The sequence below is a fragment of the Plecotus auritus genome (assembly GCF_963455305.1).
Source record: "Plecotus auritus genome assembly, chromosome: 5".
Classification (NCBI taxonomy): Eukaryota; Metazoa; Chordata; class Mammalia; order Chiroptera; family Vespertilionidae; genus Plecotus; species Plecotus auritus.
This window is the reverse complement of record NC_137776.1, coordinates 10,851,152-10,995,330: the sequence shown is the minus strand read 5'-3', so window position 1 is coordinate 10,995,330 and position 144,179 is coordinate 10,851,152. Positions and strand designations below refer to the sequence as shown.

At 45.0% G+C, this 144,179-nt stretch overlaps 1 protein-coding gene across 8 annotated transcripts; it reads right to left on the bottom strand.

The window, feature by feature from the left end:
• Positions 1–58,635: 58,635 nt before the first annotated feature.
• On the bottom strand, positions 58,636–137,074 carry CDK15 (cyclin dependent kinase 15). 8 transcript variants are annotated; one of them, XM_080670630.1, is made up of 14 exons: positions 136,676–137,074; positions 135,786–135,935; positions 135,476–135,576; positions 129,860–129,939; positions 120,176–120,270; positions 118,988–119,050; positions 110,541–110,664; positions 108,386–108,506; positions 104,563–104,656; positions 95,929–95,992; positions 78,668–78,716; positions 74,689–74,828; positions 63,951–64,092; positions 58,636–61,525 (listed from the first exon to the last, which is right to left on the bottom strand). In XM_080670630.1, exons 1-13 carry the CDS (start codon positions 136,796–136,798, stop codon positions 63,983–63,985), a joined length of 1,314 nt encoding a protein of 437 aa, XP_080526756.1. In that variant the 5' UTR covers positions 136,799–137,074; the 3' UTR covers positions 58,636–61,525; positions 63,951–63,982. The 8 variants fall into 8 exon arrangements, with proteins under 8 accessions (XP_080526756.1, XP_080526759.1, XP_080526757.1 ...); XM_080670633.1 differs by having other exon boundaries at positions 135,830–135,935; positions 136,676–136,991; XM_080670631.1 differs by having other exon boundaries at positions 59,703–61,487; positions 136,676–136,996.
• Between the last annotated feature and the right edge of the window lie 7,105 nt (positions 137,075–144,179).

Genomic DNA, 144,179 nt, shown 5'->3' with positions numbered 1-144,179 from the left:
CTCCTCTTCCTCCTCTTCCTTCTCCTTCTCCTTCTTTTTCTCCTTCTCCTTCTCCTCCTCCCCCTCCTCCTTCTTTTCCTTCTCCTCCTTCTCCTTCTCCTCCTTCTCCTTCTTTTTCTCCTTCTCCTCCTCCTCCTCCTCCTCCTCCTCCTCCTCCTCCTCCTCCTCCTCCTCCTCCTCCTCCTCTTCCTCCTCCTCCTCCTTCTCCTCCCCCTCCTGCTCCTGCTCCTCCTCCTCCTCCTCCTCCTTGTAGCTTACTTCATCAATTTGAGTGTCTCCTCCTCCTTCTCCCACTTCTGTACAGCTGCTCTGCTGCTCTAGGACATGACAAGCTGGTTGAGACCCATGCTACTGTAGGTGAACTTGGGAAGATCTTCTCCTGCTCCACTTCCGACGAATGAAGCTGGTCTGAGGCTAACAGGCTTCACCAAAGCTGCAGTCCCCAGTCTATGGAACTTGAACTTTGATTCTCCATCTGCTGCCTTAGGGGTTCTTTTACTGGTGCACACACTCCCATATGCCTTATCCTTACTCTGTGTAGTCACTGGTCCTAAGCCGCTTCTGAAAACATCCCCCATATCCTTGTGTTTACCCTTAGAATATAGTGGAAGGCTTTTGTTTGTTTTCTTTTTGGTTTTGATTTTGGTTTTTGCCTTTGACCAGTTCAGAGAGATGTGCCAGGAATCGGCCACGCTGGTCACCTGTCTGGCTGGGAACAGCTGCTGTTTAATAGCAATTGTCTTGCTGTTGGGGGAATTAGGTTGTGAGGGAAGCTGAGGTTTAGACCTGGATCTATTTTGCCAGTTCAAAGCCTCTCTTGCAGGCAGGGGTGGACGGGCTTTTTCAGCATGATGATACGGCTTCTGCTTGCCATGATGCCCGTGTTCCACATGGTGAGGGAGAATGACGACTGCCTGGTAAACCACAAGCCGTTCAAGATCCCAGCACAGTCCTCAGATGCCCTTGGCCTCAGCACCAGAGCCTATATTTGTATGCTTATGCTAACAGTGGGTTTCTTTATCACTGGCTATCTTGTTCCAGGGATCAGTTCTTCGATACAGAAAACACCACATTCTCTGGGATCACATTAAGAATCTGATTTAAGACATTTTTTTTAAAAAATATATTTTATTGATTTTTTACAGAGAGGAAGGGAGAGGGATAGAGAGTTAGAAACATCGATGAGAGAGAAACATCGATCAGCTGCCTCCTGCACACCCCCTACTGGGGACGTGCCCGCAACCAAGGTACATGCCCTAGACCGGAATTGAACCTGGGACCCTTCAGTCCGCAGGCTGACGCTCTATCCACTGAGCCAAACCGGTTTCGGCTGATTTAAGACATTTCTGATAATATTTGTAAGGCTGTTTCTTCCAAGTGTTGATTTTCTTGGGGGGAGGGGGGGAAGGTATGCAAATACTAATACATCAATCATTGGAAATTTGTGTCTGAATGAGCATAAATTATAGCATCATCAGCATTTTAAAGCTTGATAACATGCTTATGCCTTTCATCCAAGCTTCCCTCTTTTCTGCTGTCTCACTTTTGCAGCTTACTTCATCAATTTGAGTGTCTTAAATTTTATGCACAAAGCAGATTTTTGTAATTTAAGTACTTTCAACATATCTTTATTGAGTGCCTCCACTGTATGAAGCACAAAACAGGTAAGAATGGATCACAAAAATTTTCTAGGTACAAGAACACTGCCATTAAAATCTTAGTAAAACCAAAGCCTGTTCTATGTAACTTGGTGGGTGAGAGTTGGTTGATGGCAATAAAGCACAGTGGATTCTGGGTTTGAATCTAAGCCTGCCTCCAACTGTATGACCTTGGGCATGTTCCTTTTTGCTCTGTGTTTTGCGATTACTTATATGGAAAGTGGGGGTAATAATTGTACTTACCTCATGGGTTGTTGGGAGGTTTAAGTGAGATAATCCATACAACATGCTTAGAATAGAATAGCGGCCTATACTCAGCCCACGACACAGATTGTTATCATTTTGGAAGGAAGGTAGTTTTGCAGAGAGAGTGTTTTGCTCCTTTGCGTAGTGCTTTCTTCCTCTGCTTCAGCAGTGCTGACTGATGGGGAGGAAGGAGGCTAGGAGAGAAGGCCGGCAGACCACAGAGAGCTGAGCCTGTGAGTGCGTGTGTATGTAAAATGTAGACCACAGAGAGATATCAGACTGTGTGAGTTAGTTATAAAGGGTCAAGAAATGAGAGGACCAATAAGAGCAAATAACCGATTCATGAGGGGTGAGGAAGTGGGTAATGTCGGCAGGTGAGAGGGCCCTGGTTGAAGAGACAGCATCCCTCTCAAGGTCTTTGGGGAAGGCAGAACTGTGAAATGTGGTCCAACTGTGGCCACCACACTGTAGGACAAAGGTCACCAGGGTGGAGGAGAGCACAGAAGAGGGTGGTCTGGGTACCGCATAGGTCATTGATATGAAGGTTGAGGTCACCGAGGATAACAGAGAAAAGAGGAAAACATGAACCAGGAAGTGGCCTGGGCCTGGAGAAGGTGGTGAGACCAGATGATAAGGAGTTGGCTGGCATGACCACATGGCATGCCTGGGCTTGACTCTCTCCCTTCCCCTTTGTGTTGAAGAGCCTGGGAGGAGACGAGACAGGGAGAGGCAGCATGTCCAGTATCGAGAGCAGGTTTAGGTGGAAGTAAGGAAAAAAATCCAGAATAAATGGACCATGGAGTGGGTTTGTACAGGCTACTGTGGAAAGCTGGGGAGTAAAGAGATCCCTAAGAAAGAGCCAGTGGGAGATCAGGCACAGGTTAGGAATGAAGATTTTTGTGGGGTGGGGTGTGGTTCACAGGGGTGTAGTTGGTACTGATGGAGGAACTGAGACATAGAAAAGGAGAAGGAAGTTCTCTCCTTGGAGAGTCTGTGGCCATAGCAAACAGGAGTAGTAAAAAATAAAATAAAAAAGAGGAAATGGATCTACTGGATTATTTTCCTCCAAAGAGGAGTGGAGCACTTAATTTCTTGGTGGTCTGAGCAGCCACTGGCCTCTCCCTAACAGTGGCCTGACTCTCCCCGCACCTGCCCATCTTGCTTGGCCATCAGAGCTGGCATGGTAGGCTGTTGGATTCAGGAGGGGAAGAACCATGCGGTGGTGTCGTCTGGCCGTCCCCAGACACACAGCTGAGACCTACCTGCTGCAGGACACTCCTTGGTCTCTCCTAACGCTGAAGTGAGCTGAATGGCTCATTCATTCCTGGCACCTCTGGGGACCGTGAGCTCAGCGTATCATTAAAGGCAGAAGAATAAACAGGAGGAGGGGAGCTGCTTCAGAGTTAAGTAAACCTCTGGCACTTGCTGCCTCCCACACATCTGTAGAGAGACAAAGGGCAGTTCCTGGCTGCCACTGTCTCCAGCCTTCACCTCTGCACAGCCAGTGCCGGGCAGGGCTGCTCCGGCACGCTAGCCTCCTCCAGGCTTCCTCACACATCTGTGGCTACCGCTCTGATCTCAGATCTGCCATGCCATTCCAGGGCCTTTCGCCAAAATGAAAATCACTCTTCCTGATCTTGCATTTTTCACACTTTTCATTCCCTTTTTTCTCTGGCTCAACTTAACTCTTGCACTTCTACGAGCCAGCCAAGAAAAACCTTTTCCTCTGTAAGCACGTTGCTTTCCCTCACCTGTCTTGCTCCACCTGTCTGGACCGTCCCCTTCCTTCTCTACCTGAAGATCGACCAGAAAATACATCATCCATCTCTAGAGGATCTGTTACCAGTTCCTTCAAGACCGCATCCTTGACTCTCTTTTCTGCCTTTTTTTCGGAGGCTCCTTAGCATTTCTGGGTTTCTCTGTGCGTGTCTGTGGGGAGCTGTACTCCTCTCCCCACTTCCCCCAAGTACTTTCTTAGTGAGGCATTCTACTTATTATATAAATCAAGCTATTTTAAACTTTCACTTCCCCTGACATTTTATATCGTCCCGAGTTGTTTTATTATTTTTTTCTTAGTGTTTTCTTCTTACATTACTTACACTGTGGGGCCCTTTAATAGCGTACCCACTTTGCTTTTAACTTGAGCAAAGAGAACATTGGGTTTCTGTCCTCGGTAGTGGGTTACCCCGACATTTCATTGATCTCACAATAACCCACATTTCACACAGTTGTGTTGCCTGGACTCTAATATAGTGTTATAGTAGGGCCTTATTGACTGTATTTTTTCACTCACTTACCTGTATATTTTCTGTCTCCTTCGTTGGAATGCAACATCCACAAGGACAAAGATTTTGTCCATTGGTTCTTGGTGGCGCTCTCAGTGTCTGAAACAGCCCCTGGTTCTGTAGGCTCTTAGTGAATATTTACAGGGCGGATGGATGGATGGATGCACCCAAGGTGGGGCCCTCATACCTGCTTTCATCCACGAGGCCTCCTCTGGGAGTTAACGTGTCTGTTACATTGGCTCAGTAACTGGCTGGCCAATTGGGGTTTGGTATAGAAAGCTGTCTGAGCCCCAGCTGCATTTCCCCTGACGAAAGAGGAAAACCAGGCTCAGCATTAATTACATCAGAACAACAGCTATTCTGAGAAACAACCCAGGTGCTGCCAGGGTGAGGAGTGTCCTGGGCGGGTTCCTGATCTCAGGAGAGCCATCTCGCCTGCTTGGGAGGGGCCATTGGTTCATGAACCCTCATGTGTCAGCTTTAATTTTAATAACTTCTGGGGTCCAGATCTTGAACGTACTTACATTTCACGGGCAAATAAGATGGAGACGGCTTGGTTCAGCTCCTTCCGGCCTCTGTACAGGAAGGCCATGGATGGGGTTGTGGTTCTTCAGGAAGCCCACCTGGCTCAGGCCTGGGCCTTGACAGAACCAGGGTGGGCAGCCCCAGTGGGGCCTAGGCTCGGAAGGAGCCAGCTGGAAAGCACGTGCACTGTAGGCTCAGGCAAGGGCTGGGGCTGGGAGGGATGGGGATGAGCATGGTTTGGAGGTGGGGGCCAGGCAGGACTCATTATTCAACAGGCCAGGCTGAATCCAGCAATCAGGGCGGAGCAAGCAATTGACAGAGAACCAGACTAGGGCCTGGCATAGCACCTCTGTGTGAATTAGGAAAAGGCGCTCCTCTGGGTAGACAACAAGAAAGGCTGTCTCCTCACAACTGCTGGAGGTGGCCTGCAAAGGACAGGAGACCCTCAGCCACGCCCTGGGACAAGTCAAGAACCCGGTGTGAGGTCACTCGACCAGAGGAGACTGAGGCTGGAGGATGAGAATTCTGGTCCCTTAAGGAATGGAGAAGGCAAGGAGCTCAGTCATGGCCAAGCAAGCTACTGGGTAACAAGGTAGCAGAAACCCAGTTAGTGAAATGAGACCGAACGGTAACCTGCTACAGAATCGAGATCCGAGTGTGTCCGCAGTAAGAGTAACTCGGGGTAACGAAGTCCCTCTTGCAAATCCCTCCCCGCACACAGATGTGCCCAGCACAAGGTGGGCATTAACGGAGGACAGCCATGCAGGCTCTAGGTTTGCCCTCCACGTTGGTTCCTAGACTGGCAATCCCTATCATCCGGGCACCTGTTGGCAATGCATGTCCTCAGGCCTGCCCCAGATTTGCTGAACTGGAACCTCCGGGGTTGGGGCCCAGAATCTGTATGTCATCAGCCTTCCAGAGGATTCTGACACACTCCATAGTTTGAGAACACTGTGGTAGCTGAAAAGCCCAAGCTCTCGCTTTAGAGGCTGCTTTAGGGACAGGGGGCAGAACAATGCCCATGTCTGTGAGACCCAAAGGGCAGTTGTTTATGGGGAATGTCCGCCTGGCAAAACCCAAGGTTCCGGATTAAGGCCAAGATTCTGGAATGAGCTTGTGGCTAGATTTCTTCCCCCTCAAACAGCAGAGGTGGTGGGGAGGGCATTTCCTTAGCTCTGATTCTAACCCTGAGGTATCATTTCTTATAGTCAGAGGGAGAGCTTACTATTAGAGGATACCAAATAATTACTGTTTATTTTGTTGGGCATGATAATAGTGTTGGGGTTCCGTAAGATATATCTTTTTTTTTTTTTGAGATTCATATTGAAGTCTGTAGGACTGAAATGACATGTTATCTTTGGTTTGCTTTAAATAAAATAGTCCATCAAAGGCGAAAAAGGAAAAAAGGGTAGCACAAATGTGGCAAATCCTAATTGTTGAATCTGGGTGAGGTGTATATGGGGCTGACTGTATTATTCTCTCCACGTTTTTGTATGTTTGATATTTTTCTTTTTTTTAAAAAAGTTAGCATGAGGATCTAATGTAACATATGGCAACCATAGGTCATAATACTGTATTTGCTTTTACTGTATTTAATTGAAATTTGCTGAGAGTAGAACTTAAATGTTCTCACCAAAATAAGAAAGGAAGAAAGAAAGAAAGAAAGGAAGAGATGGATATGTTAACTCACAAGTGGGGGGAATCCTTTCACAATGTATATGTATATCAGATCACCACGATGAACACTTTATTTTTTTTAAAATATATTTTATTGATTTTTTACAGAGAGGAAGGGAGAGGGATAGAGAGCTAGAAACATCGGTCAGCTGCCTCCTGCACATCCCCACTGGGGATGTGCCTGCAACCAAGGTACATGCCCTTGACCGGAATCGAACCCGGGACCTTTCAGTCCGCAGGCCGACGCTCTATCCACTGAGCCAAACCGGTTTCGGCACACGATGAACACTTTAAATACTTCACAATTTTATTTGTCAGTAATGCCTAAAGCTGAAATTAAAATGTTAGCTTGAAAGTAGGTGAGAAGCAAACAAATGTTAAATGTCAGCTAAAACCAACCTCATTTTGTTCCGCTGGCTACTGCCTTGGGGTGAGCTAAAGAGGGGGTCACCTCCTGGGACACACCACAGCAGACTACCCGCTCAGCCTCTGCTGCCCACGCAGAGAGGCACCGCCCTGCTCTTGTTCCAAATCCCACCTGAAGCTCTCACAGCAGCTGGAGTGGCTCAAACCTGCACACACCTGTGGGAACCAGATCTGGCCCAGCTTGAGCTCGATCTCAGGGTAAAGGGCAGTTCTGCATCATTAAATAATACAGGCCCCAGGGACGGGATCAAATGTGGCAGAAAGAATGAAGGGGGTCGGCTCTCTGCTCCCACCCAGCTCCGCACCCAGCTGCTGGTAGCTGGGGCTGCCTGCTTCCCAGGGGATGCTGGCCTGGCTCAACCTGGCCTGGAGGACATCTCTGAGGATGGCTTGGTCTTCCCCTTTGAGCCCACTTAGTACTTTTAAAATGTAGGGCTTCATTGCTATTTAACCATACAAAAGTGCCTTGGTCATTTTCCACATTCTCTTATTTCTCCTTAGGGATTTTAAAAAATACATATGTTTTTATTGATTTCAGAGAGGAAGGGAGAGGGAGAGAGAGAGAAATATCAATGGTGAGAGAGGATCATTGATCGGCTGCCTCCTGTATACCCCCTACTGGGGATCGAGCGGGCATATGCCCTGACTGGGAATCAAACTGTGACCTCCTGGTTCATAGGTCGATGCTCAACCACTGAGCCATGCCGGCTGGGCTCTCCTTAGAGATTTTTTGGAGAATTCAGGGGCCTGGCAGGAGCTCCAGAAATTGAGCAAGTTGCCTCAATGTTGGCTCTTCTCATAAGAATGTCTAATGTCAGTTGTAAGAGTCCGTTTTGTTAGTGTGGGTTGGGAGAGGTCATTTTCCCTTGTTCACTGCATATGCTACAAGGCTTATTATTGTTGTTGTTATTTTTAATAATAGGCATCACTTCTTTTTCTTTTTTGGGAGAGGGACAGCGGGTGAGGTTTCCCCCAATTCTCTAAGTCTCACGTGGGCACAGGAATGACTCACAATGCACTATCTTTATACATTGATTCTGGAAACCACCAGCCTTAATGTCTATTTTCAGCCTCATCTCCTGGGCTGCCTGCCTCCTTGTTTCCTCGTGGAGTACAGCAACCTCCATGCTGGCTTGAAGGGGAAAGCTTTTTATTTGCCCATTTTCAAAAATTAAGGATCTTCTTTCATTACGGAGGTCAGGGAACTGACCACAATTGATTTCATTGGCTGCCTTTTGGCATTCCCTGAGCATTTTGGTGCTCCCATCGCTAACGGTCCATGATGCTTTGGTAAAACAGGCCACAGGTTCACCTTTCTGTCCCAGAAGAGGAAACAGGAGATTAGTCAATAGACCAAGGACACAGGGAGTTCTTAGGCAGGGATGCCCAGGTTCAGGTCCTTCCTGTGTAATTTTATACCTTTGTTATTAAGTACCCACACCAGTCAGGCTCTGTACTAGCCCTCAAGGGACACCTATGAGAAGATGTGTTTTTGTTTTAAATTTTATTTATTGATTTTTAGAGAGAGAGGAAGGGAGGGAGAGAGAGAGAGAAACATCAATTTGTTGTTCCACTTATTCATGCATTCATTGGTTGATTCTTGTATGTGCCCTGACCAGGATTGAACCTGAAATCTTGGTGTATCAGGATGATGCTCTAACCAACTGAGCTACTCGGTCAGGGCTGGATTCTACCCTTAAATTGCTCCCAGTGTAGTGGGAAGAGAGACACCAACAGCCGCACCACAGTGGGCCCTGCTGTGATGAAGCTGTGTGTGGAGTGACTGGGAGGTAGGACCCCCACCACACTTTCTCTGGGTGTCAAAGAGAAGGTGTCGATACCACATGGGCTCAGAGCTCTGCTTTTACTAGTTTCGTAATCTGTTTCTCCAGCTGTAAATTGTGGGTAAAATAATGGCTACCGAATAGGCTTGATATGAGAATAAAATGACATCATGCAAGTAACGAGACTTTGCATAATTATGAATACTTACTAGATTCACTTTCTTATATTTTGGTATGTGTGTGTTACTTAAGCCCTTACTAGTTTGTAAGTTTCTTGAGGATCACCATTCTGGTCCAACCATGTCATCCTCCTAAAAAAACCCTAAAAATGCCATTATCTTCCAAATTCAGTACAAATGTCTCTCATGGGTATCTTAAGTGCGGTAAAATTTATGGAGTACTGACTGAATGCCAGGCGATTTTCTAAGCACTTTTCATGTGCTTAGTTTACCCTTTTCTGTGTTAAAATCTCAAATTCTTGACATGCATCAACCTTTCCCAGAAGAGGGTTAGGGAAAAAGGAGTAAACAGGGAAGTTTGACAGTCACGTTGGGGGTCCCGCACTATTAAAGGAACAGGCTCAATTATTCTCCAGGATCCATTTGAATGGCAGTTAATACTGGAAAGAATTCAGCTTCAGTGGCCCCCTTGCCTCCAGGGGGTTCAGATAAGAATTATAATTGTTATGGAGCCTGCCCAGTCCCCAAGATTGAAACAGAGATAATTCTTTGCTCTCTAACATGAGGTTGGAGTCCTTTGGAGACAAATTGGAAAAAGAGGAGGGAGACAGCAGGGGAGAACTGAGGCTTGTTTAATCTCTTTATTTTCAGGAAAACAATCATTTTAATGATTCCATCCTTTAATTTATAAAACAAACACAGCTGTGGCTTGACGCCCTTTATCTGATTTCAAAGGTGCTAACCTTTCATCACTGGGCTCCAGAGGGGCAGACTAATGGAGGTCACATGTGGGTGCAGGGTTTTTGCCCGGAATTGGGGCCAGGGGCTGAGCAACCCATCCATGCCAGTGCCGAGGCCCCTCTATTTGATGGGGTCTGGGGGTGTGCACCAGAGCTGGCACACCCGTTGGCAAGTGGTTTCCGATCTAAACATACAGGCCTGGGCAATGAAGACTCCTCATGCTTGCAAACCCAGGAGTGCGGGTTTCATTGACTCCCCAAAACGTGGGGTGATGCCTGGCACTTAGTAGGCCTTGTGAAAGGTTCTTTCAGTGAATCAAAAGGCATTTATGTTAAGTTCCATGTGGAATGGTGGCTAGGAAAAGAAAAGACTGGTGGGATGGAAATCCACCCTGTATTTTAGTTTATAGTAATGGCCAATGCTAATTTTATTAGATTGGACCAATGTTATGTAAGATATTACCATTAGTAGAAACTGGGTATACATACAGGTAAAGGGTACCCAGAAACTCTGTACTATCCTTGCAATGCTTCTGTAATATTCCAAAATAAAAAGTTTGTCATTAAAAACACTCTGAGGTCAGAAAAAAGATAGTTATGGAGGCACGTGAAGAAATAAAACATGACATGAAAGCTAACATCATTTCCAGGAAGCTTTGGTTAAAAAAATGTATGTTTCATGAAAGAGTTGTGAGAATTCAATAAGAAAATAAATGGCCAGTGCTTCTCAGACTTTGCTACAGAGGAACCCAAATGACTGAGGGGGAAAGGGTGGCGCTATTTCAAAGATGAAATCTCTTTAAGGTTTTACCTTTAAAACCATATTTACATTCTTTTGTTTAGGTGTTTGTTTTATATAAAATAATAATTCTGCCCCCATAATTTCGAGTAAAAATAGATACTTTGGGAATATTTTTCCATGTTTGTTTTGTGGTTTTCGAAACCCCTTGGTTATACATGTGTATATCACACATGTTACATATGTGGCCCTTGTGACAATATTGAACTTTTTCTCAGCTCCTTGCTCCTGGGAAACCGCTCAGAACCCTCTGAGTTCTGGAAACGGGTAACTGCGAAGGACCACCCCGCCTGCCGTGGGACAGTCCCTGAGAATCCTTTCATGTGACTCCCGTAAGACTTGGGGCTGATTCCCTGGTCTACCTGCCTCTATACACCTCAGGTCCCTTCCTCTGCTTTGATGCATTTGTCATTAATGAATGTTCCCCTTATAGCAATAACCTGAATAAAATTACCTCCTTAACTGTTCACTGCATTGTGTCCTGACACCTGCTTGAAAAATTAGAGATGTGCGTGACAGCTATCTCAATGGTTGGTATGAAGAGGCTTGCAAATGTTAATTAAAAGCATGAACAGCGACTGCCATTAGAATCAAACTTCGGAGCTAGAAGCACTCTTCAGGAATTGTCCAGAGCCACCCCTCACTTTACAGCTGAGAAACTGAGGCCCCAGCAGGTTAATAGCAGGAAGGGACCCCCCCCCCACCTCAGTCTTCCCCTTCATGGGCGAAGCATTTCTCCCTCTCTGCCCCACTGCATCATGTCCCTGGACCAACAGTGTCCTGAGGGTAGGGATCACTGAGGCTGAGTTATCATCTCTCCAGAACCCAGCAAAGGGCATGGAATGCAGCAGGTGCCTAATAAATGTGTTTTGAATGAATGCATGATCAAAATTCTCACCTCCTTCTAGAATGTTTAAGAGTGATGTCTCTGAAATTCTTCAAAAGAGACTATTAGTAGTCTCTAAATCGGCACACTTTGTGTCATTTCTGGCCAATGGATAAAAAAATAGGTTGACATTGTCCTAGTGAACAAATATTCTCTGGAATTCTCAGGGGCTGGAAACCAATATTATACACTAGTTGGGACTCAGGGGTCTGTGTCCTCTGGCTTATGTGGGATAGGGCCATCTGAACGTCATGCGCTGGCCACTGGATGCGTATAGTAGAAGCAAGACTTCTGGAGTAGAACCATCTCTGTCACCTCATTAGCTATGTAACCTTGGGCAAGTTATTTACCCTCTCTGAGCCTCATTTTTCTCCTCTATAAAATGCAAATATTGATAATATGTCTCTCATGGATGGTGTGTGTGTGTGCGCGCACACTAAGTGCTTGAAACAATAAATACCTGGCTCTTGGAAGGTCTGTACAAGTGTCGTCTATTATCATTATTTTCTAGCGTGGAGACAGGGCAAAATGACCCCACCTACATATCAATTTTTAAACTTCTCTGGTTTTGCCCAGCCCATGTGGCTCAGTGGTTGAGCATTGACCTCAGAACCAGGAGGTCAAGGTTCAATTCCCAATCAGGGCACATGCCCAGGTTGTAAGCTCGATCCCCAGTAGGGGGCATGCAGGAGGCAGCCAATCAATGATTCCCATTCATCATTGATGTTTCTATTTTTCTCTCCCTCTCCCTTTCTCTCTGAAATCAATAAAAATATATTAAAAAACAAACCAAAATAACCACTTCTCTGGTTCTTCTTAGAAACATGCAGCGAGCCAGTGTATGTGTCACAGAGAAAATGCTTTGAAGGTTCTTACAGACCTGCCTGCCCTAGGTTCTTGGCCCCACTCTTTAGGCCCCGGAGCCGATAATCCGCTAGGATTCTACATTGTTACAAGGAAGGGTCACCTGTGGGAAACTGCCCTCTAACCCTTACTCCATCCTCTGCCCTGGCTGGGGAGCACCGACCTCCCCAGAGAAGGTCAGGCTCTCTCCCCTTCTCTCTCACGGAAATCAGCTTGGAAGGTGGCGCCCCTCGGGCGCATTCCCTTTGGCTTTTGTCAGCATCAGACTCGAATTTCCCAGAAGAAATTAAATAAACACAAGGACTCAGGATGTAATCCAAGGAGAGAAGTTTCTATTTTAACTGTGAGCTCATTGCCCCAAGCCAAATTGCCTGTGGCAAGGCCATTTATAGTTGGGACCAGGAGAGGTAGCTAATAGGCATGAGAGAAATATTTTGGGCTTGCTTTTATATGTGGAAGGGTTAGAAGAAGTGGCCAGAATGAGACAAGTGTCCTGGGAGGAACTATGTATTTTTGAGGCATATCCCGTTTGCTTCCCAAAATGATTTTAATATGTTTAATATTAAAGACATATGTACAGTAAAACCATATGTAGATAAGATAGTTATACATAAGACCCGCACATGGATATATATATATATATATATGTGTGTATATGTATATGTATATATACACATATATATGAAAAATTAAATATATACATATATATGGTAAATGAAGACACAAATATAAGAAAAAGCTATGCTAATATATTTATTGTAATTGAGTCCTAAATGTGGCTCTGGGGTTTCTGGCAGCCAACCCCAAATAGGGAATACAGTGGGACATACAGTTTGCATCTGCTGAAAGGAAGAACACCAGTGTGAGATATTGGGATTGCTGAGATCCACAGAGACAAGTATTAAGGAGGACACACTTACAAATGATCCTACTAACAGTGTTCAGGTCAGAAACACCCCAAAGTACCAGGTATAATCTGTCTTGGAGTTTAAAATAGCCAGTTCAGGAAGTAAACAGCCTTGGAACGGGGAACAACGGCACGCATTCCTCACGGGCCAGAGACTGTAGGGAAACACCATCATCCAAGAAAGGCTGCAGCAGGAAGCTCACTGCTGAAGTCCACGAGGTGGCTGTGGGTTTCGTGAAGGATCCATCTCCATTGACGTGGACGTATTAACACAGGCTCAGAAAAGTATCCTTTGCCCAAAGAGAACACAGCACTGTTTACTCTGCTGAGCAAGCCTCAGAAGACTGACACTTGGTGTGCGTTTTTCTTTTGTAAAACAGAGAAGGGAAAGGAAAAGGAATTCTTCTAATACGCAGGCAGGAGCTTGGCAGACAGGGAGGTCAGCCTAATTTACCTTTGCGCAGTTCTGCTTTTTGTTAGGATTCATATCCTTCTCTAGGGCCATTGGCAACTGATACAAGGCTTAAGTGGCTGCTAATGGGGGAGACCATCCCCTCAACCCAGGGGCTACAGCTACTGAGAATACAGGAAGGCAGGCCTGGAAAGAGAGGGGAATGCGCTAAAGGACATTATGGGGTCCATTGAAAAGAGGAGTGTATCAATGTTAAATTTACTACGGTTGATAATATACTCTGGTTATGTAAGAGAATACTTTTGTTCTTAGTAAATACACACTGATATATTTAGGGGTGAAGGGTCATGATGTTGATATTTACTCTCAAAATATTCAGAAAAATATTTTACACATATATATGCATGTATATCTATGTAAACATATATATTTACATGTATCCTATCTAATAAAAGAGTAATATGCAAATTGACCATCACTCCAAGACACAAGATGGCTGTCCCCATGTGGTCAAAGATGGCTGTCCCCATGTGGACACAAGATGGCCACCACAAGATGGCCTGCAGGGGAGGGCAGTTGTGGGCAGTTAGGGGTGACCAGGCCAGCAGAAGAGGGCAATTGGGGGAGACCAGGCCAGCAAGGGAGGGCAGTTGAGGGGGACCCAGGACTGCAGGGGAGGGCAGTTGGGGGGACCAGGCCTGCAGGGGAGGGCAGTTGGGGGGATCCAGGCCTGCAGGGGAGGGCAGTTGGGGGCGACCAGGCCAGCAGGGGAGGGCAGTTAGGGGTGACCAGGCTGGCAAGGGAAGGCATTTAGGGGTGACCAGGCCAGCAGGGGAGGGCAGTTAGGGGCAATCGGGCTGGCCAGGGAGCAGTTAGGCGTCGATCAGGCTGGCAGGGGAGTGGCTAGGGGGTGATCAGGCTGGCAGGCAGAAGCAGTTAGGGGCAATCAGGCAGAGGCAGGCGAGCAGTTGGGAGCCAGCAGTCCTGGGTTGTGAGAGGGATGTCCGACTGCCCGTTTAGGCCCGATCCTACCGGGATCGGGCCTAAACGGGCAGTCGGACATCCCTCAAGGGGTCCCAGATTGGAGAGGGTGCAGGCTGGGCTGAGGGACCCCCCCCCCCCATGCACGAATTTCATGCACCCGGTCTCTAGTATTTACATATATATGAGAGAGTGAGGATGATGAAACAAATGGGCAAAATGTTAACAATAGGTAAATCTGAGTAAAAGTATATAGATACTAAAGGCCTGGTGCACGAAACTTGTGCACTTGGGGGGGGGGGGGCCTCAGCCTTACCTGTGCCCTCTTGCAGTCTGGGACCCCTCTCTCCTTACCGCCAGCCCACTCGCTGCTCCTTAGTGTTGCCGGTAAGGCAGGAGAGGCTCCTGTCAGTGTCTGCCCCCTGGTGGTCAGTGCGCATATAGCAACCAGTTGTTCTGATCCTTTTCGCCATAACCGTCACTTAGGCTTTTATTATATAGATTCTATGTCTAATTTATGTTCTTGCAACTTTTCTTCACGTGTGAACTTACTCTCAAATAAAAATATTTAAAAATTTTGCATTCTTAGATTAACAACTCTTTGGGCCTTATTCTTGCATAGATTAAGACTGCCTTTTCTCCTTTTGTCCTTCAACAGATGTCCTCGGAGAGGAGTCAGCAGCCCTCCACCTCACTTCCCTGCCTTCAGCGCATGCCTCAACCCAGCAGGACTGTCCTCTGCCTGCAGCTCGCTGATGTAACTATTGTCTCTAAGGCCGACTCCACCCCCACCCCCGCTGTGCTCTACTTGGCAGTTATCCTTTGTGATGTACAGCACGATATTGTTGACCATCTCCTTCTACTTGGAATTCTTTCCAGAACTTCTGCCCCACCATGTTTTGGTGTCATCTCAGTTGTTCCAGTAAAGCGAGGCTATCCCAAGATTTGGTCTTGGGTTCTCTTCTCTTTTTACTTTCTCTCTTTTTTCAGCAACTGCATTAGAGGTGTGGAGTTGACAGTGGGAATAACTTCCAAATTGTATCTTTAATTTATCGTTCTCCCAGATTCCACATCCAACTGCTTTCATCTCAGCCTCAGTGTGTCTCTACCCATACTCTTCCTCTTTCGCTCAGCCCTGTTCTAAGGTCATTTTGCAGATCATTCAGACTCATGGCCCTGATATCTTCTTTTGTCCCAGGTCCTTCTTGTTGGTCATTCCCCTCTGCAATCAATCTCCAATCCTATCCCTCTTTACCAAGGTCACACCTCTGGCCAAGTCAGGCCCATATCATTCTTGCTTTCACTGCTAGAACAACCTTTAGTTTTTCCACTCGCCTCCAATCCCTACATTTTTGTCCTGCCAAGAACTTATATTTCTAAAACTCTGATCTGATCACATCACTCCTATAATGACATCTTTTCATGGCTCCACAGTACCAACAGAATACAATCCAAACACCCTAGCATTCAAAGCCCCCATCTCTCTATATATAAAAGGCTAAGCGGCCGCAGGAGCTGCCGAGCAACAGCAACTTTGCAGAGTGCCCTCTCGCACTTCTGAGGAAGTCGTACTGCTGGTTTCAGCCCGATTCCCACAGGCCAGGCCAAGGGACCCCACCTGCTGGAGGGACCCTGCTCACTCTGCAGATGCCTTTCCAGCCCCAGCACCACCCCAGGTGTGGCCGGCCAGGGAGGGACCACAGAGGTTGGCTCCAGGGCATGTCTGGCCCTTCTCGCCCAGTCCCACCCCACTGGCCACCTTCTAATTAATTTCCTTTCAATGTGCACGAATCCGTGCACCAGGCCGCTAGTTATTTAAATACACCTTATAATTCTAACTTTACCTTCAAAACACCATACACTCCCTGTTGCTAGGCTGTTCACTGTGCTTTGAATCTTCCTGGATGTTTCTGACCCTGGATCTCTGCCCCTCCCTCTGCTTATAATATCTGACCTTGCCTGTCATGGAAGGCCAAACCCAATGCTACATGTCTGAAGGAGTCCTCTGAGGTCCTCCAAGCTGAGATCCTCTCCCTCTGGGTTCCCTTGTCCATGGTTGTACTCTGATGCTTCAGATTCTCCATGTTTCCCTGTCACCTAACACCACCTCCAACTGACTGTCTGCTCCCGAGGCAGGCTCCACACCTCTCACCTTTGGTACCTTACTCACCATGGAGGCACTCAATCAATGTGTCGGTGCTATGTCAGGACACTCTTTCTCCAGCCTGTGACATTTTCCCCTTTGTTTGGGGATCCTATTTGCTTTTCTGGGAGTCTGAGATCTGAGAGAAGACATCACAGGCACTGGTTGGCAGGGCCCGAGGCCACACATTGCCTGTCCTGTGGGACTGGGACAGGAGCAAGCAGGGAGGGGACATCGGTTGGGGAATCAGAATAGGGCTAGGAAGAAACGGGGAGAAATGAACAGCCCTTTGGGTGTGGGGTATGCCCCTAGGTAGGAGACTGAGTTGGTTTGAGTCTTCTGGGAAGCAGATGCTAAGACAGTCAGAAATATAAGAAGTTTATTGAGGGGTGTTAAGGACTGAACTGTATTCCTCCCCTCACTGTAACTGTATCTGAAGATAGGGACTTTAAGGAGGTAATTAAGGTTAACTGAGACCCCACAGGACTACTGTCCTTAGGAAGAGAGAATCTCCACGTGCACAGAGGAAAGGCCACAGGAACACAAAGCAAAGAGGTGGCTGTCTACAAGTCAGGAAGAGGGCTCTTACCAGAAACCAACCCCTATGGCCCCTTGATCTTGGACTTCTGGTTTGCAGACCTGTAAGTAATTATATAATCCCCCCAGTCAGTGGTGTTGTGCTATGAGAGCCTGGACAGACTGAAACAGGGATCAGGCCTGTGCAAGATACAAGGGAGAGGCAGCAGAATTGGGTAGGGGAAGCCTCAGAACACAGTGTGACATGACACTCTCAGGCAACCCAACGAGAGCTTCTGGAGCCAGACCGCCCAGTAGAGGCAGAGACAGCCAGGCCCTCTCCTCTTCCATGCTCAGCCACTGCCTGGGGGCTGCCCTCCAAGCTGAGATGGGGCCTGATGGCTCTTACAGGGGGAGGCTGTCAGCCCACTGCACTCCTTAGGGCTGAATGTTAAGTTGCTTCCATGGCTGCCACTGGGGAAGCAGCCAGGCTAGTGTGGAGACATTGTCTCCCTCGGATCTGAGCCACAGCCCCACTGTTCTTCAGGTGTACACACTTACTGAACATGGTACTCCAGTACTTCACTTAGAAAGTTGGAGGGACCCAGGGGTCTCCCAAATCACGAAGCTGGTGGCACGAGTAGAGAGGAAAGAAGAGTTTTCAAGTTGTGCGTGAGCTCTCCTACCTGCAGGCTCCTGTCTCCTGCATTGTCCCCACACCTGTTAGAAGTGTGGCTCTGGCTCTGGGTCTCCAGCCTATTGGGAAATGTTTCACTCAACTGACAAGGCCTGGTCCTTTGTCACCTGCCTGCCGCTCCTGGGCTACAGCAGAGAGACCGGCCGCCCCTCCCCAATGTTCCTGTGCTGGAAATCACTGAATCCTTGATGCTGCTGTCCCATTAAGAGAGAAAGAAATGGGATTCCTGAGCAGATGTGTCCCCTACAACAGGACCCTCCTCTGGCTACTCACCCGCCCCTTACCATCCCATTCTTTCTCCCAAACCCAGACTGGTGAGAAACTGCTGAGAAACAACATCCACAATTAAGTTTGAGGTCACATTTAGTTCAGCACCATTAGCTGCTTAATTGGCCGATTCTATTGCTGCTCCCCTCATCTGCCAACACAGCCTCTAACACGCTGCTGGCAGGGCAATTAATCCTCACGTTCCCGGGACCTGGCGATGTGAGGTTCTGTTCCCTTCCTGGGCTTCTGTCTATCTGTGAGCCTGCTGGGTGGGGGCAGGGGAGTAGGTTCTCACCCAGAGGTCCTACATGGGGCTCAGAGACCAGCCATCCTAGGGAGGAGGCGCCAGAATCCAGGAAGGAAGCGCTAATCTCCTTTAGGGCCCCACAAAGGCAGGCCTGCCTTCTCTCTTGAGCCTGCTGTGGCCCATCCCTTCAGCCTGGGCAAAGGGAATGAGGAGGCAGTAAGTGCAATGGTTAAAGAACGAACACATTCAGGCAGGCCCTGGTAGTTTTGCAGCCTGACTCTGTCTCTTATTAGCCATGTGACATTGGGAAAGTGACAGTCACTAATCTTTTCTGGGCCTCAGATTCTTCCCGTGGAAAAATGGGACAACAGCAACAACTAGAATATTGTCACCTAGAATAAGGACTACATAATGTTGTATATGTCAGTTGCTTAGCATAGTGCCTGCTGATGATCATTAGGGCAGTAATGACATTGGAGAAGCAAGTGAAATCATACACCCAAAGGCAGATATTGTCAGCTCTCAGCTGGCAGAGGAAACTAGAAGTGATGGGCCTGGGGAAATGGCATGTCTCTCGGCGGGGATGGAAGGCAGCTGTTAAGCCAACCAAGTTTGAGCAGAGTTTTACTTGGCTTTTGAGGGCCAGTTACCCTCATACGGGCAGGAAGGCTTCCATGAGTGCTCCAGCGTGGACTGTGCCCTCCTCCCAAGCTTATTCGCTTACTGCTGTGACCACTACAAAGAGACAGCTCCTTTATTTCTCATCATGATTGTCATTATCATTACCCAAATTTGGGGTGCAGTTTGCACATCTGTGTACATTAGTACATTTGATTCTCAGTACCCCTGTGAGGGTGGTTGAGGTTCACATTTACAGATGAGAAAGTTGATGCTCAGAGAGGTTGCTGCTTGCATCAGTTGGCCACAGCGTTGGTGCAAAGGTGGATCAGGGGCTCAATTTTTTCTGTTTCCGAGTCCAGCAATGCTTTATGCTGCCATAACAGTCACCACTGACATGGCTGAGGGTGTGGGCTGCTTATGACTCTTCTACACACTGCTGGGGGAAGCTGTCAGTGTGTGACTTAACTCTGCCCATGAAGGTACAGGTCACATACGCCAGGCCGCATTGCCAGTGAAAGGAAGGGCCAGCCCTGCAATAGACCAAATGTGTGTCTCAACAAAATGTACATGTTGAAACCTGATCCCCAGGAGGTGGGGAGGGGATTAGGTCATGAGGGTGGTCATTAGGCTACGAGGGTGGAGCCCTCGTGATGGGATTAGTGTCCTTGTAAAAGAGACTGCCCCTTCCACCATGAGGACACAGTGAACAGACAGACAGACAGACAACCATCTATGAACCTGGAAGTGGGCTTCACCAGACACCAAATCTGCTGGTGCCTTGACCTTGGACTTTCCAGTTTCCAGAACTATGAGAAATAAAGGAGCTGGATCTTTCTAATTACTACTCTTATCTAATAGCCAAATTGGAAGTCTCTGTTCCACTAAGTATGCCAGGAGAAAGATAAATGCTATTAGAAATGGCTTGTTTTTAGGTATTGGGGGGAAAAATGTTTCTTGAAAAATAAAAGAGATATCCTTTTCCATTTTGTTTGAATTCCGCTAAGGCAATGGTCGGTAAACTGCGGCCTGCGAGCCACATGCGGCTCTTTGGCCCCTTGAGTGTGGCTCTTCCACAAAATACCACGGCCTGGGCGAGTCTATTTTGAAGAAGTGGCGTTAGAAGAAGTTTAAGTTTAAAAAATTTGGCTCTCCAAAGAAATTTCAATCGTTGTACTGTTGATATTTGGCTCTGTTGACTAATGAGTTTGCCGACCACTGTGCTAAGGAGACCAAAAACCGAGGCGTTCATCACCAGATGCTGTCCAGAGTTAGAAGGAGTCAGTCAGATGAAGATGGTGGGTGGAAATAGCGGGCAGATGCTTGGTGAAGGTGATGGGAACACTCTGGCTCGCTGGGAGGCACCCCCACGTGCTCCTGACCCCCTTCACTCTGTTTACCTGACGTAGCAAGGGCTCTTGTGCTTGCTAGTATTTGACTCCTATTCATTAGGAACCTGAGATATGGGGGTCTGAGTTCTTAGCTTGGGCAGTCAGGGTGAGCTATTATCCTTTCAACAGGTCTCAAAAATAACTGTCTTGATTTAAAAAAAATTATTCAAAAATTATTGAGGTATCTGGGAAATGAGAGAGCAAGAATGAAGCCACTTTAAATTCCTGGGAGTCTAAGGAATATGCCTTGTTTTCAGTATCTTTGAGGAGGATGGGGGTAGAGGTACAACGGGTAAGGGGAAGGAGTCAACAAAATTATCATGAATCATGAAAATTCAAGATAATCTCATGCCCTCATTTCTTTTCAACTTCCTCCTCAAAAAATTTTACCAGGGATGGTTAGGAGCTAAACTGGCTGATTTGAAGTTCTATTTCCTTTTTTCTTTTTTTTTTTTTACCCTATCTTTTCAGGCAGGCTTGTTAATGAGCAGGGGGATGGCTATATGACAGGAAGGATGTGGGAAGAAAAAGGAGGAATCCACAAACTAGATAATTGGCCTGTGATTAATCAAGGGCAATGTTTCAGCCTTGCTTCTTTGAGGGGAAGCACAGAGAAGAACAGAGGGAAGAGCTGGCATCTGAAAGCCTGGGAGCCTTAATGAAGAAGAAATCTGCTCACCGAAGTGTTAAGGAGTATGTGATATTGTAAGTGCCCAATTAAGAAAGCCCTTGCAAGAATATTCACTCTGAGGAAGTATTAAGAAGGGTAGAAATTTGTTCATTTAAGACCAGAATAACAACAACAACAACAACAACAACAACCTGTCAGTTTTGTAGGCACTTCATAGACATATTTTGGTTGGCTCCCCAAGTACCTCTCCATTTTCCCCTTCCCCTTCTTAATAACATCCCTAATTTCCTGTGGGAAATCACTCTTCCCCCTGCTTCTCAGCTGTGTGCTCCTAGGTGATTCCACCCCCGGTGCTAGGAAGGGAGCATGTGGTCAGCTCTAAACCATCACACTTCTCCCTGCCAGTTGGGAAGATCATCCTATTCTTCCCGTTAAGGCCAACAAGACTCAGTCTGGGGTATTGACAGCCATCCTGTGGGTCCTGAGAAGAGAACCTCATGTGGGTAGAGCCTGATGAGGAAATGAGGCTGAGAAATGGAGAGAGAAATAAAGGCCCGATTGCATTGTTTGAGGCTTGAGAACAAGCCTCCCTAGAAGGCAGCCCTACTTCTAGACTTTTCAGGTAAATGGAGCCAATAAAATACCTTGATTATTTGAGCCAGTTTGGATTGGATTTTCTACTTGTGGGCTGAAAGCATCCGATTTGAAACAACCAACAACAAAAGACCAAATGGGAACAAAGTCAACATCGTTGCTGGGAGGGAACATAAAGAGAGGGACACTCAGTCGAAACTCCACAGTGCCTGTGTGTTACACCCAGGGACAGAGCAGCTGATGTGGGTGTAAGCGTAAGGCCCTATTCTTGCCTGTCATAGAGTCTGATGCCGTACAAGTAAGTCCAGGCTAACCTCTGAATCAAGTTTAGCAGAACTGTTTCAGGCCATAGCCTGGACCCCTACACTGGCTGAGCGCTAACCGACACTCACTGTAGTTGTGCAGGGAATGTTGGGGCCCAATACAAATGTATGCACATCTCCAGGAAAACTCTCACTGCAAACCAGTGGCGTCCCCCCTGCATGAAGAGTCCCAGTTCCTCTTCCTTCTGCTCAGACAAGTCACCAACAAGGCCAAGTTTTAGCTCCTGCATGGTAGAATAAAGTCATTCTCATTGTAGACCATGCATGGTCCTCTGTGCCAGTTGTCCTTGCCTGAGAGGTGGTGGACTTTTTAGAGGGAAGCGCCAACATCACCTGTTGTATAAAAAGTCTGTTCCTGGCTTGTAAGTGACCTGAGGCAGAAGGTTGCTTCTTTTCTCACAGGGCAGGACCTAACACTTGGGAGGTGCTGGCTAAGTGTTTATTGAATGAATGAATGAATGAATGAACGAACAAACTTCTTGGAATGGTAGCCATAGCAAGTGTCTCACCCAACCTCTCACTTTGGAGGATCCCTAAGGAAGGGATACCAGGACAAGGGAGGGGAGAAGCCACAAGTACATGTCCCTAGGGAAATGCTGCAGACCAACTGTGTGACCTTGGGCAAATGACCTGAAGTCTCTGAGCTCAATGTCTTCATCAGAAAATGGGGTGCTAACCTCTACCTTACAAGGCGTTGTGAAGGTTAAGTAAGATAATACATGAACAGTGAAGCCCACAGTAGTCGAGGTCAATTTCCTCCCACCAGTCCTGCCCTGAGCACTCCCAGTGTTGGCCAAGATGCACAGCATTCAGGCTGTGGAAACATCTGCCCAGATGTGCACCAACGCTCCTCTTTTGCCTTTTGGGGAGTCTTTTTGCCCTAAAGGGAGGCCTTGTAGCTGGGCGTCCCCATCCTGGGGAATTTTGTCAATCTCCTATTGCTGCAGACACAAATGACTACAGACTTAGTGGCTTAGCACAACACACGTGTACACTCGCACAGTGCTCGCTGGAGGCCAGCAGTCTTGCTTAAGTCAAGGGGCTGGCAGGGCTGGTTCTTCCCGGGGCTCTACAGGAGAGACTGTTTCCTTGCCTTTTCACTCGCAGTGGCCGCCTTATTCCTTGGCCTGAGGCTCCTTCCTGCTTGTCAAAGAGCCTCACTCCCTTCTCTGCTTCAGTCTTCACATCTCCTTCCTCCTTTCTGTAGTTCCATCTCACGCTGCCTCCCTCTTATAAGGACACTTCTGATCACAGTTAGAGCCCACCCAGATCATCCAGCATAGCCCCCCACCCTAAGATCCTTAATTTAATCACATTTGTCGACTCCCTTTTTCCCTTTTGCCATAAAAAGTAACATTCACAGGTTCTAGGTACTGGGGCCTGGATCTCTTTGGGGGCCTTTACTCAGCCCACCACAGGGACCGAGCGCTGGAGAAGCCTGGTTGGTTCTGCCACACCCAGGAGCTGCCTTGGCGATGGCCTTGCCACTGGAGGAGAGGAAATGTACCTCTCAGAGGGCTCCGTGGCTGCCTTGCTAGTGTTTTCTTTGCTGGTGAACGCAATGTGCTAACCGTTGTCTTTTGTCAAAGGCGGCAGGCAGTAACCGTCCTGGCCGTGTTCATCTGTCTTCCCCTCCCCCTCCAGGTCCATGAGTGCCACCACTACTGGCCCTGGCTCCCCTTCCCGCTCCCCCAGCCCCACAAGAAGTCTCCAAGGATGCCCACTTGTTGAATCTGGCTCTTCTCCAGGCTGCCAGCCGGTCCGTTCCTGAGAAGCAGGTCGGGACTCTCTGCAAGGCTTCAAAAACATCCTTCTATTCACTGGATGGGACCGGCAGAGTTCTGAGCTTCATGGAGGAAGGGCGTGTATATCAGTGAAACCACAGGCTAGCTTGGTGGGGCTTTGTCCTGCCAAATCCTCCAGGCCACACAGCTCTGCCCAGCTCTCCTCTGTAGGGACATTCATTAGGACTGTGCCAGAGCAGTAGGCTGGTTTCCAGGAGCTGTGGGCAATGGCGTCGGAGAGCCATCCTCTCTGGAGGAGGGTGGTGGGGAGAAAGGGAGGGAAAATTCTCTTCAAACCCTGAAGGTGGGAGACAGTTCTTGTCAGGATCGGGATTAAATTGAGATGTTGCTCTGGCTGTTTTTCTGAGTGACTATTTGCGCTAAGCTATTCATTTTTAACAACAAGAAAGATGTACATGTTGTAACCACCCTAAATAAAATAGAGCTAGGAAAGAATAATCCCAGATGTGGGGAGATGGTATTTTTAATGTGTTGCTCATGGATGAATATAAATCTGTGTGTATTTATCCTATGTCCTCCTTTGAGCAGAAATAAACATGCTTTACTAATTCAGACTAATTGGGGAGGATTCCTAAGTGAGATGTCTGCATTACTGACTATTTAAAAAAATAGTCAACTGCCCCCCCCTGCTCCTAGTCACCCCCAACTACCTCCCCTCATTCATTCATTCATTCATTCATTCACTCATTCATGATCATGAGGGTCAGGTTCCCCTCCATAGGACTGGTTATAAAAAGAAAGAAAGAAACTGCTAGTGGGTAGAAGAAGCAGGATTGGGATGTGAATTTCCTGCTCCCAAGTCGATTCTCTCTTCTGTTATTGCTACCTCTTAGGCATCCACAGACACATTAGGGAAGGGGAGAAAGGAAGGGGGTGAGAGAAAAGAGTAGAGGCACAGATTGAGAAAGCAATGACACACCTGACTATAACTGCTACCTGGGTCTGGAGCACGGTACTATTTAAGCATGCTCTCCTCTGCAGGGAAGTGGGCCCTGGACTGTGGAGCTAATACAGCAGTAAATGGCAGCAGTTTTATTATTTTCAAGAGCTTTGAGTAATAAAGCTAACAAAATATTACCTAGGAGACATATTTACAGATTTATTCTTGAAGTAAAAGAGGCTCCAATTTGCATTCAACTATTGGGACGGCAATAGTGGCAAATTGAAGGCATGTTTTTACCTCAAGTGAGGATGTGTTAGTGTGTTTTGATTCAGAGAAAACTCTCTCTGTGTTAATTTTGTTGGACATCGATGCTGCAGACATAGGTACCAGCCATCATTCACACTCAACAGCATACAATATAATCTGCACCACAAAGTAGCCATGACATAGTAGCCATGACTTTCTGCAGTCATCTGGTCAACCTCCATCTCTCAATCCATGAGGAGCTTGAAGGTCATGGAGGTAAGGTGACATATCCAGCAGAAATTACTAGTGGGAGGGGGCACACCAGCTCAGGGGTCAGTAGAAGAAATCTGTTTAGCATCACCAGTGATAGGAAGTAGTGCAAAAGCCCTTTGACTGACCTTTGTCTTCAGAAATTTCCACCTCACTACTATGAAAAGAATTTAGGGCAGTGTAATTAGATGAAGCAAACAGGTTGGGAAGTCAGACCAGCTGGGTTTGAATTCCAGCTCCATTGCTCATAAATTGTGCAAATGTGGGCACATTATTGAACTTCTCTACGATACAATATTCTTGTCTGAAAAGTGAGGATCATAAACAGAACATATTCAGAGAGTTGTAGAGTGTGTGTTTGTGAATGAGTTAATATATGTAGGAAATTTAGTTTCTGGAACATAGTGACGACTAAAAAAATAAGTAAGCTATTATTAGTATTGCTAGAGGCCCGGTGCATGAAATTCGGGTGGCGGGGGGTGTCCCCTCAGCCCAGCCTGCACCCTCTCCAATCCGGGACCCCTTGGGAGATGTCCTACTACTGGTTTAGGCCCGATCCTGGCCTAAACCGGCATTCAGACATCCCTCTCACAATCCGGGAACACTGGCTCCTAACTGCTCACCTGCCTGCCTGCCTGATCGCCCCTAACTGCCCCCCCACCCCCCGCTGGCCTGGTCACCTCCAATGTCCCCCCTCATTCATTCATTCATTCATTCATGATCATGAGGGTCAGGTTCCCCTCCATAGGACAGGTTAAAAAAAGAAAGAAAGAAACTGCTAGTGGGTAGAAGTAGCAGGATTGGGATGTGAATTTCCTGCTCCCGAGTCAATTCTCTCTTCTCTGTTATTGCTACCTCTTAGGCATCCACAGACACATTAGGGAAGGGGAGAAAGGAAGGGGGTGAGAGAAAAGTGTAGAGGCACAAATTGAGAAAGCAATGACACACCTGACTATAATTGCTAACTGGGTCTGGAGCACGGTGCTGTTTATGCATGCTCTCCTCTGCAGGGAAGCGGGCCCTGGACTGTGGAGCTAATACAGCAGTAACGGCAGCAGGTGCCATTTATCCAGGGCCTGCTGTGCCAGGCACTCTTCTAAGCACTTTGCATGAGTTAACTAATTTCATCCTGAGAATAGCCCACGAAGTAGGTACTATTATTAACCTCATTACATCTTCGAGAAAACTGAGGCAAGGAAACGGAACCAATGTCATAGGAAGTGACTGAGCCAGGACTCAATCCAAGCCATCTAATTTCAGAGCCCTCTCCCACCTGGTGCCACTCTGCCCTCGCAATTTTGCTCCACTCGGGAGCTTCCCAATAGGTGACACTAAATAATGGCATTTTAGTCATTGGGCATCAAGGCAAGGCTTGGAGAGGCTGGAGTCACCTCGTTGGTTGCAAGCAACCTCAACTATTTATCCAGGAGAATTATTAGTGTTATATTGTATTGTTGTCTCCGTGTGCCACAATGTGGGAAAGGTTGTGAATCACTGTTCTGTTCTGTAATACAGACTCGAGGGACAATTCGATCCATTTCTATATTATTCCTGCTATCTGGCTAACTCAGGATAAAATACAGTCGCAGGTTTAGCCCCGCAGGCAGGTGATTTCGTCTCCCAGACTCCACTGCTCCTCTGGGAGCCATTTCATAAACACCAGGAAAAGAGGACAAGAGTGTGTCTGGATCTGTGTAAACTCATCACCTCCCAGACAGGCTCCCGAGCACATGCCCCCTACGTACAGGATAGCACCCTCATCAGCATATATGAAGGATGGGACCTTCCAATCCAAGGAGGGAAAAGCATCGAGTTCAGGATCCCAGAGCATCCTTTACTTCTCCATCTCCTGGCTGTCATTTCCATTAAATAAAACTCCTTTACCTGTCATTCAGGGGCACCTGAGTTTTGTACTGGTATTGCAATGGTATGTTCTTTGAAGGAGAACTACCTGTTCTGGAGATGTCAGGGTTAGAGGAGTCAGCAATTATGAGCTTATGAGATAATGACATGTGTGTTTAGTGTGATGGCAAATTATACCATAGACAAAAATTTTAAGATTCAGAGTGAACTATTTTCCCATATAAACTTACCGCCTCAGGAAATCTGTGGTTAAAATTATAAATTACCAGGAAACATCAAATTTCCCCTAGAGAGCCAAAATAGAAATACAAGATGAAGCATTGTTGAAATCATCCCAATTTGGAAGCCATGATTATTCAATTAAAAATAAGTGTAGTTACACTTTCTGTTTATATGAGGTCTCCTAGGAGTTTTTAGCCATGAGGCTCAAAGGGAAACCTAGTAATCCCAGACTTGCATCTTTTCATCTCCATGATGGGCACCCTACTCTACTCGGCGGCTAACCTATTCCTATAGTTCTCCTAAGAGGTAGCTTCCTCTCTTTTCTCATATGAATCTGCTTCAACTTCTCGTGGCCTTCGTGGTCAGAAAGTTCTTTCTTTTCTTTTTAAATATATTTTTATTGGTTTCAGAGAGGAAGGGAGAGAGGGAGAGAGAAACAGCAATGATGAGAGAGAATCATTGATCGGCTGCCTCCTGCATGCCCCACACTTCGGGATTGAGCCCGCAACCCTGGCACGTGCCCTGATCAGGAATTGAATCATGACCTCCTGGTTCATAGGTTGGTGCTCAACCACTGAGCCATGCCGGGCTGGTCCAGAAAGTTCTTTCTAATGTCTACCCTGAATCTTCCTACTATGACTTACCCCCACAATTCCTTGCCTTGTCCTAGGGAAAATGACAGAGTTAACCCTTCACATCCTTAGAAAGTATGACCAGGTCAACCCCTGACCTCCCCTCCAGCTACAAAGACAGCTGGACTTACTTCTCATCGCTTCCCTTTGGGGAAGGCGTTGTCTCTATGCCCTTTCCAAACCCACATCACAGTGGAGTTCCAGGGTCCACACCCGAATGCAATGTGGCGGTGGACAGGGCAGTCTCTGTGTGTTCCCCCAGGCTTCGTGATTCACTGTTCCATCTGTGGAGTCAAGGGTTGGCCAGTGCCTAGCCTTGTGGGAGGAAAAGCTTGTGGTTTCTCATAAAAACCCAGAAAGGGCAGGTTCTGCAGGAAGACTAGAAGAGGCACCATTCTGAAAGGATGAGGCTGCTCTGGACACCCCTGCTGGTCTGGCATCTTGGGCATCATAGTTAAAGCCTTCTAAACCTCTCAGCATCCTTACCTATGTAAAGGAAAATGGTGCCTACCTCAAAGGAGATATGGATGTCATTGAAAAGCTCACCACTCCTTCCTGGTTATAAACTGGCCCCTTTGGCCAGAGCCCCATGGCTGAATCTAGCTGGGTGAGAAGATGGGATTTAGTCTAGGTCCTAGACCTAGACTCTAGGATATAGTGGCCCAATCATGGGGCTATTTCCTACTGAGTTAAAGATTGCTGACAACTTTATAATTGCATGATGTTTCCTCTTTATTTCATGTGGTCACAGCCTCAATGAGTGTGACAAATCTTCTACAGAGAAGGAAAGTCACCCACGGGGGTCAATGTAATTCACCACACAAGCTCTGAAAGTCCCTATTACAGTAAGCCTTTGGGTCAAGGTCTAGTCAACAGAAGACCTCCATCCAAATATACATATTTAGCCTGCGAGGGGTAACCCATTGACAGTTGTGTCTGTACTGTCACAGGTACCTTAATTCCCTAGCAGATAGCTCTGGGGGTGGGTGATTAAGTGTTGTTTCAGTTGAATTATGGTGCTTGCCTCTTGCATGAGAAGGGTGCTGGGTAACAGGGAGTTTGGAGTGAAAGAAAGAACACTGAACTTCAGTCCCAGATCTGCCATTTGTGAATGATGTAACCTTGGGTACCCCACGTATCCCCCTTGAGACTGGGCATTCACTTCTGATAAAAAGAAAACACCCAAAACCAAACAAACAAAAAACCAAGGATACACGTACACTCCACAAGGCAGTTCCGAGAATTAAATAGTAGGAGGTGGGTGTTTGTGCTTTAAAAAGCAGGAAGGGAAATGCAGATGTTGGTTGTTCTCATTACTATGATCTCCATGTGGTTTCCAGGATCCAGGGCCAGCGCGGAGAGAAGTGTAAATCCTAAGCTGGTTACTTTGCTAGGGACACTGGGTGTGTCTGGCCTGGTGTGTGTATGGCGCTGGGACGGAAGTGTCTGTGAAGAGCATCAGACACTAAGATCAACGTAACTGCAATAGCTTTCAGTATAGAGCCCAGCATTGTGCTAACCACCTGTGCACATTACTTTTGTTGCCAGAGAAAGTAGGGGGTCCAATTTCCACGACACTAGTGGGCACGAGGTGGATCTTGTAATGTCTTCAGAAAAAGAAGTTTCTAAGACTCGCCTGGGAGGATGAACGGCTTTTATTGGCCTGGAATTATGTTTCTTGGGTTGCAAAGTCCCATGTCCCCTAACCCAGTCCTGAAAGGTGCAGCTGGAGTCCCAGTAGAGCCAAAAGCAAAGCCAGTGTCCAGAGCTTCCTTTCCATGTGGCAGTTCAGCATCAAGCTAACTAAAGTCCATTGTGGAGAGCCCACATGGACGTAAGCCATGTGGGCGAACGCCGGGGAGCGTGCCCCCTGCAACGGGAGAGCCAGGAGTCCAGCGCTGGCACTCGATAGAGGGAGACCCCTTTGTCCAGAAATTTAAATATTCAGGTTTCACCCCTTGCAGTGGCCACGCCTATTTTGGCCACTGACTCACTTCCAGGTGTGACTGACAGGTAAGCATCGTCCCATGTCACTTAGACTTCCTGGGCATGCCTTTGTCTAGTCCCTTCCCCATCCATCAGTGGGAACAGGCTTGGAGAGTGTTAATTACAGCTTCCTGGCAGAGCTGTATAAATGGCATGCCCTTTCCTCCTTTCCTGCTAAATAGTAACCGGGTTATTATAATGGTACCACTTGGAGCCCTCCTAACAACCCCGATATCATCAGTATTTATGTATTGATGAGGAAATGAGCTCAGAGAGGACAAGCAATGGTCCAAGGTCCTACAGCTGTGAGGGGTGAGGCTAAGACTCTGACTCAGGTGGGTGACTCGGAGGCCCATGCTCTTTGTGCTCACTCCTCCATAAGCCTTTTCAGATTCTGCGTCCCAAAGCCTTCATCGGGGGAGCCTTGTTTTACACAGAGACAGGCAGACCCCAGCACTGCTCCAGCTCCACTAACAGAGGCAGCGATCTAACAGGGGTTCTGCCGCTGTTCACTGGGAGGGCCCTGATGGGAAGTGGCCATCTGTCTGATGTTCCCCCAAAGCGCCTGTTCCCTTGGGGAACTGGTGGTTGCAGCAGAAGTGGGAGTGTTTCAGCGGTGGCGGTGATTCGTCCCAGAAGGAGCCACGCGGCAGCTCATCTCCATGTGAAAAGCTCTCTGGGCCCTTGGGCCTCTTGGCCTGCGCTGCCCCCGGTCCACGGGGTGCATGTTCCCCGCCTGGTGCCCAGCTGGCAGCCGCAGAGCTGCTGTGACAGGGACCCCTTCAAATTCAAAAAGTTGTAAATCAGCCAGAGAGAGAGAGAGAGAGAGAGAGAGAGAGAGAGAGAGAGAGAGGAGAGGAAAGTAGAAGAAAAGCAACAGGGACACAGCAGCAAGCACAGGAGAGGGGGCGCAGCCCCACACCAACGAGGGAGTTAACCCTTTCTATGCCCCGGGTCTGGGTCCACCCACTCTCTTCCCTGTTGAGAAGGTTTGAGGTGTGTGTGTGTGTGTGTGTAGACGGAGCCCCAAGGAGACAAACAAGTACCTGGAAGTCCAAACACTTATTTTTAAATCCTGGGGTCTCCGCCAAGCCTTGATTCGATGGCACTTGCTCCTTCACTCTCGGCCACTGGTCTGGGCGTGTGTGACTTGGGAAGAGGAATGAGGGTGCGATTTGTTTCTATCACATAATCCTTCATCCTCAGGAAACGGAGGGACTGTTGGTTTCCTCCTGAGGGCTCCCACGCCAGAAGGCCAACTTGGTAGGTGTGCATTTTCACACCTGGGGCGTCTACCATCAGGGGACCAGCGGGGCAGACGGGAAGGAAAACATCCCTGGATCCAGCTGGGGTCCCCTCCTGCTCGGTGGGAGGGTTGGGGAGCAGCCAGGGAGGCCTGGACCAGGGCAGGGCAGGGTGTTACTGGGTGGCAGGAGCCAGAACAAATGTGGGTGAAGTGGACGAAGTTTAATTTAGCAAAGGAAGTGCCATAACCGTCTCTTCAGTGACCACAAGGTACACACTCAGGGAAGGATGACTGTCTGCACGCCCTTATTTAAAGATCCATATACGCCCATGAGTATTAATAATGCAAAATGGACTCTTTTTTAAAAAAATTTCAGTGGTAAGATTTTTGGCTAAAAATCAGTGTTTACGCTAAAGATTTTTCTGAAACTGCCCAGTTAAACTCAAAATTAAAAACAAGCAACAAGCCCTGGCTGGGTGGTTCAGTTGGTTGGAGCGTTGTCCCAGACACCAAAAGGTCACAGGTTCAATTCCTGGTCAGGGCACATACCTAGGTTTCAGGTTTGATCCCTGGAGTGTAGGGGAAGCAACCACCGATATTCTCTCACATCCATGGTTATCTGTCACATCGGTGTGTTTTTTCTCTCTTCCTCTCTCTCTAAAATCAATTAAAAACACACACATATCCTCGGGTGAGGATAAAAATAAATTAAAAACAACAATATTCTGCCTTTATTTTCCCAACTTTTAAGCTCCCTGTCCCTTCTCTTAAGCCGTGGCTCCTGCCATGCTGTGGTTTCTGTATATTTCCCCTGTGGAGAGAGATCTCAATCAGTCAACGGTCTTTCCTGGTCTAATAGACAGGCCGAGTCTGCTGTGTGTCAGCGTAGGGGGGTGCCTGCCTTCAAAGCAGCAGCCCCTGTGCGCCACTCGGGAAGATGGAAACAAAACACAGAACGCACGTGCCCCGATGACCTGAGCTTCCTTCTCTCACCCAGGGTGCTCTCTCCGTGCCACGCTCAGGGACTTCCTCCATTAACCTCGTTTGTGCTCGCATACTAATACTAACTGTTAATACTAATCGCTAACATTATTGAGTGCTTGCCATGTGCCAGGCACGGCACTACAGCAATCGCTTACATTTTCCCTCGATGTCTTCATGTTAGGCTGGTGTTACTCTCCCATTTTTCAGATGAGAAAAGAGAGGCTCAGAGGCACGGACTGTCTTGAAGGCACAAGGCTCAGAGTTGGTAAAGCCCGCCTTGGGCCTCCAGGCACCTTGTCTCCAAATCCTAGGAGCTTTAAAAGAAATCTCGATTTTTTTTTCTTTTTTAGAGAGGAGGAGGAGGGGTGGGGAAGGAGGAGAGAGAAACATCGATTTGTTGTTCTACTTATTTGTGCATTCATTGGTTGTTTCTTGTATGTGCCCTGACTGGGGATCGAACCCACAACCTTGGCATGTCGGGATGATGCTCTAACCAAAGAGGATGAGCTACCCTGCTAGGGCAATCCTAATTCCTATGCACTTTTTATTGCACAAATACCCTCTACGCAGGGGTCCTCAAACTTTTTAAACAGGGGGCCAGTTCACTGTCCCTCAGACCATTGGAGGGCCGGACTATAGTTTAAAAAAAAAAACTATGAACAAATTCCTATGTGCACTGCGGGCCCGGGACGAGTCGGCTGCTAAGCAGGACAGGCAGTGGCACCCGGCGGGCCGGATACATGTCCTCGGCGGGCCGCATGTGGCCCGCGGGCCGTAGTTTGAGGACGCCTGCCTACAGCAACCCTGTGACACAGGTACTGTTCACCCCATTAGCCAATAGGGAAACCGAGGCCGAGAGAGTCCAAGGGAAGATTGGCCAAAGTTTTACCACTAGGCAATGGCAAAGCTGGAACCAGAACCTGGGTTTTTTGACTCCAAATTCAGTGCCCCTCCCCTGCCTCCTGCAGCAGCCCCGGTCACTGGCCAATTAAGAAAGGAGAGAAAGTGGTTCCTCATTCCTCCAGGGCCCCTTGCCTTGACCCCTCATTACCAAAGCCCTGAGCTTAGCTACAGGCATCTTCAGAGCCCGCGGGCTGAGCGAGCTAAAGCAGGTGACCCTCCAAGGTACCTGTCATCAAACAATCACTTCTCAGGGCAATTGAACCACCGCTGTCTTCACCTCGGTTGGGCTGCATTACTGCTTCTCAGGGTCCCTCCTGGGTCCTTCTCCATGAAGATTCCTCTCCCAGCCCCGCCTCTCCAGGTGGCCTTCCTTCCCTCTTTGGCTCCCGTTCCTCTGCTGGAACCTTCCTGTGATGTTGTCTGTCTTCCCCTTGACTTTTCTGCCCTGGGTCATGCAGGGGTCTATGCTAAGTCCCAGGTGTGGGCTCCAGTGCCCCCCGGAAGGCCTACCACACCTATGGTGAGCTAGGTAACCCCATGGGCCCTCTTCCTGGCACTTTCTCCAGAACCATTCCCCAGTCCTGCTGCTACCACCTTGGGCTCACCTCCTGAAAGAGGTTTGAGGTGGCAATGGCGGTAACGCAATCCAGTCCTTGCTTGAGGGAGAGCTTGGCACCAGTCATAAACCTTCTCATCGCCAGGGCGGCCCTGCTCTCCGTCATGCTCCGCTCCCTCCCCCCAATAAAATGACCCACCGAAACCAGATTTTTCTTATTAAGGAGCCTCGACTAAATGGCTTCAGCTGTGCTTGTTGATTTATGGGGCTCCGAGGGCACTGCTCAGCCCTGCGGTCCCAGTGGGTCCGAGGGCCTACCTGCGTCGTCTTGTGCTGGTGGCACTGTGGGAGGGCAGGGCCTACCTGCGTCGTCTTGTGCTGGTGGCACTGTGGGAGGGCAGGGCCTACCTGTGTCGTCTTGTGCTGGTGGCACTGTGGGAGGGCAGGGCCTACCTGTGTCGTCTTGTGCTGGTGGCACTGTGGGAGGGCAGGAGCCACCCTCCACGTGGCAGCAACAAGGGGAGCTTCTTTTCCTTCTGACTGTTTTCATGTTCAAAATGTTCAAACGCACAAAATTTTAAAAATTAATATAATGGAACCCTTGACCCATCACCATGTTTTCTCCGTGTCCCCCTGCTTCCCGAACTGTCCCCACCAGCTACATAATTGTAAGTTAAATACAAAACATTTTACCCTTTCACCGATGAATATTTCTGTATATTTATTTTCTAAAAGGTAAAGTCTTTTGACATAACCATAATACCATGATCGCATTAAAATATTAACAATACCTTAGTATTATCTAACATCCTCTCAGTATTCACATTTTCTTAATTGTCCCATAATTTTTTAATGTTTGATTCATTTATGTCAGGATCTAAGCAATGCTCCCAGTTGCATTTGATGAATATGAGTCCTATGTTTCTTTTTAATCTATAACCGTTTTCCTCCTCTTTTATTTTCCCCACGGGTATCTTGATGTAGATAAATTCCCCAAACATAGGTTCACTGTGCGGTGGCCAACAAGGAAATCCTGAGGGCACCCTGGGTTAAGTGATCTATCCCCTTACACATGGCTCTAACCCACGGGCCTCCGCCTGCTGTCCTCAGAAACCTTTAAGAAGCTTAAATTGTCTTGTCCCCATACTGGTTGCAGTTACCAGCCCACTCAGCCCAATAATAAGTCATATTTGTTAGCACATTTGTGTTTACCACAACACACCAGGATTGGTCCTCTACTACCCCTATTTCCAGAGGAGAACATAGCGAGATAGAAGAAACTGTTCTGCTCTTTCTGATCGGTGGATTTGGGCTTTGCAATTAGGCTGTCTGATGGATTCGCTCACTTGCTCAGCTATGGAGAGGCCCTGCCTCATGGGGCAAGGCCTCATTTCCCACCAGGGGCTCTGCTGGGCTTCCAGGCCCCTGTCAGCCGGGGCGGCAGGGGAAGAGGAGACACTGTGATCAGTAGGACGGGTGTGCAGTTCTGGGGGAAGAGGAGGGCGAGGAGGCAGCAGGGAGGCGCAGCCCACACAGAGCTCCGGATCTGCCGCGGCTCCCCTTTGTCCGGGCTGGGCTTGTGCCCATACCCGCGCGGTCCCCGAGGGAGGCTGTGAGCAGGCCTCCCCACCTCCTCTGTTTCACAAGTCCACACAAACCATCATTACCACACACTCTCAAGCCCACACAAATACCACATCCCCATGCCCTCAGACCCACACCACTCAGCAGCAGGCCAGCCCCCACACAGCTCATTCCAGCAAGCACTAACTTGCCGACACACAGACACACACCTCACTGTGCTGAACAAACAGACGCTGGAGGCGGAGGGGGGACGGGGGAGGGGGGTGGTGTCCTGGTGGCAGCCAGAACAAAAGGCTATCTGACTTTAGATCTTTAGATAGAAAGGTTGTCTACCTATCATCTATCTATCTATCTATCTATCTATCTATCTATCTATCTATCATCTATCTATCATCTATCTTTAATAGGCCTTCTTTAGTTCTGGAAAAGGCAAAGGCTTTGGAGCTCCAGGAAGTCTGAGAGGGGTGAGGGTTGGTGAAGCCAGGATGGGGAGCTGGAGAGGGGTGAGGAGCCGGCTGGTTAAATAGGGCTAAATCGAATCCCCACCCACCCCCTGTCTGAAGGAGGGAGGATCTCTATCTGTGGTTCTAAGAGATAGAAAAACACCAACTGCTAGCAAGATAATCCAATTTCCTTTCCCCTCCTCTGAAGGGGCCGGCCCTGGCCCTCCTGCTCCACTTCCCGCTGGGTCTCAGTCTGGCTCGAACTCTCTACCCCTCCAGCAGAATTCATATCAAAGCCTCAGCCCCCAGGGTTCATTAGGAGGCATTTATTTCTGCATATTCTTGGAGAGCAGGAGGGAGGATAACTTGATTCGCAATGCAAATTGCTTGGCTGTAATTTCACCTCTCCCTCCCTTCTCACAGGGAGACTTTGCAGGTCATTAAAAATATATGATTGCCTCCAAAATAGCAGTGACAGCCGCTCTGCTGGGCAGGGCCAGGTGCTGGGGCTTGAGAACCACTGAAGAACTGCCTGGGCCAACGGAGCCAGGCCCTCGCTCTTGTTCCAGCCTCTAGGCTCCAGAGCACAGGGTTCTACTCAGACCCACCCTGGGTTCAGTTCGGCTTCGCTGTCTACTGCTGCAGGGCACCCGAGCTCTTGGGTTCCCATCTCCCAGCTCTTGGCTTCTTCCTCTGTAAAGATGGCGGGTAATTGAGGAGCTAGACCCAGAGCACCTGGTACATAGGAGATGATGAGCCACCTTCCCTGCAACCCAGGCCATTCCCCACTCAGGCTTACTGCTGGCTCAGCCACACTGTCTTCACCCCCTCGCCCTCCCCAGGGTGGGCTACAAAGACCGAACCAGTCAAAGAAATATTGCCCAGATCTGGCTGTGATGGGTCTCACTTGGTGTTTCCTTCTCTGTATTGCCGTGGGAATTCAGAAGTCTCATAACTCTAGGGCTTTGCCTTCAACCTCATTGGTCACTGTATAGAGGGAGGGAGGGACTAAGGCCTCATTTTATACCTCTCTATAAAACCAAGAAAAGATTTTAGGCCAGGCAGCAAGGAAACTGCCCTTCCATGAGTCTGAGGCACCAAACCCAGATCCCCCAGGAAGATGAGATCCTGTTAGGCTTGGCCCCCTGAGTCCCCGGATGCTGCAGCCCTGAATGCGGAGATAAAGATGTCCTTTTTATACAATAAACACATAACCCTGGAGCAGCACGGATTGCTGTGTACAATTGTTAGAGGGAAGGCATATCTTTTGAAGGTTTAAAGTTGCCTTTTAATTCAGATTTTAAGCTATATGAGAAGAAAGTTTGGCAGTTTCTCAAAATGTCAGAATTACTACATGACCCAACAATTTCATTCCTAATATCTTAAAGAAAGGAAAACATAGGACCGGTGAAGACTTGTGCACAAAGGGTCACAGCAGCATCATTCAAAATAGTCCCACAGTGAAAACAACCCAAGTGGCCATCAAAGAATGAACGGATAAATAAAATGTTCTTTCTTTCTCTTTCTCTACACACACACACACACACACACACACACACACACATACACACACACACACAACACCCACACACACACACCCCCACACACACCCCCACACACCCACACACACAACACCCACACACACACCCACACACACCCACACACACACATACCCCCCACACACACACCCACACACACCCCCACACACCCCCCCACACACACCCACACCCCCCCCCACACACCCCCACACCCCCCCATACACACACACCACACACACCCACACACACCCACACACCCCCCCACACACACACCCACACCCCCCCACACACACCCCCACACACCCCCACACACACACCCACACACACCCACACACACACACACACACACACACCCCACACACCCACACCCCCCCCACACACCCACACCCATACACACACACACCCACACACCCCACACACACCCACACACACACCCACACCCCCCCACACACACACCCATACACACACCCATATACACACACACACCACACACACACACACACCCACACACACCCACACCCCCCCACACACACCCACACACCACCCCCCCCACACACACACCACACACACACCCACACCCCCCCACACACACCCCCACACACACACCCACACACACACCCCCACACACACCTACACACACACACACACACACACACACTCCCCCATACACACCCACACACCCACACCCACCCACACACACACACACCCCACATACACACACCCCCACCCCCCCACACACACACCACACACACCCCACATACACACACCCACACACCCACACCCACCCACACACACACACACCCCACATACACACACCCCCACCCCCACACACACACCACACACACCCCACATACACACCCCCCACCCCCCCACACACACCCCACATACACACACCCCACACACACCCATACACACACCCATACACACACCCATACACACATACACACACACACACACACACACACACACCCTGCCTACGTTTCTGGCCTAGTTTCTGTAGTTTAATGAAAATACCAGGAGCCTTCTCCATAGATGGGTCTGGAGTCGGGTTTACTCCAGGAGCCTGGAAAGAGAGGTCCCTCCGCCCAGCTTCACCCGTGCTGTTCCTCTAATGTCCTTCCTCCATATTCACCTTCTGCTTCAGCAGCTTCCACTTTTTGCAGTTCTGGGGGCCCTCAGACACGCACCTGACCTTGGAAGGCCTTCCTCCTGCTTCTCCACCCATCGAACACCTATTGTCTTCCAGAGTCTCCCCAACTTTTCCTTTTGCTGGAAGCCCCTGACCTTGCCCTCCCCATTCCATGGCTCCTCCTCAGGCGCTGGGGCAGTCTGTGGCTGTCCCCTGGGTAGGGAGCAAGCCCTGCCCCTACTGGACCGTGTGCCCTGAGGCACAGGGACTGTGGCTCCCTCACTCGAATCCTGGCAGGCACAACTCGGGACAGGTGCTCAGTGAGGATGGGAAGGAAAAGGAAAAGGTGGCAGAGGGGCAGAAGGAAACGGGAGACCGTTTTTGTGTTATTTCTGTTTGTATGCACTAACATTTAAAAAGAAGGGAAAGGGACTTATGACGAGAGGTCTTTGAGTTCTACGTAATTTTAATTAATAAAGTGGAAAGGAGAAATCAGGCATATTTTACATTCTAATGCCATTCAAATAGATCTAAGGACCTAAAATGGTTCTCTTTTCTAGTCAGTATTCATTTCTCCCCTGTAGAATAATAATTTTTCTCTCCAGGAATGACCTTGGTCCTTGCTGCTTCTAGGAAAACGGGGTTTGAAGAGGGAGTTTCTTTCCTCTTTGTTCAAGTGGAAAGTACACACAAGTCCTGCCCTTTCAAATCACAAGGAGCTGGACTTCTTTTCTTTGGCCCAACCCCACCCCCTTAACACTCCCTGTGTACAAATGCATCAAGTTTATAGACTTCAAAGGGCGTTCCACATGAGCGCTGGAGATATGGGGGTTCGGGAGGTGGGAATGGCCCCTCTTTATTAGTTAGCATTTACCAAGCCTTTATAATCATTAACTAGTTGTCCTGATGGAGCAATTCCCACAGATGAGGATTGTATGAATATATCAGGGTAGCAACCGACCTGCTGTCTTGGTAACTCTAGTCCTGTCCCTAAACAGGTCCCTTTATTTTATTATGTTTTATTTTATTGATTTTCTACAGAGAGGAAGGAAGAGGGATAGAGAGAGAGAAACATCGATGAGAGAGAAACATCGATGAGAGAGAAACATCGATCAGCTGCCTCTTGCACACCTCCTACTGGGGATGTGCCCGCAACCAAGTTACGTGCCCTTGACCGGAATCGAACCTGGGACCTTTCAGTCCACAGGCTGACGCTCTATCCACTGAGCCAAACCGGTCTTGGCTATTTTATTATGTTTTAAAAGATATTTTTATTGATTTCAGAGAGGAAGGGAGAGGGAGGGGGGGAGAGAGAGAGAGAGAGAGAAACATCAATGATGAGAGAATCATTGATCGGCTGCCTCCTGCACGCCCCCACACTAGGGATCGAGCCCACAAGCTGGGCATGTGCCCTTGCCCAGGAATCGAACCATGACCTCCTGGTTCATAGGTTGACGCTCCATCACTGAGCCTCACCGGCCAGGCTAAACAATTCCCTTAGGAAGCACTTTTCAGAACTGGGGGCAGGCAGTATGGAGAGGAAAACACATTGAACTGACTCTTGTTTCAACTTTGTCATTAACCAGCTCTGTGACCTTGGCTGTACTATGGCTGGTCTCCATCAGGGAAAGCACACGGTAGCTTATGTGTCACGTTGATGCTCTCCTGACACCAGGGCAGACATTGCCCATCAATCCTAGCCATTTTCCTGAGCCTGGACCGAGCTCCCTAGGCCCACATACCCGCGGTGGATCAGACTGCCTCGGAGCTGCCGCTTCTTCCCCACGCCTGGGCTAGATGGTCTCCTTCCATCCCTTCCAAGACTAACATTCAATAATTTTAAGTATTACAGCTATTTGTTTTGTTGTGGCAATCACCACCACAGACTCCATGAAATTGTGCTAGTCCATTCCAAGGATCACAAAGAATTTCCTTCCTCAAAACACTTCCTAAGACACAGAGAAATAAGCATTCCATTCCAACCGTCCCAGAGGTGGAGGCTGCTGAAACGAAGGGGGTGGCCTCGATGCTCAAACAAGTTCCAAGCGGGGCTGAATGCACAGGCGGCCATGGTAAACACTTCCCACTTCTTCCCTCGGGATTCGGGGCCAGGAGCCAGTCCTGTAACTGGAGGGGAATTCCTATAGGAGTTAATGAGAACTTGGCATGCAAATGAATAGGTTCCTCTCATACGCTGCTGGTGGGAACGTGAAATGGAGCCACTGCTTTGGAAAACAGTCTGGCAGTTCTTCAAAATGTTAAACACAGAGATACCATATGACCCAGCAATTTATTCCTAGGTACACACCCAAGAGAAATAAAAACATATCCTATATAATAAAAGGCTAATATGCAAATTGTCCCCTTGACTGGGAGTTTGACCAGGAGTTTGACCAGGGGGCGGGGCCAGCTGGCCAACTGCCCTCAGCCCCTCCGCCTGGCCAGCCCAGCCCTATTGGCCCCAATCGGGGAGGGCCAGCTGGACCCCACCCATGCACGAATTCTTACACCAGGCCTATAGTGTCCACATAAAAACCACATGAATGTTCCTAGAGCATGGTTCATAGTAGCAACAATGTAGACACAACCAAAATGTCCATTGACTGATGCAGTAAGTAAATCAAATGTGCTACATCCATTCGGTGGAATATTATTCAGCCATAAAAAGGAATGAAGTACTGATACACACAGGGATGAACCTTGAAAACACGATACTAAGTGAAAATAGCCAGTTACAAAAGACCACAAATTTTGTAATTTAATTTACATGAAATTTCCAGAATAACCAATCTATACAGACAGAAAGTAGATTCGTGCTTTTCTGGGGCTGTGGGGATTGGGCAGTGGGGATGATGGCTAAGGGCTATGAGGTTTCTTTTTTTGGGTGATGAAAATGTCCTAACATTGTGCAACTCTGTGAATATACCAAAAGCCACTAAATTGTACACTTGAATGAGTGAATTATATGGTATGTGAATTAGTCTATCTAATAAAGAGGGGATATGCAAATTGACCGTCATGCCATCACAAAGATGGCGGCGCCCATAGCCACAAGATGGCGGCGCCCAGTCCCCTCAGCCCCGCCAGAGTCCCCCAGTCCTTTCAGCCCTGCCATGAGGGGGTGGTGGAAGGCGTGCGGCGTGGCCAGACCTGCCCTCAGCTCCCCAGCTGCCCAGGGCCAGCCTGAGGTGCAGGCAAGCCTCGGATGTCAGCTGCCCAGCTGCCCAGAGCTGCCCGAGGCTCAGGTAACCAGGGCCGGCTGAGGCTTGCGCTGCCAGCAGTGTCAGCAGCAGAGGTGTGATGGGGGCATCGCCTTCTCCTCATTGCCAGGTCGCCTCCCACCCCTGAGGGCTCCCGGACTGTGAGAGGGGGCAGGCTGGGCTGAGGGAGCTCCCCCCGTCCAGTGCATGAATTTTCATGCACCGGGCCTCTAGTATTTCAATAAAGCTATTAAAAAATAAAGGTATTATATTAAATTTTTTTTAATGAAATGAATAGATTCCAGTTTTGAGGAATCAATGTGCAAGTTAAAGGCAGTGTTGTGTGTGTGTGTGTGTGTGTGTGTGTGTGTGTGTGTGTGTGTGCGCGCGCACACCCTAATAGTGATAGAATAACATCCTACAAAGTATCTTATGATTTTTTGATAATTAACACAACTAAATACTGATCTGATTATTTTTTCAATTACAGTTTACATTCAATAGCACTGATCTGATTTTCTAAGGTTTGACTAAGGTCCATCCCCAATACCTTTAATTTAATGATGCAAAAGGGGAAAACTATATATTTGATCCTCAGTGGGGTACCCACTGCACAATCATGCCTGTCTCCTTCGATTCCTTCCTGACTATAAGATAAAGTCAGAACATATGCAACTCATAACAAGCTGCCCCCTACTTAACTTACTAGATCATCTCTGGTCACTTCCCCTAACACCTTCTATTCTCTAGTCATTCAGAACGGTTATCTAGTCATCCTGTGCAATTTCACACCTCCATGCCCTCACAGATAAGGTTCCCTCTGTCCTTAATGCTTTGCTCCATCCACTCAACTCTTCCTTATCTGGCAAAACTCAACCCACTCCTTGGGCAGCTAATGCCTCTGGAAGCCGTCTCTGGAGCCCCAGGCTGGTTACTTGTGCCCCAAACTCTGTATAAACCCCATCACTTCACACATGCTTTGTTGCCTTTCCATCTGCCTCACGCCTCTGTGAGCACCTCAAGGAAGGGGTGATGTCATGAGATTTACTAATTCCAGGGCCTAGCGACATAACCGACACATAAATGAACGAATGAACACTCGGGGGCCCTGAGCTTGTGACAGTGAAACGGCATTATTTTAGAAGGTTATATGTTTGTTTTCTTTTCTTTTTAAATGGAGGAGAGGCAACCAAGTTCATGTGCAAACAGAACCTTTAAGAGTTTGGTTTCAGTCCAATGATAGCTTTTTCTACAACAATCCGATTGTTGTGTGGAATACAGGCACACCACCCACCTAATTAGGGATGTCTCTTCCCTCTGACTCAGGATAATCCTCTTCAATGTGGAGGAAAGTTCTTGATCATTTCAGTCAATAGGAAACAGAGATAAGAATGAAAGATACAGTTTCTCTGGGTCTAATTCTGACCAAGGAGAGGAAGTGGTTGGACAAGTGATGGAAACCTTGTGAGAAAACCACCGCATGGCCACTGGTCACCACCACCGATGGCAGCGTAAGTCTGCAGCTGCGCCTGTGCGTGCGGTGGCCCTGGCAGCTCACTCCAATACACCTGCAGTTATAAATCATGTGTATACAATCCAGCCGGTGTGGCTCAGTGGTTGAGTGTCGACCTATGAACTGGGAGGTCACGGTTAGATTCCCAGTCAGGGCACATGCCTAGGTTGTGGGTTCAGTCCCCAGTGGGGGGCGTGCAGGAGGCAGCTGATCAATGATTCTCTCTCATCATTAATGTTTCTATCTTTCTCTTCCTCTCCCTTCCTCTCTGAAATCAATAAAAATTTTTTTAAAAAAATAAATCATGTAGCCCTGACCGGTTTGGCTCAGTGGCTACAGCGTCAGCCTGTGGACTCAAGGGTCCCAGGTTCAATTCCGGTCAAGGGCATGTACCTTGGTTGCAGGCACATAACCAGTAGGGAGTGTGCAGGAGGCAGCTGATCGATGTTTCTCTCTCATTGATGTTTCTAACTCTCTGTCCCTCTCCCTTCCTCTCTGTAAAAAATCAATAAAATGTATTTAAAAAAATAAAATAAAATAAATCGTGTATACGCTGTATACATTGTATACATGCTAAATCACATAAGGGTTTTATGTATACAAACACACACATACATATGTAATATAGTTCTAACCCTTGTGTGCATTTACATTTATAAATTTAACAACTATTTGTATTTATTAATATGTACATAATAAGATAATATGATATAAATGTAATGATATTCATATATTCTAATTTTCCCCAGCAGCTTAATGACTCTTACTCTGTATTGCTACTCCCTTCCCACTCTGCCTCCAGTTTGGGGACTACTGATCTAACTTAGCACAATGCCAGGCAGCATGAGGATGAGAAACACAGGCTCAGGGAGTTCAAGGAACAGCCCCAAGCCCCACAGCCCATAGATGGCAGAGCCAGGCCTCACCCTTCCCAGAGAGTCTCATGCTCATCCCACCGGCCCCAGTGGCAGGGGAGGTGCCAGGGGCTGCATGGGGAGAGTCCGCAAGAAATTGGAAGGGCAGCTACACACTGCAGAGCCAGAAATGCTGTGCAAATCATTTAAGAACGAATGGGAACCAATTCTCACCCCCATTTGAAAATAATGGAACCTGCAAAATACGTGTTTTAGTGAAGCGTCTCTGCTCCATACAATTCCAGGGCCTGAGACCTCGCACGCAGTGAGTGAGGTCAGAGGGCAAGGCAGCCTTCTGTGTGTGCGTGCCGATGGCATGGCCCCATAAAGCATGGCTTCTTTAATCCGGAGGGAGCACCCTGACAAGACATGGAGGCCACAGCTGTGTTTACTCCAGGGTCACCTCCTGTTATTTATAATAAACGCTTTCGCTTTTGCACTCGGGCGACCACCTTCTCCTTTCCAGGATATGATGTAGGTTTTCACAGAACCAGACGCTGTTAATGGGCCCTCACGGCTAACGCACACCCCAGCTGGTCCTCGGTTTTATAGCATCCATCACGGGACACCAGGATCCTTATGAAAGAAGAGACTCTTACAGCCCTTCGCAGAGCATCGTATGTGCTAAACCCACCCGCAGGGAGAGCGCTGCAGCGAGTGAGACTGCCTCACAGGCCGTGAGAGGGGTCTGGGCCCAACGGGGAGAAAAGGAAATCAGCAAACGGTATTTATTATGTGCCGTCCTGCATTGACGTGGCGCCCGGGGCCAGACGCGAAAGGTGGACCATCTTGATGCTTCTCCCCCAGGAGCTTCCATTCGGAAAGGGAACGCTGAGGCCTACCTGCAGCTCGTGGCTCAATTAGCCGAGTACAATGTGGAGCAAAAACGTAATTAACTTTGATTTACCGCGTGTGGTACAAACCTTGATCTGCTCACCCCTTTGGGCCACCAGAAGTTCTTTTTCATTTCGACCCTTGTTTAATAGCTTATCAACCGGTCTGGGGCCCCTTTTCCTATTTAGGAAGTGGAGTTTGCCAAACAGAATCTTATCTTTCTTTGGGGGCCAAGAATGGGGCAGTGTCAGATGGATGTTTGTGGATGTTAATTCGCTCCCTGAGGACTTACTCTGTTCTCTGTGTGCTCGGTGGTGGACGGGATTAAGTGGGCCAGCTCAGATGGCTTTGATGTCAAAACCCCACTCTGCCACCTCACGAGCTGGGTGGCCTGGGACGAGATGCTTCACCAGCCTGGGCGTCTGAGCCTTAGTGTCCACATCTGTAAAATGGAACTGGTAGGAGCCACTCTGCTAGGATTCGGGATGGTGAATGTAGAGTCCGTAAGCATAGCAGTGTCTGCTGTAGAAGAAACACCAAACCAAAACAATTCTTATCTGTTGTATCAATATGAGATGGAATATAGATCACTCTGAGGGCATGCCCCAGAAATATGGCTTGCAGTGTGTGAATGCTATTGTGCCTGCCCAGATCCCTCCTCCCGGCCAACCCACCTGGTCCCAGGAGCTGGGAATATCAGCTGCTGCTGTTTCTAGCTGAGCATTGCTCTCAGTCACCAGGAACTGCCCGGCCCAAGGTTATGCTCCCTCCAGAATGGATGCTGTGGATACAAAAGTTCAGCCCCATTGCCTCAATTTGGGACAATGTTGAGGGGCTGTCCCAGCTCCCAAGTTGCCTGTAGAATCAGCTGAGGCCTCAGTTACAGGACCTTGGCCAGCCCCTCACCTCTTACTAGTGTGTGTCCCCAAAGCTCTTCCCAATAACCCTGTGCCCCTCCCCACTCCCCCCGCAACTTTACCCGTCAGAGTCTGTTTCAAGAGACTGAGACCCAATATAAAATCTCCCTTAAAAGTAAATTGTTGAGCCCTGGCCAGTGTGACTCAGTTGGTTGAGCATCATCTCATGTATTGACAGGTTGCTGGTTGGATTCCCCATCAGGGCACATGCCTGGGTTTTAGGCTTGAGCCCCAGTAGGGGGTATGTAGGAGGCAGCCAGTTGATATTTCTCTCTCATTAAATCAATAAAAACATATCTTTTAAAAGTAAATTGTTTGTTTAAGTTTTTATTGAGATTTGGCTACGTCTCTCAAAAGTGGGAAAAATGTCAATGAGTTGTATTTTCTGGTTATTTAGGTCCTAGCTGCTTAGTTTCCTCTTGCTGCTGTAACAAATCACATAATCAGAAATTCAGTGGCTTGAGGCAACACAAATTTATTATCTTAAATTCTGTTGTTCTGAAGTAGGTCTCACTAGGCTAAAATCAAGGTCTCCCAGGACTGCCTTCCATTTTGAAAGTTGAGGGGAGAGCCCGTATCCTTGCCCTTTCTAGCTTCTAAAAGCTGCCCACACTCTTCAGTTCATGGCCTTCCTCCTCCATCTTTTTTTTTTTTTTTTTTTTTTTTTTAATCTTCACCCGAGGATATTTTTCCATTGATTTTCAGAGAGTGGAAGAGAGAGGGAAAGACAGAAAAAAATGTTGATGTGAGAGAAACTGGTTGCCTCCTGCATGTGCCCGGGCCGGGGAGGAGTTTGCAACCTAGGTACATGCCCTTGACCAGAATCAAAGCCAGGACCTTCCTGTCCACAGGCCGATGCTCTATCCACTGAGCCAAATTGGCTAGGGCCCTCCTCCATCTTCACAGCCAGCAATAGTGGGTCCAGTTTTGTATTGCATACTCTGACCTCCTCTCTTACACGTGGAAGGACCTTGCCATAGCATTAGCTCTACCTGGATAATCCAGGAAAAACTTCCTGTTTCAAGGTCAGTTGATTACAACATTGATTCCATCTGCAACAGTAATTCCATCTGCAACTTTAATTCTTCTCAGTTGTGTCATATAACATATTCATGGTTTCCTGGCTTAGGATGTGAACATTGTTGAGGAGCCATTATTCTGCCTACCATTCTAATCAAAGTTTTACTAGTTAACTGATAAGACAAATGGGAACCAGACCAGAGTAAGTGAAGATGGACTGACTTGGACAATTACAATGTGTATACATTTTGTCATCCGGGCTATTTTAGGATTGCGAACATCTGGGAAGCACAGGGTGGTGGAGGGGGAGCTTTGGCAGGAGCTGAGCAGCAGTGTAGGCAAAACCAAAAGGGGCCAGAGCTTGACACAATCCAAGTTAGACTACTGCAAAAAGTGGCAGGGCCGTGCTTCGAGGACCTTTGAAAGGAGGGTTCAGTAGGGGCTGATGCAATGGCTCAACCCAGATAGGATGGGTTGAGTAGTGTCTGCTTTATAAGAAACACCAAACCAAAATAGTTCTTCTTATCTGTCGTATCAATATGAGATGGAATATAAATCACTCTGAGGATATACCCCAGAAATATTGGGCTGAGTTAGCCACCCTGGCTCATCACGTGTTGGAGATTGAGAAAGGCTATGGAAGGATGGTCCCACATGCCCGACACTACACTGATTATCAAATGGCAGGCCATGTAAACACCAGATGGAGAAATTTTATCAAAAGTAGCCGAAACCGGTTTGGCTCAGTGGATAGAGCGTCGGCCTGCGGACTCAAGGGTCCCGGGTTCGATTCCGGTCAAGGGCATGTACTGTGGTTGCGGGCACATCCCCAGTGGGGAGTGTGCAGGAGGCAGCTGATCGATGTTTCTCTCTCATCGATGTTTCTGGCTCTCTATCCCTCTCCCTTCCTCTCTGTAGAATATCAATAAAATATATTAAAAAAAAAAAAAAAGTTATCTGGCACTAGCCGGGATCAGATGCAACACCAGGTTTCTAGCAATTGGGAGGCGTTTACGTTCAGGAGAGCTCCATGAATGAGAGCATTTGCTGACTTCCTATCAAAACAGCTGTACCCAATACTCTCATTTGTCTTTTCAGAGCCCAGGGCTCTCTGGTTGAGTGCTCAGCATTGCAGAACAGAGAGCCGGTTCAGGGCGTGTGTGTAGGGGTGTCTCTGTTTAAGTGCTGGGGCAGGGGGTGTCCCTTTCCTCAAAGAACACGTTCACTTATGTTTATAATCCGCGTAATAAATGTTTAAAAGTCTGGACAAGACACAATTGAAAAGGGCTCGGTGACCTGGTCACTTTCCCTTGTCTTAGCTGAGTTGAGTGTCTGGAGCTTCCAGACAAGTTACTTGTGAATATATATGAGGCAATCGAAGGTATGTTTTAAATAAACATACCAGAGCTTATGCATGCCACGTGAGTCTCCCCTTCAAAGCCGCCTCCTTGGAAGATGAACCGCTTATTCCAAAGGTACTGTTAAAAACACTCTGGGTCGTGGTTTTTTTTTAGACACTTAAGTGCATTCTTTGGAGTATCTTGATGGGGCCAATATTTATTCTTTAAAGGTGGACTTGATTTTTAACAACAGGCAAAATACATTTAGATCAAAGTCTGGGGAGTAAGGTGGATGATCGAGTGCAGTAATGCTGTCTTAGACTAAAAGATGAGGCTAATATAACTGAATGAGACTAGTCTTCTCTAAGGGCTGTGGATGGTTCTGAGGGCCAACGAGTCAGAACAATGGCAGCATTGATGGGATAAGTTGGCACCTTTCAAAGCGATTTCTTTAAAAGATCACACCGTTGAAGGTAGCAACTTCTGGAATTTTTTAAGTTCATTACTTCAGAGAGACACTGTGTTTTAGTAGTTAGAAGCGCAGGTTCTGAGTCAGGGCTGAAACCTAAGTTCAGCTCCATCGTTTGTTAGGTGTGTGACCTTAAATGAGTCACTTAACCCTCTCTGAGCTGCATTTTCTTCATCTGAAGAGGAGGATTATAATATTAACTACCTCAGAGGGTGGCTACAAGGAATAAAGTCATTTATGTAAAACATAAGGTCATGCATATAAAGCACCTAGTCTACGGCATGACCCCTAGTAGGTGCTCAATAAATGGTGGCTACTGTTTTTCTCCATCAACACATTGTGTACACACAGACACATGCACACCTAGGCAACCCCAGGTGGAAGCAAATTCATAACAGTGATTCAATTTGGGATGATATGATAATATTAATAACGATCATTTATGGAACATCCTTGGTGAGTCAGACCCTCTCAACCCTCCCTATAACCTCCTCAGAGGTAGGACCTAGTATTAGGCCCATTTTACAGATGAGGAAATTGAGGCCCAATGAGGTTAAAGAACTTGCCCCAAAGCATCCAGCTACAAAGGCTTGGAGCCAGGATTCCGACTCCTAAATCAACACATTTAACCCTTTCTAACATGGCTGCTTATGAAGGCTGGTTGGTCCCCTTCACAGTGACCTGAGCACAGCATGAGCAGGGGTTCGAGCATGGACTTTGGAACCACGTGGGCTAGATCTGGATGATTTGTCCTGTGGCCCTTCTGTTTTCTCAGCTGTCACGTGGGACTAACACAGAGGTGCTGTAGGAGTGGCGGCGTGCACAGAGTCGGTGCTCGGAAAACGGGGGCTGTAATTCACCGTGAATGAAAACCTCAATTAATAGAACATTCTGCAGAGTGGCTTTTGGCCCCACATCCTCCTGCCCTTGAGATGCACATGCCTCCAGGGCAGAGCCTATCGCGGCTCTGAAAGCCTTTGGTGATAGCCTAAGTATGAAAACAGCCTTACTGATAGTGGAAAATTCTCCTGAAAGTGGGCCAAGTGTTTCCATCAGATTATGGCTGAATTCCAGCGGGGGTGGAGGAGGTGACAGACAAAACCACTTAGTGTTCCTACTCAGCCCACAAGTTGACTCTCTGATCAAGCACTTTTCCTAACACGTGTTCCTGGAGAGCAGCTTGTTATCTGGGACTGGGCGCTGCCTGCTGACCCCTACTCCTGCCCGGGACTCCCCCCTCCCCCCCACCCTCTCCAATAGTGGCTTCTCACTTAGTGACCTTAAGAAAAGCCCTGCCCTGCCCTAACCGGTTTGGCTCAGTGGATAGAGCGTCGGCCTGCGGACTGAAGGGTCCCAGGTTCGATTCCGGTCAAGGGCATGTACCTTGGTTGCCGGCACATCCCCAGTGGGAGGTGTGCAGGAGGCAGCTGATCGATGTTTCTCTCTCATCGATGTTTCTAACTCTCTATCCCTCTCCCTTCCTCTCTGTATAAAATCAATAAAATATATTTAAAAAAAAAAAAGAAAAGAAAGAAGAAAAGCCCTGCCCAGCCGGTGTGGCTCAGTGGTTGAGCATCAAACTATGAACTAGGAGGTCACGGTTCCATTCCCGGTCAGAGCACATGCCCAGGATGTGGGCTTGATCCCCAGTGTGGAGTGTACAGGAGGCAGCCGATCAATGATTCTCTCTCATCATTGATGTTTTTGTCTCTCTCCCTTCCTCTCTGAAATATATATATATATATATATATATATATATATATATATATATATATATATATTTTTTTTTTTTTTTTTTAAAGAAAAACACTGAGTGGCCAGAGGTAGCCTAACACTGTTTGCAGTTTAGTGTCTGGCTGGTCTAGATCAGAGGTTGCTAACCAGTGGTCTGCGGACCACTGGTGGTCCGTGAGGTCCGAAAGGTTGGTGACCGCTGTTCTAGATCAGTGGTTGGCAAACTCATTAGTCAACAGAGCTGCAAACCGCGGCTCGCGAGCCGCATGTGGCTCGAGAGCCGCGGTTTGCCGACCACTGTTCTAGATCATTCATTTATTCGTTCGTTATCTTTCATCTGCGGGAGAGGAATAAGCAGCCAGTCTCGCAGCTAAGAGGCCTACTATGGGCTGAACTGTGTTCTCCCCCAAATTCATATGTTAAAGTCCTAACCCCCAATACCTCAGAATGTGACTGTATTTGGAGATAGGGCCTTTGAAGAGGTAATGAAGGTAAAATGAGTTCATATAGGTAGATCCCAATCCAGCATGACTGGTGTCCTCATCAGAAGAGGATATTAGGACACAGACCATGTGAGGACACAGTGAGAAAGTGCCATCTGTAAGCCAAGGAGAGGCCGCCAAGGAAACAGACCCTGCGGCACCTTGATCTTGACTTTCAGCCTCCAGAGCGGTGAGGAAATAAATTTCTGTGGTTTAAGCCGCCCGCTCTGTGGTATTTTGTGATGGCAGCTCTGAAAAACTAATACAAGCAACGACAAAAATGGATAAAAGCATTTAGCAGATACAATCCCTTAAAGAAGCCTCTTTTAAAAATGAATCACCTCAGTAGACCTGTCCCACAGATCTGAGTCACTCCCAAGGGTCTGAAAGCAGTTTGAGCTGGAGTGACTGGACTTAGATGTCAGGAAGGGACCGGCTGGTTTGGCTCAGTTGGTTCAATTTCATTTTTAGGCTTGCCCACAAGGTTAGGGGAGGGTGTGGATGCCTCCCAAGGAGGGTCCTGCATCAATATGCTTCCTGGAGATCAGGGCACCTGGCCAGTTTGGCACAAAGAGCCTCCTGGATTTTCCTCCTGCACATCTGTGACCAAGGATCACACCTTTGGTATGTGCACTCACTGGAATTGAACCCGTGACCTTTTAGTGCATAGGATGATGCTCAACCAACTGAGCCAAACCAGCCGGTCCCTTCCTGACATCTATGTCCAGTCACTCCAGCTCAAACTGCTTTCAGACCCTTGGGAGTGACTCAGATCTGTGGGACAGGTCTACTGAGGTGATTCATTTTTAAAAGAGGCTGCTTTAAGGGGTTGTATCTGCTAAATGCTTTTATCCATTTTTGTCCTTGCTTGAATAACACCTGTTAAATGATCCGAATGGTGCCTTCTACCTGCCTTTTGAAAAGACACAGTAATATGAATTTAAATGCATAGTTTTATTTTCCAAGAGAGGAACTATGTAATCTGGAATTGATAACACTCAAAGGTGCCGCCAGTGATTCTGCCCCGCCTCAACCCCCCACCTAAAATTCTTCTCAACCTCTCAGTTTCTCACCACATGACTTACTGTTCACTCACCAAGTCACTGTTAGGGCTGACTTTTACCAACATGGACTGGTATTCCTACTTGGTCAGCAGCAATTTGTGACCCAGGGATTGGTTATTAAATATTGACACTACAAGGGCTTTCCTGGTTGGTTACCTCCATTTGCTCACCTGTAAGTAAGGAGCTTCAAGAATGATCTCTAAGATATCTTCCAGCTGCCGAGATTGTAATTCTCTGTTTTGTAAGATGGGCAAATGTGTGATCTCTCTGTGCTCCCCAAGCAGCAAGCTGTCATTCTAACTCAAATACTATTCATTGCATTCATTAGCTTAATAAATGCTGTTGACGGAGGGACTGACTTAATGATTGAATGCCACTGGGTTCCCAGCCCTAGGGATCACACAGACAGTGTCTGCCTATCAAGAGCTCATACTCAGATGTAAGAACAGATGCACGATTCAGCTCAACTGTTTTTTTGTTTTCAGTTAGTTTTAGTTATTATAATAATGAAAACTTCATTTAATGCCTACTCTGTGTCAAGCACACTGTGGGGTGTTATACAATGAATCTGTGTACACTGCAAGGTAGCTATTTAAAAGATTAAAAAATGAAGGCCTGCAAGTGACAAAACGTAGGTCTAGTTGACTCCTGTTCATGTATATACTACGAGCTACGTGAGCTTTACTGATTCTAGACAGAAGAGCAGAATGGCACCAAAAGCTGATCTCAACAAAAGGCAGCAAGAGTTGATCATGTTTTCAGTTCATTCAGATAACAGACATTTATTGAGCATCTTCCTAATGTCCAACCTGTATTAGACACTGGGGATAAAATCAAAAAGCTAAGCATACTTCTGACCTGGTCTGATGCAATCAGTTAGAGTGAAGGAGGAATATGTGTCACTAATAATTACAATGTAATAGGACCAATACTATGATGTAATAGCAACAGAGTGCTCTGGGATCCCCCAGGAGAGGGATGCTACCTCTGGGACAGGTGACCTTTGAGCTAAGTCTTGAATAGGGATTCACCAGAAAGAAGAAGCACGCTCTAAGCAGGGGGAACAGAAAGTGCGAAAGTCTAGGGCTATGAACAGAATACTGCTTTGGGGGAATGAAGAGAAATTCTGTGTGGCTGAGTGTAGGGGGAGCTAGTGAGACTCAATGTTAATGAAGCCATTGCGAGAGGTCAGCAGGAGCCATGTTGTAGAGTTAATTAAGAATTATCCTGCCCTAGCTGGTTTGGCTCAGTGGATAGAGCATCAGCCTGTGGACTGAAGGATCCCAGGTTCGATTTTGGTCAAAGGCACATGCCTGGGTTGTGGGCTCAATCCCCCAATCAATGATTCTCTCTCATCATTGATGTTTCTATCTCTCTGTCCCTCTCCCTTCTTCTCTGAAATTAACAAAAACATATTTTTTTTTTTTTAAAAAAAAGAATTATCCTATGGCTGATGGAGACTTTCTAGGGAGGATAGTGACACCTTCTGCTTTGTTTTTTGACGAGACAGCCCTGGCTTCAGTGTGGAGCAGTGATGATCAGTCCTGGCTGCACAACAGAATAACATGGGGAGCTTTAAAAAAATCCGGATGCCCAATGCTGCACACCTCCCAGTTTCTTCTCAATGGGACAAAAGTTCCCAGGAGAGGAACCCAATTCTTTAAAAAAACAACTCTCCAGGTAATTCCATTGTGCAGCCAAGGTTGAGAACCACTGGTATAGAGAATACTCCAGAAAGAAAGAATTGGTGGCTGGGAAGGCAATAAGGGGACCTCTGGACAAGGCCTGGAGAACACTGCCAGGGTGATGGCTCTCCAACTGCAGAATTGTGGGGCTCCAGCTCACAGCTTCTGGTTCAGTAGTTCTGGGGTGAGGACTGAGAATTTGAATTTCCTAGGGGATGCTGATGTGGCGGGTGCGAACCATAGGTCTGTTACCTGGCAGTGGAGATGCAGGAGGAAAACAGACTGGAAGGCATTTCAGAGGTAGGGAGAGGGGGCCAGTCAACTGGGTGGAGAGTGATGCTATTGACCAAAATGGGAACGAAGAGGCCTGTTTTGCCCTGTATTTGATATGGGGAGAATACGTTCAGACATGGAGCACCTGACATATTATTTGTCAGAAATATCTAAGTGAAGGCATCTTTTCTAGCTATCAAGAAGAACTGAGGCAAATTCTGGGACAAATCAGGACCTCAGACTTAACCCAGCTCAAGATAGATAAGACTGATATATAGCTTGTGAATATATATTACTTCTACTGGAGCCATTTTTTTTCCTGATGACAATATGACTAATCAACAAAAGACTATGATGGTGTCTTTTTAGCCACTATGCAAAGAAAAAGATCACATTATACATAACCCATTAAACTCCGTTGCTAACTACACGTAGGTCAAATGTTATACTGCCTCCACCAGGTTTTTCCATTTATCTTCACATATGAATTTGAAAAGTAAATATGACCTTTAGTTCTTTGTGTGTGTGTGTATGTATGTTTCTTTAATTAAAATTTTTTTGTTGTTGTTGACTTTAGGGAGAGAGAGAAAGAAAAACATGGATTTGTTGTCCCACTTAATCATGCATTCATTGGTTGATTCTTGTATGTGCCCTGACCAGGGATGGAACCCACAACCTTGGCCTATCAGGATGATGCTGTAATCAGCTGAGCTACCCAGCCATGGATTCTTTGTATATATTGATAGTTACTGTGTTTGCCTCTTTTTTGTGAGCCAAGTTCAAGGCACTTGGCCATGGCTCTGTTTTCCCAGGGGTGAGCAAGACGGGGGTGGATTTTGTGACTTCCAACTCCGGCACCCTGTGAATGTGCCTTTGATTCTGCGTCAGTTTTGCCGGAAGGATCTCCAGGGGCTGGCAACACTGGAAAAGTTTTCTTGCCCATTTTAATTTCACTTTTTTAGAGTACATTTCTATAAGAAAACAGTAAGGCTTTATTGTCAGAGCTATGTCTTAAAGCTATTTCCAATCTTGTTTCTTATTCCTCACTTGACAAGTGCTGTCACAGGGCTCCATCACTCCTAGGCTAACAGCTACCAATAAACAGAAAATTATTTCCAACCAGCTAACATGCTGTTTACTTTCCAGAAAAACTGCACTATCCAATCTGACAGTTGATCAAGGGGTACCCCGCTGCTGTCAGCAGGGAGAAATGTTTAAACACACAGATAGGAGTTTAAACATTTTCTCATTATCACAGAATAAGGGGAAAAAACACAAATAAATAAATAAGTAAAAATGGCATCCAGACTCTCCAACCCCCTGCTGAGAGAGTAATGAAGCTGTGTCACATGACTAGCAGAAGCGGGCTTTTATCTCCAGCCCCAGTATCGGTACTCAAGTGACACCTGTCACATGACCCAGCTTCAGTCTTTTATCTGCCTTCCCTAGCCACACTTTTGGGGAATTGTCCTTTTGAGAGATGTGTGGCCTGTTGTGGTCATTGTCGTGGGCTCTGTAGTTAGTGCTATTAGCTTGGTGTTTTGCGTAGTCTGCCTCAAATCCTCTAGATGTTTCCTCAAACATTATTTAAACATAACAAATGAAAAAACACCTATAAACTAAAAGACAAAAAAAATTTTTTTCAGAGAAGATACACACACAAAAACCCAACAATGCTGTTATATGTTTCAGACAAGCTTGCAGGGATTAAAATTTGTCTAGAGAGAAAAATATCTGTATTTCAAAGGACTAATCTTCATTTTTGAATGTTTAATAGAACAAGAGATTAATAAAACCCAAGTACACTTTGTTATATAAGTGCCTGCAACTTTAACTAGCTAGGCTCACTGTGCTGATCCATTGTCTTATTATTTTTTTACTCCTCTGTGGAGGACATGTTTGTTGATTTTTAGAGAGAGGAGAAGAGAAACATCAGTGTGAAAGAGAAACATCGATCAGTTGCCTTCCACATGTGCCCTGACCAGGACCCGGATTGAACCTGAAACCTAGGTATGTTCCCTGACCAGGAACCGAATCTGTGACCTTTTGGTGTGCAGGGCGACACTCTAACCAATTGAGCCACACTAGCCAGGGCTAACTCCTTTAATCTTTAACTTTTTTTTTATTGTCCCCCTAGACTCCTGCCTTACCTTGCTACCTAGAGCCCCATGGCTTTGGCACCTTTACTTCCCTTGTTTGTTCTTTTTCTTCTACTTTACTGTGACTAGCACCACTACCACCATATGACTACCACCTTCATCATCACCACCACCACCAGCACTACCACCATTACTACTACCAGCACTACCACCTTCATCATCACCACCACCAGCAGCACTACCACCATTACTACTACCAGCACTACCACAACCACCACTACTGCCATCACCATCACCACCACTATTACCACCACCACTATCACCACTACTACTACCACCAGCACCACTACTACCATCACCTCCAGCACCACCACCACTACCACCACTACCACCACCATTATTCCACCATCACCACCACCACCACCACTACTAACACCAACACCATCACCACTACCTCCCTCTCATCCCCCTCACCACTACTACTATCATTACCACCACCACCACTATTAGCTAATTTTTCTAGTTCTTATTACATGCCAGGCACTGTTTAAAGTCCTTTAAATGTTTTAACTCATCTAATCCTCATATGCAAACTCTATGAGATAGATACTATTATCACCGCCATTTTACAAAGGAGGCAATGAAAGCATGGAGAAGTGTTTCTTCTCTTTGTCTGTGTTCTCTTGGGCAATCACATCTTTGGCACTTCAAGGACATCACTATGTAGGGGATGACCACATAGAGCCAGTCCTTATTTCCTGGTCCCAGACCAGTAGTTCCAATCATCTGGTGTACATGCCAAACTCAGGATGTTTATAGATAAGCTCATAACTTTCTCTTTCAAACGAATTACCTGACTCTGAATGATCTAACACGTCATCCAGGCCCTAGATGGGAATCCTTGCAGCCATTCTTCACCCCTCCTCCCACTCCCCAAACCAGGAGAACCCCAGTTGGTTAGTTGCTGTGGCAGATTCTATTGGTTCTCATTCTCCAATTCTTCCTCAGTTAAAAGAAAACGGATTACTCAGGAATATGAACATCAAGAGAAGTTCTAGCTTCAGGTCAGGAGCAAATCCTGGCCATTCTACAGTAGTCATCTAGTTTCCCTTGCTAGCAGTTTAGGAGTGGAGTGTGCCAGTCTGAACAGTAAGATGTGAAGAGAATGGGGCTTTGAAAAAGAAGCACACGGGAAGAGATATCCTCTTCTTCAACTGGACACTATCATACCTGCATGTGATGCCTGCAACTGTGACAGCATCTTGTGACCATGACAGGGACCAGCCTGAGAATTAAGGCCAAAGGATGCGGAAGAGGAAAGAAAAAAAGACAGAAAGAACCTGGGTTGTCAATGATGCTGACCCCTCAAATGACTCAATCCTGGAACCAACTTGTACTTCTGGACTTCTTGTGTGGAATAATATCCCCATGCATTAAGCCATTGAATTCGGGTCTTCAGTTCCTTACAGCTCAATATATCCTGTGCCTTCTATATTTCCCTCAACGTCTTCTCATCCCCTCGGTTGCCTGCCTGGCAAACTCTCACTTCAAGATAAGGCTTAACTGTCATCTCTTCTGTGAGAGGCCACACTGATATGTTGTCATTGGTCTAGTATTTATTTCCATCTAACTCTCCATTAGACTATAGGACCCTTGGAGGGACTATTAATTTTTGTATTTCTAGTGCCTAGATGTTTGTTGAACGAAATAATCAGTAGATGGGTTGGTTTACTTTATATTTTGGTTCAATTTTGGGCTAAAATCCACAAGATTTTATTGTAGTGTCCAATGTTAGCTCTTAAGATAGGAACACAATTTTACAAGCCTGTTAATAAACTTGAATGAATTCATTACTGAACACCTCAGATCTTACACCAGGTGCTGTTAACTTACTTAGGGAGAGAGAAGCGTGAGGAGTAGAGAATGTGAATAGCTTCAGACAGGAAGGACTAAAATAAAACTACTCTGGGAATTCATTTATGAAAGGTGTCAAGAGTAACAAAAAGGTGTTAATCTTCTGTGTCAATGTACCCTTCAGGAAAAGACATTTGGTTCTAAGAAATGAAACAGCTTTGAGTGATGTATTTTCTTCCACAAGGTAACCTCCACTGGACGCTCCCAGAGATTTCATTTAAAAAAGGTGAAACTTTTGGAGAATACGCCAAGGTGGTATTAGAGGTACACTGAAAATACCAAGAAATGTTAGAAGATATCATTACCAATTCATAAAAATCCCAAGCACTCGTCAGCACTGTTCAATAGCACGTTCTTCAACGACGAAAATGTTGTGTATCTGCATCGGGCATTAAGGTAGCCTTTAGCCACATGTGGTTATTGAGCCCTTGAGATGTGGTTAGTGGGACTGAGGAACTGAATGTTGAACTTAATTAAATGTAAATATGAATTTACATGTAGCTAGTAGCTACCATGTTGGAAAGTGCATGTATATGTTTTACTTGCCCTGGTGCTGCTAGTCAGGATAGGCTAAACTATATTGCAGTAACAATCCCAAAATATTAGTGGATTACAGCAATAAAGTTTTATTCCTCTTTCCCGCCACACATCATCATATGTCACCAGGGGACTCTGTTCTACGTCTCTCCATTCTGGGGCCACCCTGAATGCTTCTGGTCATTGTAACAGAGGGAAAAGAAGAATGATCTGGAGGGTCTTGCACTGGCAATCAAATGAATGCTGGGCCTGGAAGTGACATATATCACCTTCCCTCACAATTCGCTGGCCAGCATTAAGATAGCCCTACCCACCCACAGAGGGCCCGGAAGTGCCATCCAGTTATGCAGCTCTGCAGACAAATATTAGGTGAGTAGCACTCGTGAGTGAGTAAGGAAGCATCACTAAAATAACTCACATTTCACATCGAACAAAATTAAAAAGTCAGGTGCATGTCATACAAAAGCATCAATAAAAACGTGGGAGGAAGAACATCTGCACAAACACCAGCCGTGCTCCTTTCACAGAATCAAGGAAGCCAGAGTGGAATGGTATTTTGGTGTTTTATATATAAATTTTATTAAGCTTTAAAGAAGTGAGTTTATGAATTAAAGAAGGAAGCATAAGCATAATTTATCTTCCATTATAATTAAAGAGGATAATTTTGAAGATTTCTATTTTTTTAAAAAAATCCCTTTTTAACAATAAAATAAATCTACCCATTCTTGCAACAATAGGATTTAACTATAATTCTAAGTATAGTCTGTCAACAGCTGTTCAAAAGCCATTGTTAGACAATGTTGGAATTAGAGGGGGCCTTAGAGATCAGCTAACCTAATCTCCAATATGAGGATCCCTCCTACAGCTTTCCATACTCCTGGGTGCAGAGGAAGCCCACTAGAGTGTGGAACTCATCCCATCGGTGGCAGGCGAAAGTGTTGGAGAACTCTTCCTCTGTGTGAACAGCAGAATCTCTGAGCCTTCTATGTATTTGTCCTGGCTCCACAGCCACCCAGCAGAGGGCCAGCCACTTTGCTCTGTGAGAACCCTCAGCCCTCTGGATGGAATTTCTCTGGCCCCTGGGTCTTCTCTCTGGAGCTATTCTTTCTTGTGCCTTGGCCCCCATGCCCTCTATTCTCCTAGGAGCCCTTCTTGAAGCACGTGGCACAGAGTTGGAGCTAGGGGCTCAAAAAGCACAGACTTTGGGGACAGAGTCTGAGTTTCAAATCCTAGTTATTTAAATTTGATTCTGTGTTCTTCTCTGTGAAGTGGGGAATAGCTACATCCACCTCTTAGTCTATGAGGATCAAACAGAATTGGATCTGAAACTAATAAATGCACAAGAAATATTTACTTCCATGTGGTGTTTCTTTCAAAGTGTGATGGATAGAGTTAAACTTCATCGTTTTGATGTGTTCTCATCAGAGGAGTAAACTCCATCCCCTCTCTGTGACACCATCATATTCCTTTATTCATACCACTTAAGTGTATAGCATTATCTTTTGTGGACAGTCAGACATACTATTAATTCATATTGTACCAATTTCCACTAAGCCACAGTCTTACTTAACTTGTTGACATTTTAAGCCTTAAGTGTAAGAAGTTCAATCAGATGAAATTTGATTGGAATAAAGGTTGTATTGGCTTGTTGCAAATTAGTTATTTACATGTTGTTTGTTTTTAAGACTTTATTTTTTTAGAGCAATGTTAGGTTCAGAGAAATATTCAGCAGAAGTTACAGAGTTCCCATATACCCCAGCCCCTCAACAGGCATGGCCTTCCCATTATCAACATCCCCAACAGATTGGTACATTTGTTATAGTTGATGAACCTACATTGACACATCATTATCAACCGAAGCCTACTGGTATAGTTTACATTAGGATTCACTCTTGGGGCTGTACATTCTACGGATTTGGACAAATTTATAGTGACATGTCTCTGCCATTATAGTATCATACGTAGTTTCACTGCCCTGAGAACCCTCTGTGCGCTGTATTTTCATCATCTCCCTCCTAACCCCTGGCAACGACTGATCCTCTCACTGTCTCCATAGTTTTGTACCTTAACTCTGTGTACTGCCTTGGAGGAGTTAACTTCTCTGAGCTTCAGTTTACTTCAGTGCGTTGTATGAATAAATTGTGTGCCTTCTCTGATTTTCACTCAACTGATTAATAAAAATATTTGACCAGAATGGGACTCAAGACTGAACCTTGTAACACACCACTATCAGCCTTTCTCTAGGTTGAATAACCACTGTTCTTTGAATTCACATATCTGTCCCATCACCCAGCCCACACAGTTTTGTATTTCAGGTATATCTGGACAGGCTTTGTCACATGCCTTACCAAAACCAAGTACTCACTAAGGTAGATTTCGGTGGACTGTTTGTATCCCATTTCCCTTCTTCCATCTCAGATTTTGGGTGGATAGGTACTATTTTTTAATTCTTTCTTAATTAGCTCCTCCTTGTTCTTCTGAAGGATCCATAAAGGTCTCTGGTTTCTAGGCTACCACATTTCCTGAGTAGATGATCCTTTGACAAAGTAATTTGAGTTGTTCTGGCTTCTTTCAGAAGGAGTCATTGTAGAAGATGATACATGTGTTAACTGAGACAAATCTCCCATTTCATTTCAGGGTCACGTGTGTGCACATATGCATGCATGTCTGAGGGTGCAACAGCACTTGAATTTCATCTTTGGAACTCTTTGCTCCTATCTGTCTACCCAGTATCTCCACCATCAAATCAGAGCTTAGGTTCCTCATCACTTTTGCAATCATCACAGACAATTAGGATTCAATAGAAGGAGATAAACTGAAATTTAATTCTAAGCAGCAGCTCTGGCCAAACTCCTAAAATCTGGCTGGGTGGGGCGGTAATGTGTTTTGATAGTGCAGGAAGGGAGGGAAGGAGTGCCCTAGGAAATCATAACAATGAGTCTTAAGCAAGTCCTTTGGTTGACAACTTTATCCAAGAAACCATCTTCTCTGGAGGCTGTTTTAAACTTTAGACGAATCCTCTCCTTGCCACAGAAGTCCTTTGTTGGGAGGAATTGTCAGTGAACACAGGAGTGACAGGCTTCCGTAAGCACAAGCCCAGACTCCGAATTCTTTCCATTGTCAGTCTCCCGTCTGTCCCGTTGTCCTTCCTGCCCAGGGATCTCTCTATCAGATAACCAAAGGGACAGAATGATTCAGAAGTCCTCTTCTCAGACTGTTTCAGTATGTCTAATGTTTGAGCCAATCACTGTGAAATTCTAGGCAAATGACAATAGCAGTAACCGTCCATTGCTTTTTCTTCAAGTATGATGTACCGTGGACATAATACATTTAAAATATTTCAGGTCACAGGTGATATTTAAAATCCTGGTCCAGTGTGGAGTTAAATTAGAAACTTCTCAGCAAGCTGAAGCAAATTAAAATGGAAACAGCAGTAATGTAGCCCTGGACGTAAATGAAGAATAAACAAAGTAAAAATAATAATGACATCGTACAGATTGAGTAAGGAAAACCTGTTAAAGATTATTGCAAAGTTATTGATGGAATTACATCTATTGATAGAAAAGGTGATAGTAAATTGTAACAGAGGCAGCAGCTTACCCCGGGAAATAAGAACTAGGTAAACTTTTAAAATAATCAAAATCTATCTTTGGATCTACAGACTACAGTTGCACCACTTCACACCCCACTGTTCAAAACACACCGAGCTTTGAAATAAGATGTGTAAAGTGCCTGGCGCATGGTATAGGCCCAGTAAATCTTCGTGCCCCTCTGTGTCTCCACTGGAGACACCATACACATTTTTACCATGCCTGAAACTGACATTTTGAGGGTCTTTTAAGAGTCTTAATATTGAGGCACTGCTGGCTGTTATAAGTCCTAATACCCCAATTTACATTTTGAATCTCTTGAAAAGTGAATATTTTAACATAAATTCAATTTAGTGGAAAAGACTTTCAGGCCCCAAGTGTCCACTGATTACCACTTTAGTCTCTTTAACTTCCAGATTTTGCTGATACCAAGCCATTTATTAAGCAGTTTAATTGCTTTAGCTTTTCCCTTTTGTGGTTCATCTCCGATGGGTTTTATCTCCCTGCATTAGTACCAGGGGCCCAGGGACATGGTGAGATTGCTCCAGTAGAGGCCCCGCCCTCCTTCAATTGTTGGCATAGGCATCACGTTTGCCACCCTGCATTTAACCGGTTTTCCATTGTGACCAATTCACATCTACAGGTAACAATTCTTCGTGAAAAGTCACTATTGGTCAGAGAGGCAGGTTCTAAATACAACAAAATAACAACAACAGAAGTGATAAAAATGCTTAATGTAGCGCCACCATCTGAAACCCTCTCCATCCCTGTCGTTGATAAGTCTATGAAGCACAAATCTCTCATTGTATAGAATGCAGCTAAAGTAATTCTATTCTCATAACTAGTGGGTTTTAAATGGCGTAATTACACAGTATCATCTCTGCTCTAGAAAACATTCTGCTTGGGAAATTTCACACTATTGTGTATTGCCTGTTGTAATTCCAATTATATATTGTCAAAATACAAACTTAGGTATTTCATAAAATGCTATGAGGAATAGCTACAATTCTAAACATCCCTGATCTTTCCAAATTTCTAAGATTTCTATAAGATCCAGAGGGGACACTCCTAGATGCGTATGTCACGTCTTTAAATATCAACAGACAAAGAGAGAGCCGAGACAAAGTGGCCAAGAGCTGAATCCTGCCATGTGAACAAAGTTGGGGTGTGGGGGAGTATGCCAGTGGTGACCATTCAGGCCCCAAAAGTTCTGTTAGGAAGCATAGCCAAGGGGGTTGCCAAATGGGTGGCCAAATCATAATCTAACGTTTGTGGCTTGGGATATAGCCAGAGTCACCTAAAAGGATGGCTGGCTGGCTCTATGCATGGGTCCCACCTTGAGTCCTCTGTTTAGATTGCTTTTCCCTCTGCCCTCCATGGAAGGCCTGGTGCGAGAAGTGCTCTTGTAGCATCTAGGGATGTCTGTACTATGGTAGCTTTGGGGGTTGTCCCACCTGGCTTCCTGCACCTACAGCAGAACTACCTTTAGGGTAGCTTTGGGGGAATCCTTCACAGCACTTCTTCCTCCTCAAGATTACTGTGGAAGGCTGGGCTACACCTGGTTGGTAGAGGGGTCTCTTGAGAGCAGCTGAGTCTGGGACATTTGTGGATGGCTCCTGCCTGTCCATCAGGTCCTTTTGAACTCACCCTGAATGAAAGGACTTCCTGTAACAACTACACAGAAGGTGTAGTCTAAGAAGCCTGTGGTAGTGATGACTTGATTCTCATAGGCCTCTGAAACCATCTCCTGGTTAGGGCCAGGCTCTGGACCACGTCTTCTCTGGCATTTGGAGGCAGGTCAGGTGGTCGCTTGCACCGCCACAGCGACCAAGCATCCTGGCTCCCCTGGAACTGGGCCAGTTTTAGTACCGAACGTCCCACAGTCCCAAGACACCCCTCAGGCTCAAGCGAATAGCGATGGTTGGTCACCCTGACCTTTGATTGTGTCCTATTGGCGGACAGAGGAAATGCTGTAGTTAAGGGAATACAGTATGACAGCTGTAACCCTTTATTCCAAACGTGTCAGCTGAAGGCCTCACCATGACCTTTCAGCTTTTTCTTAGGAGCCTTGCTACTCCTCTGGGAGTGGGAGAGACAGGTGGTGCCCAGCATCTCCCTCTTTCACAGCCGGAGGAGGCGGGGCCGCCAGTCCCTAGAGTGAGAATGAAGCGCCAGACACAGAGCAGCGGTGCACAGAGTCCGTGAACCAGGGCCTCCCCCGGGGCGGCGATCACTTCTCAATGCTGCCCACCAGGAGCCTCTCTGCTGGGACCACTTACCTGAAGGATCTGGGCAATGTCGCCCTTTCTTTTCACCAGCATTTGCTAAAGTGGGCTGTGCGGTGGCCTTTCCGGTAGGAAGCCAGAAGGTCATACATTTCTGGCTTCAGCCTCACTCCTGAAACTGTAAACAAAGACTCCTCTGTGTGGGGAAAAAAGGAGAAAAACACCAACGTATTATTTCCTGGGATTTCATGGTGTACTTTTTATGTCTTTGTAATATTTGTCACCTGAAGAGACGTCAAAACATGAGCCAGACTTACCCACCAGTAAATTACACTGACTCATGGATAACGGACTTCACTGATTCTACTAACATCTGTCAAGCGGCTCCTGCTCAATCCACTTCAATGCATGCTTATCAAATGAATACTCGGGTAAGGCCTAGGTGTGGAAGGTGGTAAATGTAGGAATAGAACAGGGAGACATACACACGAACAAACAAGGGCCAAAAGTGAGGTGCAAACAAAGAACCAGGACAGCCCCCCCCCCCGCCCCCCGCCCCAAGTCTACCAAGGAGCCTGGGAAACGCATGGGCAAGGTCCTTGGAGCCTTGAAGGATGACTGTCAACAGTCAGGGGCTTCTAGGGAGGCCATTCCTGGCTGAGGGATCAGCCCGAGGAAAGGCATGAAGGAAGGAAAGTGTTTGAGAGGACTGTCAGTAATTGTGCATGGTTAGAGCAAGGCGAACTGGGAGATAAAATTGGAAAAATAGAACCAGAAGGTGAAGGGAGTTAGTTATCAAGCCAAGGAGTCTGAACATTTGTCCCCATGACGATAGGCAATGGGCGCCACGCTGGGCTAGGGATGTTTTGGAACGTTTCAGACCCTGTTACATTAGATACCTTAGGCCAGTGGTCGGCAAACTCACTAGTCAACAGAGCGGCAAACCGCGGCTCATGAGCCGCATGTGGCTCGCCAGCCGCCGTTTGCCGACCACTGCCTTAGGCAATCTATTTAAATAGACTCTAAATGCAACTTCTGTAAACTAAAACTTTTTTTGAAAAAAATATATTACATTTGTCATCTGACTCATGTATTTGGGTAGGCAGAGTGCGGGCAGTTCGTGTGGTTATAAATGCCTGTGTCTGCTAAGTGTGCTGTTCCTGGTGCTTCCTATGCTGACGTCATGGGCCGAGACCTCCTGAAGGAAACATGGTAAGGGGCTCATCTGCAAAATGGGGATGATACAACGTCCTGGCAGACTGTTCTACGTCTGAAGAAGATCTATACAAAACGTCTTGGGTGGTTCCTGATACACCATATGCTTTTAACAACTATAGCCGTTGTTACAAGCATCAGCATAGATTTCAACTGAGAGAAAGCAAGAGGCAACAGCCACATTGCCACGAAGCACACCCACAACACCTCCTCAGGACATCTTTCCCCATGGGCATGGCTTTGCCAGGCTCACCACCGTGTGGCTGTAAATGTCGCACAGTTTACAAAAAGAGAAGCTTCCAGATCTGGCGCACCGAGAGCCTGAAACACCTGAACAATATTGTTTGCTGGGAACCGCTCACACCCGAAGGGAGGAACTGAGCCTGCGCTTAGGCTGTGAGTGATCTGTGGCCTGACCCCTTGGGCTTGGAAACACATATTTTCGGGGTTGAAAGGGGAGACATCAAGTTTGGTTGATCCGCCTAATACATTTTCAGAGGTACATTTTAATAGGCAATTTCATATCCAACTTCCTTTTTAGCTCATGCCATGGCATAAACAGTCAAGCAGCTAAAATAAACAGTGCAGAAACTATGGATTACTCTCAAATCAACTCAAGTCCAAACTGTCTTGGGAACTTCCCTCAGGCTCAGGGGGGAGTGTCCTCTGGCCTTGGGGACAGTGACATGAAGGTCCCCGCAGGCTTCCTCGCCCCTCAAGAGCAGCAGCTCCTCAAAAGCAAGGAGAGAGGGAAGAAGGAGAGCGGGGAGAGAAAGGGAGTGAGGGGGAGAATAGGGGAGAGAGAGAGAGAGAGAGAGAGAGAGAGAGAGAGAGAGAGAGAGAGAGAGATTATCTGACGGAACAGTCCTGGGAAAGCAATCAGTTAATCAAAAGGATTCCAATTTGGCCACGGACTGCCCCACTCTCCTTCCCAATTCATGGGTGGGTGCGGGGGGGGCGGGGGGAGGGGGCAGGAAAAAAAGAAAAGAAAAAGAAAGAAGGAAAGAAGCCTCTGAGCAGCTATCCTGCAGCAATCTCACAAACGCAGAGCCTTCCCGGGCTGACTCCTCATTAGCTTCCGGAATCTGACAGCATAATTATCGCAGCCGCTCGCACTTAGAATAAATAAATACGAAAGTGGGTGCTTAAACGCTTCTTGAGAAGAATTTGCATTCATCTAGACAGTCAGTAGGACAAGTTTATTTAAAACTTTTAGAGTTTTCCGTATTCAGATCATTTCGGAACGGGATAATGAGATAGTTGTCTTTCAGTCTAATTGAGTTCCTAAGCTCCTGTCACCCATTTCAAACTTTGCTTTAACTTTCCTTCCTTTAGAAATCCGATCCTGGTGTCTGCATTTACTCTTCTTGGCTGAGAACGGGATGGGGAGGGGTCGGGGGAGAGAGACGCAGGGCACTGGAGTGCAGAAAGCGACTTAATGGGATTGAGGAGCTAAATAACCTTTCAAGGAAACTGGATAATCAAATCTCTTCTACTTGTCTGTAATGGCTAAGAGAGAGAGCACAAGTCAAAAAGAAAGCTTGGAAATAAGACCATCGTTTCAAAATGTCCTGTCATTTCTCGTGTCATGTGGTTTTTGCACTACTCTCACCCATCGTCAGTCCATCAGCCAGAGTTGCTTAGTGCACTGAATTATTCCGAGTGCACACAGCCGTGTGAGCACGTGGTCATTTCAGCTCATGTGTATGCATATAGGCTTCACATCTGTAAAGCCCAAAGGATCATAAGGGGCTTTAAATGGAAGTTGCTAACTAACAAGGAGTGCACTTAAACCTCTGAGTAGGGGCACAGCACATACGCATTTCCCATGAAAGCAGATGATCTTTCCTTATATAACTAATTAGTGCCCATTTATATTTTCTTCTCCCTCCCACCTCTCATTCTCCCAGGACCAAATTTATATGGACCCTTACATTCAGTGAGTTAAAAGCTTTATAAAATAAACATTCTGCCAATCTGGGATAAAAGAAACGAGTATTAACCCATTGTGCAGGTTGAGAAATTAAGGTTTATGAAGGTCAATAATGCATCTTACATTGGGGGGAAAAGGAGAAATCTCAGGTCCTTTACTTCTCAATTCAGAGCTTAGACTCCCTGCACCATTTGCCATACTTCATTCTTTTAACAATAGAGACAATATAACATCAACATTAAAGAAAACTTTACAAAAGGAAAAAAATTATCCACAATCCTCCTAAATTGGAAGAGCACTTTTATTTGTATATCCCACCTTTCCGTTTTGTCGATATGCATATGCGTTTCACAGGTGCATCATAATATGTAATTTGTATCTTACTTTTAGCTCATGCCATAGCATAAACATTTCCACTTTACCACACACTCCCGTGAATGATTTGAAATGGCAATGGTACTGTGTGCTGAGTCAGTACGTCAAAGTGTGTTCAATTGGTTCTCTAGTGTTGAATAGTTAGATGGTTTCTTTCATTTTTATTTTGTAATTTTTCAAAATCATAGACAACACTGCAATGAACATCTTTATGCACAGAGGGTTTTGTTTCCTTTCAATTGTGGGTTGTTGTATTTTATTTTATTTTTTGTATAATTTCCAGGAACCAAAGTATAGGATTGAAGGTTGTGACCATTTTTATAACTCCTGATATGTATGCCATAATGCTTTGCAAAGATTTCCCTACTGACACCAACATCAGCAGAGAATTCTTTTACCATAATCTCACAAACACTAGGAGTCATTAGGTTAAGGGGGAAAAATAAACGAATTTAACATTTATTTGTATTTATTTAATCACCAGTAACACTGTCTATTCATTCCATGTGCTGATATATTTAAATGGAAGTTGCTAACTAACAACTAACTATTCAATTTCCCTTTGCAGAAATTGCTATTTTATACCTTTGCGCATTTTTCCATTGGACTCCTGATATTTTCCTTATAAAATTGAATGAGTTATAGTGAAACAAAAAAACAAACCACCATTGATTAAGAAATTGAAAAACCCAAGGTGATTGTGTATTAAAAAAAAAGAAGAAGAACAGAAACTAAGACAAAAGGTCAGGGGTCTCTGTTAAACATAAATTGAGCCTTCTTAATTGTGATATTAGACATGTTACCTGGGGACATGTGGCATTTTTCCTAGGGAGGCTTTAAAATAAACATAGATAGAACATGAGACTGTGGAAAGGTCATGGGAATCAAAATCTTGGTTCCAATCTGCATTTTGCCATAAAGTTCTCATGTGGTCGTTAGGGAGCAGCAGTAAGTAAAATGAAAAAGTGGCTTGAGAGTCTGAAGTCCAATCTTGGCTCTCCCACTTATTAGCTGTATAACTCTGAGCAATTTACTTAGCCTCTCTCAGACTCAGTTTTCTAATATATATATATGGCTAATATGCAAAGTGTCCCCTTGGGAGTTCAACCGGGAGACTGGGAGTTCGATCACTCGCTATGGGGCAGCACAGAACGAAGAAAGGCCCTGGCCGGCAGTCAGAAAGCCCTGATCTGCCCTGATCGCCAGACAGGCCTAGGGACCTATTCGTGCACGAATTTCGTGCACTGGGCCTCTAGTATGTAATATGAGGATAAGAATGCCAGTCTCACCCATTAGTGTATAGATTAAATAAGAATTTATGTAAAGCACATAGATGCCCAACAAATGGCAACCACTCTTATTCTTCCCTGGGTGCCAGGGATTCACCTATGATTTCTATATAATGATTCCATATAAAAACGAGGATATGAAATAGCAAGTCTCTAAGATCCTTTTCCACTTAAAGGTCTCTAATTCTTTCCTGAAAGGTTTGTCTTTACTTGGAGACTTTTTCATGCTAACAAATTGAATCAATTTAAGAGCTTGGTGGAGCTGAGGGACTTGGTTGACCCAGACTTCTCCTAGCAACACAACTGTATGCAACCCCATGAGCTGGGTCTCAATCCAACATCTCATCTAATGGATTGGAATGGGTTGAGGACAACTTTGGGCACAGAAGGTGAAGAGCAGTGTAATGGAGGACACTTCCTAACTTGCTTCTTGAGTACTGATTAATAAAGGATTGAAAAGGTAGAGGGAGTGGTTTGAGTTAGGTGACAAACTCCCAGAGGCAGAAAAGAGTCCAGAGACCTGGCTTAGAATCTCCCTTCTCTCTTCCCTGCCACCCATCACCCCTGAAACCTGGCTTCTAGACTGACAAAATATTCTGGTTAAATTTTGAATAGATAGACAATAAAAGCAATAAATAGATTTGATATCATTAGTATATAAAAACTAGACTAAATTTCACTAATACATGTAAAGAATGTTTACACTGTTGCAAGAAGAAGGCATATATATATATATATATATATATATATATATATAGTAAAAATCAGGATGAAATATAAGTCAGAATTGGGCTACTGTTATTAAAAAAACATACACCTTCAGAATAATGTTGGATGGTATTAAGAGGAGGATGAGATTCTTCTCCCTGGATATTCTTCCTCCCCAGCCATCCAGACCCCATCATCTTTCACGACCCACTCACAAAGCCATCCTTGATCCCCACAGCTGGAGTTAATTTCACTTCCTTTAAACACCCAGAGCACTTCACACTTGATCTGCAGCTGTTTAGATAGTTGTCTCATTTCCTTAAGGATTGTAAGCTCCTTGAGGACAGGGTCCATGACTAATTCATTTTTGTATCCCTCAACATCACACCCATAAATCTCCGATGAATGAACCGGAACATAATTCTTCCACGATGTTAGGAAACTGAGTCTATGTTCGGTTCATAATCTCAGAGATAAGCAAAATAATTGGAAGAGGTTCAGAATAAAATCATGAAACAAAATTATGAAAGAGTGCGAGAAACAGAACTTATATTTGGGAGGCGGGGGGAGAGAGGAAGGTCAAAGAAAGTCAGCCTAGAAAAGTAAGTTTGGAAAGTGATAGCAAGGGATCTTCACACATATTAAAGAAATAGTATTACAAGGAGGCCTGAAGTTTGTTTATTGGAGAAAAACAAAAAAATTACTCAGGTTTTAGGGGCAATATGAGTAAGCCTGCCGGAGTCCGACCAGAGCTTAGCTACTAGCGTGGTGTGATAAAGGGTTGAAGTATGCCATACCTTAGCCAGGGGTCCTCAAACTTTTTAAACAGGGGGCCAGTTCACTGTCCCTCAGACCGTTGGAGGGCCGGACTATAGTTTTTAAAAAAAACTATGAACAAATTCCTATGCGCACTGCGGGCCCGGGATGAGTCGGCTGCTAAGCAGGACAGGCAGCGGCACCCGGCGGGCCGGATAAATGTCCTCGGCGGGCCGCATGTGGCCCGCGGGCCGTAGTTTGAGGACCCCTGCTACAAGAATGAAAGTATGACAATAAGGACTCTGGTAAATTGTTTTTGCAAAATTACTTGTAAAACAATCGCAAGTTTTTAAATTTTAGGGTTTTCCCCCCACAAGATGCTGAAACCTGTTTAAAGGAGAAGGGGGAGTTAGCCCAGGAAAGAATGGTAGAGACTCCTGCCTGGGATTTAGAAAGCAAAATGGGTCCAATCCACAAAAAGAGAGACAGCCTTTGATGTCCTGGCGATCAAGGACCAGGGCTTAAGGACCAGACTCTTAAATCACAAGGCATTTACTGCCCTAGATTAAAAAAAAAAATACTTTTGTGCATCAGTGTCTGTGATTCAACATGGCACGTTTCCAAATTCAGTCTTAACCCTCAGAGGGTAACGTTCGGAGGGCTCCCGGCAGGAACAGCGTGGAGCCCATTGCTGGAAGGAGCAGCTTAATGATTTTCTACTCGCCCCACCCCAAAATCATTAAAGTGTTCCTTTCCCAGAGCCCAAGTTCAAGCCGAGGGCAAAGGGAATTAAATGAAGAAGCAGAAACTGCAGCTAAGACCAGGGAGTTGCCAAGGGCCTAATTTTAGGTCCTGGCTGCCCCAGCTGACGCCCTGCTCTGCGGGCTCGGCCAGGAGGACCACAGCGCGGCCGGCCGTCAGCGGTGACGGAGTGAGAAGAGCGTCTGTGTAGCCATCTGCAAAAGCAATTAGTGTGGCGTTGGTGTGCTTTGAGAGAGACTCCCAGTAATGTCTCCTTCGACAAATGTTTCTTCAGGTGTTCGAGAATCAGTAAGGGAAAATGTCGGCGCGGGGCAGAAGTTTCCACATGTGTGCCCTTCTGACGGTCACGCTTCTCTCCCTCGGAGTGCTCCCCAAAAGGGAACGGATCCTGGAATCCCTGGCTTTTCGTGGCAAGCAGCTCCCTGCTTTCCTCTGGCCACAGCTCACAGCCACAGCCTCCGTGTTGCCCAGCACGTCTCGGGCTCTGTGACCTGGACCTGGAGGGATGGGAGCCATGCTTGCACTTGGGGGAGAATTTCTAGGTCTCTCCCTCTGGCATTCGGGCTGTCTTTCCTCTCTTCACCTATCTCCCAGCCGCAGCTTTCATGCAGAGGGCAGACAGTGAGAGCCGGCATCTCCCAGATCAAAGGGGAAACTATAGATGTTAAAGTGACACCTTTGCTCTCCTGCACCCGGAATAATAAAATGATAGAAATATAAGCCCCCAAATCACACTCCACTCCGAATTGTCACCAGAGAGCAACACTGTTTGCATAATTATGGCAAGGAAACTCGCTTGACAGACCACTCCCAAGAGCATGTCTTCCTTTTGCACAGTTCTCATGCCTGGGCCCCCCACCAGGGACGGGGATACAAATTCCGCATCCCTACGGGTTGGGAACTATGATGGCCGGCTGGTGTTCCCTATCCGAAAAGGAGACTGTTTTTTATACATTTTTTTAAGAATTTATTTTTATTGACTTCAGAGAGGAAGGGAGAGGGAGAGAGAGAGAGAAACATCAATGATGAGAAAGAATCATTGATCAGCTGCCTCCTGCACGCCCCACCCTGGGGATCGAGCCCACAACCTGGGCAAGTGCCTGGACCAGGAATCGAATTGTGACCTCCTGGTTCGCAGTTTGACGCTCAACCGCTGAGCCACGCCGCCCGGGTGAGACTCTTAATAAAGGCTCACTGCGATGGGCAATGAAAAAGCAGGCTGGCGCTGCAGGCCGAAGGAGAGCATCCCTCAGGGGCTGTGCCCTGGGTGAGGCCCACTGCTGTCGAGGGGCACAAACTGGCCCCACCACTTCTCTCTCTTCCTCTATTTTCCTTCCAATTTTCCTGGTCGATTCGCGTTCCCTGTCTCCGTGTCCCAAGTCCCGTGTCGGTCTGTCTCTAAGCCTGTTTCTGCAGCCCCCCCCCCCCCCGCATGCACACAGACACACATACACGCACACAAGCGCCCCTCCCGCCCCCCTTCCCGTCTCGTGGCGCGGGCCCTTTCATCCGCTCCCTCGGGGATTTGAGATGTCGCTGCAGGAAGTGCTTGTCGGCCTAGGCAGCAGCAGCAGGGCCCTGTGGCTTTGACAAACCTCGTTTAATTGGGAGGAAGCCAGGAGAATTTGAAAGAACTGAAACATCCACGAAGCTCCTTTTATCAGGCATAATTTAAACTCTGCATGGAAAAACCCCTATATGTATAAAGAAAAGTCAACTTCCCTCCTGCTGCGAGCGCTCTCCGTCTCCCCCCAGCGCAGGCCGCCTCCTGCAAGATTCCATCTTTTCATTTCTCTAAAAGTGTCAAAGCAGATTTGGGTCCTGTGGCTGGGCGAACAGCGAAGGAATACAGATTGGCCTCTCTGTTACACCCGCATGCGTGCACACGCTCCCCCCGCCCCCCTGCCCCCGCCACCTCCCCAACGCGGAGCCCCTCTGTCGTGGCTTTGCTTCAGATGGCCAGGAAAATCAAAACCCACGTTTCTCCCGACACATCACTTTGGACTGTTTCTACCTAATTACCCTTCATCAGGCAAAAGCTGACGCCCAGAAAACTTGGAAGATCCCAGCAGTTCTCTGTATGTAGAACAACAGATCCTGGAGGGGACCAATGGAGAAGTTTCTTCAAGTGGAGAGAGGGTAGTGTGTGTGTGTGTGTGTGTGTGTGTGTGTGTGTGTGTACACCCAAGCATGTATACTTGCCTGACATGGTAGCTAGAAGTCCTGAGCCTCAGAGGAGAAAGCTAAGAAGGAGAGATAGAGGGGCTCAGAGTGGGGAGAGGGGAGGGGATGGGGATGAAGTGGCGGGTGAGGGACCAGGAGGGTACCAGTAAGAATTCCAGGTCACTGGAAATGTGTTTTACTCAGCCACAGGCCAAGCCCTGCCCCTTCCGTCCTTTCGAATTCCACTCCAGGTCCACCTCCAGTCTCATCCATCTCACTTGAGTTATTCTAGTTCCTCCGAAGACTTGCCTTGAGCGCACACACATTCCCTGAACATCTGCAGCTGATTACGCAGACTGGAGCTGTTTAGATATGATTTGTGCTAATATGCGTACGAGGGTGCCCCGCTTCCTCTTGCTCACCCTCTCTTCCTCCCACGCCGCGGGATCCTGGAGGTCAAGGACAAGCCTCTTCCTCCCCTCAGTTTTTATAGCACTTACTATGTTCTTAACACTTAATGGCAACTTAATAACTACTGACGACTGACTCTTCTCACAGGGTCAAGTAAGGCACATTAACCCCAGCTCATGATGATGGTTATTTTTGGAGATCCTCAATGACTCACTTAAATAATAGAATACCTTGAGAAATCCCAAACGAAGAGCTCTGGGCTGTGGCAGGATAATGTCCAGGATGCAGTGGGGCTGTGTTTGCAACCCTCAAGACTCTGGCCAGACCAGATGTCTAAGGACCTTGGTCAGAAGCTCCTCACCCCATCCCGGTACCTTCTTCCCAGTCTGAGCCCCTAGAACCCCCTTCTTAGCTTTCTTCTCTCCAGCGTAGGACTCCTAAAAACTGCTTACAGTTGAATGGTAACCACCTAAGGCTAGTTCCCCCCTCCCCGCAAACAGCCGGGGGCATGACCACACTGCCCACATCCTCCGTGCAGCCCTTCCTGGCCACAGCCGGAGAAACACGAGGAGAGCTCCGGCCACTTGATCCCTCAGCAGATTGCAGATTTGGAGGATGACTTCAGGCCCAGGCCGCTAAGCTGATTTCAGGGTAACTTGTGTTTCCCATGGGCCTCCGGCCTGGGCGGACGCTCCCCTCCCCTGGCGCCCCACCCCGGTACTTCCCTTGGCAGCATCCGATTACCCATCAAGACCCGCTCAGCTCTCCTCTCTGACATATCCATGTCACCTCTCATCTTACTCTCTGTGGAGAGCAACGGGGTTGTTAGCAACTTTGGTTCTGCTGCTCCTGGCAGATGCCAGCGAAAGCAAGCAACTCCAAGGCAACTTTCATCTCACCCCATTTCGCAGTGTAAGTGTGTGTGGGGGAAATGTTTGGATCGTTACAGGGAAGTCTGTGTCACCTCAACCCTCCCGTGCCTTTGAGTTTGAGAGAATCTCATGCAACACTCAAGCGAGATGGGTCCCTTCTTGCTTCTCCCGGGCTAATTGATCTCCAAGCTCACTTCTGGCTGTAAAGTCTATGATTCTCCAGGGCTCAGAGGAAATACTTCGCACTGAGACGGGCATGTGTGTACACACACACGCACACACACACACACACACACACACTCACTCACCATCGGGAAGCTGGTGCAGCTGAGATGGCAGGGAGCTGAAATAATCATGGACCAGGGCCTCCTGGGCGGAGACGCGGTCTCTAGGGAAGCCTTTCAGCATTTGTGAGGCCAGGTCTTCGGCTTCCGGAATTCTGCCCAACCTGAAAAAGCGGGCGAGAAAAAGTGAGTTTCTCCGGAGAACTCCCTTCCAAAGAAATAAATGGGGAAAGAAGAGCCGTAAAGAAAAGGGTGTGTCAAACAGAATTTTCCTGGGGTTAGTCAAGTTGATGGCAAGTGGAAAAATCACCCCCACACGGAAACTCTTACCTGTCCTGTTACTAAGAGGAAGGGAAAATCTGTGTTCTATCATTCACCCACCTCCCCCGCCAGCCTCCATAGTGTCTCTGGCACCATCTATATTATAAAAACCCAATGACCCTCACGCCGTAATGACCAAACGACCGGTCACCAGGAGGCGCGCGGGTGGGTGGGGCTGCGTGCGTGGCGAGGCACGTGTGGGTGGGTGGGGCCGCATGATTTCGCACGGTGGGCCTCTAGTGTATACATAAAGGACCCAGAATTATAATTATAGAAGCAGAAATATGTAATTAGGACTCTTCTGTGAGGGACACAGCAGCCAATACCAGGCAGAACAGCCCGATTGGAAATATGCTCCCTGGGCAGCAAGCACAGACGCCTGCCAGGGGAGGAGGGAGAGAAGCAATTTTGGAGGCTAAAGCTCAGGTGGAAAACACCCTTAGGTACAGTGTTTCTGAAGCTCAGCTCCCAGGGTTCGAGGTAAGATGCTCTCTTGGTTCTCACTGAGATGGAGCATAGGAAGAGACATAGTTAACTACCCAAATTACAGTCAGGACAGATCCTCAAGTTGGCCTGATGTTGAATTATAAATCTGGAGACAAGTAAATCCATTAGTTGAGCAGCTACTATGTGCTGTAGGTGCTTGGCTCTGAGAGATACAGGCAAGACTCTGCCCTCTGGCAGCTTGGTCTAGCAGAGGAGTTAGACACCAGACAAATTATCATACAAACGCACGAGTACAACTGTGAAGGAAAAGGCCCAGATACCTGACTGAGAGTGGGAGGAGCTGGTCAGGGAAGGCTTCCCTGAGGAAGCGGCATTTGAGCTGAGAGCTGAGGAACTGGGGGGAGGTGATGAAGGCAGAGATCTGTGGTGCTCATACACATAGATCCTGGGGTGGGGTGGAGAGGAGTGAGTTTAAGGGGAGAAAGGCCTGTTGGGTGGCCTGCAAAGAGTGGGGACAGACACTGGTTTGGCTCAGTGGATAAAGCGTCAGCCTGCGGAATGAAAAGGTCCCAGGTTCAATTCCAGTCAAGGGCATGTACCTTGGTTGCAGGCACATTCCCAGTAGGAGGTGTGCAAGAGGCAGCTGATTGATGTTTCTCTCTCATTGATGTTTCTAGCTCTCTATCCCTCTCCCTTCCTCTCTGTAAAAAAATCAATAAAATATATATTTTTAAAAAGGGTGGGGACAGATATGAAGATAGGGAGGGTGGCAGGCGCTAATCCTCCAGGCCTTGTGGGTCTTTATGCTTCCCATTTACTTATAATGTTTGAAAGTCTTTGCTAATCGAGTGCCAGTCATTTAAGTACACCCATCTCCAGAGCCCACAGAAGGGTTTGTAAGTGGAAAGCCACAAAAGCAGGTCCCAGGAGGCAATGAACCACAGGGCTGATGTGTGACATTCAGAATTAAATTGCATGGCCATGCAAACTGCCAACCAAGCAAACACAGAGGGGCTTATTTAATGTCAACTCTACATACCAGCCTGAAGCACAGAGAACGGACACCCTTCCAGGATGCAGGGATGCTGGGAGTCCTGGCCCAGAATCCTAATTTGCCTAATTTTTGCATAAGATTTACATGATAAACTTTCAGGTGTCTCATTCCCATGACATGAAACTGTTTCTACAAACAGGTAACTTTACCCTCACACTCAAGAGTAATTGCTTTATAGACTTAAAGAAAACATTTGCAAATCCGCAGTCCTTGCAAATTTCCAAGCCAGGTAGGAGACAAGGGAACCTGGGGCAGAGGCCTGCCCGGTAGCTAGTGGGTACCGGTGCCCTGTCCAGGCTTGGGTTTTCAGGACTGATGAAATGGGGTTGGAGTGGGAAAGCTGGTACAAATCACTAGGGCCTGATATCACTCCAGAAGGAGATTCAGGGAAAACCTTGTGAGGAAACTGTTCTAGGTTCACCCTTGCTATAGGGTGGAAGGATGTGTGCCAAACTTGGGGCCTGAACCCACGCTGTGAACTCCCAGGGGGTGGGTGGGCAGGTGGTTACAGTGAGGAGGGAGCCATGCATCTATCAGCGCCCACCTCCACACTCCCACCCCAATCAGCGCTTTGTTCGCTCCGCACATTCCCACCGGTTGGCTCCTCACGGTTGAATTGTTACGAGGTGAGGAAGGCTGCAGGACTGTTGTGGACTGGTGTCAGCATGGCGTGCATACTGTTTCATCTAGGCTGTTTATGTTGATGGCTGGGGAAGCCAGGACAAGCTGATGGAGCTCAGGGGATGGCAGGGACACATGGGAAGAACAGGCCATCCTGACCAGAAAATTCAAAGACAGGGGAGTAGGTCCTGATGGATGACATGAGGACTTCTGTTTTAGGACTTTCCTCCTCAACTAACTAACCCGCCCTGCACCCTCCCCACAAGGTTGTACCAGGGCTTCCAGTGGTGTTGGGATTGGTCTCAGTCCCACGGCCTCCAAACTATGACTGCCACCACCCACTCCTTCTGCCTCTTGGCTGCCAGAGGCGGCGACCAGGGCAAAGGGTACCAATGAAGGCTTCTCCTCCTGTGAGCCAGTCTCATGTGGGTCTTCCCTGTGTAAGCCACGGGGCAGTGCTCAAATACATATCTCTAGATAGGGGTGGGGGCCTGCCGCTGGCCAGAGAACGTTCGCCCATGTTGAAAGAAATGATAAACAGCAGTTCCCTGGAGGCTGTCTTCAAAACAACAGGGACTTTCAGGTGGTGCAGTGCGTTTGAAAATAAGTGTGGGGTGTGCAGACATCAGTGTGTGTGTGTGGGGGGGGGGGGGGGCGGGGGGGCTGGTTGGCGGCTCCCAATAAGAGATCCTTTGCTAATTCATGGCTCTACATCCTGACCTATTCTACTCTTTGCACTCTGGTAGGCAATCCACATGGAGGCTTTATGAAGCGGTGAATACTGTGTCTGGGGAAATCAAACGGAATTTGGTTGGGTTCAACACGACCACGTTTTCAGGGAAGAACAACATGGAATGTTCAGTTGGGATCTCTCCCCCTCCTCCCCACCTGCGAGAGTGTGTTTTTCTTTGACATTTGAGCCCGTTCCCCTGTCTCTGATGTTTCCCTCACTGCCCTTTTTGCCTCTTCACTGAAGCAAAAAGAACAGAGCCTTGGCTAATTACTCTCAGATCAAATAATACTGGTTATTGTAATTGGTCATTGTCCGAAAACACTGAGTTCTTCTTAGCCCGGAGGTTGCCTGGCACGGCTTAGTTAGCTAACTATTCCGGGAATGTCGCTATTATCTGTTTTACTTTGCAAAAGAAACTAGGGATTTGTTGAAAGCTGGTAATAAAAGTCGGCCCTGGTCTGCGCCGAGACTGGGTGGAGAGGGCCTGGGAAAGCATGACCCCATGAATCAAGCTGCCCCCCCTCCAATAGCCACTCAATGATGTTATTTGGTTTCTCTGTGTCGGGGAATAATAAACCCACTAGGTTTTCTTGCAGGCCCACACTCCCTGTTCTCAGGGCCTCGGGCACGGTGGAGGGGCCCAGAACAATTTTAATGACCAAACGCAGTGAAAGTGAAATGGTTCATAGAGAAAAACCAACAGGCTCCCAGGTGGCTGGCTCTCCCAGAGGCCTCTTCCTGGGGTGTGGGCCCCCAGAGCGGGGTGCTCGGTGGACTGAGGATGGGAAAATGCCCCTTCAAACCCTGCTTCCCGAGGTGGTGCTCACCTGTTCCAGACGTTCTGAAGGCTCTGAGGTTTAAGCAGTGGGAACCATTCTGGAAGGCACACACAGACACGTTACAAAGCAATACGACCCTAAACTCCTGTTTCCAAAAATAATTAAAACCCGAAATGTTCTCCTTGGCTTGGAGGAAGAGGGAATCCGGGTTCAGGCAGACAAAGTAAAGGATGTGGAAGGTCTCTTCTCACTATGAATATTTTATGATTCTGTGTAAGGTCACTATTATGGGATGAATTGTGTCTCTCCCCCACCACCCCACCAAATCCATATGTTGAAGTCCTAACCACAGGCACCTCAGGATTTTACCTTATATGGAAATAGGGTTGTTACAGATATAATTAATTAAGAACTAATCATGAAGGTGGGCCTTAATCCAATATGATTGGAGCCTGGCCGGTGTGGCTCAGGGGTTGAGCATCAACCCAGGAACCAAGAAGTCACCAGTTCCATTCCAATCAGGGCACCTGCCCGATTTGCGGGCTCCATCCCCAGGAGGGGGCATGCAGGAGGCCTCTCCCTTCCTCTTGCTCTAAAAAACCAATAAACACATTTTTTTAAAAAGGGGGACACAGAGGCAGACATGTACAAGGGAAGACGATCCGAAGAGACACACGGAGAAGCCAGCCATCCGCAGGGGAGTCCTGGAGCAGACCCTCCCGCAGCGCCCGCGGGAGGAACGCATCCTGCCCACACCTCACTTTCAGATCTGCCTCCAGAACTGTGAGATAATACATTTCTGTGGTGTATGCCTTCCAGTCTGTGGTATTTTGTTATGGTAGCCCTAGCAAACTTATTATAGTTCGTAAAGCCAACAAACATTGATTTAGCATTCACTGTGTGCGGAGCATGTACCACATGCCGGGAGAGCACAGAGGAAATCTGCACCCTCTCAGAGCTTATAATTCATCTGAGAGAACAAAGTCTGCTTGCCTGCAAAGTCATGTGACCGATGATGACGGGGCAAAGTCTCAAAAGAGGTCAAAAGTAACGGGGCTAATTTTATATATTACTCGCAGGAAAAATGGAAGTGGGTCCTGGCTTGAATGATCCAAAATGGGTGACTGTAAGATATGCAATTTTCTTCGGAGCATTCTTTATAACATTTGTGTGTGTATACATGTGTTCCTATTATTCTTGGTATTGACACTATTTAGCCCAAAATAAAACCACCACAAAAGGGAAATTCCTTCAGGAAATACTAATTGAATGCTTCCTCTATGTAAGGGCCATGAAAGGAGCTGTAGGGGATATGAGCTGATGCTCCTATCAAATCTCTGTTTCCCACTCCAGTGAGAAAAGAGTATTTCAACTCCCATTTAAAATGATGTTTTTGCCTTGTACTTTTCTTGGGCTGGAAATGTAATTGTTTTTAAAAGATCTCTTCTTCCAGCTCCCGCAGGAATGGAAAACACCGAGACTGTTTACCCAACAAAGAACTGAACCGATTTTGCTAATGCTGACAAATTCGCTTGCATGTACATAGCAAATGACCTGGGAGGCTGCTGACCAGTGATGGTGGTTACACACAGGCTTCCCTTCTATGTTTACTTTCTTAAGTTTATTATTTTAATAAAAATCACATATTCTTTTGAAACTTCAAAAGTAATTTCTTTTTTTTTAATATGTTTTTATTGACTTCAGGAAGGGAGAGGGAGAGATAGAGAGAAACATCAATGATGAGAGAGAATCCTTGATCGGCTATCTCCTGCACGCCCCCTATTGGGGATCGAGCCCACAACCCGGGTATGTGCCCTGATAGGGAATCAAACTGTGACCTCTTGGTTCATAGGTCGAAGCTCAACTACTGAGCCACGCCAGTCGGGCTTCAAAAGTAATTTCAATTAAAAATGAAATGTATACTGGTTTGGCTCAGTGGATAGAGCGTCAGCCTGCAGACTGAAGGGTCCCAAGTTTTATTCCGGTCAAGGTCACATGCCCAGGTTGCAGGCTCAATCTCTGGGGATCAAGCAGGAGGCAGCCAATCAATGATTCTCTCTCATCATCGATGTTTCTATCTCTCCCTCTCTCTGAAATCAATAAAAATATTTTATTTTTAAAAGAAATGTATAGTGCTAAACATTGTAGAGGGAAAGGAGTGGTTAAAGAAAGCAACTGAAGTCAAGTTTTCAAGGTCAGATGCAATCAAATGTGACCACTCTGCTGGCGTTTTACAGCCCCAGGTAGGCGCTAAGGGAAGCCCTTGCACATACAGGTTATTTACTCTCCGGCCAGATGATTGTGCCTAAATTCAAATAACCAGTGAAGATAAGAATATCTGGCATTTGTTTCCAATGTTTATTTCCAAATCACTTTCTGCTGGCTATTTGCAGTTCTTCCCTGACCAAACAAAATTAAAATATTTCCTCGTTCATAATGAAATCCATTTCAATCCTCTCCCACGGTCTGTTTTTTCCATACACAGAGCCCTACGTGCTGTGTTTTTGACCCTTTGTATTTTAATACGACTTCTAACGTTAGTGTTGTTCTTGTGGAACATGGGTTTGGAATAAACTGAATTAGGGTTTGAACACTGAACCTAGGGTATTGAAACTGAGACCTTAAGTGAGATACTTTAACCATGGCCAACCTGCTTCCTTGACTCACGTTGGAGGTCATAGTCTCTCCACCAAGGATGAAGTGATTCCCAGAATTCATTGATTCATTGAGATAATGAATGTAAAGTGTCTACCTCAGAGCATTAAACAAAATCAATCCTGTTTGCTGCTCTTCTTACGCTTCCTTGGAAAAGTGATGGCGAGTGAACTGTGTGTGGTTAGGACCCTGGGCCTGGGTTTGGAATCCACACTGTGCCGCTCACCAGCTGTGTAACCTGCGGTTGTTGCTTACCCAGGCCTCAGTTTTCCCATCTGCAGAAGTGGGGTGATTATAGTTCCTGCTGCACAGGGCTGCTGTGAGAATGTAATATAAGTGATTCCCTATGCTTTGCCTCTGCTCTTTTTTTTTTTTTTTTGTCTGATGCACCATGCTTTTCTCTCTCCGCTCAGGTATTTTCCACCTTATTGTTCTCCTTGGGAACCCTCTACAACTTGCAATTGCACTCTACTAAAATTCTACTGTGCTCCAAGCTTAAATTCTTCTAAGCCTGGCTTCATTTCTCTTGAGTCCTCCGTGTGGGCTGGAGGCATGTTTCTTAGCTATGTGGTGTAGTAACATGAACACAACCCGGGCTAAAAATCACCTTTCTGCCATTTATAAACTCGGTAATTTGGGGTAAATTTCTTAATCTCTGTGGTTAAGTAACTCCAAAGTTTTCAAGTCTGTAAAATGGGGATAATTTCCCCCGTGGTATGGGAGGATTAGATAAGACTACACGCTCACGCTGGGTGTGTAGTAGGGGCTCCGTAAATGTTAGTGTTATGCATGTTCCTTTTTTCTTCTTGTTTCTACTTCTCATTTTGGAAAGCTGGCATGGGCTAACGGCGTGGTTCTCAAGCCAAGCTGCATATTAGCATCCATCATTTGGGAGAGTTTGGAAGCCCTGGCTCCACACCCCAGAGAGTCTGATTCACCCAGCCTGGGGCGGGCCCAGCACTGGTCCATTGTTGTGTTGTTATTATTGTCTTTAATGGTCTCCAGATGTTTCCAGTGTGGCACAAAGTGAGGCAGAGGAGGCTGGCCTAGCAAGGAGGCCAGGGTTGACCACTCACCAGCGACTCCCACACACTTCTCTGAGCTTCTTGGGAGGAATCAATTAAGCAATGTATATAAAAATTGCAGAACATAGTGTCTGACACATAAAATACGTTTTTCAAGATGGGAAAAGAAAGCCTGATAAGGCAAAAATCAGTTCCCATGAATTCTCCCAGAAAGGATGATCTGTAAGAGCTGCACAGGGAGGCAATGTAGTAACATTGAACTTGAGGTTCCATGTCTTGCAGAGATGGTTCCTGACCCTCTTCCCACATCTAGTTTGTAGTTGCATAAGCTGAGACAGAGGGATTGATGTGTCCAGAGTCAACCAGGTTTGCTGTTATGAAGCCCAGCCAAAGCCCAGTGCCGGTTCCTAGCCTTCCTTCTCATTCCTATGCAGTGACCTGATGTTGAATGACCTTGCTTTTCTCTTATTGATTTCCCCCCACCCCCAGTAGTTAAGCTGCAAGTGATCAACAAGAAAGTGATCCACAAACAGATAGGCATTGTACACACCACCATTTCAAGAACAGTCTTCTTACTCTGGCTTCAGTTGTCTCTAAAAATCATAGGTCTCTAGGCAGTGTATTTCCCTTCTCCTACCAAAGATGACAGTAAATCATTAGAGCAGATTTTTCTCCATTTCCTCCTTCTGCAGTTCTCTTTATGAGGGTTCTCATTGGAGTTCAATGGGCATTCGAGGTAGGAAAAGCAAAGTAAGCTGCAAAAGGAAACTTAAAAAGCTGAACTTTAAGTTTCCCAACTAAACAGAGTAAAATTAAAATGATGGCGGAATTGTCGCTATCATAGTCAGATAATGCATTTTTTTCATAAATACTTACGAAAGCTTTTTTCAAGAACAGCCACCTTAGTCAATAGAGGTTTGTTGGTTGATTGATAAAACATCACCAGGATCATTTTGAGTCTTACCTCCAGGTAAAACATTTTCTAGTTACTATAGTCTATAGTTACTATAGTCTTGCCACAAGCACCCTAAGGTTATCTTACAGCTGTCCACTGAACTACACCTCTGGCGTTTCCCCAATACAATGCATTCTTGAGATACCATATTTTTAAGTAGTTGATAATGTTGTCAGTCTTATTTCGCTATCTCTCAAGCAGTAACTTTAAAACTGCACCACAGAAATCTGCAGCTCTTCTCTGTCTCTGTCTGCTCCACCCCAAAGGCATACATCCCCCCTCCCAGCTGCTTGCTTCCCTCTTCCTCAGTGACCTGGCTTGGAAGCTTCCTTGGTCTTTGGCTCAAGGACTCTAAATTAGGCTCTTCCGCCACTTTGCATGACCAGTCTTTAAATTCTTATTTGGGTGTCAGGGCACCAACGCCAGTGCTCTCAGGGAGGTGCTCCTTGGCATTTGAGCCTGGCACTCCAATTCATGTTTCTGGTGTATCACTTTTCTAACTCTGCGTCAAATCTTTCAGTAGATTCTAAGAAAATATCCCATCCTCTGAAGCCTACCCCTAAGGCAATGGTCTCGGTAGAGGACAGGGAGGCCAGGCTTTGCTCCTTGTGGGTGGATGGAGAGGTGGAGGGGATGGCATTGCCAGGGGTTTCTCATCTTTCCCCAGGGCAGTACCATGTTTAATGTCTGTCCATCCCCACAAATAATGTTTGAGCTATAGCTTGACCATGCCATTCGGTGTTTTTGGTATGTAATAATGCGTCATTTGACAACATTCCCCTGTAGTCTCAAAAATGTTTAAGGGCTACCACAGGGAGGCACCGTGCTCAGCACTGAGGATACGCAGAAATGATATTTGGCCTTCCCCCCAAAGAACTTATGGCCATACAATTTCTGAGGTACATTACCATCCTCCTCCTCCTCCTCCTCCTCCTCCTCCTCCACCTTCTCCTCCTCATCCTCCTCCTCCTCCGCCTCCTCCTCCTCCTCCTCCTCCTCTCCTGGTCTTCCCCAGCCCCTCTGGCTATTCCTTCTCAGCTTCCAAAGACCCCTTCCCCCTCTGGCTGATCCTCAGTGCTGGTTCCCCAGGGTTCCATCATAGTCTTCTTTCTCTACACACTCTCCCTTGGGCAAATGAATTCACATCTGGGGCAATTTTTCCTACTCTTAACTACTTTAAGATCTAGTCCCCCTCAATAAAAACTAATAATTGCCACTGTAAGCAGACGACTTCCATTTTGTATTTCTAGATTGGACTCTTGTAGTCACAGGCTTGTATTTCTAATTGCTTTCTAGATATCTCCATTTGGTGGCTTCACAGATATCTTAAACTCAAAATATCAAACCTTCTATCCATTACCTTCTTCACAAACCTATGTTTCCCCCCTTTATCTCCCGTGACAGTGAATGGAGCTCTCATCCTCTTGCCCTCTGCAGACGGGTTTTCCCTTCACAACTCAAAGCCAATCAGTTACAACTTCCCCCTCACTCTGCCTCCCAGATGCTCTGCAGGTTTGTCCCCTGCGTTCCTTATCCATTGCCACGGCTCGAGTTGAGACTTTCTACTTGTCTTCGAGAATCTAGAGCATTGCCACATTCCTTCCCACCAATTGATTCTACATATAGTCTTCAAGCAAGTTCTTCTAAAATTTAAATCCTGCCTTATCACCTGCCTTCGAACCATCATCCAATGGCTCTCTTTGCTTACTCGTCAAGCCCAAATCCTTGGGGTGATTACAAAGCACTTCCCCATCTAGGCCCCATTCACCCTTCCAGGTCAATCTCCAGCAATGCCCCACCACAGAACCAACATTCTAGCTTCCCTGAGCAATTTGCCTGCTTGGCACATCACCACATGTACCTGCTTTCCGAGTCCTCTGTGTCAAGGTCCTTTGTCTGGAATGCCCTTTCCCCTTGTTCACCTGGGGAAAGCCCACTTCATGTCTTTGAGACCCAGCTCATGCCTTTCTCTCAAACAGTCCCTGAATTCCCCAGACAAACCAGGGGCCTTTTCCCCAGTCTTCCTGGAGGTTCCCAGGGAATGTGGCTATATTAATACTTTCCACATTGTATTGTTTATGTTTCCCCCTCCAGACTGTATGCCTTGAAGGCAGGTATCAATGTCTTATTTATTTTTTAATCTCCCAGTCCAAACACCTAGCATTCAAAGATATTTGTTGAATGGATGAAAAATTGATGCTTGGATAAAAAATTAAAATGAAATAAATTTACTAAACCTTATCCTTAAAATGCAAAAAAGTAACTGAAGAAAGCCCACGTGTGCATCCTGCTCTGTGTCTTACAGAGATCAGGGACACAGGCGCTGGCCAGGAAGGTGGGGAAGGAGCCTCCTGCTTGAGCTAGTTCCATGATACTCAAAAACTTAAGGCTCCGAGAAACCAAGATGGCGGCATAGGTAAGCACCTAAACTGCTGCCAGCACAACAATTTCAAAACTACAACTAAAAGACAGAACGGACACCATCCAGAACCACAGGAAGGCTGGCTGAGTGGAAATTCTACAACTAGAAGGAAGGAGAAAAGCTCACAGAGAATTGGAGGTACGGCAAAGGGTCTTTGTGCGCGCAGAGAGGAAGGGCGGCTGAGAGCCTGGCTGACTTTCTCTGGTGGGAGGGGGATGGAAGGCCCCGACTGCACTGAACCCCAGTTCCGACTGCACTGAAACCCAGTTCCGGGCGAAACCCCGTGGACCCAGGCTCATACAGGGGGAGTCTGGACTGTCAGAGAGAAAGGCACCCGGAGACTCGGAGACCCGGGGGAGACCCGGGGGAGCCCCGGCGGGCAGGGGTCTGGAGGCACACGCACCAGTGTGCACAGAGACTACGGAGGTTGCCACAGGCTTTCCCTAGCAGAAGGGAGTCGGAAGCGCCTGACTGCACTGAACCCCAGTTCTGACTGCACTGAACCCCAGTTCCAAAAGAGCCCCTGGGGACCCACACTCTTGTGGGGGGAATCTGGACTCTCGGGCAGAGACTCGGGAGCCAGGAAAGGCAGAGGTTTGGAGGCGCACCGCGCAAGGACAAGGCTGACGGGAAGCCAAGACTGTCTGCTCCGCCCTGAGACTCCACCCCATCCAAGCTGAGCACAGAGGCTTTTGCAATTTGGCAAGTCTAATCCTATAAGGCTGTCTCCAGCACCGAACTTCTCCCAGCGTAGACACAGCTGATCCTCACAGCCAACTGGCCTGCAGGTCAATTCCTCTCAGTGATACCAACAACAATCAAGACTTAACTACAACAAGGCTGTACACACAGTCCACAAAGGGGTGCACCAAGAGTGTCTACCTCAGGTTAACTGGGGAGGCCGACCCACTGGGCCATATAGGAAACCTAGCACACAAACCTACCCTACCAACTCAGGGAAGCAGTGAAAATGTGGCGACAAAGAAACAGATCACAAATGAAAGAAATGGAGGAAAACAAACGACTGGATATAGAATTCAAAACCACGGTTATAAGGCTTTTCAAGAATATCCTAGAAAAGGCCGATAAATATAACGAGACCCTCGAAGATATGAAAAAGGACCAACTAGAAATTAAACATACACTGACTGAAATAAAAAATATTATACAGAGACCCAACAACAGACTAGAGGAACACAAGAATCAAGTCAAAGAATTGAAATACAAAGAAGCAAAAAACACTCAACCGAAAAAGCAAAATGAAAAAAAAAAAATCCAAAAAGTTGAAGATAGTGTAAGAAGCTTCTGGGACAACTTCAAGCGTACCAACATCAGAATTATGGGGGTGCCAGAAGAAGAGAGAGAGCAAGATACTGAAAACCTATTTGAAGAAATAATGACTGAAAACTTCCCCCACCTGGTGAAAGAAATAGACTTACAAGTCCAGGAAGCACACAGAACCCCAAACAAAAGGAATCCAAAGAGGACCACACCAAGACACATCATAATTAAAATGCCAAGAGCAAAAGACAAAGAGAGAATATTAAAAGCAGCAAGAGAAAAACAGTTAATTACCTACAAGGGAGCACCCATATGACTGTCAGCTGATTTCTCAACAGAAACTATGCAGGGCAGATGGGAGTGGCAAGAAATATTCAAAGTGATGAATAGCAAGAACCTACAACCAAGATTACTCTACCCAGCAAAGCTATCATTCAGAATTGAAGGGCAGATAAAGAGCTTCACAGATAAGAAAAAGCTAAAGGAGTTCATCACCACCAAACCAGTATTATATGAAATGCTGAAAGGTATTCTTAAAGAAGAGGAAGAAGAAAAAGGTAAAGATAAAAATTATGAACAACAAATACATATCTATCAACAAGTGAACCTAAAAATCAAGTGAATTAAAAACCTGAGGAACAGAATAATCTGGTGAATATAATAGAATCAGGGGCATAGAAAGGGAGTGGACTGATAATTCTCAGGGGGAAATGGGTATGGGGGGGTTCATGAAGAGACTGGACAAAAGTCATACACCTATGGATGAGGACAGTGGGAGGGAGGTAAGGGGAGAAGGTGGGGTGGGAACCGGGTGGAGGGGAGCTATGGGGGGAAAAAGGAGAAACAATTGTAATAATCTGAATAAAGATTTATTAAAAAATAAATAAATAAATAAATAAAAACAAAAAAAAAACCTTAAGGCTCCTTTTCTTAAACTAGGAAGGAACATAGCAGGGTTTAACTTGAAAAAAAATTTTTTTTTCACTTGCTTTCACTCGTTTGCAATTTTTTCTAATCTTAACTACTTTAAGATCATCTAGTCCCCCTCAATAAAAACTAGTAATTGCCACCAAATAAATTAAAGATGAGAAAGCGAAAAATAAATGTAGAAACTGGAAGAAACTATTAATGAAGATCAAAGTGGGCTGTGTATTTAAATGAACTTCACTGACTGGTTGTGGGGAGGGTTAATAAAGATGTTAATGGTAACTCCCCAGGGGCTTTGGGCAGTGCTCGGAGTGCAATGGTAATGAGCCCAATCAGTGTTCACAGCTTGGAGAGCGCTGGTGGCTTCGTTAGCTGGAGCAAGAGGTGGGGGTGGGGGTGGCTGCTGGAGTCTCAGGGTAGGGACTCCACTCACAGTACATTCCAGAAGCATGTCGCCAAGCTCACAGATTCCAAAATCAAGTCTGGGTGGAAGGACATAATCATCTAGAAATGGACTTGGAAAAGTGTTCTTAGCTGGTCCCCGGTATGGGTCATTGTTTTGTTACCAAATCATTGTATCTGCCCTTTGATGGCTGGAAGTTAATGTGGCAAAGCACTGCCTTGGAATCCAACAGACCTGGATGTTCTGGGTCACCCCCTTCCCGGCGAGGTGACTCTAGGCAACACACATACCTCCCTAAGCCTCAGCTCTCTCCTCTATACCGTTGGGATGAGAACACTGTCCCCATCTGATAGGGCTGTTGTAAGTCAAAGTAGAACAGTGTATGTAAAGTGCCTAACTCATAGTCAGTGCTTAATAACAGTGGTTATTATTATCCAAGGTGAATGGTAAGTTACATATGCTTTCTTGGCAAAGCAGGCAGAACAGGTCTTTTATTTATTTATGTTTTTATTTATTTCAGAGAGGAAGGGAGGGAGAGAGAGAGATAGAAACATCCATGATTAGAGAGAATCATTGATTGGCTGCCTCCTACATACCCCCTTCTGGGGATCAAGCCTGCAACCCATGCATGTGCACTTGCTGGGAATTGAACTGTGACCTCCTGATTCATAGGTCAATGCTCAACCACTGAGCCATACCGATTGGGCCAGAACAGGACGTTTAGAGTCCTAGAGAGTACAATGGGAACTAAAACCCAGGTTCTCTAACTTCTAGCCACTGATTTCATCCTATATAATAAAAGCATAATATGCTAAGTGTCCGACCAATTGGTCACTATGACGCACACTGACCTCCAGGGGGGCAGATGCTCCAGTAGGTTAGCTTGTTGCTGGGATCCAGCTAATCGGGACTGAGCAAGAGGGCTGGACATGCCCTGGAGCCCTCCTGCGGTCCCTCCCCAGCCAGCCGATCCCCATCAGCCCCAATCGGGACTGGGCAAGATAGCCCTGGTCAGCCCAGATCGCCGATCAGGCCGAGGGACCCCACCTGTGCACGAATTCATGCATCAGGCCTCTAGTTTAACATGTAGTTAGTAACTTTATGTGCCAGTTAGGGGGCATGTGTAAAATACTAGAAACACTAAAAGGGGTCAGGTTTGTTCTGTAGAAAATTTCAGCACTCTTTCCACTATGCCATGCTTTGGGTGAAATCAATGATGATGACACTAATGTTATCTGTGATTTAGTCGCCTTACTGGTACCCATTACATAGCATGTAGATAATAAGGGCCCTCCCAGGGAAGAGGCCCGAAGCCACAGAGTGGACAGGCATCTCACCACAGCTCGGGGCAGGGAGCGGGGAGAGAAGCAGAATGGAGCCTTCACCAGCAGAGTCAGCTTCAAACTGACTTAGGCCGGAGTTTGGAAACCCTTAGGGTGTGCAAATTCAAACAATGTTTAGCCCCAAGCAAGCAAAACAAAACTCAGTTCTAGAGCCAGAAGGTGTGCCTGACATCTAGAAGGAAGCCATAATGCAAGGGAGCGAAACATCAAGAGAGAGGCATAGCATCAGCTCTCACAAATCTGTCACTGAGTCACAGCTCGATGCACCTCCACACGGTGTGGAAAACAGAACGACCACAGACATTGTTGAGCACCTACTAAAAGGCACCATGTGTGGCGACTGATGTTCACTAGACTTAGTATGGCGACCATGTCACACTATATACATAAATCAAGTCATAATGTTGTACACCTAAAACAACTACGATGTTATATATCAATTATATCTAAAAAAAAATAAAAAAAAATAGGTCCCATGGCAGATGCAGATGAATAATTTCACTTACTTCTCAGAACGGCCCTGCAAAATGAGACTCAGGGATACAACGTGGTTAATGGAAGGAGAACAAGATTTGGCTGTGGACTGACCCCCTGCCAATTCGGAAATGCTTCTGTGGGGATGTGGAAGAAAGCCTTGGCTTTGTGGTGTAAAATCGTGGTACTCCCACCAGCATGGGCCCTGGCAGGCAGGAGGAAGAACTAGCAGTTATGTATGCCCTGTGCTTGGCACATAGGGAACACTTTTTCAATGATAGGATTGTTCCCATTTTGCAGATTAGGGAACTGGGAAATAAGTAACTTCCTCCAGAGAGTACAAGGTGGAACTTGTACTTGCCCGTCCGTGGGAGAGTTGATGCTCCTAGTTAAAACCTCCCTCTGGTGCCTTCCCCCCTAGTCCAGCCCACAGAATATCTCCATAACTCCCTTGGCTAACAGGTCGAGTGACTGAGCGGATGCCAATCACAACAGACACACAAAGACTTGCTCAGAACCCTTTGAGCCCAAAGCATGGTAGCTCTTTATCATCCCAATAGAGACAGGGGTCATTTTAGATTTTAATCATCATCTGTCCCACCATGGCGACCGACGAAGCAAAGCTCTTACACTGCATTTCAGGTCAAAAGAAAACATTCCAAGAGAAAGGCTAGAGAGCTCCATTATAACGCTGTCTGGTGTCAGCGTGCCTGTTATTCTTGTCCCTGTTATTTCTTGCTTCCACCTGGTGGTCAAAGGTTGAAAAAGCAGGCGTACTGAAAACGACGAGGCCTGAGCAGGCTCCATTTGCCTGTGTCCATACAGGCCATCGGAGCCTGGGTCCCTGTAGGGCTTTTAGTACCGCTTTCCTGCCTTTTGATTTCCACCGAGTTCCTCGAGTGGAGAATCTTCCCATGTGCAGCCTTCTTTCCCCGGGCGGGAAGGACCGGGGTAATCCCGGATGCTTCCCCGCAGCTGAGCTCATGCCACAAATCAGGCATGATTTTCAGCAGATATTCCTTTAAAAGTTTGAAGGCCTCTGCGGACTCCATTCACTTCTCAATGGGAACGAGCATCAAAGAGACAGGAATGAGATGCTTTGCACGCACATCAGGAACTAATTGCCAATTTGGCAAATGCATCGCCTAATGTCATGCACTGTTATTTCTAAATCCTCTCCTGTCCTTGACCCCAGGATCTAGATGTAAACTTGGAACCATTAGTGAAGAAGGATAAAGTCTTCTGGTGCCCCAAATGGAATTGAGAGGGATTTAAACTCGGCGCTTTTGAGTGTGGTGAAATGAACCCAGCAGTACATTAATGCTAGGATTTGAGCTCACACAGCGTGAGTGCTTTCAGAAACCGTGTTTAAGGAAGCAAACAGAGCCACGGCAGACCCTTTGAGTGGAGCAAAAGAAGTTGGATGAAACAATCAATGACACATTAAAAACCACAACGGGGCTGCAATCATGTGGCAGGAAAAAACGTTTCTCTTTATCACAGGATCTCTGCATCTAATGAGATGGCGACTGGCAACCTCCAGGGCAGTGAGGCCTCTGTTTACTCGAGTGGAGAAATGTCTAAATATTTAGTTGAGTCTTTTAAAAGCCTTACACAATTCCGTGGCAAACTCGTCTCTAAGGTACGATCTTATGAGCTCTAGATTGCCATTGGAAAATCTATGTAGAGGAAATTTGGGAAAGAAAAGCCAGACGATGAAACACACAAATGTGGCCCTGGCTGGTATGGCTTAGCCTTAGCTGGTTGGAGCGTTCCGGTCGGAGCACATACTGGAGTCAATGTTTCTCTCTTCTCTCTCTCTCTCTCTCTCTCTCTCTCTCTCTCTCTCTCTCTCTTCCCCATCAATAAACATATCCTCAGGTAAGGATTTTTTTTTTTAAAAAAAAGCACAAATGTTAACTTATTTTTTAATCTCAAAATTAACTATTTTTAATGGCCTCCGAATACTTCGTTTAGAACCAACACCTTGTCCGTTGATACCTTCTCTTAATTGATTCTAAATCGTTCTCTCCTTTTTATATATGCTTTACTCCTACTGGTTCCAGTTGGGCCCAAAGTACTTGAGGCTCAAAAGGGAAGGGACTCCTGAGTTGTTTTTCCTTGGGGCAGGGGGTAAGGGAACTTTGTGAAAGTGTTCCATTCACACTACTGTCTTGCATTAGCAGATTTTAGCCGAGACCAATGTCCAGTTTGCTCTAAGCTTCTGGGGTCTTCTGTGCCACAAACCCAGTGCCTCACAGTTAAGGCATCAGTTGGGGTTTTCCCCTGTTAGACTTTCTGAGAGACTCCCCTCTAGCATGCTGTCCTTTATCATTGCTTCCTGCGGACTCTTATTAAGGATCACAAAACTGCCCCTTCCCCCCACCGCAGGAGGCCAGCACAGCCCCGGCTCCCGCCAGTTTGATTAATGTGTCTTGGCTAATTGTGTGAAGGATGGCAGGCCTTTAGCAAGTGTGACCAGCTCATTGTTCAGCCAATCACAGGCGCCTCAGTTAGCATGTGAAAAGGGGGGTGTGTTGCCAAGGGAGGGTGAGTGTTCTGGCGGCTGAGTCAAAGGAGGAGCATTTTGGGGGGTCACAGAGCAACACCCACTTCTTTGAGGGGATGTTACTATGCTCTACTAAACCTGTAAACCTCTTACTCAAAGCACTTCTTTTCTCCTCCCTCTTTTTTCAAGGAGATCTTTTTTTCCCAGGGTGCAAGCAGGCAAGACACTGGCTACTCTGCAGATGGAGTTCACGTTCCAGGGTTTTTAATATTTCACTTTTATATTTCTGTTAGAGAATGATCCTGCTGAGAGTCTGGGAATCCGCGCTCGTCAGAACCCCCTCACTGACACTTGGATATATTGCTCTGAAAGCTATCCCAGGAGAAAAGATTAAACAAAAAGGAAAAAAAAAAGAAAAGAAAGAAAGCCTACTTTTCAAAGGCTACTTCTTAATCTGCCCACATCAAAATAAGACAACTGGCCCTTTGAAGTAGAGGACACAGAGTTCTCAGCCAGCTTGCTTAAAATGGGGGTGGGAGAGAGGGAGGGAAGGAGAGAGGGAAGGAAGGAAGGAAGGAAGGAAGGAAGGAAGGAAGGAAGGAAGGAAGGAAGGAAGGGAGCAAAAGACCAGTCTCTAAAATCATACACCTCTTCCATTGCCCCGATTTAATCAGGCACAACAGTCTGAATTGAGGGCTAGAATACCTACAACCCTGCTCACCAGTGTCCCTAGAAGACAGGTAACTGCTCAGACAGATCCTTCCAGCGGGTGGGGTTTTGTTTGTGTTAACCTACACACAGAGGGACTGTGTTGTCTTCCTAGACACAGTCCAGACACGGCCGGGAAATGGCAGAGTGGGTGCAGATGGAAACTGGAGGATTCGCCAAGTTCTGAGCTCTTTGACTCCCTCAAAATTGCGGTGCCAGCTGAGTTCAAAGTTTGGGGTCCTTACTACAACTTAGAACAGAAAGGAAAACAATGGAAAGCTCATCCAGAATGGTGTCCACAGTTCTGCTCAGTGACGTTTTTCTGGCTCCCATCCCCTCCTCTGGTCCCCTAGTCGTTGGAGTACAAGGGCATGAAGCAGCAACAGCAGCTCAGAGCGGGGTGGGGTTGCTAGGGAAGGGGGCTCAGAGAGACGTCTCGATTCACAGAGTGGGTGTTCCTCGAACACAGAGGTGGACGAGCCTTTTAAAACATAGTCCTTATGATTGAGTCCTCAATGGTATTGATCCCAGACTCAAGAGAAGCTGGACTATTAAGATGTACAGATATGGGTTTACAACTTGGCGGTGGCTAAGGCTATAACTCTCGTCCTTCCACAAGTTCTGCCCACAGCCACTCACTGCTCAAGCCCATGGACACAGCGCTCACACACGAGCACCCTGCCCCTCAGAAGGAGAGCTGGTGAAAGGGTGTGGACGAGTAAATACAAACCCAAGCTCTTAAACAGCCAAGAACGGACCTAGCACAGCAGATAGTAGGTGCTTAAAACTGTTGGACTCATTTGAATTAAATTGAATGCTTCCTAGAAAAACAATGCAAAGTATGAACCCGATTGATGCTGTATCTGGAGATTTCTCTCCAGACATAAAAAATTGCACATTACTTTGAAACAACAGCAAAATGAAAGATATAACATATTTCTCGCTGTTTTATTGGAACCCCAGTTACCTTATTTAGTCCAGAATCTGGCAGGGGAGCATTTGGCCAAGTTCCTATCATTGTTGTTTTCAACAAGGCCTTCTGTACTGAGAAACTATTTATTGCCTGAACCAACCTGAAACCCAAATGTTTGAAGTTTGGGGAAACATCACATGCTCACCGTGGCAGTTTTGTATCAACATTATCCAAATTGTTTTCTACAACCCATCTGTGACCCTAAACGTCTGCTTGCATCCATTGTAGAAAACTGGGGGTGGGGGTGGGGTCCCATTTTCACCTGGAGGAGAGAGTCTAGGCTGGGTGAAGAGAGGTATGGGCAGGGTCGGAAAAGACGAAAGCCAGACTCTCCTAGAAACCATGGCAACAGGAGAGAGGACCTATTGCAGCCTGGGTCCTGGTCTCCGCAAGAAGCCTGTTCTTTTCTCTCTCTGTCTCAGACCAAAGGCAAAGCCCTGTGGCCAGACAGCAGCATTTTTCTCAGGAGCCAAACGAGCAAACTAGTTAGAAATGGTAACCTACTAGTATGTGTGAGTGACCCTGAAGCCAGTTAGCAATGCATCCGACCATTCACATACAGCTGAAATGACTTTATAGTTTGTCTTTAGCTTGCTATGAGATTTCCGTAATCCTAGTTAATTCAAGATCTCTGATCCTGGGGATAGCTGTTTGAGCAAAAATAGTAGAGCTGCAGAAAGAAAGAAAACCATCCCTAGCCTCCGTTGTCCATTGCTTTTCTCTTTAACCACCTTTTTCATCCCTCTCCAGCTCCTTGCTCTCATGAAGCCCTTGCAGGATCAGCTCATACCAATGTTAACAGTGACAACAGTTTGGAAAAAAAAAAATAATCCATTTTTAGTAATGGGACACTGTAAGACTATGAAGACTAAACAATGTGACTTGGGTCACATTCACCCTCACCTTGTCCTTATCTGTGCATATCTACCTCTGCCCCAGTCCTGGCAGCAGGAGTCCAGCTCTTGTGTGGCCGTTCTTGCTTCTCCAGCATCGGATACATCCCATCATCCTATAGCTCACCGCCTGTCTCCGCCCTTCTGTCTCAACATCTTTGATGTGACAACTGGTTAATCTGTCCCCTCTGCCATGGCCTTGGGACCATTCCTCACAGACCTCCCCTGTGGACAACACTTCTAACATTTCCATATCCACCCTAGGAGCTAGTCTTGGAGGACCAACTACGTGACAGAAAATGACCACGTGGTGAACTCTTGTACAATCTAGACACATAGCTGTCCTGCCCAAGGCTTAATGAGCCAAATGAGTTTCTACTTCCCCTCTGTTGCAGAAGCATATAAATCCGTGACAGTCCTGGGCTCAAAAGTGACACTATCTTTTTAGTTGTTTCCTTGGGCACTTGTGTATTTGGAAATGGATGTGGTATCCACAGTAATAGTCATTTCAGATGCTTATTCAGTTTGCTATTTGTGGTTTACAGAGCTTGAGAACTAATCTAACCTTAACTACTATTTCAGTGTCCTCCTTGTAAAAGGATTAGTCAGGGAATTCAAGAACCTAAAAATTTGTCTAGACCTATCTTCCCTGTTGAGTTAACAACAATAGAACACACTGCGTAGCTAAGTCTCTCACCCTGCTAATCCCCAGAGCATTCCAAAGCTCAAATCAAATGTTACCTGGATTGTAGTTAGGTAGTTTGGAAACTCCAGGCCAGGTGTCCTCTGTAGGGACTCCCAACACCTACACAAAGCCAAAGAAAGACAGAGAAAAGTTAGGGGAGACGTGAGGCAGATGGAGCAGGTATGAAGACATGAAGGACAAATCAGGCAAGAATTGGACGTATGTCACATTACACCAGCTGATGTATCCAAGAAAGAAACTTTTGTGTTTCCCTATTTATAGTTGTATGGGCAAAACTAGTATATTCCTGTGGTCCTGGAATGGTTAATTTTATGGGTGAACTTGATTGGGGCAAGGGACACCCAGATAGTTGGTAAAACATTTTTTCTGGGTGTGTCTGTGAGATGTTTCAGGAAGAGATTAGCATTTGAATCAGTGGAATGAGGAGAGACCTATCCTCACCCACATGGGAAGCATCATCCAACCCATTGAGGGCTCCAAGAGGAACAAAAAGGTGGAGGGAGGGCATGTTCTCTCTCTTCTTGAGGTGGGATGTCCGATTTCTCCTGCCCTCAGACATCAGTGCCCCCGGCTCTCGGGTCTTCAGACTCAGGTTTATCACTGGCAGTTCCCACAGTTCTCAGGCCCTTGGCCTCGAGCTAAATTATAGCAGAACCACTGGCTTTTCTGGTTCTCCAGTTTACAAATGGCATATTGCAGCCTCCATGACTGCATGAGCCAATTCCAATAATAGATCTCCTCTTATAGATCTCTAGATATCCTATTGGCTTTGTTTCTCTGAAGAATCCTAATACAGGTCCTGAGCTTGTGTCTCCACTAACTCACTTGTTCTGAGGCAGATCATATCTTGCTTGAAGTCATATCCTCATCATTAAATATCTATTGCATGACCAACGTACTTAGGATGCTATGTTGGGAGCTGGGATATAAAGAAGCAGGAGGGATGTCCCTTTGCCTTACATTTTATTTATATATATATATATATATATATATATATATATATATATATATATATATATATATATATTCAACAGGAGGCTTTGACAGCCTACATTATGCCCCTGCCTGGCGTTCAGCTGTTCCACAATACGCTCAAATTAAAAGGGTTCAGATTACCGACCTTTAGGCAGAGGAATGTTGACTAAAAATGATTCCCAGCCCAACTCCAGTTCTTTCTACCAAATTCATCTCATTTGCTTGCGTTTTCTGTGGCCCAAGAGCTTGGAGTCTGGTATTTGGATTTTAACTGGTGGATAGTAATAGTAACAACATCACTAAAGAGAACCTCCTTTGTACTTCGGCTTACCAAATTAAAGCTCTAGCTTTGAGTTGATGGGAAAATAAAAGTCCTTTGGAATACAATGTTAAAACATTTCAGATTTGGGATGGTGATGTTTCTGAGTTTCTTTATAGGTATCACCTTATCATTTTTAAAAAAGATAATCATAAAAGCCCAGTGTCAGTTATATCTGGGAGCTAGAATAACAGTGTTTTTATAAAATCTTAGTAAAATACTAATAGCTTTTGTTACACCATTACAATATAATTCTTCTTAGAAGCATTTCTTATAGAAAGAGGCTAGAGAATCCATTTGTAAAATGCTGGATAGAGACAGTAAGAAGTCAACTGCCCAACAAGTGGCTGATGATCATCAATAAGGAACCCAGACCCTTACCACCCACCGGCTTGCTGACCAGGACTCCGGCTGGAAAGTACATTTTGTGGTGCCTGTTAAGCTTGTCCTCAAACAAAAGACACCAAAGTGCTATTCTCCCTCATAGAATAAAAAATCACGCCGCACAGCAAAATCTTCTTTCTTTGATCTATTTCCTAAACAAGCTGAAAAGCTACTGAGAGGATTACAGGCTTCTCCTATCAACCCCCTGAGCCCAAGGAACACCAAGGATCCTGAATCCATTGTGAAAAACCAACTAGACTACTTCTACTTTTGTAGGAGTGGGCAGGAGGACGGGAAGCTAATTCCTCATTTTTAACCTACCATCATATGTATTTGCACAGGTGTGCAGGTAAACCAGTGGGTGTGACTCACAGATAGCCATACGTCTTCTGTTAACAGGCAAAGTATAATAAAAAGAAAGCAAAGATAATGAAGAGAAAGCAATAAGGGAAATAAATAACAACGACCACATCCATATTTTTCTAAGGCGAAAGTTACCAGAATGGTTATTTTGTATTCTGTTTAATTAAATCAGCAAAATGGATAGCCATAATGTTTAAATATTATGCTAAAAGCTGTAAGCTTGAGATTTTAAACGTTTAAACAAAATTCAATATCCCTTATTTGGAAATTTGATGCTGAGTTTCTATTTGAAAGTTATTGAATTTGTTTTCACTTGAGAAAATTACTAAATCTCCACTTCAGTCTGGGAAACTGAAAACCAAAAATTGTTGATTTACGCCCTCCCTAAAGGCTCCTAAAAAGGCAGCCAGTGAGTGCTATATTTGAAAACAGTGGGCTGCAGGGCTGTTTTCGGCCTTTGTTGGAATGGAAACTGAAGGCATTTTGATTAATGGATTCAAGGTCTGCATAGTTTGTTTTATTCTGATTTTAGAACCACAGCTGGGATTATTTGCTAAAACTGCTTATTGAAAGAATTAGATCCCAGAAAGCAAGTGACAGCTATTCAGATGTGAACACACACACACACACACACACACACACACACACACACTCACACACACACACATTTCAGAAAGATGGTAAAAGAAAAATTCAGGACTTCTTGTGATGTCTTTATTCCTAAGAGTGAGACCTCAGGATAAGTGTAGAGGAAGGTTATGTTTAGAGACAGGGAGATTTAGAATGGACATGCCGCTTTCAAAGAAGCCACTCCTACATCCACTCTCGTAGACTGGAAATAGATTTCCTATTCTCATTTGGGTAGACCATGTTTAGTAAAACACAAATTCAGGAACTATTTGTAATGTTTACGTTTCTAACCCACCTAAGATATAGTAGCAGAAAGACAACACACTGTTGAAACTGGTGACTTTTCCACTTTGTCCTCAGAGTGTGGAGCTACAGCTATGATAACAAAACCATTATCCTCCTTTGACAGGACCAGGTAGGAATGAGACATAATGAATCTGGTCTCCTGCTGCTCATAAAGTATGGCGAGGCAATATGGAACTATATCCTTGGTCAGTACAGATCAAAAGTCAACAATGAGCTATGCAAGTTGACAAACTCAATAAAAACTACCTGGGTGGGAATCAGATAAACAGAAAAGAATATTTTTATTTTTATTTATTTATTTTTTAATTTTTAATTTAATAAATCTTTATTGTTCAGATTATTACAATTGTTTCTCCTTTTTCCCCCCATAGCTCCCCTCCACCCGGTTCCTACCCCACCCTCTGCCCTTACCTCCCCCACACTGTCCTCATCCATAGGTGTACGATTTTTGTCCAGTCTCTTCCTGCACCCCCCCATACCGTTTCCCCCTGAGAATTATCAGTCCACTCCTTTTCTATGCCCCTAATTCTGGTGAATATATTCACCAGTTTATTTTGTTCCTCAGATTTTTAATTCACTTGATTTTTAGGTTCACTTGTTGATAGATATGTTTTTGTTGTTCATAATTTTTATCTTTACTTTTTTCTTCTTCCTCTTCTTAAAGAATACCTTTCAACATTTCATATAATACTGGTTTGGTGGTGATGAACTCCTTTAGCTTTTTCTTATCTGTGAAGCTCTTTATCTGACCTTCCATTCTGAATGATAGCTTTGCTGGGTAGAGTAATCTTGATTGTAGGTTCTTGCTATTCATCACATTGAAAATTTCTTGCCACTCCCGTCTGGCCTGCATAGTTTCTGTTGAGAAATCAGCTGACAATCGTATGGGTGCTCCCTTGTAGGTAATTAACTGTTTTTCTCTTGCTGCTTTTAAGATTCTCTCTTTGTCTTTTGCTCTTGGCATTTTAATTATGATGTGTCTTGGTGTGGTCTTCTTTGGATTCCTCTTGTTTGGGGTTCTGTGCGCTTCCTGGACTTGTAAGTCTATTCCTTTCACCAGGTAGGGGAAGTTTTCAGTCATTATTTCTTCAAATAGGTTTTCAGTATCTTGCTCTCTCTCTTCTGGCACCCCCATAATTCTGATGTTGGTACGCTTGAAGTTGTCCCAGAGGCTTCTTACACTATCTTCAAATTTTTGGATTCTTTTTTCTTTTTGCTTTTCCGGTTGAGTGTTTTTTGCTTCTTTGTTTTTCAAATCTTTGACTTGATTCTTGTGTTCCTCTAGTCTGCTGTTGGGTCTCTGTATAATATTTTTTATTTCAGTCAGTGTATGTTTAATTTCTAGTTGGTCCTTTTTCATATCCTCAAGGGTCTCGCTAAATTTATCGGCCTTTTCTAGGATATTCTTGAAAAGCCTTATAACCGTGGTTTTGAATTCTATATCCAGTTGTTTGTTTTCCTCCATTTCTTTCATTTGTGATCTGTTTCTTTGCCTCCGCATTTTCGCTGCTTCCCTGAGTTGATAGGGTAGCTTTGTGTGCTAGGTTTCCTATATGGCCCAGTGGGTTGGCCTCCCAGTTACCTGAGGTGGACACTCTTGGTGCACCCCTTTGTGGACTGTGTGTACAGCCTTGTTGTAGTTAAGTCTTGATTGTTGTTGGTATCACTGGGAGGAAATGACCTCCAGGCCAGATGGCTGTGAGGATCAGCTATGTCTATGCTGGGAGAAGTTCGGTGCTGGAGACAGCCTTATAGGATTAGACTTGCCAAATTGCAAAAGCCTCTGTGTTCAGCTTGGATGGGAAAGAATCTCAGGGTGGAGCAGAAAGTCTTGGCTTCCCGTCAGCCCTGCCCTTGCGCGCGCACCTCCAGACCTCTGCCTTCTGCGACTCCCATGAGTTTCCACCTGGCAGTCCAGATTCCCCCCGTAAGAGCGTGGGTCCCCAGGGGCTCGCCCGGAACTGGGGTTCAGTGCAGTCGGAACTAGGGTTCAGTGTAGTCAGGAGCTTCCGACTCCCTTCTGCTAGGGAATGCCTGCAGCAACCTCCGCATTCAGCTTTCTCTGCGAGCACTCACACGTGCACGCGCCTCCAGAGCCGCCGCTGCTCCCCCGGGTCTCTGAGTCTCTGAGTCTCCATGTGCCTTTCTCTCTACCTGACAGTCCAGACTCCCCCTGTATGAGCCTGGGTCCACGGGGTTTCGCCCGGAACTGGGTTTCAGTGCAGTCGGAACTGGGGGTTCAGTGCAGTCGGGGGCTTCCTTCCCCCTCCTGCCAGAGAAAGTCAGCCAGGCACTCAGTCACCCTTCCTCTCTGCGTGCGTCTCCGTACCTCAGCCCTCCTTTGCCACTCCTATGATTCTCTGTGAGCTTTCCTCTTTCCTTCTAGTTGTAGAATTTCCACTCAGCCAGCCTTCCTGTGGTTCTGGATGATGTCCATTCTGTTGTAGTTTTGAAATTGTTGTGCGAGTTCTGATGTCTTTTAGTTGTAGTTTTGAAATTGTTGTGCGAGGCAGCAGTTTAGGTGCTTACCTATGCCGCCATCTTGGTTTCTCCCCAATATTATGATTTTTAAATGATGGGAGCTACAATATTCTTTTTGTTCAAAGAAGTCACAACTTCATGGAATCAGAAAGTCAAATACAAGTGGTCCTGGACTTACTATGGTTTGATTTATGACATTTTCAGCTTATGATGGGTTTATGGGGAGGTAACCTGTCATAGGTTGAGGAGCCTCTGTAATATGTATGATGCTGGAAACGCAGGGAGGTTGGTGATGTGAATTGCTCTCCCTCATAACTTGAAGTTAGAGCTGGGTTCAGAACTCACGTCTTCTGACTGCAGGCCAGTGGTATTTCTAATATGGTCACTTATTTTAAATTTGCAATGAGTTGTCATAAATGTCAAAATAAAGTCCCATCAGTTGACTGCAGTGTGATAAAGACAATAGACATGAACATGGCTTTCTGGGCAGGAACTATTAGATTGATTTGTTAGGACATGTTTGTTTTTGCTGTTAAGACATGTTTGTTTTGGTACTTTATGTCCAGGTTCAAGTGCAAATTCTTTCACTTACTGAATTACCAAACACATCTTCAGATGGCCAGTGTCAGTCAGCGAGGCCAGTCCTGGAAACGCGAACCAATCACTAGAGAGCCATCATGTCCTGGGAAATGTCAGCCCATTCTTTCTGCTCTGTGATATCTAAATACTTCCTCTGGTGTGGACAAGAAGTAAGACCACACGGAAGAACGACGAGGCTGTATATCAGGAGATGTTTTTCAGCACATAGGTGATTGAAACATCTCTACAATAATAATTGATCTGACAGAGAAAGGCAGCAGATATTTATTGAGCACTTTTGGTGCAGGAAGCTTGCTAAGCATTTGACCTTTTGGAATTCTGACAGAAGGTTAGGAAGTCATGACCACTAGCCCCATTTAACAAATGAGCAAACTGAAGCTCAGAGGAACTACACAGCTTGCCCACATTTGTTTAGCTAAATGTCGCTAGAATTCAAACCCTGGTCTTATGGCTTTTAAGCTATTATTACGTTAAGCTGCTTCCAGCTTAGATGATGTTTTGGCACCCAGTGATGCTGTCTGAAGAGAAATAGCATTTATCTGTCTTGCAGGGGAGTTTGGAGAAAAAAAAAATCAGTATTTCCTATGTTGCTCCATAATAGCCCCCATGTATCCAAAAGAAAATTTTAATGACAGTAATTAATCTCTATAAAATGTCTTAATGTCTCAAAGCACATTTTCTTTTAGCCAGAAGACAATGTCTTCTGGGTTATGAATTTCTAGCACTAGACTTATTTGCATAGCATTTCTTCGTAGAGGTGAGCCAATAACTTTCCAGACACTGGCAACTAATTTTTTCCTCCTTTCCCCAATGTTCTCTAAAGTTTTTTTCACCTTTATGTGTGTATTAAAGATAAATTCTAGTACTGCTGGTGTGGCTCAGTGGTTGAGCATTGACCTATGAACCAGGCGGTCGCGGTTTGATTCCTGGTCTGAGCAAATGCCAGGGTTGTGGGCTTGATCCTCAGTAGGAGGCAGCCAATCAATGATTCTCTCTAATCATTGATGTTTCTCTCTCTCTCTCTCTCTCCCTTCCTCTCAGAAATCAATAAAAATATATTTTAAAAACACACAATGAGATATCACCTCACACCTGTCAGAATGGGTTATCATCAATAAATCAACAAACAACTATTGGCAAGGATGTGGAGAAAAGAGAACCCTCATGCACTACTGGTAGGATTGCAGATTGGTGCAGCCACTATGACAAACAGCATGAAGGTTCTTCAAAAAATTAAAAATGGATCTGCCTTATGACTCAGTGATTCCACTTCTGGGTACATATCCAAAGAAACTCAAAACACTAATTTGAAAGAATACATGTACCCCTATGTTCACTGCAGTGTTATTTACAATAACCAAGATATGGAAGCAAAATAGATCCAGAGACATAGAAGAATGGAACAGAATCTCAGAGGGAAGGCAGGGGTGGATGGTGGGTGGGGAGAGATTATATGTATATGTGCATAATCCATAGACACAGGCAATAGTGTGATGAAGGCCTGGGAGGGTGGGGTGGAGGGGTCAATGGGGGGAAAAAGGACATCTGTAATACTTTCAACAATAAGGATAAATTTAAAAAATATATATGGAAGCAGCCCAAGTGCCTATCAATAGAGCGTGGATATGCAATGAAATATTACTTGGCTATAAAAAATAACTTCTGACCATTTACAACAGCATGGATGAACCTAGAGGGTATTATGCTAAGTGACATACGTCAGTCAGAGAAACACAAATACCATATGATTTCACTTGTATGTGGAGTCTAAAGACCAAACGAAAGGAGCAAACAAAATTGAAACAGACTCAGAGACACAGAGAACAGACTGACAGTTGCCAGAGGGGAGGGGTTTGGGGGAACTGGGTGACAAAGGTGAGGGATTAAGAAGTACAAATTGGTAGCTACAAAATAGTTATGGAGATGTAAAGTAGAGCACAGGAAATGTAGTCAATAACATTGCAATAACTATGTATGGTGCTGGGTGGGTACTGGAAATACCAGGGAGATCACTTTATATGATTGTAACCACTATGCTGTATACCGAAAACTAATACAAAATAATATGGAATGTAAATCATAATTAAAAATAAACTTAAGAATAAAAGAAATGAAACCACGCACGCAAAAGCACCTTAACATCTTAGGAATTTGATTTTGGAGAAGCATGATACTGTATTTCTCTCATACGAACATGCTAAGCCTTTGTTTCCATTGGAGTTCTATGACAATTTAGTGTCTTGTCTTCAGTTGACAAAGATCCAGGGCCAAACATATAGTAGAATTCGAGCTGGGGGTGGCCTGGCAGAAATGTGCTTAAGTAGGAAGGGCAGAAATCGCCCCGAGAGACTGAGACTATAATATAGGGCGCAGGTGGATTCGTGGGATGTTACAGGACAACAGGGGCTTCCTGGCCACTCATTCCCAAGGTGCTTATATTGTTGCAAACACCGTAAGTCAGTCCGAGAAACACAAATGACCTTAACATGGAGCTTAACATGGAGCTTCATGTCTCAAAGCAGATGGACTGCGTCATTCGTCTCAAAGGCAAATTTGATTTAAAGTTTGAAACGCAGATATTTCTTCTTCCTAAGAGGAATTCTTCTCTTACCTCCCAGATCTTCTCCAGCTGTTCCAAGATGCTGGTAACCCCAGGAAACAAAGGTTGGCCCTGGAACATTTCAATAAAGATGCAGCCGGCACCCCTAGCAAAAGAAATAAGAGTCAACGGACAGTTTCAGGGAAACCAGACCTGCAAAACTGAACTACTAGCATTTCTCCTCCCAGGAAATATTTTGGGGACAGTTAGGTAGAGGCCACATGCTATTATAAAATCTTGGGCAAAAATAAAAGTCCCTTTGTCAACTAAAAATAAGAAGAGCCTGCAGCTTTTTGTTAAAATGGAATGCAACCAGCATTTAGGAACACAGTAGAGAGAGCAAACATTCTGGCTCATTCAAGCTCATTAGCTGTCCATTTTATGAGAGGAGGGGAAAGTTCTAAACCTCCCAACTGAACACTCTCTGCCACTGAACCTAAGATGCTATCATTGTAAGAAGCACCACTATTGCATGTGCTATTCAGAAACAAAACACCTGCGCGTTAAACTATGACATGCTCAGAATGCTGCCTTTATACTTATTGAAAGGGCTGTTACACACTGAATTAGACAGATTATTTTATCATAGGTCATACTCGTACATGCAAAAACTGGAACATCAAGTGAAAGACATTGGTTTAGGTGTTCCTGGAACTTTTTTCCACATTCAGCATTTGTCTCAGACTCTTTGATGTCTATGTTTATCCATGGAATCGTCCTCTACATCAGGAGTTTGATGACACAGCAGGTCTTAAAATAATCCATTAAAGAACTGAGCGTCACTGGTGCTGGGCTCCCAAGCTGACCTTGCAGTTACATAGCCTACTTCTGACTCCTGCTTAAAGAACGTTGCGAAACATGTCTGATTCCCTCTCTTTCCACAACTGTTTGGTTCCTGGGGGAGGGAGAGGAAGGGGATATGAGGAGCTCTTCCGTCTGCAAGACTCTTCCAAGTCACTGACACCCAGGCTGCAAGCCCTGACGCTGGCACGTTGGATGTTCACACACGTGCAATGGCAAGGACAGTGCAGCCGGGCTGATGGCTGTGGTGAGATGCTGCTGATTGTAAGATGCAGCAAGAGTGTGCATCTGAAAACAGATTAAATGGGGTGAAAGGAAACTCCCGTTTCCTTCCCTATGTCGTCAAACGAGAGAGTCATTGCTGAGAGAGAGTAAGAAGTATGATTTATTTTGCTAATAATGCACACTTCTATTCTTATAGTCTTCTGGATGATAAAAATGGTTCAGTTGACAGATTACAGAGATTATCCCCGTGGTCCAATACTTTGACTCCGAATCCCTTTCACCATAACACATACTTTTGCAAACTCCTTGAACCAGCTTGACATTTTTTGGTCTGGCATGATAAAGGATATGTAAGTAAAACGTTTTATTACAAATCATCATATTATTAAGGATTCATATTAAATATGGTCTTTAATATTATTCATGTGTATTTATCCCATATGATAAATTTTTACTTTTTCCATCTGACTGTAGACACGTGCTATTTAATTTACTTTAACTTGGGTAAAAGAAAGCAGATTTCTTTTTCTTTTTTTTTTTAATCCTCACCCAAGGATATGTTTTTATTGATTTGAGAGAGAAACGGAGAAACATCAGTGTGAGAGAAAAACAGCCATCAGTTGCCTCATGAGCACATCCTGTCTGGGGTCAAATTTGTCGGGGAATCCAACCCTGGGGTGTGCAGGATCACGCTCTACCCCACGGAGCCATGCCAGCCAAGGCAGACGATTTCTTGATAAACAAGTTTAAAAATAATTTTTATCCCGTGTCTGGTTTAGAGACAGAATATACATATATATTTTTAAAATTTAAATTTAACTGTATTTTATTATTTCTAAAGAAATGTTTTCATAAGCTAATATTTGGTTTGCATTTTAAATAATCAACTGGCTTATTCTTAGACTTTTGTACGTATATAAATAAAAGCTGTCAGATTGAGGTGTGCAAGCAGATTTCTTCCCCCCCAAACAACAGGTTGTTTTTATCCCCAATTTTTAAAAAGTCAATTTGGATATAATGGCCACATTTTTACTTTTTAATGATTTTTTCACGTATAGGAGACATCTTGATATGTGTTAAAACATCTTTGACCAGACAAATGTAACTTAAGAATCTGGTTAGCTCTAGCCGGTTTGGCTCAGTGGATAGAGCGTTGGCCTGTGGATTGAAGGATTCTGGTCAAGGGCATGTACTCTCTCTGTCTCTTCCCCACCTTCCACTCTCTCTAAAAAAATCAATGGAGCCGAAACCGGTTTGGCTCAGTGGATAGAGCGTCGGCCTGAGGACTGAAGGGTCCCGGGTTCGATTCCGGTCAAGGGCATGTACCTTGGTTGCGGGCACATCCCCAGTGGGGGGTGTGCAGGAGGCAACTGATCGATGTTTCTCTCTCATCGATGTTTCTAACTCTCTATCCCTCTCTCTTCCTCTCTGTAAAATATCAATAAAATATATTTAAATAAAAAAATCAATGGAAAAAGTATCCTCAGTGAGGATTAACAAAGAATCTGTCAGTTGTATCTTGAGGCAAATTTTTAGAACTGTTGTCATTTTAAAGCTTCTCATTAGCTTGTCCTTAAGTATTCACATTCTTTTTTGCTTCTTGTCTTTAAAGCAACAGATATAAAAGGTATAATTTAAACAGTAAGTGGAGAAGAATAGAAGTAATGGAAAACTGTCAAATGGTTTAAAATCATCCTGGTTGCTAGCAATGGTCAACTATGAGAGAAGCCAACTCAGAAACTGAGCTGGTGAATACCATCCAATGGTCTCCACCCCCCGCGCTAACCCTTCTCTGTGTGCTGGCACCGGGGATTAGGAAGTCAATGCTTCAGATACACTCGGGGAAATTTCTGCAACCTTTCTCAATTCTTTGGGAAATTTAAAGCTTAGCTTAGTCTTTTAGGATATTGTTTAATGCTTTTAATCCATTATTGATTTTTTTAAAAAAAAACAGGGCCTACTGTTTATATATGACCTTCTAAGGTCTTGAAAGAAGTCCATGTATTTTTTTACCTTTGAGGAGGTGGCTATGACTGCGGTCACCGCACATCTAACTGTGGCCCCCAAATGCCTGAGATATTTCAGGAATAAGGCCTAGATAACATAACACCACTGCCCTAAGAATGAGGAGTGCCTGAGAGCCCACACTCATCACCACATCCCTTTAATCCAAGAGCCTCCCCGACAATGTGGTTCTACTTGACACCATCTATCTTGTTCTTACACTTGAACTACAATCCCATTTAACCCCTCCAGGGGAGAGTTTGTTACCCTCCTTTTAAAAATAGAGAAACACAGACATAAGGAGGATACATGGCTTTTTCAAGATAACATAATCCAGAGAGACTGCTTAGAAGCAGAATTGACATAAAAATCAGGTCTCCTGATTCTTGGTCATTATGCTTTTGCCACCAGGTTCTGAACTATGTCTGGACATGTGTGAGCATGCATGTACAGACGTGTGTGTGTGTGTGTGTGTGTGTGTGTGTGTGTGTGTTGGGAGTGCATGTGTGTTTCTCTGAGGACAAGGAGAAGAGACGAAGGATTGAAGAGAAGAGCTAGGAGGTGAGGCATGGTAGAAAGAACATAGGATTCAGATGCCTTGGGCAAGACCGATCTGAGTCTCAGTTTCTTTAACTGTAAAAACTTGTAGAATGATCGGAAAAATCAAACGGGTTAGGTATTTGAAAGCACTTTACGTTTCTGTAGACAAATGTGATTGTCATTAGATTGTTATTTAAAATGTGCTACAGACGATAAAGTAACCTCCAGGGTAGGGTGGCTCCTATTTCGGGGCACTAGCTCTTACCATATGTCCAGCTCAGAGGAATATTCAGTGGCTCCCAGCAAGGCATCAGGAGGGCGGTACCAGAGGGTCACAACTTCGGAAGAGTATGTCTGGCTGGGAATGGACTTGGCCCGAGCAAGACCTGGCCAAAGGGGAAAAGCACAGCACTCATTGTCCTGGGGTCTCCGGAGAGCCACAGTGACACATTCTACCAAGGAGGGTACAGCTGGCTGAGTAAACAATATTTAAAAAGTAATACATCAAACTTCAGAGGGAAGGCCGGGGGCGGGGGGGAGAGATCAACCAAAGGACTTGTATGCATGCATACAAACCTAACCAATGGACACAGACAACAGGGGGATGAGGGCATGAGTGGGGGGGTGGGGGAAGTAATGGGGGAATAAAGACATATATGTAACACCTTAATCAATAAAGAAATTTTAAAAAAAAAGTAATACACACACTCTGGGTGCTTTGAATAAAACTACCCAACTTTCTTAATCCTTGTGCACTTCTTCATCAAGTCCATTTCTCAAAGTTTGGCCGACTTTGCAGCTGGATGTGGCCTTCCTGGCAGCTAAGTGTAATGAGTGACTAAATCTTTCCTGCACAATATGAACAGAAGTGATATGTGAACTTCCAGATCTCCCTCCTCCCGGCTGTAATAAGAAGGAGGCAGCAGTGTCTTGAAGGGGGAGGGGGGGCGCAACACCCTGGGGACGGTGGGCCACAGACAGAAGGAGGGTGCACCACACACCGGGGTGCCACCTTACACGTTCTGACTGCTCAGCTCAGACAGTTATGTGAGAGTAAGTAAGCTTCTAGCATGTTTCCTCCTCTGTAATTCTGGGTCTCTGTAACAGCGACAGAACTCAATTCATAACCAATACGGCCGCCCTCCATTTCTGAACTCAATTCATAACCAATACGGCCGCCCTCCATTTCTGCAGTCCAGGAATCCCCAGTTAGATAAAGGGCGGGGGCGGGGGTTGCTAATCCAAACTGGTTAGTTTGGTAGGACCTTAGATGAGTCATTTTCAAGTCCTCCTCTGTACAATGAGAGCACTTGGTCAGCCAGCCACTGATCTCACAGAACCACATGGTCTACAGCCGGAAGAATAGTCAATAGATGAGTCACTGTTGTGGGGCATGCATAAATGAATGTCTGTTAAATGTGTACATTACCCGGATGAAAGCTACCATCTCAGAATAAAGTGCTGCAGCGACAGTACAACTATCTGACATCTGCCAAACAGGGAAGAGTGGCTCCTCAGCTCACACGGAACCAGCTCTTCAACTGATATTTGTTGAGCACTTACTGTGGTGCCAGGCACTAGACCAGGGGTGGGCAAACTTTTTGACTCGAGGGCCACAATGGGTTCTTAAACTGGACTGGAGGGCCGGAACAAAAGCATGGATGGAGTGTTTGTGTGAACTAATATAAATTCAAAGTAAAGGAGCAGAGGGGAGACCAAGAGAACCGGATAGAACAGCCGGATCTGGCCCGCGGGCCGTAGTTTGCCCAAGGCTGCACTAGGGCTACAACATTAAGCAAAAATGGACCCAGGCTGCCATCATAATGCCCATAGTCTAGCGGAGGAGTCAAAATTGTCACACAAATGAGTGTGTGTGTGTGTGTGTGTGTGTGTGTGTGTGTGTGTGTGTGATTATAAACTGTGCTAAGTGCTAAAATGGAAAGATAGAGTAATACTCAGGAGAAATTGGCATCACTTTGGTGGAAATAAAAGCCTCACCTATATAGATACAAAGAGCCTTCATTGCAGGAAGAGTCTACCCGACAATCTGGGGCTTGATCCTGTCATCCTGGGATATCCTCAATCTACTCTGATAGAATTTGTGTCTCCACCTAGATTTACAGAAACCTACCAAGTACAGTTCACTCTACAAATGTCTCTACATCAAAAAAGGCAGTAGGCTAGTAGGGGTGCCTAAGTTTTAGGATCTGACCAGACTGGAGCTTGATATGATCCCAGAGAGCTGCCAGTCTCTCCATGTCTTGCCTCACACTTCCTATATGGTAGTTTGATACCCTCACAAAGCATCGCTCTCCCTGGGCCTCAACTTTTCAAAGGCCAGGACTCGTCAATGCTTTAAACATGTGTACACAAAAGCATCATTGTTCACAGCCCAGAAAGAGACTCGAGGGGCAGCTTACCGAAGTCAGCCAGCTTGAGCTCTCCCAGGTGACTGATGAGAATGTTCTGAGGTTTCAGGTCCCTGTGAAGAACGTGTTGGTGGTGGATGTACGCCAGGCCCCGCAAAAGTTGAAACATGAAAAGCTGGAAGGAATGAACACCTTATCTAAACAGATTTGAGCCACTATGTGTGGATTTCTCCTCTAAATCAAAAACAGTCATCCGTAGAATATAGTAAAAGTGTCTCTTGAGAGATAGAAAAAAAAAAGAGAGAGAGAGAAGACTTTATATTCAGAGGAGGGAAAAAGGACCGGGAAAACCAAGTAAGTAGACCATGTCCTAAACAAAGGGATTCTGGCTTTCCCTGACTTCTCATTTCTTTGGTATTGAAGGAATTACCCGTCCTTAAAAATCTAGAGTGAAACTTTGAAGTTTCTCTTGGAACACTAGTTATTGATTTAGATTTGAGAGATTTAATTTTTCCCCCACCGACGAACTTGGCATGTAAGATCAAAGGTGACCTGGAAATGATATTCTAAGGTTTACAACTGCGTACATTTCCCAAGCTCTCTGATATGAAAGCCTTTTCAAAACACAGCACACGGAGACCAGACTGGGAAACGTATCCTTAGATAGTAAAAGGGAAGAAAGGGACCATTATCTTTTTAAACCTATTTTTAAAGTCTTAGGTTGAAAATTGAAAATAAGAGAAATATACAGTAGAGATTAAGAGGGAAGAGAGACCAAAAGAAATTAGACTCCCCCCCCCCAAAAAAAAATAAATAAATCAGAAGAGACTGAGGAATAAATAGCAGAGAGAAGAAAGAAGAGGGAAAGGGAAACAACAGAAAAAATACATTCAGGGCCCCAAATTTTAAAGGTTGCACATGGTTATAGGCACAGTGACCAGACGTTTTTAGATCCCCACCATTATACAAGTTTAAGGGGGAAAAGAATGCTTCGTTTTCCAAGTATCTTTTGCTATTTTTCCAGCGCCACTGGCAACTGAGAATTCAAATACCAACATCAGTGTTTACAAAGACCAATGCCAACTACAAACATGTTCTGACAGCTTAGAAAAGAAAGCACCAGCCCCAGGTTTCCTGTGGACGCAGGCAAAATAGCAGATACAGAGCTGTGTGGATAAATCCACTTTTCCCATCACACCTTGGAAACTAGGAACTGCAGAGATGCTAGGACCTGTACCAATCTAACAATGACTTGGAGACACTGGAGCCAAGTTCATGAGCAGCCTGGTCTGACGGAAGCAGGAGCCTGGGGGGCGGGGGTAGCACTCTGTGGCCCTGTAGGTTCGATGCAGATCCCACATCAGTTTCATAAACCATTTAGGAATGTTAACAATATCTTGAGCCCTAGCCAGTTTGGCTCAGTGGACAGAGTTGGCCTGCAGACTGAAGGGTCCCAGGCTCAATTCCAGTCAAGGGCACGTGTCCAGGTTGCAGACTTGGTCCCCAGTGTGGGGTGTGCAGGAGGCAGCCGATCAATGATTCCCTCTCATCATTGATGTTTCTTTCTCTCTCTCTCCCTCTCTCTTCCTCTCTGAAATCAATAAATATATATTTTAAAAAACTTCTTGAAACTCCTACTTCAAATGTTCACTGGTCCTATGAATCTTCCCAAAGCTTTATCTTCTTAGTGCTTCAAATACACACACTATTTGTTTTTCCACTCATCAAACCACTAAGCTACCGAAACACAAAATTCTTATACCATCATTTAAACCTTCCAATTGGTTATAATGTTTATGGAGAATGCAATATAAAAAAATCCAACTGAAATCCCAGCTGAAAGATATGTTGCCACAGTATGTTTTTCAATGGGACAGTATAGGAAAGAGGGAGATGGAGCCAGCTGAGGGGCAGAAGACAGAAAGATGGAGATCAGTGAGGGAGAGACAGAAGAAGGAAGAAAGGGAAAATACCGTTTATTGAATGCCTGTCACCTTTTGTAATCAATCCCCAAAACACCCAGGTGAGGAAGGTATGCTTGTCCTCAATTCACAGATAAGAAAAATAGGAAACTTTGAAAATATGTCTAGAAAGAGTCAGGGCCACAGCTCAAATTCAGACGTGCCTGACTCCAGGACACCATCCTAGGAAGCTGGAGGAAAGACAGAAAGTCAAAACAGGACAGGGAAAGGGAGTGGGCTGGCTGAGTCAGCCACAGAGCTTCTGGGCCGGGGCGGGGCGGGGGGGCCCCCCCGGCCCCGCTGAAATGCCTTTCATGTCCCAAGGAGACACTGTTCTCACTAATTAGTCACACCCGCCTCCCACCTTCTTGCTCTCAGTCTCTTTCCTCCTTGGCTCCACATATCTGTCTGCAAGCATGTGTAAACAGTAAAGCACCCGTGTGGTAAGGTATGGAGTCCCACAGCCACACTTCTCAAAACTGCAGTGTGTGCTGACCAAGCTCACCACCCACTCGCTCTTCAATCCTTTACAGCCTGGATTCTTCCCTCAACCCTGCGGAAGCTTCACTGATAATATGACCCAATCGGATGGTGCTTTTTTCAGTCAACATCAAGCCAGATCGTGGGTGACTCTTTCCAGAGAGGCTTCCCGAACCCCAGGGGTTACCATGAGGCTCTTCGGAACAAAACGTAATTCCTTTGAGCTACTGCCATCTGGGCTGGAATCCCTCAAAACACAATCAGATTAGTCAGCCAAGTCCTGCAGGGAAGCCCGAGTGCTCCAGTCACCAGGGGTCCCTGGGGTTTGTTAAATCCCAGGCGATTTCCATCATGTCTTCTGTGGTCACTACTCAAAATAGAAGCCCCGCTGACTATTCTCTTTTCCTCCCATAAGCTCATCTCTAGTTTGCTCTGCGCTTCCTTTCATTTAATCCATGGTTCCTTCCTCTCCCAAACCTTTTCACGGCTCACTCTTCACTCCTCAGTCCTGGATTTAAAACTCTCTACAACTCAACCTCTGATGGATTTTCTTCCGGCTCCTCTCCTGCAATGGGACCTTGAGCTCCCTGCTCCTTTATAGCATTCTTAAGTGGGTGCTAGCTTTTCTACAGCTCACTCATACATTTGATGGCAGTGAGGTGCGGTCAGCTGCCTCCTGACCCCTCAATCCCACTTCAAAACCATTACTTCTCTACCTTTAAGTAAAATCCCCTGTTGCTTAGACTTTCTTGCCATCCAGCTACATCTTCCTCTACTCCTCTTGTCACTATCATCCACACGCCCACCACCCTCCATCATTCTCTCAAGACTTGGGCCCCTGGATCACAGCTGTTGCTTCCTGGACATCAGTGCCCGTGTGAGCATGGCAAGCTGACCTCCTCAGCTCCAGTGACCTGCTTCTCCACTCAGCTTCAGCCCCTCACTCCATGATAACCCAGTAGGTCTTGCCATCATAGGCAACTGTTTTGATCATGTCATTCGTGACGTGTTGTTGTTTCACCACGGTCACCAATGCCTGTTGCTAAGGAAATCCAATGGAAACCTCCATTCCTTCTCTTTGCAGCACTCGGAATTGTTGACCTTCCTGAAGCTCTTCCTTGGTAACACAATCTTACCATTTTTCTCCTACTTCTCTGACTGCTCTTTTTACAGGTTCTATCCGCTTCCTCCACTGATCTCTCATATGTTCAGATTCCTTAGGGCTCCATCCTGGACCTTCTCTTACCACTCCACATACTCGCCCTTAGCCATCTTACCTACTAACTGCCTCAGTTAACAACTGTATTCTGAAGATTTCAAAATCTTTATCTCCAACTCAGACTCTCTCTTGAACTTGAGACCCATAGAGTCTGAAGTTCACTTGGACATCCTATAATCACATCAAACTCAGAATATCCAAAACTTAACTCACTATTTCCCTCTAAAATCCACGTTCCTCTTCTCTCCTCTCTTCTCTTCTCTTCTCTTCTCTTCTCTCTTCTCTTCTCTTCTCTTCTCTTCTCTTCTCTTCTCTTCTCTTCTCTCTTCTTCTCTCTCTCTCTCTCTCTCTCTCTCTCTCTCTCTCTCTCAGTGAAGAGCATCATTATCATCTAAATATATAAAGCTAGAAAAATTATTACTGACTCTTCGGTCTGTTGTGAATTCTGGCTAAGTAGTTGATCACATACATATATGTCCACTTTCCTCCACCATCATCTCATACCTGCACCACTGTTGTCTTGATTAGCCTCCCTGTCAAGGCTGGGACCCCAACAGACACCAGCATTTAGGGAATGATTAGAGGAAATGGGAGGATGGTGTGGAAGTAGAAAAAGCCAAGGAGGGAATGAGGTCAGGGGACTATAGCATTTCCCAAAAATGTATTTCCTTTTCCCAAACTATTCACCATAGTGTCATCAGAGTAAGCTTTACAAAATAAATAAATAAATAAATAAATAAATAAACAAACAAATATTTAAAAAATCTGAATTTATCACTTCCTTGTTTAAAATCATTTAATGGCTCCTCATATGGAATAACATGACATAGCTGAGCCCTTCATGCTCTGGCTCCCCTTTACCTCTCACGTCTCATTGCAAACTATCCCCCGCCCTGTTAATTCCAAACTTCCAGCCTTAAGAATTATCATCAGCCCTAACCGGTTTGGCTCAGTGGATAGAGCGTAGGTCTGCGGACTCAAGGGTCCCAGATTCGATTCCGGTCAAGGCCATGTACCTTGGTTGTGGGCACATACCCGGTAGGGAATGTGCAGGAGGCAGCTGATCGATGTTTCTCTCTCATCGATGTTTCTAACTCTCTATCCATCTCCCTTCCTCTCTGTAAAAAATCAATAAAATATATTAAAAAAAAAAAAGAATTATCATCAGTTCTTGGAATATACCATGCCTTCTCTGGCATCCCATTTTTTTCACTGCTGACTCTTCTATGGGGAACTCACTCCTACTCCCACCTGCTTTGCTCGTACTAACTTCTTCCTTTCTGCTTCCCTATGCCCTTGATATATCCCTCACAAAGTCCTTGCAATCCAGTATAATTTTCATCTGTATTCTTGGTATTTGTGACAGTCTCAACCAGACCCTCCTTGGAATTGTCTCTGCCCTGGGCTTCCACAGAAGCGTATTTTTCTGGATCCTCTGTGTTCCTAAAAGCTGCTTCCCTTTGTCCCTTGCTGTCCGGTTCCTCTTCTTATCCCCTAAAGGCAAAAGCTCTATCACCAGTCCTTTTCCCTTTGTGAGTCTGCTCTTTTGGTTAGCCACTCTCTTGTCTATACCTACAAGCTCCTTGTGCAGATTACCCTCAAGTCTACACCTTCAGCTCACATGTCCCTCCTGGGCACCAATGTCCTCTTCAGCTGCCTGCTCCCATTTCCCTTCAGAGATCCCACCTCAACCAGGAGCTCCTTCTGTCTAAGACAGGACTCCTCCTCTTCTCCAAACCAACTTCTTCTGTTTCTATTAACAGAGCTGTAATTCTCCTGGTCAATCAAACTCAAAATCAGTCATGTCTGGCCCCACCCTCTCCCTCTTCGTGTCCTGGATGAACTCTTCATTGTTTCCATCTGTCACATTCCTTTCCATTCTCACCTTCACTACCATAATTTAGGCCTTTATTACTTCTTACCTAGATCCTTGATATTCAAAGTTTGCTCCTGGACCAGCAGCATCCACATCCCCCGGGGTCATGTTAGAAACAGAAGCTCAGGCTCACCGTAGGCCGCCTGGATCAGAGCCCCAAGTCATTCATCGGTTCACTGAAGTTTGAGAAGCACTGGGCTAGACCACATCAATAAACTCCTAACTGGAATTTCTGACTCCAGTCTCCTCTCTTTAATCCATCCCACAGACCACAGTTACATAAATTTCCTTCTGATCATGTCATGCTCTCTCAACTCAACCCCCTTTAATAACGCTAATGTCTAAGGAATAGAGTCCACATCTTAGGAAGTGAGGCTCTCGGCCACCTACCCAATCAATTTCCCCAGACTTATGTACCCCGCTTCATTAATACATTCTATATGTCAGGCCAACAGGACCAGAGGTGCAATATGGCAGTAGTGGAAAAGCATCCTAACCAAGAATCATATTTAGCTATGGCAGGGGCTGGTTCTATAACCTCCGGCAAAATGTTTGTCTTCTCAAATCTTAGATCCCAATTCTGCAAAACGAGGAAGTTAGATCAGCCCAGTGTTTTTAAAGCATTCTTTGTACTGCAACCACAGTAAGAAATGCATATGTACCCAGTATTTATATCCATATCCAGATATAAGTACAGTTTCAACTGGAACAAAAGTTGCACAAGACATTTTCTTTTGTCTTCTTACCCATTTCATTTCATTTTTTAAAATGTTGGTTGCTAATCACCACATTGATTTCATAACCCACTAATGGGTCAGAACCCAAAAACTGAAAACCGCTGTCAGCCCCCTCGCCCTAACAGTCCATGATTCTGGGATCCGCTTCCTTGACTACATCCTCTCTTTCCCTGCTCTGTACCTTTGGTGAACAACATTTCTCCTTTCTGTAACATCTGTCCCTATTTCAGCCTCTTAAAATGACTGTATGTTTTGAGTTCTGCCTTAAGTGAAACCTCTTAAAATGAGAAAATTTATTTTACTTCTTTACACATCTACAATACTAGGTCTTATTTCTTATTTGGCATTATTCACAAATGCTATGTAATAGTATTGGTGTATATTGCTCTTATCTTGTTTTTGGATTAAGTGTCTCGAGGGCAGAAATCTGTTCTATGTCTTTTTTCCTCTTAAGCATTTAGCACAGTGTCTTATATGTGATCACATAAGCCTGAAAATCTTTCTCACAGTTATTTTTCCTGCAGCCGTTTTTCTATTTAATCAACACCTCTAGCCTAGTTTCTTGACTCTTCTGCTTTCTACCCAGCTTTCAGCACCCTGCCTATCTTCCCTCAGTTTAGAAGCCACTGACCACCAGCTTAACCTTTTGACATTCTCTTCAATTCTCTTGCCAAACTGTCTTTTCCTCTCACTTATCTGGCAAAACCCCAACTCTGAATCAATAAACTGTCTACTTTCTCTGTTCCTCTATTCAAATGGCTAAGCACTGCCATTTATTTATTTATTTATTTGTTTGTTTGTTTGTTTGTTTGTTAATCCTCACCCGAGGATATTTTTTCATTGACTTTTAGAGTGGAAGGAAGGGGGAGAGAAGAAAGAGAGAAACATTGATGTGAGAGAGACACATCGATTGGTTGCCTCCCACATGTGCCTCTGACCAGGGCCAGGGATCCAGCCTGCAACCGACATATATGCCCTTGACCGGAATTGAATCTGGGACCCTTCAGTCCTCAGGGCCAACGCTCTATCCACTGAGCAATACTGGCTATGGCAGTACTGCCGTTTAAAAAAAATCCCATGAACATGCAGATAGTTTAATGATTTTCATTCTCATTAGAATATTTAATACACTGCTAGACTTTCTTGGTTTCCCTAGTTAGTTCTCTACCCCATTCTCCAATAGCTATTAAGATTTCTTCATTCCCCTCAACCCCTCTCTCCTCAACATTTCCCTCCTTGCCTCTAAGAGGAGATTGAGCCCCTTATTAAGAGTCTTATAATATTCCTTTTAACATAGCCATAGCCTTATCACTTTGCTTCTCACTGCCCATTTAAGTCCACATTATCTTACTGGGCTTTAAGCACACTGAAAGTAAGAAATACAACTTATTCATTAGTAAAACCTCAGAACTTAATATAGTACTAAGACCTCAATATGTATTTCTTGAATGAATAAATTAATACATAAATTATTAGCTAAATGAACGAGTACATATGCAAATCTCATGTGTCTAAGTTAATTAATTAATGCCAATAAACCTTTAGAGAATGAAAAGTATAAAATACAAATGATTTATAACACATAGAATTATACCTGTTAAGAGGTCATTATTATTTCTATTCTAATGACTGGGGGAAAAATGGAAGCTAGCTCCATAGATAACAGGACCTGATAGAACAGGCAAAAGGGTAACTGATCAGGATCCAGCAAAGGTGGTTTGTTTGCTAATTCTAGTGGGGAACTACAAATACAACACAAACTTTATCACAGAGCACAGTAGCCTGCCATGAAAAAGGTATTTATCTTACAAAATAAACAGCTCTAGCCTATTAAAAAAGTAAGGTATGCAAGTGCAATGACTCGCCATTTAACAAATAAGAGGGAAAACTCTTATAAAAGATGGCCTACCTTCACTTGTTTTTTTTTGTTGTTTGTTTGTTTTTTTCAGTGCAATTCTTTTAATTGGCTTATGCTTCCAGGCACACATTTGCATGATAGCAACGACTGACAAGGTTAGGCTGCCCAGAAAATCACTAAACATTGCTCCGTATCTTGAAGGACAACTTTCTTTTTTTTCTTTTTCTTTTTTTAAACTTTTCTCTAGAATATCAATGATGGCCATCTTCTTATTTTGTGTCCTGGGACTTTGCTTTGCACTGTCAGCCTGTTTCAAAATTTTCCTGTGGTGGGCGAGCCAGAGAGGCCTGCCCCTCAAAGCACTCACCCTGACGTTGTGAGGGTGCAGCCCTCCCGGGTGCTGAGACATGTACTGGGCCAGGTCCGTGTGCTACAGGAAACGGTGGAGAGACTGTTGTTAGTGGTGCTTGCACAGTGCCCTACAGCAGACCATACATTTGACTGTCAGAGGTCGAACAAAGTTCAGATTTTTGAGAATAAGGTGCAGAAGGTACACAGCCAGGTTTTCTGAGGCCCCATTACTAAGGTCAAACCTGTTTCCCCAGCACAAGAAGATGCTCTGTTTAAAGGACTGTCACTGAACACGATGACACAGGGAGTTTCCACTCTTCTCGGAGGCAAGTCAAGTACACATACCTTATGATTTCTTTCTGCTAATATTTGAATAGTTTTCCCTCTCAGAAATACTACAGTGAGTTATTCTTTAGTAAACTTATCCTATGTAATAAAAGCCTAATGTGCTAAATGTTGGTCATCTGGTTGTCTGTTCAACCAATCAAAGCGTAATATGCTAATGATATGCTAAGGCCTCTCAACCACTCACTATGACGTGCACTGACCACCAGAGGGCAGATGCTCTGACCTGTAGGTTAGCTTACTGCTGGGGTGCGGCCAATCAGGACTGAGTGAGAGGGGCCAGACACGCCCTGGTGCATTCCCACAGTCCCTCGCGGCTGGCCAACCTCCCGTGTCTCTCCCCAGCCCTGAGGGTGCACCAGTGGGGTCCCTCAGCCTGGCCTGAGCCCTCTCATAATCTGGGACCCCTTGGGGGATGTCAGAGAGACGGTTTCTGCCTGATCCTGCAGGCTGGCTGAGGAACCCCACTGGTGCATAAATTCGTGCACCAGGCCTCTAGTATACAATGTTTTAAATTGTGGTTTATATCTTCATTATCAATGAAAAATGTTGGGCTCTGCTCAGATGGTGGTTAAAAATAGATTTTTGAAAGTGTAAACGTTTTGTTTAGGAGGCAAACTTAAAATTCTTATTAATTACTGCTGGTGAGGGGAAAGAGACAGCAAATATATTGGGCAAAGAAGCAAGATTCAAGAATGAGCATAAGAACAATAGGCTCTGTTAATCGTAATAATGAAAAATTTCCATGACACTTTCCACATTGTAATGAAAATTTTATCACACCATGAAATATTAACAGATTCATTATACAAGCACCAGGCTTTTCCCTCATGCTTTGTAAAATGCTGGGGCAACTCACCATGTATTCGAAAACGAATGTCAGTGTCTCTTTGGTGTGGATTATGTCATGCAGGAGCACAATATTGGCATGTTTCAGACCCTTCAAAAGAGAAGCTAGAAAAATTCAACAAAATGTTAATTCAATGAACAATCTCGAAAGCACTGCTTTAAAGATATCAAGCAGTATTTATTTTTTAAACATTTCAAAGCAAGCAGTTCTGGTTTTTTATTGCTGGAAATATCTCTTGTGAAATAATATTTAAAATGACAAAGTACCTTCATTATTTGTTAAATGGTGAGTCATTGCACTTGCATACCTTACTTTTTTAATAGGCTAGAGCAGTTTGAAAAGAAATATGTTTCCATTTACCCAATCAATTTCATCAAAGCACTCAGAGCACTTTGCAAATGCTTTCCTCGGGGGATCTTATCATCTCCGCTTCAGAGTCACAGGAGAGGACGCCTGAGAGATAAGGCCATTGGGGGAGCAGGAAATGGAGTGGCCTGCCTTCTAGAGCAGGACTTTGCAACACGTGACCATTTTCTAAAATTCAACGTCCCACCGGGGCTCAGCAGGGCTGGTGGGTGGGACTGGGAGAAGGCAGGGATAAGAGCATGGGATGAAAAATGGTTAAACCAGAATACACAGTGGAGGGGACTTCTTAAGGGGAGAAGTGCAAACTCTGTGGAAGGAGAAAATGCAAACTTGAAAAGGGGACAGAGCCAAACTTGGGAGCCCAGAGGAGTGAGTGGCGGGGTGGGGGGGGTGGGGGGGGGGCGCGCGCGGGGAAGGTCTATCTCCTGCAGCTTCAATAACAGGTTGTTCTTTGGTCAGTAAGGGCAGCCTTAATGGAGAAGTCACCACAAAAGGCCAGCAAGTGCCTGGCTGGGGGGGTATTTATTTATTTATTTAAATCTTTATTGTTGAAAGTATTGTATAGGTCCTCCATTCCCCCCCTATTAACCTCTCCCAACCCGCTCCCAGCCCCCTTCCCCTGGCAGGGGGGTTAAAAAGCTGTGTCTTTGGGGGTTTCAGAGATGAAACAGAAGGGAAGAGAGCAGAAAAGGCACAAAAAGGGGATGAGCCTCAACTGAGTGTCCCCATATGAAGAAACAGTGTCCTTCAGCCTTAAAGGGAAAGAAAAAGTAAAACGCAAATAAAAACTCAAAGCCACGTTCTGCAGGGGATGCCCGTATATCATGAATCCCGGCACCAGCTTTCTTCCGGAATTCGGTAAGACTGAAAACAAGCTCAAATGCTCCCTTCGCATTTTGGAACAACATTGCTTCCTTCAGTGATCTTTTCCCATTGTAATGAAACTCTGTTGTCTTGCCTCCTGGCAGCCATTCCCCCTTCCAGTGGGGGCCCCTCCATCTTCCTCTGGGGAAGCAACCCCTTCCCTGCTCAGCTCCTGCTATTCTGGTGGGGCTGACCCATCCCTACCCAAGACTGGGCTGGTGACCCAGGCCCGTCCCATCAGAGCACAGCACCCCGTGGCCACAGCGATTGGCTCAGAGACAGGCACAAAGCCCACGGGTGGGAGAGCCCCCTTTGCCAGTGTCCTCAGGATTGAAGTGCTCTCTTCTCCACTGAGAAAGCTGAGCCTGCCGGGACTTAACCAGGAGCTGCTCTGGCCGGCTCACCATACCTGGGAGTGAAACTAAGACCGGGAGAAACAGTGCTGGGGATGGATAGGCCTGGATGCCTGGTGACATCATTGGCTCGCTGCTAGAGTGTAGTTTCCAGATCTCCGGGCCAGCAAATTTCCTTCTTTACTCACCTTAGTTTGAGCTGCCAACCTCTTACCACCCAAGGAGCCCTACTCTGTCCATTAACCCTTCTTTGCTCTAATGACGAACAGTATCACTTTACTGTTTGCCCCCTGAATCCTTATGAGCTAAAGGTATTACTTCACTCTTACACGTCCATTGCTTTGTACATGTACAGTGGTACAGGTATCTGCTTAATATCCCTAGTCCCAGACTGAAGGCTGTAGGCGAAGAGCCGGAGCGACTTTCTCTTTCAGATGCCGCCACACCACCCGGTACAACGCTCAGCCAAGACTAAGCACTTAATTTATCAAGTATATTTATTGAGTGTCTTAACGGAGAGCCGACTGTGGAGCCAGAAGCCCTAATATGAATCCTGGCCCTGCCACTTTCTATCCAAGTGAGCTGGGGGCAGTATCTCAGCCCAAGTCTCAGTTCACTCCCTGTGAAAAAGAGATAAGGTCTTCCCCGACCTGACTTCATAGGGTTGACATGAGGGTGGAATCAGATTCCACGCGCGGATCCCTGGCAAATGTCAAGCATCACACGGTTGCAAGTTAGAATTAATATCCCAGCCAACAGGTACTTGGCCCTCCCTTCCACCTTGAGCCCCACTAAATCCCCACTCGCAGATTAATAAATTAAAATTTTGTTTATGTCAACTCATAGATACAGAGAACATTTTGATGGTTGCCAGATGGGAGGGGGGTTGGGTGAAAAGGAGAAGGGATTAAAGTGTGCAAGCTGCCAGTTATTGGAACAGTCATGGGAATGTAAAGTACGGTAAATAGAATGTAGTCAATAATACCGTGTTTAACTACGTATGGTGTCAGATATGAAGGCTGAACTTACTGGGGTGATCATTTTATAAGTTATGTAAATGTCTAATCACGATGTTGCATACCTGAAACTAATATAATATTTTATTTATTGCATCCAATTGTAATTTAAATTTTTTAAAATTTTGTTTATATTTGTTTCTGCTAGGGTTTCCAACACCTTCCATACTTACAATGACTTCTAACCATCAGTTAAACATGCTGGTGTTTTATGTGTATTTTTATTTGCAAATTATGTTCATTTTCTCTGTCTATGCCCCCCGCCCATATTACAAAACACGCACCCAAATTCAATTTTAAATGGATATGGTAAAGCTGAAATTACTAAGAATATGGTAAAGATATTTAAATTTATTTTTAATACAAAATTTAGTCTCACTTAAATATGATGTTACTAAAATTCCTGATGCTTATTTTTAAAATTATGATGGCGTGTTTTGTTAATTATAATGGCTCCAAACTATCATTTGCTAAAAAGCTCAAAGTCTGATGTTCACTTAGGATGAGGCTCACTGCGAATATCAGTGACTATAAATCTTTATTTCATACAGAGGTCTTGATAATTTCTGCCCTCGTCAACTCACACTCCCTCTCCTTGCTCTAGTCATACTGGCCTCCTACCTATTCCTTGGACATTTCCAAACACATTTCCTCCCTGGGTCTTCACAGTCACCCTTGTCTCTGCCTGCAACCTTCTTGTCTCAGCTCACTGCATGCCTCCTCCCTCACTTTCTTCAGGTCTCAGCTCAAAGTCTTGGCTTCCCTGACACCCCCACCCCAGTGATCTCCATCCCTGTGCACTGCTTTATCTTCTTCATAGAACTTATCACCCCTGGCATATTGTAGCATTTGTTATACGGACATATTATATACCTGTTTATTGTCTGTTTCCACCCTTAGGAATATAAACTCCATTAAGAGCAGGCACTTTTGTCTTTTGCTTATTGCTATGTCTTCTGTGTCTCTAGAACAACATCTGCTATATTATAAGCATTCAATAAATATTTACTATTGAGTCAGTGGTCACTAATTGCCTATATCATTTCTGTAGCTATAATTGGTTGGTATAGGGTGTTTTGGCTGGTGGTGCTTTCATTTCTTGTTTCTTTTAGCTGTCTTCCTCATTAGATTATGACTGTTGTGTTATGGCCGTGTCTACTACTGCTTTTTTTTTTTTAACACCCAAAAACTACTGAAATACTTACAGGGAAACTGTGACTTTTAATGACTAGTAATCGGGAATTTACATGAAAGAGTAGATGATGTTTAAAGTATTTATCTCATGGTGTTGGTATATTGTTTGGTCCATCCACCAGAGGAATCTAAAATGCCTACAGCCTCAGATGTGTGGATCTCAAACCCAGAAAGGGAAGATCTTTCTTCTAATTTCAAGGCTGCCTCATAAACTTCACAGCAGGATGTGGTGTCTTCTGCATGCTAAGCAGCCGAGGGATGCAACGCCAACTGAGAAGGGAGAGGTCTTAAAACCAGAGCATCCTGATTCCTGTAAAATTATTGTTTTTATAATTCACATATTCTGAGTCTACTAATTTTTGTTTCTCTTCAAAGAAAAGACACAAAGATAAATCGGGGAGTCTTTAAAGCTCCAGACAAATGGGATCACGATGGAATTTCTTTGAGGGCTTCCAAAATACTTTTATAACGATGATGATGATGATGATGATGATAGCTAACACTCACTGAGCATTTACCACATACCAGGCATTGTTGTAAGAATTCTGCACATATTCACTTGGTATGATCATGAGAACACCCAGAAAAGCCAAAGAGAAAACCTGAGAAAAAACAGCAGAACCCCAAAGATCAAGAAAAATAACCCACAACTGAAAGTTATTAAGCATGTTTTTAAAATGCAAAGTATTTCTTTCTTTATTTTAAATGTCCATAAAGGTGTTTAGGATGACTAACTGGTTTAACATTACATGGAATTTAATTAGATTCTCATATATGTAAGATATTTAATAACTTAGGGAAAAAGTTATTTTTATCTTGCAATTATATGAGAATATTTAATTTCTTGGTTTTGTTCATTTCATTGGGGTTTGTGGTTCATTCAAGTTTTTTGAAAATTGATGCTTTGCAGGTGCAATGGGTCATGAAATTTTGAGGTTACTCTATTCTGTTCTGCTTTAATTTATTTATTTTTTTTAAAACATATTTTTATTGACCTCAGAGAGGAAGAGAGAGGGAGAGAGAGAAACATCAATGATAAGAGAGAATCATTGATCGACTCCTGCAGGCTCCCTACTGGGGATTGAGCCCACAACTCAGGCACGTGCCCTTGACTGGAATTGAACCCAGGACATTTCAGTCTGCAGGCCGACACTCTATCCACTGAGCCAAACCAGCTAGGGCTATTCTGCTTTAGTTTATCATCTAAAGGAAAGATGATTACCAGGAAGGACAAGGCTTACTCTCAAGTCCTAGCGCACAGTTATATATGGTAGTCAACACCCTTTCTAGGCTGTGAGCTCCTCAAGGAATGTCCTGTTCCTGTCCCTGTCTTTGCATCTCCAGCCCGCAGCACAGGCTGGGCACGTGATGCTCAGAAGGCTTGTGAATTAATGAAGACCTGACAGTTGAAATGAGTTTATGTAAGAGTCAATAATGGAGCCAATTCCTTCCCCAACCCCACTGGGCATTGAATTAAAAAGAGTTTGTATTTCCTGATGTTGCATTTCCTCTGGCCTAGGTGTCACAGATCAAGTCAGTGAGTCAAGTTATGCATTCCAAGAAAAGAAATCATCAAGGTAAATATTAAAACAAATGCTAAATAAGTAGTTATTATCCGATTTATTTGGAACTGTAATTTGATCACATAGCATCATCCTGGCAACATTTTGTTTTATAAAAAATGTAACTATGCACATGTAAGTATGCTATGTCCTCGATGTGGTTTGATTGCATTTAATGAATAACTTCTTGTCAACCTGACCTGCCCAATCTATTTGTGGTAATCAATGAATCAGCGGTTCTAATTGGTATTCTGTACCTTACTGTATGACCTTAGGGGAACCTTAGTCTAGTTTTGGCTCAGTTTTCTCATATATGAACTGGGAATAATTACTTTGTAATTTTTTTTTTACTAGAGAATGATCTTAAAAGATTCTTAGCTAAAACTGTTTCTAATTTAAGCACTGCAGTTACTGGTGCTGTAGAGTTCATGATAGAATCAAAATTGACAAGTATGATATATATATATTTTTAAATGTTTCTTCTGCATTTTGCTTAACATTTATACAAAATGTATCATAAAAAACAGATTTTTACTTTTTACTGTTGCTAAAGAAGAAATGCTTGAGTTAAGAAGTCCTACATTTATCACAATACAATAATTTTATCTACTACCTAACAATTCTGATTCCTAGTTCTGAGACCTCAGTCAACTTACCTAACCTCTCTTAAGTTCAGATTCTTTCATCTCTACAACAAAAACAACACACTTTACCTACTAGAGTTGGTGTAAGGGTTTTTAAAAAAGACAGTGTGTGTGTGTGTGTGTGTGTGTGTGTGTGTGTGTGTGTGTTGGGGGGAGGGGAATTATGTCATATGCCTAGACATCAGAAAAGGTTAGTTAGCCCTAACCGGTTTGGCTCAGTGGATAGTGTCGGCCTGTGGACTGAAAGGTCCCAGGTTTGATTCCGGTTAAGGGCATGTACCTTGCTAATGGGCACATCCCCAGTAGGAGGTGTGCAGGAGGCAGCTGATGGATGTTTCTCTCTCATTGATGTTTCTAACTCTCTATCCCTCTCACTTCCTCTCTGTAACAAATCAATAAAATATATATTTAAAAAAAAAAGGTTAGTTATATGACTGCTTCCTAAAAAAATGCTGCTAACAGGCTGAAAGTCCTGGGTTTAAACCAAAAGGTTCTAATTTTTTTGGGAAGAGATTTAAAATAATACACATTATCAAACTATTGATACACAGTTTAATAATACCAGGGAACATATTCTTATATAAAAACTTCAAATATCAGCCTACTCCTAGCTGTAAAAATAAACATTTAAAATATAACTCTAGAGCCACTTATGGAAGATTTTCTAAGTTGCTGGAAGGTAGCTAATCCTTTTAATTAGCAAAGGAATGAGGGTAGAGACTGTGTCTATTCTGTGCACTACTGTGCATCCAGTGGCCAGCAAAATTCCTGGCCATCGTAGGCGCTCAGTAAGTTGTAGCGTGAATGCACAGACAGTGTACAAATGCTTGAATGAGAGAGATTTGGTTTGAATTACAGCTACGCATTAGAAGAAGAAGAATAGCTATCTTCAAAGGCTGTTAAGAGAATGGAAAGAGGTAATATGGGAAAATTATGTGGCATGGGAATTAAAATATGTTTCCCTTAGTGCTGTTCATACTTTTGCTAATTTCATATTACATGTTAAGATCAAATAAGCATTCCAAATGACCAGATTATTAAACTGCCACAGGTATTCTACTTATATAGAGACCATACATACAGTAAGATCATACTCAATAAATCTTTGGCTGCTATATCATCAGTCCAGCCAAACTGGTCAGGAAAAGTAATTCCTTCTTCAAGGCTTTTTAAAGAAGTCTGCATTACTCGTTCAGTTTTTCTGCACGTGGCTTTCAGTTGCCTTTTTTGCTAGTGACCCTGGATTTTAACTAATGAATTCCAGCTGTTCCTATTTTGCCTTCCAGCCCTTCCCATTTAACCTCCCGTTTCCCTGGCCTCACATCCTTAAAGTTCTTACAGGAAAAATGGGACAGTGCCAATGTTTTCCAGTGAGGCCTTCTATCTCCTTGAGGGGAGAGCGCTGCTCTAACAAGGGCCCACAGCTTCTACACGGGTGGGAAAAGGAAACACTCATCGTTGGAAATTAGATGCCTGACGACCTGCAATGTGTCGCAAATCCTTGTGTGGTTTTTAATATTGTAAAGCAACGCATTCAGTAAGGTAAGTCCATAAAGCAAGCCTACAAAGTCCACAGACGAAGCCTACATGTAATTGCAAACACCTGCGATGGAGAGCCAACTCCTGGTAAATATGCAATAAAAGGAACGCTTCACATACAGAGCAATACGGGCCCAGCTTTCCTGAACCATGCTGAGAAGCATCGGGTGGCAACACTGGCGAAAAGACTTGTCAGATATCACCCCGAAAAACTTGGCTGCGGGCAAAATCTTGGAGTGAGGCAAGTCTGAAGCAACAGACAAGTGCATGGAGGATGGGGTGAACCTGGGTCAAGAGTCCCTCCCTCTGCTGGTGACCTGGGGACTTGTGTTACATGCAGAAATGCTCCTTAACCTACATACATCTCTTTCTAAATCTGATCATTCTTTAATGGGGACCACCAATAAGTGCACTCGTAAATGCAATTTCCATTATATTAAAACCATGCTTTCGTCCAGAATGCACCTGATCCTACCAGGCTGAATCCCCAGATAACCTGACAGCCATTTGGCCCTTCCAGTTAAATTCAAAAGAACACATTTCCCAGGGGCTCTGAAAGACCTTTGAAAGCGCCATCAAATTCGGTTATAAACTCATTTTCTGAATTGCTTTTTTCCATGCCTGTTTGCATAACCCGTCCTTCCAAGCTCCTTTCAAAATCTACTGACTCCATTAGCCACACGGATGCTAACTGGTTCTCATCTCAGTTTGTGTTGTGTGTTTTTTTAACCTCCATTATAACACTGGTTGTAACTGGAACCATCTGCTCTGTTACATCTGAAAATGATATAGAGCAAAGATCGGGCTTTTTCTTCTCATCCATCACAATCCCCGGCGGTGGTGCACACAGGATGTGCACATACAGAAGGGAAGGGAGAATGAAGTAGTTCAACAGGGGGAAAGGGAGGCCAGGGAAGAGCCATTTCTCTGGGTTTTTGATGAAATGGACAGCAATCCCATTCTCATTTTATTTTAAATGGCTCTTGTAAAAGGTTAATACATGGAATTTTAAAGACTTATATTCACTATAGTGGTTTTTTGGTGGTGAACAGGTCATCACTGAGGGAAATAAAACAAGAATGGAATGATAATGGCCAGCATTTGTTGAATTCTGAAAATGGACCCTGTGATTAGTGCTCTAAATGCATATTCTCATTTAATCCTCATAACAACTCAGAGAAATAGGTAATATTATTATCCTCTTTCTTCAATAAACCAAGTCTTAAATAGAGTAATCTACCCACAGTCACAGTAGTAATTGGTAGATCTAAGATTCAAACCCAAGTCCATCCTCACCCACTCGCTATACTCCCCAGGGTTCAGAGACAATACAGGCACAACACTAAACATACATAACTTCCCAAAGAGTTTTTCAAATGCTATCTAAACCACTTATTATTTTCAAGTAAATTGTTTACTAAGAATTTATGTAATTATGTTATTAATTTTATCTTTTATATGGATTTTTCTGAGGTTATTAGATACTAGAGGCCCGGTGCACGAAATTCGTGCACTTGGGGGGTGGTCCCTCAGTCTGTCCTGTGCCCTCTCTCAGTCTGGGAGCCCTGGGGGGATGTCCGACTGATGGCTTAGCAGGCCTAAGCCATCAGTCGGACATCCTTAGCATTGCCACGGAGGCGGGAGAGGCTCCCACCACTGCCGCTGTGCTCGCCAGCCATGAGCCCGGCTTCTGGCTGAGCGTCACTCCCCCTGTGGGAGCACACTGACCACCAGGGGGCAGCTCCTGCATTGAGTGTCTGCCCCCTGGTGGTCAGCAAGCATCATAGTGACCAATCATTCCACCATTCAGTCATTTGCATATTAACCTTTTATTATGTAGGATAACCTTAAACTCTTAGTATGGGACCAAACACATAGGAAGATACTAAATAAATACTCATTGAGTTTATAGTCTTGGTCAACTAATACAATACTTTTGATTCTTAATTTCCTCAAAAATGAGTAGCAAAATGATAGTATAAATATACTTGAAAAACTGGTCTGAAGAACAAAATTACAATTATAATATTACTTCTAGAAGTATCAAAAGCTAGATACTGAAGGGATAGACTCAATGCATTCCCTCTCACCCTCCCTCCGACCTCCAAATCAATGAATTAACACATATCGGTTGGGTCCATTTCACTCTTCTTACCTTCTCGGATGGCTGTAAATGGGACTCCTTCCTCTTCATTCATGCTGATGACTTTTAAAGCCACTAGTTGTCTGTTTATTCTAGAAGAATGGGGGGAAAGGGCGCACATTAAGATGGCTCATTACAATTTATCATAATTAACTTTTCCTTCCAAATATATTCTAGCATACGAATCTACACATTTTTAAAATAAAAAGTCTTAAAAGTCATATAATATGTATATGTATACCAAAACATTTCTTCCCTTTACCAAAGTGATCCATGTTCATTCTAAAAATAATTTGGAGAATACAGAAATCAGAGAATGCCCCCACCCCCAATCAGATCCTTCCTCATAATATTTTGATGTATATTGTTCCTTTTATTTTCCTGTGTGCACTTATCTCAGCCATCCTTACCACCCTTTGTGAACTTATTTCAGCCATCCTTATTTTTCCTCTGAATTATTGTACTAACCTCCTAACAATCTCCTTGCTTGTACATAAACAATCAATTAACACATATTTTGTATGTTTTATGTATTGTATATTGCATTCTTACAATAAAGTAAGCTAGAGAAAAGCAAATGTTACTAAGAAAATCCTAAGGAGGAGAAAATACATTTATGGTATTTGTTGAAAAAAATCTTTGTGTACGTGGACCCATGTTGTTTGAGGGTCAGCTGTAAACTGTGTGCACATGGAAGACAAAATGCACATGTGCACAAAAGTGATAGAGTACAGATGATCTTTAAGTCTTAAACATTCATTTGCTGGTATATATTACCTTTTCTTTTTATAGCATTTATGACTTTTCCATTTTATTTCAAAATGTTTTCTTACAGTAACTATTATTTCTTTTTATTTCTTCTGAAGTAGATATCAGTAGATGTGTAAATTTATGAAATCAATCAAGTTTTTATCTTAGTCTTCTTCTAAATTGAGATATAATTGGCATATGTTGTGCAAGTTAAAGGTGTACAATGTATTGATTTGATACACTTATATATTGCAATATGATTACCAGGATTCCTTTAGTTCTTGCCTAATGTCCTTTTTCTGTTCCAGGATCCCATCCAGAATACCAGATTACATGTAGTTGTCATGTCTCTTTAGGCTCCTCTTGGCTGTGACGATTTTCCAGACTTTCCTTGTTTCTGAGCACCTTGGCACCTTAGTCAAGAATTTTGTAGGGTACCTCTCTATTGGAGGTTTTCTTATGATTATAACACTGGGGTTAGGGGTTTTGAGGAGGTAGAGTACCGTTTTCATCACACCATAGTAAGGGCACATATCATCATAATTATGGTTTTTTGATGTTGGCCTTAATCACCTGCCTGAGGTAATGTTTGTCAGATTTCTTCCCTGTAGTTACCCCCCACCCCAACCCCCAAAACTATACTTAGGGAAGAATGTCCTTATGAATAGCTCACACTTAAGGAGTGAGGAGTTGTGCTCCACCTCCTTGAGGGTGGGATAGCTACACATTTGTGGGGTTTGTTTTTTAGAGCATGCTTTTATCTTAATCTTTTTGGCCTATCTATATATATAAAAGCCTAATATATAAAAGTCCCCTGGGGAATTCAATTGACTGGGAGTTCAATCGATTGCTATGATATGCGCTGACCACCAGGGGGCAGCACGGAATGAAGGAAGGCCCTGGTAAGTAGCCAGCAGCTGCTAAGGACCCTACCCGTGCATGAATTTCATGCACTGGGCCTCTAGTTTATAGATAAAAAGGATTATCACATTTTAATTTCTATTTCTTTACTTGTGGAACTGAATTTTCATATATGTATTGGTCTTTTCTGTTCTTTTATGATTTGCCTTATTTGCCCACCTTTTTACTAAACTATTTTGCATATACTCTTCAACAATTTCTTTTGTTTGCCTTATCATGTCTTTGAAAGGTTGAACTTTAAAAACTTCATGATGTTCAACATTTTCTAAAATGCTCCCCCACCCCCAAACCATGTAACCTGCTTCAGTGCCTGGGCCTATTGGCAGAGGTCAGGCTGTGGTTCAAGGTCACAGTTTGCTCTGGCATGGGGCACTACAAAATGTTTTATTCAGAGCATAGCTCTGTGAAATTCTCACCACCCCTCCAAAAAAGTTTTTTGGTCAAATATGTTTAGAAAATCCTTTATACTTCAAATTTTTCTCAGCCTTTCTTAGATAGTACTGATATACATAAACATTTTAAAGATGTGGAGAGCACCTACAATGAAGGTCTCATTTTAGTTTGTTCCAGGGTTCCCAGTGTCAATTTTACCACAGTAACTCTTTCAATAAAACCTCTATTAAGGTGTCTCAAAATTGGGGCTTTGTAGAACATACTTGGACAGATGGGGCACCATGGACGCTTCCAATCTTCCCTTATGGGTTCTGACTTAAGTGTTATGTACACACAGAATTCTCTTATCTAATCTTCTAGTTCCTGGATTTCTTTTATTTTATTTAACTCTTTAACCCACTGGGAATTTATATTTCTAAGTTGCTAACAATTGTTCCAGCTCCATTTATTGGCCCATCTTCTTTTCCTTGCTGATTTGAAGTGCCACCATGGTTATATATGAGATCTTACTAATACTTGGATTTGTGACTATTCTGGACTTTTAAAACTCATACTTCTTTGATCTGTCTTTTCTTATACTTGTGCTACACTATTTTAATTATTGTAGCTTTTGAACACACTTACAATGCAGTAAGACTCTAAGTTAGAGAATTATTAACATCTTTGCACTATTAGATGTTCTAATCCAAATATCCTTACAACAGTCCCTTGGATGATCTACAAGACCCTATACACCTGTCCTACTGCAACTGCGTCTTCTCTCTGCCTTCATCTGCTTCCACTCTCCCCTCCCAGCACCAGGCCTGCTCCTGCCTCAGGGATTTCTCACTTGCTGTTCCTTCTGCCTGAAGCTCTTCCACTACCCATGTGCACAGCTCACACCTCCCTGCGTCAGAGTCTGTTCAAGTGTTCCCTTCTCAGTGTGGCCCCCTCCTATCACTCTATTTAAAATAGTAATCTGCCTCTTACCCCTCTTCCCTGTTTTATCCTTTTTCAAAGCACTTTTCACTCTCTGACAAACTCAGTATTTTACTAAGTTTAATAATTGCCTATCTCACCCCCCACTAGAAAGTATAATCCATACGAGCGGTGGGGGGGAGGGTTGTCTCCTTCTTAGAGGAATCCTTTTTGGCTACAGTAGTGCCTGGCACACAGTGGGTGCTTAAAAAATATTAGTAGACTGAATGAGTGCCTGTATGGGAAAAATATGAATGTCCTTACGGCTCTTCAAGTGTTTAATGTCCCTTAATAAATCTTTATATAACCCTGCCTACTTGTTGAAGCTAATGATTTTTGTTACTGCTACTGTGAGAGTAATTTATCCCACTATATTTTCTCTTAAATGGTTATTGCTAATACATAAAGACAACTTTTGATAAGGATATTTTTACTTTGTAACTGATCTTACTGTTTATCATACTGATTTTGATAGTTTCTTGGGTTTTTAGGTAGACAATTCTATAACCCAAAAAAGTGATATTCACTCTTCTTTTCCTCATTGCATTGGCTAGAATATTAACGGTAATCTTTAACTATAAAAGATAACGGGCATTCTTGCCTATCTCTAACTTGATGGTGCTGCTCTCTAGTAATTAGTAACAGCAACAACAAAAAGTGTGTGGTCTGTTGATGTGAAATATTCTATAACACTAGAGGCCCGGTGCATGAAAATTCATGCACTGGAGGGGGTGGTCCTTCAGCCTGGCCTGCCCCCTCTCACAGTCCGGGAGCCCTCAGGGGCAGGAGGCAACCTGGAGATCAGGGGAAGGCGATGCCCCCATCACACCTCTGCTGCTGCCACTGCTGGCAGCACAAGCCTCAGCCGGCCCTGGTTACCTGAGCCTTGGGCAGCCCTGGGTACCTGGGGGGCTCAGAGGACTGGAGGATTCTGGAGGCAGGTGCCCAGGCAGGGCTGAGGGGACTGTGCACTGCCATCTTGTGGCTGTGGGTGCCGCCATCTTTGAGGGCGTGGCAGTCAATTAGCATATTCCCTCCTTATTGGCTGTAGGTGCCGCCATCTTTGTGAGGGTGTGGCGGTCAATTTGTTTATTCCCTCTTTATTAGATAAGATAGTGAGGAAGTATCATCCCATTCCTTTTTTGCTCAGAGTTTTAAAAACTAGTAGTTGATGTTGAATTTTTATCACATGCCTTTTTGGCATCTATCTCTATGATATTTTAAAATTTGCTCTTAAATTACAAATATAATGAATGCCTTTGTGCTGAGGAATAAAGCGAAAAGTTTTAGTGATCTTTCTTCCCCATCCCAGTATCAACCACTAGAAGTATCTACTTTTAAGACTATCTTGTGTATTTTTCCAGACTCCACTATGCACATACAAATTTATACATGTATAATACGTACATGTGAGTGCTTTTTTTTTCTAAATGAGATCATAGAGCACATATTGTTCTTTAACTTGCTTTCTGTCTCTTAAAATATTGGACATCTCCCTTGCCAGTTTGGCTCAGTAGATAGAGAGTTGGCCTTCAGACTGAAGGGTCCCATTTCGATTCCAGTCAAGGGCACATACCTCAGTTGAGCCATTTTATTTTTCAACATCAAAGTGACATAAAGAAATCAGACCTCCAATGTAGGGAGAGGTTATAGGGTTAAGCCTCAGACTGACCTGCACGCAAAGCTGCAAATAAGTCCCAGCTTAGAGAGCACAGCCCTCTTAGCATAATTAAGCTTGATCTTGTGACTGCTCCCTAGATCTTTCCTGGGTAGCTAATGGGCTGTGGGAGGTGCAGCAAGTGCTGCCAAAACAAGTGAAACTTACAAGAACATTGTAAATTACCTTGTTTACCTCTGACTATAAAATAAAGCATCAGCTTGCAGTCTGGATCTGCTCTGTGGACTCAGTCACCCACAGAAGATCCAGACCCAGCTTATTCTCTTTGTCTGTCTTTTCTTCATCCTTCGCCGGCCCTCCCTCAGGCTCGCTGAACCCTTGGCTGTGCTGGCGAGGCACACTCCAACTTTTTTTTACTAAAAAGCAGTGGAGTTCACAGATGTTTCATATATGTTTGACAAAGTTTATTGTTAGCCAAATGGGCACTTGGCATCTAGATTATCAGTATTTTTATTCTTCAGCCATTTTGTTTATTTTACGAGTGTAGAAAATACAGGATTAATCACTTTTTGCATGTACCATGCTTTGTAGAAACAAACTTCAATTTCTTCTCTGAGGGCAAAGTGGAAGAATGAAGGAGCAAATGCAAGGTTGCCATTGCAAACTTCCACTGTATTTTAGGGGGGCTATGAAAAGCACTTCAGAGACATCTTACCAACTGAACTTCTTTGGGTCAGTAGTAGAGGAAGTCTACTTTGAATTGAACACAAGAGAAGAAACGCTGATAAACATTATAGTGGGCTGATTTTAAGTGGGGCAGGAGAAATTTGCTTTTCTTGCAAGGTTGTTTAAGTCATCATGTCTCTCCCTGTTGGCCATGGTGTCTTGCACGGATCCTGAACTTCTGCTACGGGTCACCTGGCTTTACAATGTCAAACCAGGGGGAGGGGTCCTTATCTCTAAAGTCTCTCCAGCTATGAGTCACTCACCTGCTAATCCCCTTGTAAACCGTAGCATAGGAACCTTCACCCAGCTTCTCCAAGTTCAAGTAGGATGAGGCTGCCCCAAAAGGGAGGAGGCTCTTCGTCGGCTTAAAGGGAACAGGTAGGGGTGAGAGGTGGGAAAGAAAGAAAAAAAGAAAGAGCACTTTTTTTTTTTTTTAGTGTTGACTTTTTTCCCCAGAGGAATTTGCTAGAATGTACTTGGAAGGTCAGCTCAGTAATTGCCCTGGAAGGGGGGCCAGCCTCCCTGGACAAGCACACATGAAATCCTCTTGATCAGCATCAGCTGCTCACTCACCCACTGAAAGCCCTGCCTCAGATCCTCTTCCTGAAAAGACTCACTGTTACTCCGTGGCCTTTTACTCTTGAACTTCCGGGCATGGGCAGCCTGACGTCCCCTGGGGTGAAATGAAGTCATGGAACATGATGCTTCTTTTAGGTCCGTTAGCTAGAGGAAAAGGGGAAGTGCAGGAATAAAATGTAGGCAAAGTCGAGACCTAGTGGCTGACATAAACAATTCTTTCGTTTTCTTTTTTGCCTGATTTTTCACTTTTCAAATATTTTCTAAGCTTCTGTACCCTCATTAAGGCACTTTTCCTGAAGGTCAGATCACTTACAAAAACACAGACACAAAAAAAATTTAATGATATCCATTGTTGAAACACTACATTCTTTCTTCACCTAAAAATATGTCCTTGAAAACTTAGGCTAACCTGAATTTCTTTGATGGAATTTATCTCTGTTTAACTCACACTTTTTTCCCCCCATGTCCCCTTCATTTATCTCTGTAGGGGGGTAATTTTCTAGTATGCATTGCCAATCACCACAAGCTGATTACCGAACGTTTAAATCCACAGCATAGCAATACTGCAGCTTGCTTTTTACGGGGCGGCCCTGCACTTTAGTACTGGAGAGGTTTCAAGAGAATAACAACTCCTTTCTCCACCTCAAGTCCACAGAGTTCCAGGCAGCCCAAAGCCTAGGGTTATTTTTCCCTTTTGGTTTACAAGCCAATCTCCGAATTTGATAACAATGGCCATAAATTCCCTGTGACTTTAATAGAAATGTCTTTTTATTGGTTGAGACCTACCGCAGAACAACCAGACCCTGCCTGCCGCGGAGAAGGGAGTCAGCCTCTGCTCTCCTGTTTATCAGCAGAGGAAGATGCTGCTGCTGGGAGACAAGTACCTGGATGGCAGCCTCGGTCCTCGCGGGCGCTCTCCTCTGACAGCTGCGTGCATCGCCTCCCTCCCAGCAGCGATGGCAGCTGCAGCCGGGCCGGAGAGTCTTGGCGCACAGCTCCTGACCCATGGTCTTCCAGGCTCAAGGAGAAAGCACGCTCCTGAGCCTCGGCCTCTCCTGTCCTCGGTCACTGCCTTTTTGCCAGAGGTCAACCGCGCTGGAGCTTTCATATGACTCACATGAGGGCTGTGCTGGGGCGGCCTCATGACTTCAGCGGGAGAAAGCATCCATTGGAACCGCCGCTGCCTGCTCTCCGGTGTGCACCCCTGGAAGCAGGTCGGCTGCTATTGGGTGCAGTGGAACGGGCACGGTTACGTTCAGACTCCAGCCCCACGTTAGCTCTGCGGGTACACAGAGTCTGCATGCATCGACGGTGCTTATCCATGTAAATAATAATGATATGAATTATTGAGGTGGACACGTTGAGATGTGTTTTCTCCCTGCCTTTTCTCTGAGAGCATTTTGCTTTTCAGACTTTAAAATGCATTTGCAACCTAACCAGTTCTTAAAAGTCAAAGAAGCCACAGAATCATAAAACAGGAAAAAAGCTGAAGATTCTTACTCCATCTCTTCACCTTCAAGCAGTAGTGTACCTAGTACTCCCAGAGGGGTAGTCATTCATTCATTCATTCATTCATTCATTCAAAAACTATCTAGTGAGTCCCCTGTGTTGTTCTTATGACACAGACACCAATATAGATACCGCTGCCCACTGGCAGAGAGAGAGAGGAGTTTGCATAAAATATCTCCTTCTTTTCCTCTGTCCTTCCCTCTCTCCCCCCCCCCCGCTGCCTTCCTTTCACATCAATGTAATTAATGTTTACTATATTAATAGAATGCCACATCAAGGATCTAGCTTAAGCTAGCTTGTAGTCTTTGAACAGAAATTTTTACTTTCATAGACTCCTAAGGTTGATTATTGCCACTATAATGTACTAACCTGAGTGACAGAATGTAGGACACACACACAATCATCATCATTATAGGAAAATAATGAGGCTTGTCTGTTATCACAACAATATTTATGTATACTTGGCATACGAGCCTCACAATGGTTTAAAAAACCTTTCAGGTAATTTAATTATGATAATGTATTAAAGTTTTATTTTAATATTTTAATATTGCCACAAGAGAAAATACCTAGAACAGGCCAATTCAAAGAGTCAGTCAAATTAGAGACATGTAGTTTTTTGTTTTGTTTTGTTTTTTAGGTGACTACTTAGATTAATACAAAAAAGATAAAATAGTATTTGGTTAAAGATTATTTATAACTTTTGATTGACAACACAGTGAGAAAAGCTAATTTCTCAGAATATTTCATAATTCCTTTAGAATTTATCACAATTAGATTATATTTTGTCAGAAATGGTGATTTCTTCCTAAAAGGAGATTGTCAATGTTATCATACAAAAGTTATATCCCAGACAAGGTTTGAGACAGTTTTTCATTATCACCCTCTAATGATCATAACTTTTCTAATTTTTAAATGGTTAGTATATGAATTAGCCTAGGGGGAAATTCACCTAAGTCACAAGTTGCTGAAATGGCATAGCCTGATTTTTTAAAGGTTTAAAATGCTCTGTTTTGATACTAAAATGGGCTACTGAGAGAAATTGTAAAGGACCCTTCAGATTTTTCAAAAATAATTCATGCTTTGTCTAAGGTCAATTAAGTGACTTCTTTTTTTAAAAAAAGTATATTTTTATTGATTTCAGAGAGGAAGAAGAGGGAGAGAAAGATGCAGAAACGTCAATGATGAGAGAGAATCATTGATTGGCTGTCTCCTGCACACCCCACACTGGGGATAGAACCCGAAACCCAGGCATGTGCCATGACCTGGAATCAAACTGTGACCTCCTGGTTGATAGGTTGGTGCTCAACCACTGAGTCATGCCAGCTGGGCAGGATATGTTTTTATTGAGAAAGGAAGGGGGAGAGAGAGGCATCAATGTGAGAGAGAAACATTGATTGGTTGCCTCCTGTAAGTGTGTGAGTGCCCTGCCTGGGGATGAAACCCATAGCCTGTGCCAGGGCTGGGAATCGAACCTACAACCTTTTGGTGCACAGGGTGGTGCTCCCACCTGAGCCACCCACCAGGGCTGATGTAGTTTTGACTAAAGAAAAATAATTTAATCTGAATCTAATCAAGTGTCTAGATCTCATACCAAATTACAAGAAATACAGAGGACAGAGAAGTTAAATAATACTACAAGAAAGCAAACAGCGATATCAGAAGAGATGAATAACCTGATTTATCTAACAAATCAATGACATTAAAAAAAGAAGATAATTCAGAAATCTTAAGAGCTTCAACAGATGCAATATGTAGACCTTGTTTGAATCCTGATTAGAACAAATCAACTGTAAAACATCTCTCTCCCCAATCAGCTTTATTGAGGCATCATGGATAAATAAAATTGTATATATTTAAGGTATACAAGATTATGTTTTGATATATATGTTCATTGTGAAATGTTTATCACAATCAAGCTAATTAACATATCTGTCCCTGCACATAGTTAATTTTTTGTTTGTGAGAACAATTAGGAGCAGTTATTTTAGCAAATTTCAAGTATGCAATACAGTATTGCTAACTATAGTCACCCTGCTGATTATCTCCAGAATTGATTCGTCCTGCAAATCTGAATTTATATATACATATCTTTGACCAATATTTCCCCATTTCCCCCATGCCCCAGTCCCTGGTAACCATGCCCTGTAAAATGGCATTTCTGAGACAAATATTAAAAATTAAATATGGCCGAAACCGGTTTGGCTCAGTGGATAGAGCGTCGGCCTGCGGACTGAAAGGTCCCGGGTTCGATTCCGGTCAAGGGCATGTACCTTGGTTGCAGGCACATCCTCAGTGGGGAGGTGTGCAGGAGGCAGCTGATCGATGTTTCTCTCTCATCGATGTTTCTAGCTCTCTATCCCTCTCCCTTCCTCTCTGTGAAATATCAATAAAATATATTTAAAAAAAAAATTAAATATGGTATTAGATGATCTTAAGAATTATTTTTAATTTTGCATGGTAATTATGTTTTAAGACAATCCTACAGTTAAAATGCATAATAAATATTTATAGGCAGAATGATATAATTTCCTTGTTCCAGAAAAATAATACTGGGAATAAAAATAACGAAATTGGTAAAAATGTTGATGAATGTTTAAGCTAGATGGTGGTTTAATGGAGGTTCACTTTTGTGTATTTAAGAGTTTTCTAAATAAGAAAGTAGAAAAATATTATTTTTTTAAATATGTTTTTATTAATTTTTAGAGAGAGAAGAAGGGAGAGGGATAGACAGAAACATCATTGATTGGCTGCCTCCTGCACACCCCTTCACCAGGGACTGAGTCCAAAACCCAGGGCATGTGACCTGACCAGGAATCAAATCTTGACCTCTTGGTTCCTGGGTCAACACTCAACCGCTGAGCCACACTGGCTGGGCAAAAACAATATTCTTAAAAACACATTTCCGCCCTAACCGGTTTGGCTCAGTGGATAGAGCGTCGGCCTACGGACTGAAGGGTCCCAGGTTCGATTCCGGTCAAGGGCATGTACCTTGGTTGCAGACACATCCCCAGTAGGGAGTGTGCAGGAGGCAGCTGATCGATGTTTCTCTCTCATCGATGTTTCTGACTTTCTATCCCTCTCCCTTCCTCTCTGTAAAAAATCAATAAAAATATATTTTTAAAAAAAAACAAAAAAAAGAACACATTTCCATGAAATCCATACATTTTGATTATTTATTTATCTCTTTATATTCATTTCTGTCTACTTCTAATGTGTGTGTGTGTGTGTGTGTTTGTGTGTTTGTGTGTGTGTGTGTGTGTGTGTGTGTGTATCTTCAGATAAAAGTACAATAGTAGTTTGACCACCAAAGGGAGTCTTGCCCCCCTCTAGGTAGAAATCAGGAGAGGAGGCAAAACAAATCCAAAAGGTGGAGAGAAAGAAGAAAGGGAGTGAGCGTGATGCACCAGGGGACCATAGACTAACAACAGCAGGGCTCTCCAAACTGCCGCTGGGGCCAGGCTGATACAGGGCGGGGCTCTCCACGCAGGCGCAGAGGGAGCTCTTTGCTTTCCAGGTTCCCCCATTGGCTGGTCTCTACCAGAGCAGGTGCAGAGCAGAGCTCTGAAGAGAAACTTCAAACTTATCGAGGAGAGATTTTTAAAAAAACAAAACACTAACCGAAGAACATTCCCATCTGTTGGGAGAGGCTCGGCCCATCTCCGCAGCAGCAGCAGCAGTAGTAGTAGTAATCACAGTAACAGCTTGCTCTGCGTCAGAGTCCTGCTGACCCTCCGGCTCCATGACAGTGAGTAGGCAACATTATCATCCCCGCTTCATCATGAGGCTCCTGAGTCACAGAGAATTTATGTAACTTTCCCGAGGTTACTAATCCAGCAAACAGTAAAAAATACCTGTAAAAACTACTGGATTTTCCAAATTTCATTTAATGAGGAGACACTGATCATTGAATTTGCACAAAAAGCAAAAAAATCTCTGTTTGGTCTCATTTCTCATTAGGACTAGATTGAAGTTAGTGATTCTATTTAAGGTGAACCAGTAATAGTTAAGTGACTCTGTTCATTAATCAAAACTCATGTGACATAATCTTTGGTCCAAATAACAGCTACAGAGTATGATTCTTAAATCTATTACGTCTCTCTTCTTCCTGGAGTACTTTCCACTCTTGTTTCCTTCGAAACGTTTACAAGCGGAGAGTGCTGTCTGCTGACCGTAGCAGAACTGCAAGCACGTGGTGTCTGGGTCTCCTTTGTAACTACATGCATCTGTGGTCCTTCTTTACATCCAATTGTTACCGCATGTCAGTGTGCTATTTGTACTCAGTTTTCACGAGGAGGTTGGTGGTATAAGTTCCAGTGCTACCTTCTATTTCCACTGCCTTCGAGAAAGACTAGGGTTCAAAACTAAAGAGTTAATGAAAAAAAAAAAAAGATGTGGAGCAAGATGGCCATGTTTCCAAATTTCACAAGTTCTTACTGATTTAAGAAAATTCCTACAGCCCTTGGAAATCTCTGCTCAGAAATGCCAAATGCCCCAGTTCCAGTTTTCTAGCCTTAAGTTCCGTGCTCCTGGCTGTAACACTAGATTCCATCTCCCTTTCGGCTCTCCCCACATCCTGGCCTTCGCTTGGAAAGAGTAGTTAAACCTGTTGTGGATCAAAACTGTGAGCTACAGATGGAACGCTCAAGCGTGCTGAGCGATTCCATATGTGTAGGTCCACCCTCTGAAACTACTGGGAAGTAATGACAGGTTAAAAGAGACATTTCACAGGCAGGTACAGAAATCTAATTGCAAGGTGTTCCTGTGACACAATGGTTTAGCTTGTGAAACAACGCAATTAGACTGAGCACTAGGCCTAAAAAGGACCCTTTGTCTAAAACTACATAGGAATCTTCAGGAATCTGTAGATGCAGGGAAAGTGGGAGACTCCCTGTTTCCAGGATAAAATAAAACTGTGCTTCTGCAGACCAGATGTTTTCTGTTGTTATTTGCATTTGTGTGATTGCTTGTCTTCATTTTTGGAGTCAAGGCATTGAGGGAAAATTCCAGAAATGACTTGAACTGAGGATTTGTGGCCCACGGAAATAGAGGACACCAATTTTATATTTAATCTTCCACTTTCAGCATACTAGCATGGTTTTTAAAAGAGTGATTTAATGTTCTTTTTTTTAATAAAGAATAGATTTGTAAATATAGGATAGTCAGGTCCCACTGTGAGGCAACTCGCTACATATTTAGTCAAAGTCTCCTGGCTATGGGTAGGGGGAAAAGTGACTAATAATAAGGCAAACACATGGTTTACTTGTAATTTACTCATAACAATTCCGCCGTCAGACGTATTAAATAATTTGCCTAGGGCCACACAAGAAAGAAGTGGTGAAACCAGGATTTGAGCCAAGGCAGAGCAGCTTCAAAGTCCATACTTTAAACCTACTTCACTTTCCTTCTTGAGACAAATTAAGAACTGGGAGATAATAAGTCACACCAGAGAGTTTCCACGCCTGTTCTTGGCCCCCCTTCCTTTAGTAGGGAGTTCCACCTCATATGGCTACCATTTTATTTGATCTGTTCTAAGCAAGCACTTCATCTACATCATCTCATTTAAATTCTGTGATATAGATATTTACCACCCCTATTTTATTTAATTTTTTATTTTTTTAATATTTTTATTGATTTTTTTGCAGAGAGGAAGGGAGAGGGATAGAGAGTTAGAAACATCGATGAGAGAGAAACATCCATCAGCTGCCTCCTACACACCCCCCACTGGGGATGTGCCCGCAACCAAGGTACATGCCCTTGACCGGAATCAACCCTGGGACCCCTCAATCCACAGGCAGACACTCTATCCACTGAGCCAAACCAGTTAGGGTTACCACCCCAATTTTAGATGAGAAAACTGGGGATTGTCCAAAGTTTCTTAGAGTGCAAGTGTCAGAATTTAAACCCACTGGTATTGATTTTAGGATCTATGCTCTTCACCACACAGTGAGTACCCTTCTCCCTGATACATAGTGGGTCCATCAACTCAGCACCCAGGGTTTCTGTTCCTTGGTTCTCAGAATGGGATCCAGAACCCCATGGAAGAACTTCCTTTCGACAGGAAACACACATCCGTGACAGCAAAGCTGAGGTGCATGCCCTCCATCTGCAGTTTTCACTCCACGCCTCTCTTCCTACAGCCCCCCAGTCAATGTACGCTCGGGACAGTCAGTTCACTGTGGAAGTGCTCTGACTAAAGAATAATGACACCTGTGTACAATTTGTCATTGTGCATTTCTATGAAATACATTAAATGCTTCCAGAACTTTCTTTAACATTGCCCTGAAGTTTCTTGCTCTGTCTGGTCAAGCGGCAGCGTGGAAACCCACCCTCCCTTCATGCTGAAGAGTAGCACATTCCACAGTACTGGGCGCAGTAGAGCTTCGGTACTGTTTGTTACTGTACTTTAAAATATACATATATTGTGGGTACAGAAATACAAACAAACACAACTTACAAAAACCTAACTTGTAAATTTCTGATACAAACTGTATGGAGGACCCTCTGTGACTCCCTCTCCCCATCTCCATCCCAGGATGCCTGGCGCCTTCTATCCCAATTCCAGAAAGCAGCCAGCCTTGTGCCAACAGCACCACTCGGTGGCCAGGATGGAGAACTGAACAAATCCACTTTTCTTCCCTCCAACCTTCTTTTTCCTTACGAGAAGACTCCTCCAAACCCCAAATCTCTCCTCCCACCACAATGCACCTCAGTTGATGTTGTTAATCCTCACCTGAGGATACTCTTTCTATCTATCTCTAGAGAGAGTGGAAGAGAGTGGGGGACGGGGAAGGGGAGAGAGAAACATCGATGTGAGAGAGACATATCAATCAGTTGCCTCCCGAAAGTAGGATTGAACCTGCAACCCAGGAACATGCC

Coding starts and splice junctions, on each gene's coding strand:
- CDK15 (XM_080670628.1), bottom strand. CDS start 136,798: ATGGGTCAGGAGCTGTGCGCCAAGACTCTCCGGCCCGGCTGCAGCTGC. Junction 120,271..129,859: donor ATTTACAGCCATCCGAGAAG/GTAAGAAGAGTG, acceptor GAATTTTTCTAG/CTTCTCTTTTGAAGGGTCTG. Junction 95,993..104,562: donor AGCTGGAGAAGATCTGGGAG/GTAAGAGAAGAA, acceptor GGCTTTGTGTAG/GTGTTGGGAGTCCCTACAGA.